Here is a 144,179-nt window from a genome sequence, read left to right on the forward strand (position 1 = left end):
TACAAGCCCTGTCCATAAAACAATCCCTTTCCTGATCCCACCTTCTCTTTATGCAATTGACTCAGGTTTTTTCATTCCTTCATAGCCAGACTTCTTAAAACAGCCATCTTCTTGATGTCACATAATTTGAAAAACAACGACTAGCATAATGGAATGAAGACAAAGTTATAGTAGTGTGTCCAGCATCTCCCAGGTCAGTTACAAATCGAGTGTCAATCAAAAAAAGAAGATGCTGCCTCTATCTAAGTCAGCCTTCTGGTATCTCCATTTTGACTATAAGGAAGAATTCTCATATACAGTGGGGAATGCCCAGAGAGGTAAGGCATGCTTTCTATCTCCTAGCTGCCTATGAACTCATTGTGGAGAGGATCACATAAACAGAAATCACAGAATGAAAGAGAGGATATTGGTTGGGTGTGAGTGTGTGTGTGTGTGTAGGGGTATTGGTAGCAATGTTGGAGCAGGGTCAAAAGTCTTGGTGGAATGTAGCAAGGTTGAGGAAAGATAGTTTCAGGTTATGGAATGCTAAGTAATATGGTTAGTGATGGAAAAAGGAAGGTAAGATGTGTTTTGTAGACAGCAAGGAACAATATGCCTAGGAAAGAACATTTTTATGGGAGAATAGTGCAAGTCAACGCAAAAATATTATTCAATGTTCACTTTATTCGACAAATATGTTCCTGGAAAGTAAGAGGACATAAGGATACTGTATCTGGCTCTTCTAGAAATAATGACAACTGGCCCTCTCATCAATGAATGAATGCTAAAGAATCAGATTCTCAGTTTTCAGTCTTGCCCTAGTGTGACTGAGGCAATTGCATTAACTCCTTCAGGCCTATAGGTGATCTATTATTTGCTATATGTACCTGCCATTTAATGTGTTAATAATGAGTGCTGAGTGTTGTGGGCCTCTTGGATGTTATTTTAATAAAGATTTAAATGCTATTCATGTCAACCTAATTTTTACTATTAACCACCTTAATAAATCTCTGTGTTATGTGGTACACTGTGGTACAAATTTGGGGATAAGTTATACAAAATTTATGAAATGTTAGCAATCTCACAGGCCCTGGGTCATTTTCACATTCCACAAAGTTCATTGATATGGATAGGACCCCCTTTCATAAAGGAGTTCAATTAACCTTACTTCCTCAGGATGTAACTTACTCCTCAAAGCTATATAAGATCTTACATGGCTGAAAAAAAAAAAGATTTTTCATGGCTGGAGTTCCATTTAATAAATGACTTCTTCTGTGCACTAGATAGGACCCAGGAGACCTGAAATTGTTCCTGTGGCTTCCGGTCATCTGCAGACTTCTTGTACTTATTTATTGCTCTGTGACAATATTATACTGATACATTGTATGCCAGTTTGTCAGACTGGGTCATTCTGTGTAATGTTGCAAAATATTTCTGATTTTTTTCCTTTCTGAAAGATGTGTCCCTCTAAAGAGCTTCTGTGCAATACACATGCATTAGTAATTTTAAGAAGTGATGGGGTGAGCTAGAGCTCTGGGGCTAGAAGGTGCAGACAGGTTTTCTACTTTGTATGCAAACTGGTAGATGTCTGACGATGATAGAGTGTTATTACAGAAAACATGAAATCAGGCCTTAATTCAGTGACTTGATACTAGCTTTTCATCTAAAACATCATTGTCAAAGGAACTCTATGACACATTTATTCAACCCTGATCTTTGGAAAGCAATCAAAGTAGAGTTTTCCTTTAACATCTGAATCTGACTTTGAGCTCTTGAGCCAATTTGGAAAACAATGTGTTAAGATGAGAATCACAAGACTCAACAACAAATACTCATCTTCTTCCTGATTTTCCTATTGGACATTCAAAATCATAAAGTTATTGGCAGGAAAACTGCCAGTATTATAAGTAACATATTTTAAAGGTCTATGTAATGTAATATAACAGAATCAGCCAACAATTGATCAGAAAAATCCAAGCTAGACAAAACTGTGTTCTATGCATGGAATAGCATCAGCCATATTTCTTTGAACAGAATCTTATTTTTCCTGGTTGTGTTATTCCATGGACTAATTTATCTGGGGATCAAAATTGTCTAGCCATGATTCAGAATCCTGCTAATGAGGTTATAAAAGAAATATCTAATATCACCCAAAAGATGAATTTAGCTCCATATTTAAAGACTAAAACTGAAACTTCATATGAGGTTGCTCTGAAATCTTCCTCTGACAAGGCTTATGTGATTATATGAGCTAGAAGGGAATTTAAAAATTACTCAGTTCACTGGGTCATTTGCAAGATGAGGAGCCTGAAACCCAGAGGATGAGTTTACTTATTACATTCCTACATTACTCCACTTCCTTCAAGTAGGTCACAGCTCTTCCTGGTACCCCTCTGTCACTTGCTTGAGGGCATGGGGCTCTGAAAACTCTCTTTAAGAGTCTACAGATCCATCATTTTGTTGTGCTTTGTACCATTGGACTTTTTGAGTGTTGTTCTTATGAGTGAAGCATGTATCTCCATGAGGATGCCAACGACTTTAAACAATAATTGCATTTAGTCTTTTGAGGTTTGGATACATGGTGGGCATTCAGAACGTAAGCTTTGTGTTTGACAGACATGGATTCAAGTCCTGTCTCTGCCACCTACTTGGTGACTTTTGACAAGTTACTTAAACAAAGCTTCAGTTTTGTCATAAAGAAAATAGCTTTTGTTTATTATTGTGAACATATATGTAGTCAATAAATATTACTCTCATTATTATTCAGTAAATGCTTATTCATCACTTGAATCTAGGAAACATTTTTCAGGCTTCATTACTATATCCAAAAATATTTTTACTCTATATTATTTAAAAAGTGTTAAAGATAGTATTTAGAGAAAAAAATTGCTGATGTGTTCAACTGTCCCATGCTGGTATTTCTAGATTTATAGACTCTACAATCTCATCTGCATGATGCAGAAAAAACAACCCAAAAGGTAACTTAATGACCAGCTGGTGAGGTAAAGGTAGGTGAGCATTCAAGCAAGGTTTGGTTCAGAAATTAATGAAGGATTAAATATAGAGGTTCCTCAAAAAATTAAAAATAGAACTACTGTATGATCCAGGAGTTCCCCTTTGCATATTTATCCACGGAAAATGGGAACACTAACTCAAAGAATATATACACTCCCGTATTCATCACAGCATTATTTACAATAAGCAAGATAAGGAACAACCTAAATGTCCAACTGTGAATGAACAGATAAAGAAAATGTGGAACATATATACAATGGAATATTATTCAACCATAAAGAAGGAAACCTTGGGCACCTGGGTGGCTCAGTGGGTTAAGCCGCTGCCTTCATCTCAGGTCGTGATCTCAGGGTCCTGGGATCGAGTCCCACATTGGGCTCTCTGCTCAGCAGGGAGCCTGCTTCCCTTCCTCTCTCTCTGCCTGCCTCTCTGCCTACTTGTGATCTCTCTCTGTCAAATAAATAAATAAAATCTTTAAAAAAAAAAAAAAGGAAACCTTGCCATTTGCAAAAATATGGCTGGACTTTTAGAGCACTATGTTAAATGAAACAAGTCAGACAGAGAAAGGTAAAGTAAATTAGCCACAAAGATGTAATGTGTAGCATGGTGACTACAGGTAATAATACTGCATGATATATTTGATAGTAGATCTTAAAAGTTGTCATCACAAGAAAAACAACTTTGCAACTATTTATGGTGATGAATGTTAATTAGATTTATTATAGTGATAATTTTGCAATATACACAAAAATGGAATCATTATGTTGCACACCTAAAGCTAATATAATGTTATATGTCAATTATACCTCAATAAAAAATTTTTAAAAAGAAATTAAATGTCGTCAAAGATCCTATTTGCTTTCTGACTGTCCTCTCTACCTGCAAAGTCTATGCTTCATCCAAGAAAGGCTCAGCTTTGGGGAACTAAATGCTTCTTAACTCACATTAAGCAGTAGAAGAGAGATCTCCCCTGGTAGCTCTCAGAGAAGAGGATATAAACTTATTTTTTCCAGAAACTCTCAGCAAAGATCTGTGTTGCACTGACCCTCAGTGGGCTATGGTCATTATGTCAGAGAGTAAATTTGCTGACTCATTTCAGCCGGTCTGGATCCATCTTTGTGTTGGGGACAAGTCATCTTTCCATTACTAAACATGTTGTTTTGGGAGGAAATTATACTCAAAAGAAAATTAGCTTAGGATTACTAAGAGAGAAAGACAACGGATAACGAGTAAACTAAAATGCTCTATCTCCCCAAAGCCAGTGGTGTATCCCAAGTGTGAGGTCAAGTGTTAGATATAACCACGGTTCTTTATTTTATAGATCATCAAATTCTTTGCTTTTTCACAGATTAGAAATCATTATAGACATAAGTATATCATCATGAAGATATTTAAAGAATTACTTACTTCTATTCAAATTTTCTCAACCTCCTCCCAAAGCAGTGCCATATGGGAAGTTTTGTTTCATTGGACAGGAGGTCTAGATCAATTAAATTAAATACAGCCCATTGCAGTATCTCTGGAGGGTGGTACTTAAAGCGTCATATTTTGTGTTAGGTAACCAAATTTTCGTCTTTAGAAAAAAGCATTATTAAGTAAGATAGAAATGAGATTTCAATGAATTCCTTTGAATCATTTTCACCACAATCATAATTTCCACTTTTAGCAATCCACAGTGTTATCAACATGTTATCTTTCTTATTTTCACACATATTATTTAACAAAATACTAATCAAGTTGGAAATTCTTTTCTATTTCTAGCAAAAAAAAAATTATGCTCTCTATTCTGACATTCTCAGAACACCATGGATCACACTGCATGAATATCAGAGGATACGACATGTATCTAAGCTAAGCTGCAGTAGCCAAAAATAATTATGGCTCAAAATTACTTTGTATCCCCATGGAGAATATACACCTCACTTACAGGAAGAATCATCACAGAACCAGAGGATGCCAAGTACAACAAAATGATCCAACTATAGAATCCCAGAGGATTTTCAGAACAAAGAATATGGCTTATTTTGGACTTCATGGTTTTTGAGAGCACCAGGGTCTCATGATAGTGACTGAGCAGCTTAGCAGAAGGCAGTACATCAGGCAATCTGGTAGTGCTTGGAGTCATGGATTCTGTAAGAATCAGGTGACAGCTACAAATGCTCACACCAGGACAATATACATCCACTCAGAATTTCACATACAATTTGGAGGGTTCATGAACATCCTGAAACTGATTTTTAGACCCAAGCACACATAGACCATTTTTATCAGAATACAAAAGCAAAACTCCCTTTCCTTGAATTTTAAAATATAATAATTGATTTTTTACAGGCATAGCTTTAAGGATATGGAAGAGCTTGAGTTCACTCTTTCTCAAAATGTATTTCTAGTTGTTCAACCTTGTAGGATTAAGAACATGTGAATGGAGTAAGAAACGTGGAACACTGATGGATTCTTCCAAAGCCTTGCACATAGTAAGTACAATGAATCTTATATAAAGTGACAAAAAAATCAGTCTTAGAATTATGCTGATGTAGCAGCTCAATTCTAATGTCACAAAAGTAACATTACATAAATACTTATTACAATAATTCTCTTTTTTTTCTAAATAGGATTTTCTTCATTTGTGAATGCATTAAAATATACAAAATAGTTAAATTGTCTATCTACTCTACTTCTATTTCTTGCCTTTACAACATCAGTGCAATGTTTTCCAAAATAACCAATATATTATGTTCATGGGTATATTCAAATAGTTCTGTGAATATATGTTCCTTACAGTTTATGTTTTAGGGGCTATCTTAATTTTGTCTTTTGATTTTTAAAAATTCTAAGAAACTCTTTTCCTAAATCAGTATTCTCATTGGAGACGATCCAACACCTCGGCTCAAATGTCTGAAAAAACACGATTGGTCCTAACACTGAGAGAAACTATGTGGAAAATTTGTAATGATTTGTAAACATTTTCACACTTACTATGATTCAGATATGGACTGTGGCCCAGAAAAGATTTGGATTTATTTTGATAGCCCCTGTAATTAGCTCAGCAATGTTTTCCTAAGTTATGATTTCATGCTGACTATTAGAAATTGCACATTGTTGAGATGCCACATGCAAAGAAGGTATGGTATTATATGGCAACAATTAAAAACACTATAAAGTAAAATAAACAGGATTTCAAACCAAGAAAACATAAAGTCAATGTGGCATAAATAGAATTTAGAAGGAAAATATCTAGACTTCAGCATTAGATACCATTCTCAGCACACGGCCCAATTTAGTTTTAAACAAGCAGAGTGAAACTTCAGTACGGATGAGGCAACAGGACATGTGGACTTCACTCTTGCATCCCTGGCAACAGTCTGAAGATCAAGGACACGTGTCTTGACCTAAATGCTTGACCACCAGTGTCTTTTCTTCTAAGAGGTGTGAGAAGCAGGATTGGCTATATTATTTGGGGGAGGGGAGTGCAAAATGAAAATGCAGGATTTCTTGCTCAACATTCATCTGAACAAAAATTCAAGATGGTAACAGCTGTGTGTTCAATCAAGCACAGGTCCTATGCCACTGCCGGTCCTGGTGACAGAGGAAGGGAGTAGGAGAGACATGTCAGTATCCTGTCTGTCCCAGTGCTGGCTCCTGGGCTCTGAGGAGATGCTCAGACCAAGCCCTGGGGAATGGCCAGTGCTCTGTTTGGTGTAAGTTTCAAGGCGATTGAGATGACAGGGGCTACTCTTACCCGAAATCTATCCTCTGGATAGGTTGTGAGGATTAATGAGTTAATATCAGAAATTGCTAGAGGGCAAATCTTCACTTGCCTAAAAGAGCATAAAATTTTTATTTTGTCTTTTATGCTTTCTGACAATCCCTTCAGTCTGCCACTAGGCTTTTAGTGGAGCGTGTGGAGAATTTAGGACAAGATGATGAATCTCACTCAAGGGCATCTCGATAGCTTTGCAAACTTAATGCAATAATGTAGGTCTTGGGCCTTGTGTCATGGAGTAAACGAAGACAGCAGAAATTCAGATAAAAGAGGCTATAGCTCATCCTGTTGTTATTATTTAGGAGACAAATTATGGCAATGAATTTTTTAAAATCTTAAAATCCTCTTTATCATTGCACAGCTACCTAATTTTATTTTGAGTAACTACAACACTATAAAGATACTTGATGGAGTATTGAAGGCTGTATTTTCTTTGAAATGGTGTATAAAGGATACTCTTTGGCCCTTCAAAGGAAAAGAAGCGGCGGCCAGGTTGCACATCCGGAAACTGGGTAAAGCCCTAAGTGAAAGCTGGTGCAACAGCTGAGATGGAAACAAGGTTGCAACATCTTTTGCTTTGGTGCCCAAGTGAGAGTGCAGGAGACAGGCTCCTGCCCCATTGCCAGGGCCCTGGGCTGGGTCTCTAGTTTTAGGAACCACTCTAGGGCATCTCTTCCCCCGAGTCCCTAGCAAAAAGGTGCCAATGGGGCATTTAACATGTGTACTCCAACACTTGAGCCAAAAAAGATAGGCGAGCTGTGAGCAAAGAAAACAGGCAGCAGCACCACAGGGAGAAGGGACAGAGGGACAAGAGCCCAGAGGGAGCATACCCTCAAAGAAGCTGGTAAACACCTGCGACATCTGTACTGGGGAGCTGCTTTCTTTCCACATGTTCCCCTGTGCTCTGTGTCTTCCAGGGTTTGAGTAGAAGTTACACGAAGTCTTCCTTCCAAGAAACCTTAGGGGATGGAGGGATTCGGTTCCTGCCACTCATCTAGGAGCTTTCAGACTGGCAGTGGAGAGAAGGGGATCGAAGATGCAGAAAACGACTCAGAACATTGTAAGGGATTTGATGAGGAGACAGAAAGAGGGAGGTTAGCAACGGTTTCCTGAGGGAGGCGTTCGGGGGCCAGGCCTGGAGGGCTGTGATGGGGCAAGTGGGCAGAAGGGAGAAGGGAACACTCTTTACAACCGCGTGCCCACCTGGTGCCAGAAGGGAGCTGAGAACTTTTCATAATTCATCTCCTACAAACTTCATGAATCCCTTGCTGTTAGCTTTATTTAAAGATTAAAAAAAATAAAGATTGTATTTTTTTATTCGACAGAGAAAAAGGAAGAGCGAGAGCACAAACAGGGGGAGTGACAGGCAGAGAGAGAAGGAGAAGCAGGCTCTCCCCTGAGCAGGGAGCCCGATATGGGTGGGGCTCAATCCTAGGATGCCAGGATCATGACCTGAGTGGAAGGCAGTGGCTTAACCAACTGAACCACCCAAGTGCCCCTAAAGATAATTTTTTTTGTCTCATTCATGATCAAAACTTCAAAATGAATGAATTAATTAATAACTTCCCTCATACACACATAAAAATGAGATATGATTAAGATCCTTAGAATAGTTCAACACCAAAAAGATTATGATACCCTTCCCTATATATAATTCAGAATAAGATAAGATATCATACATTATATTCATATATATGCTAGAGTCAAAATAGCTTACTTTAAGATTTTCTTACAGCTAAATCCTGGGTAAGTCAATTAAAGGTTGACTTGTATCAGGTTTGAGGGAACCTCATTTGTCTGTGCCTTTATTATGAGCTCTCAGCTAGCTTCTTAAATAAAGCAGAAATTGCACCCAAGGGTGACACCGGCAATAAGTGGCAGAGCAAGTATTCAAACTTTGATCTGTCTGATGCCAAAGCCCAGACTCCCAATCACATGGCTTTCCCAGTGAGCCATGCCTGAGATACATCCAGTGCCTTCATGTTACTTAACTCAGAGTCATGTGGGTAGAGACAGAACCTCTATGAAGAGACAAAGTCTTCCTAGGACACTCCTTGAGACTTTGCCACAGGTTTTTAAGTCACATAAACCTCCCTTGTATCTATGGTATATTGTTAGATGACAAAAGCAGGTTGCAGATAAATGTACACAGCACGATCCCATTTTTTCCTAACAAAATGCTCCTAGATCTACATTTATTGATGTTGTTACCTGTTTGTAGAGTTACTTTGGGTACTGGAAGGAGATTTAGAAAAAGAGGGCAGAACAGTAAGTAGGTTCCTAGTATAAAGTTAAGGGAACATATAGAATAACACCATTCAATCTACAATTATCTCAAATAGGTAATCACTGAATATACCCATGAAAAAGTTCTCCAGGTAACACATTCAAAGACAGCACTGATGAGGCTGTAGGTAGTTTTCATCTTTGATTCCTTCCTTTTGCTATTTTAATTTAGTTTTTGCTCTGGGTAAAATAACAAAGCAAGCATAAAAGATTTCCCAAATCTGTGTGACCTTAGTGATACCTATGGGTGAACAGCCAATAATGACCAAACTGCTGGCCATGGAGTCCCCTCCTCCAGGCCGCTCAGCTCCCCTCTGTGCTTCTGGATGCGGAACTCCTCCCCACTGTGCTCCCACAGGGCCAGGGCGGAGACTAACAGTGGCCAGAAGTCCCTAACCACACACCCTACCCCATGTAAACAATAAAAAAGGTGCTAGACCCCTCTGGGAGCTTGGGAAACTACAATGTGTTTACCTTGCTTGAGGGGAAGGGGGTAGCAGCCCCTCCACTCCTTGAGATTGTTGTGCTGCAGGATGGTAAACCCAGTATCTTTAGATCCCCCAGTTGTTTTGGAGAAGTACAAAATTCAGATTTGTATGTTAACACTGTTCATTTTTCATGACTGGCACTAAATCACATCTGAAAAGATGCTATGTGAGCCATGACAGACACACGTGCAGTCACATGTCATTGTGCCTGGAAGGGGAAAGGGTCCAAGTCAATATTTTGACAAGAGCTCAGGAAAGTTCTGGCATATGGCTTTTGGGTAATGGTAGGGTAGAGTGGTTAGGATGGGAAAACTGAACATAAAGGGAATCACAAAGTCACACAATGGGGGAGAAAGGTAACTGTGGTCCCATAAAAAGACATTGGCGACAACTTTTACCGATTCCCCAGCTTTGCTGAGCATCTATCTTTCCTCAGCTACGTATTCTCTCTTAGATAGACTGTTAAACTTGAACTATGCGGCTCAAACACCAAGAGGGGCACTTCACTAAGGAGTAAAGACATTCTCTTTCCAAACCTAACCCCATATACGCATGCAACCCACACATCCTCAGCATGTAGAAACATGGAGGGTTGTTTTGCTCTTGTTATTACTTAAGAGCCAGGAATAGGAATGAATTGATATAAAGTACTATAGTGTGTCTTTGCATGTTCTGAATTCCAGCATAATTCAAACACCTCCCGCTAAGATACGTCATTCTGCCTCTAGGCAGGACTATTCCTAAAATCTTCTTGACATCTGGGCACCTGTGGTATTCATTAAGCCCTCCTGGGAATAAGATCTCTTTACAAATATTCAGAAAGTATCTTTCTATTAGAGAATGAAGTTCTATATCACCATCAAAAAGATGAAGGTATAACCTTCACTCTGCTATATCTTAAAAGGCAAGAAAAGTAGATTGGCAATGGAGGGAGTAGAATTAGGTCTGTGCCAGCAAGTACTCAAGAGGTATGCCATATGTAGCTCATGACTTGATAGCAGCAAAGCCCTCCTGCCCCACTCTGTGTCTTCAGAAAAGGGGCAGGAGAATTCTGGAACATTATACTCTACTAATTTTCAACACTGCTGGAAACTATGGCTTTTAAACATTGAAATATTAAGAATTGTTCTGTACCCCAAACAGATATTCTTATTTTAGAAAGTGCTTCTTCACCAACTATCACAACATTCTTTTTCAAGGAGCTAGCTAAGAGGGAGTACAGTTTTTTTCTGCACTACAAGGCTGTCTTCTCTGTTCTGGTTCAAGCCAATAACTCATTATAAGTAGCCAAAGACCAAGAATTTTGAAATTTCTGAGTCATCATTCGAACAGCATATCTCCATGATTCTGAAGACACAGTTCTCGATAACATATTGATTACTATATCCCTAAATGGATATTTCTGGTACATTGCTTGTCTAGCAGCCATATATTCCCACCTATTTGTCTGGGTAATTTCTGGCTTCAGAAGAACATATGGGCCATATTCAAAACTTCTACCATTTTCAGTGTTTATCTTTATTCCGTCAAATTTCTTTAGAGTTCTCTCCATTTCCCTTCTGTCTCTTTATTCTCTACATTTTCTTTGATTAGTAATTCATTTACGTAAAGCTCCAGTTTTAAAGTTTGTGGAATAGGAGTGCTCGGGGATAAGAAAATGGAAATCCACAGGCTGACGTTTTAATCCTTGCTCTGTCATTATTTAACACTAACAATTCAAAGAGGCATTTAAGACACTCTTGCCTAAGATGTCCCACTTATCAAATACCATGAGGGCAGTTTTCTTCTGCCAGTTTAACAAAAATATAGTGACAATAAATAATGCACAGGAATTACTTTGAGAGTCTTTGGGAAAGTCTGTGTTCTTGACCTTACCCTGCCAACAGCACTCTTTGCAGCCTATGCCCATCACTCTGACTGTGGCTTCTCCATCAGAACAGCCAGAGTAACAATTCCTTTATCTACCCATTTCACAGAGATGCCTGAGTCTCCAAAGGCAAATGTCATACTTTGAAAAGACAAACGCTGCTAAAAGGCGGTGTAGCCTAGCTTCTGGAATAGAAATAGTAATGAGTAGTGTGGTTACCCATACCCTGTTCAGTACAGGTACATGCTCTGTGTTATAATTACAAGATCTCTCACAGTCTTTGTACAGTCTCTGCAATTTGGGTATAATTATGTGCATTTTTTATATGGGGATCAGGAAACTAAAACCTGTTATGTGAAAAAGTAATTCAAGGTCACAAACCTAATAAGAGGCAAAACCAGAATTTGAACCAAGTTTTTGAGTATTTTTTTTAATAAATGATGGCTATTTAGTTATCTTATTTATGGACACATACCTATATTTATGCTTGCACAATAGACTTTTATTATAAAAATTTTGGAATATATAGCAATCTGATCTAAATTCCTGAATGTCACCTGTTCATGCATCAAAGAAGATGATAATGCCAGAAATGGCTTTAGGGCCAAACAAAGTAGTTGAGCATAGTTTCTAAACTGGGTTTAAATATAGATGTCACAAGGGAGTATACGTTGTATCTAATCTATAGCGATAGAAAGTAAATCGCCAGGTGCCAGGGGCCAGGGTTAGTTAGGGGCAGCTTAGAAAAGACATAAGGGAACCCCCTTGGAGTGATGGCAATATTCTATATCTTAATCGTAGTGCTGCTTGCACAGATGCATACATTTATCAAAACTCATTAATCTCTATACCTAAAATGAGAATAATTTACTCTCGATAAATTATGTCACAATAGACTTGATTTTTGAAAGACCGATTCTGTCATTCACTTGCCGTTTCATTAGGCAAGTTATTAATCTCTACTTCTCATACACCTCTGTGAAAATGGGGAAACTAATTGTGCCCAACTTCAAAATGTTGGGGAGTATTAAATAAAATACACCATATTAAATAAATTACACCAAGTATTTATTAAAATTACACAAATAAAATACACCTTACTATGATAGCTTACTATCATACTTGTTCATAGGAAACATTCAACACATGCTTATTCCACAACAGTCAACATCAGACAGTGTCCTAGGAATTGAAGAATCAGTGATAAATAAGAGAAAGCATCTGCCCTCACAGAACTTATCCTCTAGACTGGGTGAAACAGACACCAAGCAAATCAACAAAGAAATGACCAAGACACAGTCAAATAGCAGTAAGAACTATGAAGCCAGGATGTGAGTGTGTGGTCGCAAGGATGGTGGCCTTTTCCCTGTGTGGTCTGCGAAGAACTCTGTGGAGATGTGTCACTTCAAACCAGGCATGGATAATATCAAGGAGATAGCTACGGGAAATGTTGGACGCCGATGCTCCTGGCAGAAGGAACAGAATGTGCAAAGGAGCCAAAGGAGGGGCAAGGTTCTAATGAAGGGACCAAAGGCTGGAAAGACAAGTGAGGTGTGAATCTGGAAAGCTTGGCAGTAAGACCACTCCTCTGTCCTGTGGGAAGACACCGGAGGCAGGTGAGCAGGGAACAGTGTGCTCTGATTGACATTTAGAACAATTTCTTTGACTTCTGTGTAAAGTGTGGATTCCCAAGGGGTGAGAGAAGCAACAGGTGAGAAGTGACAGTGCTTGGACAAGGGCTGGGAATGAGAGATGGTGAAATATGGCCAGATTTGGGATCTATTTAGAGCCAAGAAAACAGGGTGGCCAATAGTTTGGATGTGGCAAGAGAGAGAGAGATCGTTTTTGGCTTAAACAACTAGGTGCCATTTTCTGCCTCGACATTTAGACATTTACTGATATTTTGTTATAATAATTTTTCCTGAGAAGCCATTTGGTGAGCTCTTAGGTATTACATCAGAAAGCATTTCTGAGCTAACTACTGATATTAAAGTGACTGTGTGCTAAGTGCTTGTTTGGGGTCCAGCTCTTAACCTGAAGTCTTAAATTGTTTATTAGGTCATTAAATGCTTATGCGGGAAGCATTTCTGAAGTCAGAAGGGCACTTGTGCTTGTGTGTGTGTGTGTGTGTGTGTGTGCACATGCAAGTGTGAATGTATGTGCACGCAGAGTGAGCTCTTGAGGCCATGGAGATCTGCTTACAGGACAGACATTCAAGGGCAGAGCCTAGAATTTTCAAAAGGGACCTTGAAGTTTCCCCTTACCTCACCTGTACCACCCTGCACTCTGCATAATCTTCACAGAGCTAAGACTTTGTCCATCTCTGGTTCCTCATTACTGCTTTATGTTTTGAAACCAGCTAGACTCCTACCAGTCTTCCTCAGTATCTCTGGAGCGGCAAGTGAGAAGACGCCCAAGACACTCCTATAGTTTGAGCTCACAGTTTAGAGTTCAAAGTCTGACGCTTCATTTTTTTCCCTTCAGTGGGGAGGTTCACAGTCAATGGCACATTAGTTGATGAGCAGAACTTCTTCTCCCACCTCCACTTCCCTCTTCCTTCACTGTTCTCCCTGTTTCCCTCTGCTTCCCTCCTCTGGGAACCACTGGAAGTTTCACTCAGTATGAAGAACTCTACTCTGGGATGAATCAATGAGCCAACACCCCTGGAGCCAACTGACAACTGATAGAACCTTTAATTCAATAATAATAAAATAAAGTCTTTCCCCTCCATTGAGTACATACTACCTGCCAGGGCTTTATAGGAATTCTCTCTCTTAATCCTTCCAGCAAATTTAGAAGCTCTCTTGTACAAACTTGTAAAGCTTTTCCATTTTCCACTTCTAATGGCTGAGTACACAGGCTCAGAGAGTCAAGTAATTTGCCCAAGGCCGCACAGCCAGTAAATGACAGAATTGGGACTTCAACTCAGGTCCGTCTGGCTCCATGTACCAAATTTATAACTGCTAAGCTACAGCGTCTCACTCCACCTAAAACTTTGAGTACGGGGCTGTTACAGCAGAACTCCCCAGAATCTTGGCTGATTACTAAATCACCACTGTGATGCTGACCATGAAGCTCGAAGAACATTACCACAAACATGGTGGCTGCTGTCTTAATTAAAGGCCAGGTTTTCCTTGTTACTTACATAGAAGGAGCCGTGTGTTATATTTTTGGCCTTTTATCAGGGCATGAGAGCGAGTATCACCTTCATGTTCAGACTCAAATTTTCTCCATTTTCTCTGGATATGCTTTTTTTTTTTTTTTTTTTTTTGGTAAAATGCACCGTTAATCCATTGGTATTTGTTCACTAAAAAACAATGCATAGATGATTAACTCTTAAGTTTTACATGGCCCCACATCTCAGTCATACTGAATACTTATAATACTTCCTGTCCTTATATGACAGAATTCAGACACGTGATATTCAGCAAGTAAGTTCAAACAGAGGTATTGTTGATGGACAAAAGCACAAAAAAACTATTTTTCAGTTTCATATTGCCTTAAGATCTGGCCAGAACTTGTGAAGAAAAGCCACACACACACACACACACAGACACACACACATACACACATACACACCAGAGAGAGAGAAGACAAAGAGGGAGCTGAGACAGAGAGGGGGCAGGGAGGAGGAACACATTTGAAAGCAGAAAGTACTAGAAATACTGTTTAAAGACAAGATCTCTGGAGATTTCTACTCCACTTTAGCAGGATAAAATATTGGGTTTATGCAGATAATCAAACATTAAGCTGACACGAGAACCAGTCCAAACACAACCTGCAATTCCTTACAAACTTTATTTGCTGGAATGAAGGAACAAAAATGATTTCCCCTCCTATGACAATTTGCTATTCAGAGACTATGTCTTTATGTGACTCAGACGTGCTTCATTTGAGTGATGGAGAAATGAAAGTCTGAACTACAGATTGCTAACAAAGCAATGCAGATGAATCTATTAAAGTGTATCTCCTCACTATTTTGTTTTTGACTTCCAATTGGCACTTTTTCTTGCCTCTCAGCTTTGAAACTCGAGAATAAAACGCCTCTGGAAACAAAGCAAAGAGAGCTGATGTGTGTGTGTTACACAGAATACTGAGAGCGATGTTTGTGCCGCACACAGCTACAGCTGTCACCGATTTTTCATCTACAGAGAGGTCAGCCAGACAAAAAGACCCAAGACAACACATTCAGTAGCATCTTTGTTCTTCTCTCCGTCTAAAAGACGGAACTTGTAGAGACTCCCAATTATGGTCAACATGATTTTTCAGCACATCATTGGTTTGGATATTAATTATTGGTCAAATGGGGGAGTCCTTTTAAGCTCCTCAAATAAAATAAATGTAGCTGTCATTAAAGATGTTAACCCAGAAGGTCCAGAGACTTAACTCTCCATGCTGGAGACTGATTGGTTTACCTCCAGATTGTTTTGTGGGGATTAGCTATGAATTCAAAATGATTCTCAATTAGAAGGAGCTGCTCTGTTATTCAGAGTTTGATCACATAGGTTATTACTGAGATCCTTTGCTCTACCTCACTTGTCTTCCTTATAGTTTTCCTCCATCCTTTTCCAGATCACATGGCCGGATGGGGTCAATCTCCTACTTATTGGACACCTAAGAAATAGTTAATACTTTGAGATTTAGGGATTGTTCAACCATCAGTGCTATCCATCTCCTTCTAATTACTTGTGGCTATTCAAATGTAAAACTTTTGCACATTTTTTTCTACTAATATTAATCATTATACAAGCTAAATAAAAAATTAGGAAGCTTTTAATCTTGGTCCTCAAATTTTGTGCTTTCAACAACATGATTTGGAAAGCATTTCATTCTTTCTTGAAGCACTGTACATGATAAGAATGTTTATTTTGGGTGATTAAACAAAATGGAGAGTGCCAACCTCATTTTTTCCAGTAGACGATTATGTTTTTTTAACGTTGAACTTCAGCTTGAATGAAACTCAGTGTCTCCTCCCCTTTCTTCCTGAAAGATTGTTTTATGTGCTGTCTACTCCCAGAGTATTCAATTTTATGAAAAGTACTAAGGGAAGAAATTGCACACCGTTGTACCAGGACCAATGCAAAACAGTATTTTCCTTGGGTTACTATTTACCTTTCTCTCTATATTACTCTTGTGGTTATATCCTGAATGGAAGGAGGTAATGCAAGCCTTCACAGATCTCAAAATCTATAATTAAGAACTGCATCTGACAAGAGTTTTTTTTTTCCTACTGACAAAAAAAATGTCATTTTAAAAAGGAGTATTATTGGAAGAGTGATAAAAATAGGCAAAAGGGCAAAAACTGTTCCCTCTCTTCTTCATGGCCAAATACAAAGTGGGTTTTTTGGGGGTGGGTTTTTTTTTTGTTGTTGTTGTTTTGGGTTTTGTTGGGTTTTTTTTTTTTTTTTTTTTTTTTTTGGATAAGTACTTACAATGACTACACTGTTGACTTGGCATGCAGATCAAAAGACTGACAGATTTAATTCATGTTTCTGTGCTATCCAAACAATGACATGTACGAGCCAATCTGTGCTGCTTTCAGCAAGTAATTGAAGGTAGTACAAACACAGACTTTAAAAGATCAGTGGTACCCAACTGAACTGTTCGACAAAAAGAGGTCCGACAGTGCATATTCTCTTTTTCTGTTTTGTTGGGATTCCGCTTTGCCTGCCCTCTGCCCTGCCCTTACTCTCCTGGAATTAATAGCAACTGATAGCCTGTACATTGTGTCAACAGAAATGGACACACACGCACGGTGTATTAACTCACTTGTCTGCTGCTGGGTGAAGAGATAAGCTCCAAGAATGCCCAAGAATAATCTGAAGACGTTTGGAAGTTAACCACAAGAAATCAATGTTTGCATAAGCTTCCATTACACAGGCAGCTTTTGCTCTATAATGCTGGGATGGTCTGGGTAGTAAGGTAATAAATTCATCCTCAAATGTATACAGGATGACCCTGCAGGATTTTGACATGACATTTTCTGTGGATCTAACTTGGTTGGAAACTACAGGCAGCATTTTTCTCCAGTAATTTGTGTACTTGGTGTATTTTTTTTTTTTTTTTTTTTTTTTTTTTACAAATTGCGTAGTGCCAGCAATTTGGTTTTTAAATACAATAGTCCTTTGAAAAGTACTGAAGAAAATGAATAGGAAATCACCAGCATCATAGCAAATTATCCCAGGTCAACACATAATGCCTCCATTTTCCAGATGTCTCAATTCAGGCAGCTACTTTGGGCATTTTTGTCTAAGGATGCTTATAAGTACTCCAAGTTTAAAAATACATTTTCTGTTGTGTGTTACCCTGGGCTAACATTATTGTATGTGTATCTTCCACATTAAGGTTCCAAAAGAAATGGATTTAAAACAATGTACCCAGAAGCAATGTTTTTGCTTGAATGTTTCCAATGAATTCTTTGTTCAGAATCCTCGCCTTTACTTTAGGGTCATGGATAATTTCTCATGATTTTGTCTCAATTATAAAACTATAATTGCTTTATACTGAAAGATGTTAAAATATAATTTCCACATTTTTTTTAATGCCCAGAGTTTAAACATTTGGAAGTCATCTGTGCTATAATAATTAATTGACAAATTGTTTTAGAATATTGAGTCTAAAAAGAGTTATGGAAACAATGTCGGCTGTCTTAAAAAGAGTTACGGAAACAATGCTGGCCCCTTATAGAAAAAAAATAGAAGCGTCAAATAAGCAAAAGCAACACAAGGTATCTGTAGTACTTTCACTCCAGAAGAATTAGTATTATTATCATTTGGATTCTATCCTTTCAAACTTTAAAAAAAATAATATTATGCCCATTCTATCAGGAAGTAAATGGAAAACTTGATCCGTTGGTCATTGTGGAGCTATATTATATACACAAGATTTAATTTTTTTTTTCTCTCCCATAAAGTTGTGCAGAGTGCTTGGTTAAATAAGTCTTTTTCTCTGCATTGGTTTCTTCTGTGAATTTCCTGGAATTTCGAGTTTTTGAGTAGGAAGGTGTGGCCTATGCATGTCTATTGTAGTATGAGTTAGGAAGTGGTTAAGTAGAATTATCAGGATCACATGGGCTGGTAAAGGAGAGAAACTGGCAAAGAGAGGTACTTGCTACTAACTTGAACAGAATGGTGAAATATTTGAAAACCAGGGAGGTGAGGGATGGCAAAAGAAATTGGATATGTTTAGTTGGTGAAGGGGCTTAAGACAAATTAGATAACTGCCTTTTTATCTGCATGGTAGCCATATGGAATATACTTCATGAGAGCTGGTTTGGTCCATTTAGACTGCTGTCATAAAAGTAGCATCAACTCAGTGGTTTAAACAAGAAGCAGTTCTTTGTCACATCTCTGGAAGCTGGAATTCAGAGACCACAGTGCCAACACAGTGGGTTCTTGGTGAAGTCCCTCTTCCTGGTTTATAGAAGTCCTTCTTGTACCCTCATTTGGTAGAAAGAGGAAAAGGAAGCAAGCTCTCTCCTGTGTCTTCTCATAAGGGCCAGCCCAAGGGTGCCATCAAAAGGGTTCCCTCCTCATGACCTAATTACCTCACAAAGGCCCAATCTCTAAATATCATCACACTGGGGATAAGAGTTTCAACATATGAGTCTGGGCGGACACAACCGGCCCATAGCAAGTGCTGTAGAAAAGAGAAAAACAAAATAAAACAAGGCTCCAAGATGATTACCCCAGAGGATGGGAACCAGCAACTAGAAATACATAGCAGTGCTACCAGCTGTGTTTAAAATCCTGAAGACCCCACCACTAAAGGTGACCAAAGGGTTGCTGAATGGTTATTGACCACAGATGCCAGATAAAGGTTAGCTGCATGGTGGGGCACCAGGGTGGCTCAGTTGTTAAGTGTCTACCTTTGGCTAAGGTTATCTGCACGGAGAGAAATGTTAGACTATGTGAGAAACTCCTTCCTCCCCAGAACCATCATTCCTTCACACCAGGCAATCCAAAGGGCCCAATTCCGTAAGAATAAGATGGATTGTATACATCATGTTGAATCTAAATGACACCTGAAAGAAAACTAAAAGCAAAAGCAAAATCAGCTCTGTTTATACATCTATTTGGATAAAACTTGCAATTATCAAAATTTAAGCAGCTCTTTTGCTATACCAATTCTAGAAACCTAAGATCTATAGTTTTCAAATACATTAATGGAAATTGTCAGGGTCTTGACTTTGGTGGTATGGCTTCTGTATCCCTCCTCAGAAAAGAAAACCATAAGGGAGCCTAAAGAAACAGGGAATTATTTGTAACACACTTGATTAAGTGAACTGTATTCCTTTCTTTCTGTGCAGAATCTAATCAGTTAGTCTGTATATGAAAGCATTACAATAATATAGCCTAGAAGCAAGCAAACATAAATCACCACGTTGGCAACAAACCAAACAGATAGGGAATGAAGCACAGAAATAATTCCTAGGTAGTAGAATAATAGCATAACCCAGGATGACTTTATGTTATTCCAGAGACAGGACAGGGTTGAGCATTATTCCTAAATACTGAAATATCTGCAAAGGTGAGATGATCATTATAAATCAGGATGTTACAAAGAGAAGAAAAGAGCTGTAGCTAGAGACAGATGCTCCAATTAGCAAGATATCCATTTTCAAATTATTATGTTTCCAAATAAATTCTGACATGCAATTTCAGAACACTGGAAAATAATACTAAACCAACCCAAGTAGAAACAGGAAGTAAATCTTGGCAGAGCTGTATACCCTCAGCATATTACTAATAATTCATCCCATTGCATGGGGAGGTGGGCAGGTAGTGGTTAACAGAATGATTTTAAAAACCAACCTTTAATTTGAGATGGTTTTCCCCAAACTTGGAGTTACCAATTGAAACTAGCAAAGTCAGAAAAAAATCATGTAATTACTAAAGCAGATAGTTCAACCAGATAGTTTAAATTGATCTATAAGGACCCTCATGTTCCAAAGTATCAAATATAGCTGAAAAGCCTTATAAGCTTAATTTTACCCTCTGATACATGGTATGCATCATTATGCATCTCAGAAAATCTATACTGTTCTTACATGCAGGCATAAAATTCCGTTTTTTTCAATAAGTCTATTCACACTATCCATTTGGGACCAATGAAGGCCCATAAAAATATTAGCCCCACTCCCCACTCCCACTTTTGCCAGTCCCCAATATATACAAGTCAGTCTTTCAGAGAGAAAGGGGACATGGTGATGCATGTATTGACTTCAAAAAGCTGATCTCTTGATAAAGTAGAAGAAAGAGGAGGAGGAGGTTATTGCTTTTCAAAGTTTGATCCAATGTAAGAATCAGCTGTATTGCCTCCTACTAAGGCAGTTTTCTAGAACCATTCCAGCCCTATAAAAAAAGATTTTGTGAGCACTGAACCTACATTTTAAATACTCTCTGGGGATTTTTGTACACTATCTTGTGAGTCTCATTGGCTTAAGTGGAAGTGTGGAGGTTCTCTCCTCATCCTCCATAAACTCTAGAATTTGTAGGTGTTGTAAAATCAATATTAAGGAATGAGTACTAGGCATAAAAAAAAAAAGCCAAGGGAGATGAGAAGAAGACAAAATACATGAAGAATGACAAGTTTGAAAATCAAATAATTTGAAGTCTGAAAGTCTGACTACAGACTAATGTATGACATATGTAGACATAAGCTATTGAAATCAAAAGCAATGGTTTGGGGATAGAGTGAGGGAAGGATATAAAATGGCTGTGTTCCTCAGCTGTCATTTATGTCAGCCTATTGCTTGTCACTGGAAATAAGCTGAGAATTCCCTTTGTATAACACAGCGATGAATCTTGGAAATTCTTACAAGCATGTTTAAGTGCCATTTACAACTCAGCTGAAGCTTTTCTGTTGGAGTTCAGTTTATACAGCTGTTGCCAATGTGATACTAATAAAGATGTTTTATGCCAGGCAATATTTGAAACCCTTTAGTTGTATTATCTCAATTAATCTTTTCCACACTTCTCTCAGGGAGATGCTATTAATCTTCCTGTTTTACAGATGAGGACACTGAGGCCCAGAAAGGTTGGATACTTTATTTAAGGCTTCAGTTACTCAACAGGAAAACCAGGCTTTGAACAGAATACTGACTTTGGAGTCTGTGCTTTAAACCAGGACGTTATTCTGCCTCAAACTTTGGGACCACATTATATAGTAGGGATCAGCAATTTTTTTCCATAAAAGGCCAGGTAGTAAATATTTTAGGTTGTGTGGGCCATACAGTATCTATCATTGTAACATGAAAGTCATAGATGAACCATACATCAATGGAATGACCATGTTCTAATAAAACTTTATTTATAAAAACAGATGGCAGGCTGAAGTTTGTTGTTCTATAGCACTTTTTAAATTATTCCCATTCATGGTGATGGAAAAGAACTACAAGTTTCTATTTTTAAGGGAAGCCTCGGTGAATTTTACATTCTCTTCTGATGTATTTGAAAATTTTTGCCTCTACCTACGGCCGAGAGGCAAAAGGGCATGTGTTTAGAGACGTGCTAAAGTGATGTGTTTGCTTTGAAGGGGTCACACTGTCTCACCCAGCTGCTCCTGTGATGAGAAATATGAATTTATGAAACAGCCAGTGGGGTTCAAGGGCTGGAACTTTCTAGAAGGGAGACATCTTGCACTTGGAGAATGTACATCACCTGGGAGAGAATCAAACCTGTGATCTAGGCTTCTTTATCTCCATACTTTAATCCAGTGGAGTGTCCAGACCAGACAAAACCAATAGTTCTGAGGACTACACTGGTGTATATGCTATAAGTTTTGGTGGGTTTTGTTTGTTTGCTTTGTGAGCACATATCCCAATTGACTATTGATTGAAGACATTTGCTTCCTATTTCAACAAAACAAGGAGATCTTTCCAGGCTAAACTCTTTCAGATAGCCTGTTAATGAGTGACTCATAAATAATAAATATTATTGACAGTGGCTTTTGGAAATCTCTAAACACTCTAGAATTCAGTTTCTCTCCATCTGTAAATTCAGACTATGGCAGCCTCTATTCTCCACAGAACTGGGAAAACTGAATAAGGAAGTAGAACGAAAAAGCCTAGGTAAGTTCAGAGAGCTCTTGTTGGTAAGGGTACTGTTTTGATTTTTTGGGATCATAGCACTGGACAATATTTTTGACTATTCATAAAAAAGTTAATTTGTAACAGTCAATGTAGAACACTCTGAAACTGTCTGAGGGTGAATCTATATGCACTGTAAAAGGGGAGTGAAGGCCTTCAGGCACACTGTGAAATATGGCAACAGTGGATGTTGGCTTTGAATCTGAATGCTTCACAGTGATAATTGCCACTTTTTAAAATGCAAATGCTTATCCATGTTTTTTTAAAAAAATGTAAAAGAAGGAGTACGTTAGTTGTCATTCTAACAAAACTGGAAGAAGCTGGAAAGGAGTTGGCAGAGAGAATGATCCCTTTCCCCTGCTTTTTACAGGCTTTGCTTTAGGAAACTTTAGCATTTCTGTGAACAAGGCATGGATTGTTCTAGTGACCAGCAACCACTTGGTGATATTGGGGAGACTCACATCCACATTAAAATAAACAAACAAAACAGATGAAATTTACATAGCTCCTTGAGGTGTCCGCAAATTAAGTTCATAGCTAAGGAAATTGAGGAATGTTTACTTATATGAGTTTTGAGGTTTTTCTTTCTTCTTCTTCTTTTTCTTTCTTTCTTTCTTTCTTTTTTTTTTTTTTTTTGGAAGAAGTTGGATTGATGAAGGTGAACTAAGTAAAATCAAGAATAATGTAGAGGGTGATGGGACCCTGGTTGTTCAATAACAAACCCACTAAAATGTTATGAATAATCTAAAATTTTGAGTTCTTACTATAGTCTCCATTTATTGAGCACTTAGCTTGTGTCAGGAACTGTGATAATGGCATTACATAAAGTATTTTATTTATCTCACTCCATCTCTCTGAAGGAGGCAATTTTACTTTCCACATTTTTACAGATGAAGAAGATGGCCAGAGGCACACAGCTCATAAGTGGGATTTTAACCCAGATTTGTCTGATGCCAAAAACCATAGCACTTAATCACTAGTTAGAAAAAAAATACAGGGATAACTGAGAACTTAACTTGCCTCACACAGAAATGTAACTGAGGGAATAGAGCTCATGAGTAACACTGATGATATAATTAAAGTAGAGAAGACAGTATTTTTCTTTTCTTTGGAGAAGAACCACAAAGACATCATGAGTGGAAAACATCTTTTCAGCTGAGGTCCCCAAACAAGTATAAATGTCTCCTCTTCAGAACTTTCTTCACCTCTCTATTGAAAGGAGCATCTGCTCATTATTTTTCTTCTCAGCATTCTGTTCCTATCATATGACCTGTCAGAATTTGAAAATTTTTATTTGTATATACAGGAATCCCTCCTCCTGAACCTTTTGTAAAGTTCATGTTACACCATTTCACTTTTACGAAAACATCTACATTAGTGCCTGTTTTCACTACCTAAAAGAAATCTGAAGAGGACTTTCACTTTATTTATTTATTTGTTTATTTATTTATTTGACAGCTGTGGGGCAGAGGGTAGGGGGGAGGTATGAAGGGCCAGAGGGAGAGTGAGAGAGAATCTCAAGCAGGCTCCAGGCCCAGCGCAGAGCCCCATGCAGGGCTCCATCTCATGACCCTGAGATCATGACCTGAGTCGAAATTAATAGTCGGGTATTTAACTGACTGAGTCACCTAGACACCCTGAGGATTTTCACTTTTATGAAAAAAGGCAAAAACTGAAAACAGCATTCAGTGTTTGTTTTGTAGCAAGCTGTTCTAGAGGCCACACACCCGAGAGGCAAGGGTGACCCCACCAGCCTGCTTGCCTGGGAACTATACTCAACATCTCAGCATCAAGCCACCATATCTTTGAACTATCTATAAGCATCTGTGCTTTACCTTGATTTATTTTGTGTATCTGTTAGCAAAATGTGTCCTACGGTATCTGAAAAACCCAAGAGAGGTTATTTTGGGGTTTGGAAATGCTCAACATTTTTTTCCCACATAAATTAATGGTAATTGTTCTTTGATTTACACCATTTCAGCTTAAAAAAGGTTCCAGAGGAAAGTTCTACTTTTGGAAAGCAGCGAAAACTTGTATATTTGTTCCATGCTTATTTTGCTCATTACAATATGAGCCCTGTGAGTCCTGGTTCGCAGCTGTATCCCTAACAACTCATAGTGCCGAGCACACAGTAAGCACACCAAAACCAATAGTAATTTAAAAAAGCTTTATTGAGTGCTTACTATGTGCTAGGTACTGTTCCAAACACTTTACACGTATTATCTCATTTAACTCTTCCAATGAGTCTTTGCTCGTATTAGACTCAGAGGGAGGTAGTGAACACGCTCTGTGTGATTTCTTTTGTCCATGGCAATTCTTCTTATTCCCTGTCTTATAGCTCCACTGCCTGCAATTTCAATGTGCTTTCTTTAGTTAGCCCATCACAAAGCTATTGTTTATTTATTTATTCTTGATTGTTTACTTGTTTATTATATAATATATTTTATGTAATATATATTGTATATATATAATATACACACCATACTGAGATTTATCCTTTCTCGAAGCTGGGCTACTCTAGTTAGGCAAATCTCAGATAAAACCAGTCATGAGACTGAACTGAAATCACTTTTTTTTTTTTAAGATTTTATTTATTTATTTGACAGATGGAGATCACAAGTAGGCAGAGAGGCAGGCAGAGGGAGAGAGGAGGAGGAGGCAGGTTCTCTGCTGAACAGAGAGCCCGATGTGGGGCTCAATCCCAGGACACTGGGACCATGACCTGAGCTGAAGGCAGAGGCTTTAACCCACTGAGCCACCCAGGCGCCCCTAAAATCACTTTTATATACCAGCTAAGAAAGGGAGAAAATGAAGTCAGTTTCTGAGAAAGAATAACATCCAGAAGAAGAATGAATAAAGTCTATTTAATACAGATCTATTGAGTTTCTAGTTTATTTATATCCTCGTGCTTCTGAAGAATAGAAGTGAAATTCAAATCACAGTCATACCATGAAGAAGTTTACGATTTTTGAAGTTGTAGAATTATGGTCATTCTTTTTTTTTGCCCCCCAGGATATTACTCTATTTTTAAGAGAGGTTTCTAAAGTCACATTTCTCACACTAAGAGCAATTAAAAGCAGGGCAACAAAGCTTAACATATAATGAGGGGGACTACTGTCAACAGAGCTAAAATGAAATGGAGAAATGACAGTGACCTAGAATCAACACTGATGAATCATTTAAACCAAACCATCTACTCCAAGTACTAGATGCTCTTACATTATTTTATTTTGTAGGTGGTATTAATTTATCTGTTTATTTTATTTTATTTTTAGATTTATTTTTTATTAACATAAAATGTATTATCTGTTTCAGAGGTACAGGATTGTGATTCATCAGCCTTACACAATTCATAGTGCTCACCATAACACATACCCTCCCCAATGTCATTCTTGAGAAAAATCTTTCAGGTAATGAATCACCTGTCCTTTGAGGCTTGTACAGAGACATATTTAATCAGCTTTCTGGTAAGAAGGGATATGCCAGGAACTATAGTGTGTAGCTTGGTAAACACATGCCAAAATACCCAATGTACATATGGGTGAGAAAAACGTTTGGATGACTAACAGCAAATGCTTAATATATCTTCATATTATCTTTAAATTAAATGGGAAAATAGGAGCTGAGCAAGATTCTAGGTTGCAAGACACAGGAGGGACAAGAAGAAAGGCAAAAGTTAGCTAAACGTTTTAAGACTGAACTAATTCAAGTTAGAAGGTGAAATTATTCATAGATTCTTGAACGTAGCAAATATTCGATAAACATTTGTTTTGACTGATTTGATTTCAAGAATGCTTACAGAAGGAATGGCCTCCTCCACCCACATGTCAGTACAAGTCTTTCACTCAAGCAGAAGGAAAGATTAGCCGTTTATTTTTAATCATCCTTGGGAACAAGGCTCATGCAAGAGATTGCTTTATTCTCTTATCTTCCTGCACCATCCCACACTTTGACCATCATAAATCATTTTTCTCCTTTCCTCTATTCTCTGCCCATGGGACTGTGACTTCCATTCTTAGATACGTTTATGCCATATGAGTAAAAGAACAAAGTAAGGAGTCATTTCCTTTATCTGTTTTTGTAAACAGCCCAGGAACACCAGACAGGATCTAGGGAAGTTTATATAGGAAAATGAATGACGTATTTGAGTGAGGGGCTAAAAAAGGGGGCATGACTGAAGGAGATTAAAGATATAATCTTAAGTGAGAGCTTAAAGACAAAGTCTGGTTACTAAGAAATAATAATTGGGAATTTTTTTTTCAAATTTAAATTAGTTTGCTTTGCTTTTCACTTATTTAAAAAGAACCAATTAAATCAATTAAGGGCATGCCCAAGAGTCTGTAAGAGCCATGAATCTAAGAGTCACACTGCCCCAGTGAAATTGTTTAGTGGTCATGGGTAGATGCTGTCCCAAAAAGATATTCCACATCATGTTTCTGCTATGCTGACAAGAGGGAAACCCTGACATGGGTTTGCCACTCAAGACCTGATCTCTCACTCTTCCTCAGATGGAAACCTAGAATGGCAGCTTTGGGAGGAGCTTGATGTTTTGGAATGTGCAATGTACAGTGGACTAGAGGCAGTGTCTTTGATCATTGGTTTTCAAGTGACCTAAGCAGGGCTGTAGAGGTTTAATTGCTCAAAGTGGCTATAGAACAAATAGAAAACTATGCAGATAGTCATAGTCATAGTCTTCATAGGACCACCAACCTGAATGTTTTCCCAAGGCAAATGTCACCGCTCTACACTATAGGATAGGTGGAGGAAGGGAGGTAGGGTAACTCCAAGCAGAAGATGCTTCAGAGTGTTATCATTTGCCTGCAGGTGGACTCTAGAGGCTAATAGACTTGGGTTTAACTCCTAGCCCTGCTACTTGCCAGGTCCCTGACTTTATGTAAGTTACTTTATACCTTTGAGCTTCAATTTAATTTCCTCAATTCGAATACAGAGATGATACCCATCCTGATACATCTTGGTAAGTGGGCTTATGGTGGGCTTATATTTTGGGTTCTCAATAAATGATAGGAGTGCTAGCCATCATTATTTTTATTATTACTATGCTTTCACATAACCTTGAAATTTTGCCTTGGTATATGCTTCACAAGATTCTGCTGTGGTGGAACTTTGAGTGATGTGTGGATAAAAATACCCCTAGGGAGATTTTCAATATTGCCAAATGAGAGCAAAGAAAATTTTAGCAAAAAATTTAAGCCCTACCAGCGTGAATGTTCCCAGCTAATTTGGGAACATTTAGTAGCCACAACCACCAAAAATGTTTTTACTGGAAAGGGTAGATAAAAATGTTCAACTGACTGAGAAATGCAGCTGTAAATCTAATTTAACATTTTTTTAAGGCAGAATTCTTGTCTGGGAAAGGCCTATCATGTAAACTTTCATAAAGGTATAGATTTGTATTATATTTAAGATACAACATTCTAAAATCAATTAGGCCAGCATTGATATAAAGGGTTACGCTGATCGAGTTTTGTCCATTTCCTTGACTTGAGTATCTTCATTTCCCCTATTTTGAATATACTCTGGTTTATAGTAACCACACTATTATGGGTCATTTCTGTCTTTTTTTTTTTCTTTAAATTGTTCCTTTTCCCAAGGTTCTGATGTTAGCCAGTGTAACATTAACATAATTTGGATTTCCCCTTTTGCACTTGGTTCCTAACAATAACATCCAGATGTTGTTTGCATTATAGTCTGATTCTGATTCAGTAAAGTTTGGGTATTTCACAATATTTTACTATCAAAAGCTTCCTTCACATTTCTTTCAGTTTACAGTGATTTAGATTTTCCCATAATCTATTTGGTTCCAACATAGGGTCATAGCACTGAGAGGAACTATGGAGGTCATAAATGTCCTGTCCCCTGTGTTAGAAATAAGGAAACTGAACCCTTGTGAGACCCTGTGACCAATATTACTAATGTAACTAATATGTGGCAAATCTAGGGAGAAACCAGAGATCTCATTTTCTCCATGCCCCTCCCAGCTTGAATACACGGTTGACCACTAAAATATTTTGAGCTTTAAAAAAAAAAAAAAAACAATTCTTTCACTTATGTACTATATTTTAAATTCAACCCAGAAAGATGTTTAGAAATTCCTGAGAATGACTGCAAATTAAAATGTTATATTGTGACCTCTCTTGAAAAATGTAACTTTAAAAACAAATCATTATGTTGGTGCCTCTGAATTAGAAACAAACTTGTACTTCTTCAATTTGTGTATTTTTTGAACATTTTAAACAAAGAGGTCAGTTTTTAAACAGTAAGTCTTCTCCACTTAAGTAGTTTCTTGAATGCAAAGTCTGCAAATGAAGAGAAATGAAGTCATCGTGAGATCATATGTCATTGAGGGTCATATGTGGAGCTTTACTTTACTCACTAGGAAAAGAAAGTTTTAAAATTTAATTCATGTGGAAAGGAAAAACCTTAAAGAACCAAACCTTTTCTTAAGACCAAAAAGAATATAATTCAGAAAATGTGTACAGTAAATTCTAGTGCATAAAAATGCCTTCCTTTTAATCACAATCCACCTTTGATTTAACTGGTATTGAAATGAGGAATGCAAAGCAAGTTTAAAGTGTTCTTTTTTGTTTTTTTTTGTTTTTTTGTTTTTGTTTTTGTTTTGTTTTCTTTTAGTGGGATAACTGCCAACTACTAGAATTGAGTAATTATTTTCCCCACAGGACACCTTGGGTTCATTGGAATGTGGCTTAAGATAATAATCAGATTCAAAGAAATTCTGATGCCAAGGTAGCATGAAATTTGGTCTTGACGCTCTTTTCAGTAACATATTAAACTTTATTTATTAGAGAAACATATTCCAGTCCTGTTTAGCAGGATACACTATGGATCTTCAGTGAGATGAAGTGAGGCTTCTTTCCACCAGCTCAAAAAGTCCACCAAATTTCATCTATAGGGTTAGAAGACCCTGATTTAATTGTTCATCATCCATCATCTTCAGTAATGAACTTTCAAGTACCCTCATATAAGGGTACTGTGCTTGATATGGAGAACAGAAGTTGATTCTATTTAAATCAATGTTTTCCCCAAGTGTATTTAGTAGAATACCATTTTTTAAAAGATTTTATTTATTTATTTGAGAGAGAGAGAAAGTGAGAGACAAAGCACAAGGGGAGTGGGAGGTGCAAAGAGAGAGAGAGAGAAACAGACTCCCCACTGAGCAGGGAACCTGACCTGGAGCTCCATCCCAGGACCCTGGGATCATGACCTGAGCCAAAGGCAGACGCTTAACCAACTGAGCCACCCAGGTGTCCCTAGAATACTAGTTTTTTTTTTTTTTTTTTGAGAAAAGTAAAATAAATGTAAGAATCTTTTAAAAAAATAATGATAGCTAACATTTATTTAGATATACCATGTGCAGATACTACATTAAATACTTTATATTTCCCATATCATTTCATTTAGTCCCCATGAAAGTCATAAAAGTAGGTATTATATTCTCTTTTTGTGAGAATCATTGAAGATTAAAAAACTATTCTAGATAGCTAAACTACAGTGAAGTTGAACTTCAAATGCCTTCTGATTTTAGACCTGATACTTTCAACTCTGTAACACAACAGTGTGTCTAGAGGGCCTCCACAATTATTTTCTATGATTAACCAGTTTAGTTGATGCTACGTTTTAATGTGAAAGGTGAATTGTTGATATCCATTCTTGGAATCACCTTGAAACAAATGTTAATGTACCTAAGATTTAGTGTCTGTTAAGATGTATTTTATTACATCTGTGCTAACTGCAGCATTAATTTGCAATTCAAATTCTGTGATTCTTCTTCAAAAAGGTTTGACTATTAAGAGGGTTACCAAAAGATGGAGGAAGCTGAAAGCAAAATTGTAGTTCATAGAATAGCCCTTAAAGATTCTCATCCCTTTACTGACAGGAAAGTTTCTGCCATGAGTTGATGATGAAATTTCTAGGGGATTATAAACCCTGAGTTTGTTCCATGATCAGTGCCATAGGATACAGTATACTCTGAAGGACTGGAATAACTTGGAACACTAGGGATGTGAGGCATGGATTGCTGATTTGGTCAACCCAAACCAGGTACTTCAACATCACAAAACATCAGCCCACTTGAACACACGTAACAAGACAAAACTTTAGGAATTCAGTGAGGGTAAAGCTTGGCAATGTCCAATATATGATCCTGACCTTGCACCACTGGTCTGGACTATGGCCAGTTCTAGGACATAGACACATTTCCAACAAATGGAAATCTGAGGTTTTTGAAAAAGCTGAATTAGTCTATTATGAGTCCCTTGCCTCTACATGGAAGGATTGGTACCAGGAAGAGATTGGGCTGCTTGCAGGAAGACATGACACTGTATAAAATATGATGGCCTGTGTTTTACAGAATGATCTTGCCTTGCTATTTTTATTATCTAATAAACAGCATGTACATGGAAAATAACTTTTGATATGACATAGTATATCTTCAATCTTGGAGACTCACCTTGTTTCTGCATGTGGTAAAGATGCTAAAAAGTCTTACAGTCTTATAAAACAGTGTTTCTCAAGCTTATTTGACCATGTGTTCCCATTTTAAGTAATCGTTATTAACGTTTAAGTAATCAAATTAACATTTAAGTAATCATTATTAACAGAACTAGTATTCTGTGGAAAATGACAGTCTTCACATGAGAATAACCATTCTGATATAAAATGTCTCCTTTTCCACATCTCATTGATTTCTTTTTGTTTTCTACTTTTTATCCTGCAATCTTTAAAACATACATAAGAAGATATGTATAATGAATTCTATATACCTATCACTTTCATATAACAACTATTTAGATTTGACCACATTGCTTCCCCCAATTTTTGAGGTTCTTTCTTTTTTTTAAAAAAAAATTTTATTTATTTGACAGACAGAGATCACAAGTAGGCAGAGAGGCAGGCAGAGAGAAAGGGAGAGGCAGGCTCCCTTCGGAGCAGAGAGCCCGATGTGTGGCTCAATCCCAGGACCCTGGGATCATGACCTGAGCCGAAGTCAGAGGCTCAGGTCTCTAAGTCACCCAGGCACCCCTTGAGTTTATTTTCAAAGCAAATTCCAGACATCATAATGTTACATCCTTAAATACTTTGGTATGCTATTACAAAAATAAATAAATAAATAAATTCTTCCATATCTTCCATGCCATTATCCCATCTAATAAAATTAATACTACTTCTTCAATGCTATCAAACACACAGTTGATATTAATTTTTTTCTAAATTGTTCCCCTTAGGTCTTCCTTATGAAGGGTACAATTCAATGGTTTTTATTAAATCCATAGAGTTGTGCATACACTACCACAATCAATTTAAGAATATTTTCATTAACTGCCCTCCCCCCAAAGCCTTCTACTTTCCTTAGCCTTCACATCCAAGTCCCCACATCTTCTCCAGTCTCAGGCAATTACTAATCTAATTTTTGTTTCAGAGATTTTAGCCTATTCTGGACATTTCACACATAGGGAATCATACGATATGTGGTTCTTTGTGCCTGGATTCTTTCATGTAGCATGATGCTTTCAAGGTTCATCCGTGTTATAGCATGTGTTAGAACGTCATTTTTTTAATGGCTGAATAGTATTCCATTGTGTGGATAGACCACATATTATTCATCCATGCACCAGGTGAGGGAAATTTGGGTTGTTTCTACTTCTTTGTGATTTCCTTTTTATTAAAAAAAAAAAACAAACAAGCAAAACCTTTTTACTATGAACAATTTCAAACATGTAAAAAGAGAGAGAATAATGTGATAGTAACATTTCATAGTTTCCATATTTTAACTTCTGACCCATCTGGTTTCATCTATATCTATACTTCAGCACTCCCTTGCTTTCTAGGTTATTTAAAGCAAATCCCAGACATCACATCATTTCATCCATAAAGGTTTTAGTATGTGTTTGTCAATGTTAAGGACACCTTTTTAAAAAAATCACCATTACTTTTCCTAAAAAACACAGTAATTCCTTAACTATCAGATATATGGTTCACTAATACATTAATGTTCATCAAGATGCTTGTCTTCATACATTAGATTTGATTTATCTCGTGGATATTGAAATTATCAAAGCTAATTGGTTTATATTTAGAATCACTTACCATGCTAGAGGAAAATGCTGATTCTTTCTTTGGAATTGCAAGACATGAATACTTTCCATGGTTAGAGCTATCTCATGCAGAATCTGTCTCTGCTTGTCACTCCTAGGTCCTCCAAAGCCCTTTCAGGTTTAGAGGTACCCAAACCAAAATCTCAGAGTTGAGAAATGCTGAGGTCTGGCAGAGACAAACTGGGTCAAGTCTCCATGAATTGGAGTGAGGGGATATTGTTCTGCTGTAAGAACAAGTATCTGCCTGCCAGGACTCCTATTTGTATATCCAGGTAATGGAACATAGTCTAGGCCTGAGCCATAATCAAGGATGTGGAAGAGCAATACCACTAGATTAGATGGGGAGATTAATGAAATCAAGTGCTCCAGGTAGGATATAATCCACTTTTTCAGGCAAAAAATGGGGACTGATTGGTTTTCTCAATGTACACTTACATTGATGTTTCTTTCTTTCTTACCTTTATGGAGGAAAATTGAAGTATTCGTTACTGAAATCATAACTTAGTCTTCAAAATAGTTTGTAAAGGCCTCTACAATTCTTTCAACACACAAAAATTTGTGTTTATCTAATCTATATGAATAACGGAACTCCTCTTCTCTTACTTTTTGTACTGAATGGTTATAGTAATAGAGAATGTATATTTTGTCCTGTAATAGAGTGATAAGCTTAACTAGTGTCAAATTTATTGAATGTTGTATGTGTGTGTGTGTGTTCTCAAGTGATTACTGAAGACAGGGAAGGTATGATACTGACTGGGTACAGACTATTAGCAATTTATTAATTGGAAGGATTTTGACTTAGAGCCGTGATTTTTAGGCATGTATCTTTTGGTAAATTTCAGGGACACTTGTAAACCTTTGAAGTAAATGTTTGTGTGTTTGTCTGGACTTAGGTATTTTGTTTTGTGTTGTTTTTTGGAAGGTCCATAGTTTTTAACAATTTCTCTAAGGAATCTGTGAGACTTCTCTATAATGTTACAAACCAGTGATTTAAGGGTTTGACAAGAGAAGCCAGTGAAGCTCATAAAAAAAAATTTTTTTTTTCGTATGTTTTTATCTGGTCAGAAACTTTAAAAGGCCAGGCATAGATGACTATTTGTTGAATGAATGAATGAATGAAGTAAACAAATATCCACTTCCCTTAATTTACTCTCTCTCAATCAAATAATGATTATTTATTAATTGCTCTATTGAAGCCCCCAATAATACCTTCAGTGTTCAATGGAAAGCATAAGTATAGAGAGAAGGCTATATGACCCCCTACGGCACTCAGCACTTCCAGAGGTCCCATGTTCTCACAGACCATTACTAATGTGGAAGTGCTTAAGATTTAATTGATAGATTTTAGAGCTACTCTTAAGAATGCAGTTGTGTGGCTCTGTTATCTATAGCTGAGGAAAACACTAAAGATAACTTAAATTCACATAAAAAGCAGGTGTATTTGGCATGCTGGATACAACTTAGATCCACCTATCCACCTTCCACTAACCTTCTGAGAGAGATGAAGTATTGCAAATGCAGAGTATTTTGTGATCTAATGAGCTGGATTATTTGGAGAAACTCAGATAGAGTCAAATTCTGGAGTGAGCAGTTCCTCTGAGATTGTTGTTATTTGTGTAATTCTGTGCTTTATTAATTCTTCTCTTAACTCATTAGGAGATCAGGAATTTCTGTCCCCCCAAACAAGAGCGTGATGCCATGGAAGACAATAGAATATAGATAATATCAAGAGATTAACACTGGTCATCTCAGGCCATCAACTGGACTTTTCATATTGACACTAAGAATGTATCTCAACCTTAATCCCTTCACCTCTTATAAAAAATGATTGTGCTCAGGATGTCTGGCATGGGAATGAGGCAGTTCACCCAGTTGCAGAGGTGCTATGACCCACAACACAATCCTGAGAGAACATGTGACACAAATTCGGGCAGGAATAGAAGACTAATTCAAAGCCCACTGTAGTTTTCCTTCATTAGATGGTCAGCATTTGGTCACAATACTTGCTAGAGAAGCGACCAGTATTCTTAAAGGCCATTATGGGTGGCAAGATAGGTCTGCATCTTATTTGAAAAAAGCAGTTTAAAAACAAAAGAATAATCTTTCCTGAGTGCCCGCCTCAATTTGCATTTTGGAACCAAGAAAAGGAAAATTCATTTAAAATAGATTATCTGATGACAAGGAGTCAGACTCATGAAAAGAATATTTAAGCTTTATACCAATGGAAGGAGAATAAAATACATTTCTTACTAGAGCATAATCTTTGTGAAATTAAACATGTATAATGATCATACTCCAAACATGTCAAGAGGCCCTGTAGTAACAATGAAGTCATAAGTAGAAAAGACAGGAAACATGATCTCATCAAAGAGGATATATACATAATCATACATATATATGCATTCATAATACATTGGAAAATTTCTGAACCTACTAAATTAATGAATTAAGTTTTTATCATGTAGATAGTAAGATGGATATTGAGAAAATATTAGATCCAAATTATTCCTGAACAAAATCAACGTAAAATATTTAGTTCAACTATACTGTGAATTTCATAGATGTCCAGTAGATATTTTGATGAAAATGATAATAAAATATTGCCTTAATACATCTTAAGGAAGTTCAGATTTGGCACTTCCTTTTGCAACTAAATTCAGCTCCCTAAAATTCTGTTTTCTGCTTATATTTAGATATGTCTTCATAAATGTAACTGCCAGAGAAAGTATAATAGACACAGAAATCAAGTCAAGTATAGTGTGTTGGAAAAAAAACAGTTGATAAGGATTTGGGCATCTTAGATATTTATTTTTCTTCTATAGCTGACCTAGCGGTATGACCTTGGTCAAGCAGCTTAATCCTTTTGAACCTGAATTGTTGAGCTATATAATGATCTGATTGGACTAGGTTTAAATAAAATTATAAATTGCTCTGTGAGTTAAATCAACATCGCCAATCTGGTTAATTCTGAGTCTCCAGCCCCTTTAAAATGGAGAACAGTTTATGTGAATTATACAAAAAAATTGATTCATCTCTTCTCCTTTCCATTTTGCCTTTGAACACACAGTCTCAGATTTTTCGTCTGTATGGTGGCATTGTGGGCCTATTTATTTTTCCGAAGACCTTTTACTCTGATTGTTTGATAAGAAACAATATAGTTTTTTCAAAGGTATTGAGTTATTCCCTTGGTTTGTATTAGGGTAGATAAGTCCTTCGAGTTTTTAAATGAGTTTACATTTTCATTCCATCTCTTTGATTCAAGTTTGAAGGGATTCTATTTTGGCTATTTTATCTCTCTGCCCCTAGGAAAGCCAGACTTTAAGTTATCCCCAAGGTATCACTGGCAGCATTCCACACCATCTGTAATGTATAAATATATTCAGTTATTCAGTATATTCCAACTTCGCTCGCTCTAGTAATTTTATATTATTGGAGTCTTTGAGGAGAGAGGCATTCATTCTCTACTGATTTATTCCTGACTCTTAGTCCTGAACTTTTGATTCAGCTGACAAGTAATCTAATACAGAAACAAAACCCTAAAATTTTTCACAATGAGTTAAGTAACAGTTCTGGAGCCCATTCATTGTCTTTATTGCAGTTGACTGGCTGAATACATTTGAGCACCCTTGGCAGATTCCAGACTTGAATTTAGGAGACGTAAAGCAAGTCAAATCATTCTCAATAAAGGGTGCTTGTCTTTGGGTCTCCTCGCTTGATAAGAGTCTTTTGTTCACCTTCCTGACATGGTATCCCATTAGTTGCCTTGACTATTCCTTCTTTGTTTAAAATTTCTTCTTTTCTTTTCCTATCACAAAGAAAACACCCCCCCCAACTAGTGTATGGTTCTAAAAAAATGGCTTTTTAAATTTAAATATTCAGTGTGAATTTTTTGGACTTTCATACAAGCACAGCTCCACCTACATAAAAGCTTGTCACTATACAAATGCTTGGTTACTGTATGTGACCTTTTGTAAAGTGAACTCTTAGAGAAAAAGTACAATGGAGCACAGGGTTGTGAAAAATATCAGTGATGCTAAGACTGACAAGAGTTTTAGTACTAGCTCTCCCACTACAAGTTATATGACCTTTAAGGATGTCGTCTTTTTCCACACCAGATTTTGTCATCTGTAAAATGGGACACTTTCTATAAAGATTAAATTTTATTACTCTAAACTTTACTGGGCAATGTAGGCTTTCGATAATTATATGTTATTTTTAAAGCTCCTATGTATTTAACAATGTCCTTGCCTTTGAAAAAGACACAGAAAACTCATAAGGTATGACCGTCCTTGGGAATTTATGACTTAGTTGAAGTGCGAAGTTTGCTGAGATAGATTGCAGGAGGCTTCATTCACCATCCATTCATTCTTTCATTCACTTACTAATTCATTGATTCAACAGATGTTTCTTATATGTCAAATACTATCCTTAGGGTTGGGAGGTAAATCAATGAGCTACAGTCCATGAAAATATACAATTATAATGGACTTTCCCCCACTAGATATAGCACAGTTGGCATATTAGAATGGTTCTGACAGTGCTCTGGGTTCAGATTGCCTGGGTTAAAATCTCCACTCTATCAGGAACTATCCTGATAATTCTGGGAAGATCATTTGTGACTGCTTTGAGGCTCAAGATCCTCAACTGCAAAATGAGATAATAATCATATGTAACTTGGTGTGAAAATTAAGTGAGTCAGTATTACATAAAGTGCATAGAATAATTCCTAGTATATAGTAAGGCACACAGGACCAATAAAATATTAACTTTATTATTGTTATTGTTAACCACTCTTTTCTAGGTATCAGATTACTCATTTTCTCTTAGATAATAATCTCCTCACTGTTCTCAGTCTGTTTTGACCTTCATGTGCACCTGCAATTTACGCTTAAGTGAATTAACATAGTGCATTTCTCTCAGTCATGGTGATTGGTTGAGTTAAGACAAAAGCAAGTCAATAAAGTTCAATCCAAGTCTTTTCTAGGGCTTTTGGGGTGCATTCTCTCTTTTCTGGTAGATCTGAACCTGAATTGATGTAGCCCTAGAGTTTCTGGCAATCTTCATGTCACTATTTGAACCCAGATAATAAAACCTTATGGAAGAACAACTATTTGAAGAGAAACTGGACACTAATGATAACATATGAGCCTCTAGATCAAATGATGCCAAAGACATTACTCCTGAACTTTTCAGTTTTATGTGGTGACAAATTACAGTTTCTCTATCTTACTTTCTTTTTAGTGCTTGGCTAAGTTAGCCAGAATTGTTTTCGGTTGCTTGCAAGTTAAAGAAACCTAATGGATAAACAACTTAGTTACTTAGAGGTTGATGCAAGTTTCTGATTATGAAATATCATTCCTTTCTTTCTTTCTTTCTTTCTTTCTTTCTTTCTTTCTTTCTTTCTTTCTTTCTCTTTTTATTATAGTCATCTCATGCCACTTCATCAGCATTAATGGAAGTTTCCTTTTGGAGAGAAGACTGTGATTATCTTTTCTAGGACTAGAGCATTTTTGGAATCCACTTGAGGTGACTAGAGTATAGTCAGGAGACATGACAAAGTAAAGAAAACTGTAGATTGATCCAATGGTGGGTACATGAGTGTTTTTGTGCTCAGCAAACAGGAGAATTGAATAGTACAAATTTGTGGGGGGGGGTTATATTTTATTTATTCACTTGAGAGAGAGAGACATAGAGAGATGAAGAGAGAGAGAGAGAGAGCATAAGTGAAGAGAGGGGCAGAGGGAGAGGAAGAAGTAGACTTCCTATCAAGCATGGAGCCCAATTTAGGACTCAATCCCAGGACCCAGAGGTCATGACCTGAGCAGAAGGCAGATGCTTAACTGATTGAGCCACCCAGGTGCCCCTGAATAGTACACATTTGTTACTGTATATATTACAACATAAGGGATCTGGTATATTTTTTCTAAAAAAAAAAAAAAACAAATCCACAACTAGATTAAAGAAGGACAATCAACGAGCTATAAAAATTAATATATAGTTATGAATTCTTGTACGTGCTATAAGAGGAAAAGAGGGTGCAAATACTAGAGCGAATAACCAGAAAATTGTCTCTTTTTCCTTTTTTTTTTTTTTTTTGAGGTCAAGATGTGAAAAGGTCAGCAACTTGAAAAAAGTGGCATGTGACATACTTAGTCCATGACTTACTTCGTTGTTATTATCATTTTTGCAAACCACCCTGAATCAAAACAAAGAAAGGCATCACTAATAGTATTGTTGCTATTGAGGGCTTATGTATTCTAAGTACTTAAAATTCCAAGTACATAAAATTCACCTGACTTCTCATCCCACATGCAGGGGTGAAACCTAAGAATCCTTCTTAATTTCTCCAAAGATTCTGGGGGTTGGGGGATTAGATTTCTCTGACTTTGATTATTTTATATATCTATATCTATCTATATTCATATCTCTATCTATATCTATAGATCTGTCTTTGAACTTGTCACTGATTTTTCATCCTGATAATAAATTGCACTTTGGTCTCTTATCCATCAAAAGACTAATGAAAAATCTAGGGACCTTCCTCCTCTAAGCTATCTGCTAAAAATTTTATTTATTTCATACTTAAACCTCTCCATGAACTATCTCTATATTTTTAGTGTCAGGTGAATAAATTGCCCTACTCAAATAATTTGGGGTTAGGAATTACCAGGATTTCCCTGGTGTAATATGTCAACATTTGGCCAATGAAGCAAGAAGACCTGTCCTGTCATGACTTCCAAGTGAGCTGGTAGAAACTTCATGTGTCTATACAAGGAAAAGCTGTTGGTGGAAAGGGAGAAGTGGAGATTATAGAAAACATAAAAAAAATTTTTTAAAACCTTAGGAGTTTTTATAAAGTCTGATTTGTATGTTTATAAGTAGAAGGGACAAATCAGCTAGGAAAATAATTCAAAACCGAGGGACAAATACCAAGAAATAGAAAAAAAATCTTCCTTCTCCTTCATCTTTTTTTTTCATAGCAAAACCATAACTTGCAAATTCCTTTTTTAAGACTACCCATTCAAGGTTCATCACTTTCTTATAAAATAATGAGTTCTTTTACCTCTTTGGTTAGGTTTGTTCCTAGGTATCTTATGGTTTTTGGTGCAATTGTAAATGGCATTGATTTCTTGATTTCTCTTTCTGCTGCTTCATAAAATAATGAGTTCTTATTTGAGTGACTGTTTTATTATTTATAAGGAAAGAGCTGAAAGACTTCTACCAAATTTCTCATACCTAATTTTAAATAGCAATGTTTATGTTGAAGTGGAATGTTCTGTTTTTTTTTTTCAAACTTGTTCCCAAAATGGTAATCACGGCTGAAAGCTTATCAGTTATAATTATAGTAATATGGTAACAACGGGAAATATTGATGGAGTTTTACGGGATGGTAGGTACTTAGATTTACACGCACATTATCTCATTTAAGTCTCAGTGATTCTGTCGCTATCTCCATTTGATATGTGGAGAAAAGGAAGTGGATGCAGAACAGTGAAATGACACACCCAAGGTCACATCAAGCAAACATGGTGTCCAACTGCTCCTTGTGTTGTGAAGGCTAGCATCTTGATGATTGTTTTCCTTGTATGCCTCATGCTTACTTGGATAGTTAGAAGCATCATTCTGGATGCTTCCATGATTGATTCTGTTGCAATTTAGTATTTATAACAACTCGTGAGATGATCAATACCAAACCTTTCTCTTCTAATTTATAATTAACAATACCATTTTGAAGAAATGAGTCAAGAACAAGTGGCAAAAAAGGCTGTCACCACAAAGATATAATCATAGAAATTTTAGAAAAATTTAAGAAAAATTTCCCAATGGGTAAATAATAAAACATGAAGAAACCCGAGGCAGAGAAATGTCAACTGAGTTGCTCAAGGTCAAATAAATAGTTACATAAGCATATCATTTTCCTTTGTCAAAGAAGTTAAGTGTTTTAAGTAACTAATTTATTTTAATGTTGGAAGATCTCTATAAATCTTCCTGCATTACTCACATAAATAATTTGCCACTAAAATTGTTTTTTAGTAATTTTGTTTGGCTATTTTAGTGTGTGTTTTTCATAATCTTAAAGCTGAATTTCTCATCAGTTCAGCCCTCAAGATTTTATTAGGTTCTGCGTGCTCAGGAAATAACACCATCAAAGCAGAGTTATCTTCACATACGCAGGACAATTATATTGATATATCATGTGCTGTATTTTAATTTCAGAATTATTGCCTCATTGTTTTCTCCTGGAGCCCAGTTTTTATTTCTTTCATCTTATCATTAAAGGTACAGCGACAAGTAATTCACCCTTTAAAAAAGAGGAGAAAAGAAAAGGTTTGCTTAAAAAAAAAATGTAGCTAGAAAAATCTCCCACAGAGTGAATTCCCACAGTGTTATGGAGGATGTAAATTTAGCTCAGTGTGATTCAAACAATCAAGTTAGGAATTTTAATTTAATGGTTTGTTCCTTTGAATTGTTAGATGCTCACCTCATTGTGCAAGTTGTATTTGAATTGGAGAAAATGAAAGTAAAATGTGTTGAATTTGCCCCAATCAGTTTATTTTGGGAGGTCTGATTCATAGGCTGAGTGATGGACTGGCATGGAAGAGTCAATAAGCAAGAAAGGAGGCTCAATTAATACGAATTAATAATAATGGTCCTATTTTCTCTCAGTATGTTAGAACTTAAATATTTGCTTTGGCGGATGGCTATATAATTTTAGCAGTTTAAATAAGTTTGGGGAATCATCTTATTTTCCTCATTTCAATACAACCCAGAATCCAATGTTTTTAGTATGTTGGTCAGAAATCTCATTGCCTCCAAAACTGAAGGGTTTGTGAATCCATTTCTGTCCTGAAACTGGCTTGGTTGTGGCAAATAAAATATTGGAGAAGAAAAAAAAAAAAAAAGGTTGGATGACACAACAGAGGAAGAATAAGAACCAATATTTTTTATGATATCTCAGGGAACAGTCCAATATGCCAAAAGGGCCCAGACAACCACAGCTTCTATCTGGAATTATGATTGAAACATTTGGTAAAATATAGCACTTTTCTTGGAAGTAAGAAGATATTATATTTAAAAAAAAAAAAAAAGCCCATCAGGACATAAGTGACTTGGTTACAAACCTTTTTACATAAAGAAAGCAATGTTAATAAAGTGAGATTTTTGACAGTAAAATGAAGTTCTTACCACTTATAGGCTTGAAAAGTTTGAGCTGATAAGGAACTTAGAGCCAGATGTGTTGTTCAACCTCATTCCAAAGACATGGAGACTAATACCAGAGATATAGTGCATCATGCCAAGGGTCACACTCTTCCTGACAGAGTTAGAAAAGGCATTTTTTTTCCTTGTCATGCTATCTTGTCTCCTAGCTTTCCCTTGGGAGCCCTCTGTCTTGAATAGTTGTCATTGGCCAAGTCCCTTTCCCTGAATGTAATGTTGGTCTTAGGTGACAGTGTACGCTGCTGCCCTTATGAATGACCATGGCCGTGTCACACAGATGGTGGCATAATTAGTCCCACCAGTGTACTGATAATATCATGACTCTGGATCTTTTCACTGCCATGGTGGTTCTGAAAGCCTCAAGCCCTTCTGCTGACAGATCTATCTCCTGTGTGGTGGTCTGACCCCAAAAGTGTGAGCTGGGGGATGCCACTGACAAAGGCTAGCAAAGACAGATGGTTCTACCTGCTTCAGTTAAGCATTTATAAAAAGCATTTCTCAAGTCTTGATGAAACATGTTAATACGAAACAATCAGTCCATGCAAAACAAAAGGACACTTTGAGAAAGTGAACATTTGAATGGAGATGGAATATTCAGTCCACTGTGCTGATTTTCCCAAGAGCCCCAGAAGCCAGGAAACTTATTCTGCTAAAGAACTAAATGGCTTCAAGCCCCTTGACTTCTCCAAATCTCAGTTTCTTCATCTGTGAACAAAGGGTTTGAATTAGGTCATTACTAATTTCCCTTTGTGTTCCAGCAAGCTTCTTTAAAACATAGCCATCCCTGTTACTATCTTTGAAGTGGGGGAAGAATTAACAAAAAGGATAAAGACTGATAATTTTTTAGATCCTGATTGCAAAATTGCTCTCAGCTAAGCTTAACCTCATTTTTATGGTTTCCTATTGGGCTTTAGTCCCTGACAGAAATCTGGATGCTTTTCAGTTTAATGTGTGTTAACAACGTATTTGTTCAGTGTTTAGAACAGTGGTTTTGGGAAATTCTTTTCTCTCCAGAATCTTCAACAAGCAATTCTTAAGCACTGACTGAGTGCAGGGCTCTCAGCATTGAGAGTCAAAGAATCATAGAGTTTGGTTGGGGGTCCTCACGGAGCATGGAGTGCTGTTGAAGAGAACAGAATTATGATTGAGGGCACATTTAATTAAGTGACAAATGAGTGATCTAGAGAATAATTGCAGACTGTAGCCTGTTGTTATTTAGCCACTTAATTTTCCTATATTGAGGATTTCTGATCTTTAAAATCTTTTTAACAGAGTTTAAATAAATCTATTAAGAGGTGACTCATCTAGGAGTGACAAGCCATCTTTTGTTTTCTTTGAGATAATTCTTAGGCTAAAAAAAAATGTCCTGGCATTTGAGTTTAATGACTGAATGCTGTGGGAAAGAAGTAATTCCAATGATTATGTCTAAATAAATATGTTATATGTAGCTTTTCTTGCTATGCTAACACTGTCCTCAAACCATATACTAAGATAAACAGAGTGCGTAGAAATGGTTGGCCAGGAATCTTATGTAACAACTGGATAACGTTCCGGATGTAACATACTGCTAGTCAAACTGTGTCATCTATTCTTCCCCTTTTTATTAACTAAATGAGCTCAGATTTCACATGGTGTGGTATTGCACATGTTCTAAATATTACATTTTCCAACTCCTCTTGTAGTGAGGGTAGTCATGTGATATGGTTATATCTAGTGAGATATTAAGATAAGTCACAGGATTGGGTTCCCATAAAGCTAATTAAAGTTCAAGGAGAGACCCATCCACGTGGTAAAGGCTCTTTGCCTTCCATCCTTCTTTTCTGTGATGTGGATGCAAGGGGAGATGTAAAATATCCATGTTGAGTTCACAAGGTAGTTCTGTAAATAATACATCCTAAGTAAGGCAGTGAAACAGTTAGATAAAGCCTGGGTTCCAAATGACATTGTGAGATGTCATACCAGCCATGGAGTCCCTACCTCTTTTACCAGGTTTCTCAGTGAAGAAAATATAACTCTTAATTTGTTTAAGCCATTTTGAGGAGAATGTTTCTTTTATTTGTGGCTGAACATGTCTTAATGGATATGAGTAAATACTACGTGCAAAGTGCTAAACAACGCTGGGAATATAGAAAGCCTTCTAGAAATTTCTGAGTCTCATGGGAGTGATATTATCATACATCTACATATATGTTATATGTATATGTATCATATGCATTTGCATGTATGTGTATTATATACATATATTATCACTAGTAGTACAATAATATATACATTATTTTATTTGCATGAATATTATTTAATAAACATATTCATAATATGCATATATTTGTATATTATAAAAAAATTTTTTTTTTTTTTTAAAGATTTTATTTATTCATTAGTTAGAGAGAGAGAGAGCATGAGCACAGGCAGACAGAGTGGTAGGCAGAGGCAGAGGGAGAAGCAGGCTCCCCGCTGAGCAAGGAGCCCGATGTGGGACTCGATCCCAGGACGCTGGGATCATGACCTGAGCCGAAGGCAGCCGCTTAACCAACTGAGCCACCCAGGCGTCCCGCATATATTTGTATATTATAAACAAATATATAACATATACATATATTTTTATCACTAGCATTAAAATAATGTATATCTATATAGCATATAGTGTATATAGTGATGGATGTGATTCTTTTTTTAAAGATTTTTTTTTTATTCGAGAGAGAGAGAGAGAGCATGAGTGGAGGGTGGGGGAGAAGGAGAGAGAGAATCCCAAACAGACTCCCTTCTGAGCACAGAGCCTAACAAGGAGCTCGATCTCACCACCCCGAGATCATGACCTGAGCCAAAATCACCAGTCGGAGGCTTAACCAACTGAACTACCCAGGCACCGCATGATGGGTGTTATTCTGAAGAACTCCACAAATATGGAAGAAGGATTAATCTATCCAATGATATCAGAGAAGCCTTCTTGGCAGAAGATTTATTAGGACTTTTGTTTTTCTTCATAAGAGTGGGTACCACATTGCAGACAACTGGGGACCAGAAAGATGAGGCCTGGGGCCAAGGAGCAACATGAGTAGTGCTGCAGACCTGGTTTGATCTCACTAGCCAATCAGAGAGCTCTAAAGCAATATAGAACATTTCTAAACTGTTTTAGTTTGCTACAGTGCAGATCACAAAGTTGGCCTGAACTGGAAGTTGCAATTGAAGTTATAGTTATCCCAGGATTCCCGTATCAGCTGGTTTCTTGAGCTACCTCCTAACGGGCATAGGACCAACCATACTTTGTTCTTGTTTAGCTCATATACTACAATCTGCAGGCAGAGAGAGCCACAGTGGAGCGATATCAGGAGAAGGAAATCAGACATCGATTTCTGTTCTTGATCATTTAGCACCTTATCTTTTAATCCCATAGGAAGTCATATGTGAACTTGACAGTTAAATTTGAGAAAAAATTACAGTAAACTGTGTCCACTTTGGGGGGGGGGTTCCCAGACCTTCACTTCTTATGTGCCAAAATGGTTATGATCAGTAATTTCTAAGATATTGGAGGATGAAACTTGACATTAAGTTAATTGCATGGCTTGTGGATTTGCTTATTTATGGATGTTATTCAACTATGTATAGTCATTTAGATAACAGCCATGTTCATTTAGGTGTTATACACACAAACATATTCAGATGTTACCTTCCAGAACCTATGTAAATGAATGGTTAAATTCCATATATGATCTTCCATTGCCAGAATCTTACCTGAAGTCCTTTTTGGGGGAATTTCTGCTTTTCATGGCCAATTTTCTGGTTTCTTTCTTAGTATTTATCTGACTTTACAAGATTCATGCTTGTACATGCAAATTATTGCATGGGTCTGGAACAAGAATGCTAAAGGCACAGCAGGAATTAGACCCCTCACTCCCTTTCCATGTGTGTACTCCTGTTGTGCACAGTCCCTGAGGACTCAGCACTTTTCTTGTGAAGTTAGGCCTCATTGAGATCTTCAAGGCAGTGCTCCAAGAGGTAGCAACAAAAATATTTGAATTGAGACTCAAAATAAAAGTCATTTGCCAATTATTGAATAGATGAGAAGCCTGGTACATTGTTTCTTGGATATAAAGCTGGGCTAATGGAGATTCAGAAAGATTTAGTTAGGGATCCATGAATATAAAAAGAGAGAGTTGGGATTCAAACCCTGTGTGTCTGACCTTAAGTATGGTGCTTAAAGCAGTGTACTATAAAATCCTCAGCTTTCATTCACAGTAAGGCAATGATTTTAACCTTATGTTAAATGAAATCTTATACATATAATCGATATGTCCTGCTTCACCATGTAGGGGTTCGAAACAAGGTCATCTCCCTTTAAATATTCAAATTAAATGACTCCAAGTCGCATCTGGCTGTCATAGAAATGTCTTTCTTTCCTCCTTGGACCCTCCTTTCCATAGGAAGCCCAAAACCATTAGAAGTATGTGTTCAGTCCATGACGTAACATGGAAGAAAATCCAAAATAGTCGGCTTGCGTTTCCCAAGAGCCAGGATCGATGTGATTCTAAAGAACTCCATGAATACGGGAAAAGGGATTAATCTGACCAATGATATTAGAGAAGGCTTCTTGGCAGAGAATTTACTAGGTCTTTTGTTTTTCTTCATAAAGGTATGTACCACATTGCAGGCAAATGGGGACTGTTGTTGTTGTTGTTGTGCATGTGGCTTCTGGAGGTGGGAGCTGTGTGTGGATCTGTTGCACGAAACATGACAGAGACCTACTACACACTGACTTCTTTGGCTAGTGGTGGACTCCATGTGGGCAGCAAAAGGAAACTGTCTCCAGCAATGTCAGGCAGAGCTGCAGCTACCCACGCTCCTGTTCTTATGGGTCCACCAAGAAACTGTTCTTTCACAATAAAAATCTATGGCCATTTTCCTGAGGCAGACCCTCTCTCAGTGTCTGGGGAAATGGAGCATGAGGGATTTCCTGTCTTGGAAACAGTGCACATCCAGAACCAGGTTCCTTTATAATATCAGCATCCTAGCCCCTGATGTTGTAAATAGTCCTTTCCTAGTCTCAAGGTCTATCTCACAGATGCATTCAAATAGGTAATATTTCCTTAGAAGTGTTCAAATTAGGTTATGCTGCAAAGAACACAAAAATAAAAGCATGAAATAATAGTGGCATGAACAATATACAAGCTTATTTCTTTTCCATATTCTATTTTGTTCTTACTTTTCCAAAGTCAAATCATTGACCAGGTCATTCATTAAATCTGGAAGCTTCCATCATCACATCCATATGCCAGTCAAGAGGAAAAGGGGAGAGGGAAAAAAGGAGAATGATCCTCCCTTTAAGGATGCTTTCTTTACATTCTATTGTCTAGAACTTAGATACAAGATCATCATGCCTATTTGCTAGGGGGCATGGGAAATGTCCTTTGTATTCAGGGTAGCCACATGTCCTGCTAAAATTCAAGGATGCTATTCCCAAGGAAAAAAGCAGCAACAGGCAGTCCCCAGTCTAAACAAACACTCTAACTTATTACAAAGTTTCCCCATTTTATAAAATAGAGAGGAGCCAGTTGCTCTGGTAGAAGCTGAGGTGGTTGCCTAGTGCCCTGCTCACTCAGCTTTTGACACCTTTGCTGTGGTTCTTGAGGCAGTGCTAAGAAATACAGGGCTGCAAAGCTCAATTTGAAAACTGTTGCACAAAGATGACAGCTCACAACTCCAAGGGCTACCTGCTTCCTGCTTTTGACAAATGTATTTACTTATTTTTCCAGATAAACTTAAAAACTACAGAAAAATAAAAAGAACCATACAGCAATAATAATTCACCTCCCATCCAGATTTTTCCCCCATCACATTCGGTCCAGTATTACTTTAAAGAAAGAAAGCATTTCTGATTCAGCTAGAATTCTTTTAAAACTCCATACAGCCTCATCCCCCCACTTTCACTATTTCTGTGTTCAGCCCTGCCCTCCCCCAGGTGTATATATCTTAGTTCATTGAAAAAATTAATGACCTAACGTAGTGAACTAGTGTCCTCTTTCTGTTTCAGGACCCCATTGAGATACTACGTTACATTTAGTCGTGATGTCTCCCTAGGATCTGCTTGGCTATAGCATTCCACCTTCCTTGTTTTTGAAGAACTTGACAGTTCTCAGGAGCATTGCTAAGGTCTTTTGTAGGCCACCCTTATATTGGAATTTGTCTGATACTTTACTCAAGACTAGACGAGGATTATAGATTTGGGGAAGAGGACCACAGAGGTAAAGTTCTCTTTTCCTTGTATCTTATCAAGGATACTATCTACAGGATTTACTATGGATATTGACCTTATTCATCTGGCTGAAGTAGTATTTTTCATGTTTGTCTACTGGAAAGTTACTATTTTCTTCCTTTTCCTTTCATAACATACTCTTTAGAAGAAAGTCACTAATACAGAGCTCACACGTAAGTAATGGGCAGTTCTGGTTCCCCTTTTAAGGGTGTAGAATCTCTACATCAATTATTTGGAATTTTTCACAAGAGATTTGTCTCTTTTCCCCCATTTATTTATTTATTCAATCACTTATTTATGTCACTATGGAATCATGGATATTTCTTTTATACATTGGGTTATAATCCAATGCTATTTTATTAATTTTTTTCTCAAATCGTTCCAGCTTTGGACATTAGGAGCTCTAGTTCTATTGGCTGCTATGTCCCTTTGACATACTTCCAATCTCTTGTTATCTGTTTGTTTGTTTCCTTACTTATTTAAGTACTGCCTTATTTTCTGGTATGACAAAATGTTCCTGGCTCATCATGTCCTTGTCCTAGAATCAGCTATTACTCCAAAGAGCTCCAGTTCCTTTTATTGGAGAATGGTATGAAGAATCAATGCATGCATGGGGCGCCTGGGTGGCTCAGTGGGTTAAGCCTCTGCCTTTGGCTCAGGTCAAGATCGCAGGGCCTGGGATCAAGCCCCACATCAGGCTCTCTGCTCAGCCAGGAGCCTGCTTCCACCCCTCTCTCTGCCTGCCTCTCTGCCTATTTGTGATCTCTGTCAAATAAATAAATAAAATCTTAAAAAAAAAAGAATCAACGCATACTTGAGATCATATATATATACATATATATGTATATATACACACACACACACACACACGAGCACATATATGTATATGCACATGTATTATATATATGTGTGTGTATATATATATATGACTTTTATTCTAACAGGATTTAATAATAAAGCTAACAGGTGGCAGCATTTGTAGAGTGTGGTTCTTGGGGTTACCTGCCCTCCCCCACACATTGTGAAAGCAGTCACTTACTCATATTACAACTGAATCTTAACCTTTCTTTGAGTCTCAACATCTTTTGAAATGCTGCTGAAAAGTTAACAGACCTTTTGCCCAGGGAGGAAAAAAAAAAAGATAAACAAACACATACAGAATTCAGTCCAGGATTCCTAAGGTTCATGGGCTCCCTGTAATTCCGACCTCTGGTATCGATGACCTCTGATCAGGGAACCATGGTGCTAAAGGAAGGGCCAGGAAGTCCACACACCCTCTTGCTGGTTTTCTCAAGCCCCACTTCTGCTGTGACCTCTTCTCTGGCCTAGGAAATGGTATCATTTGCCAAATAAATCAGAAAAGTCTGATGTAATAATACAGTTTCTTTATCAGTTAATTGCAAACATTTTGTTTTAAGTGGCTCCCTTTTGTGTAAAATCATGATGGAATTGTTTGGGGTTCTTTTTTGATTTCTACAACTTAAAGAAAAAATCAGAGTTAATTTGCCTGGGTGCATTAATTCATGTCTTTCTCGATTGTGTTTGAGTCACTTCCCCTTTGTATTAATGGTTTCCTATTTAAAACTGGTAGAGTGGGATGAAGTTGTGTCTGTGAAAACTGACATAGGTGTAGGACTGAAAGAGTTAATAGAGTCAAATCCCAGTACATTTTTCTAAAGCTGTTTTTAACACTGATTATTTCAAGGTGGTTTTTATAATCACTTCCAAATGTTTTAATGAGGCTGTTTTTCATTTTTCTCAAGACTTCTTTAATTTTTTTTTTTTTTTTTTGCTTTTCATATTGATTTTCCAGCCTCTTTCCTTAATGCCACCATTGGCAGGCCCAGTTATGCACTTTTATGGTTTGTTCCGGAAGCTTCCCTCCGCCTCCCAGCCCAATCTCTCTTCCTGCCTCCTGGGAGCTCTTCATCTGAGGAGAGAGCTCTTCTGGTCTGATTCCTCATGGTTTCTCTTGCAGCCTGAGTCCCAGGCAATGCAGTTTTTATTTCAATCTGTCAGCCTTAGTTGTAGCTACCTCCTGTTGTCATCTTATTTCTTAAAAACCTTTCTGGAATAGAATCTACAAGATTCGTGATTTTACCAAATTTATTGATTAGAAGTGTTGGAAATCTGTTTAATCTGTGTTTGCATTCCTTTGGTTTCAGATTTAACCTTAGAAGTGCTTCCCCTTGCCCTTCTAGGATTCTCTAGCATTGTAAGGGCCCCTTCCCTACTATATCAGGTAGTGATAGGCAATTAGACTGCCCAAGGAAGGCAAGGCCATGACACTCATCACATGTCCCAGCTTTTGGACAGCTCTGTGTAAACACATGTTACCAGCCTTGGTAACATGTCAGAGATTAGAGTCAGAATACATCTGCCATTCCTTCAGACAGAGGTTTTGTTAGGTCATGATAAACAGCCACAAGATTTATGACTTCCCAAAGAGGAAAACCAATTCTTTAGACTATTGCTGGGAGTGCTGTCGGTATGCCGGACCCTCTCTGTGAACATCATGACACAGAAACAAGATCACCCATCAAATGTGTTCTTATGTCTTGGTGCAAAGCGTATTGGGTATTTTTTAAAAGGTAATGATAATAAATGGGCTGGTTTTCCCTATTTCCTTTGCCTTACTTGTTGATTTGAGTCCAAAAGCCTATTTTCAATTTAGTCCAAAGTTTTTATAAATGCAGTTTTCCCAGAACTATATTACTCACACAAGCTTATTGAGTGATTCTGCATTTTTATTTTGAAGTTCAAGTGGCCAGGGTACATTTATTTTTAATGGAAAGAGGGGTGTGTCTCACATTGATATCAAGATCTCTGTCAAGGTCAGCAGAGTTGAAAGCATTAAGAGAGTGTCCCTAATGTATATGCTTGGGAATTCAAGCTCTCTCATCGGTTTTTCCCTCAGAATGTGAAACTATTTCTGTATGAATGATATTAAAGTAGCTCCACCACTCAGGGGGAGAAAGCAAATAGGTGACTTATTTAAGAAAAGATTTTAAAATCTGGATTGTGGTACAATTTTAATATTAAGTTTCAAGGCTAAACCACCATTTTCCAGTGTAGTGGTAATACTGAAATAATAATAAATTATAGACAAGTGATAGGAATCTATATTTTCCTAGACTCATTCAAATGGAACAGTAAAGATTATCAAATCATTTGGATAAGCACTGTCCCCAAAGCCCAGATGTTTTCTTACACATATCTAAACACGTGAGTATTTGGAAATGTCCATTTGGGGCTGATATTTTCTCTTCCAGACCAGTGGCATCTGGCTGTGAAAGCAAAAATTCTGCATGAAGCAAATTTAACAGCAGCAGAGGATGAAGGACAAAGACCCATGTGAAAAAACAAAACAAAACAAAACAAAAACAAACCTTTGGAAAATCAAGATATCAGGGTCTCTTAACATGAACTGGGCTCCCAGGCGACACCCTTTCATGATTCCTTCATTAATGCCCATGGGAGTGATGGATTTGACTTTACTCTTAGCCTGCTTAAGCAATTTTGAACCCAAGAAAAAAATGTTACTTGAATCTGGGGTCTTTTATTAACAAGATTAATTGGCATAAAATTTAATAATTATGAAAGGATACCAAAAAGGAAGATAAAGTGGGGGTTCTAATGAGAAACAGATACCCATCCCCAAGGAAATAAATGTGAGCATGGTTGTAATGTTAATATAAAGAAAAGGGAAAAATGTGTAGCTGCAGCATATAGCGGCAAGCTCCCTCCTAGGGCTACGTACTGGCTTCCAGTTCTGTTCCCCCTATTATCTCTAACTCGGAAAAATTCTGCTTTTGGAGTTGAAATTCTCCATGCTTTGTTTTACCTAAGGGAATGCATTCAGTTTTTCTGGAAGTTTTTATTTTGTGAAAGCTAAATCTCTTTTTCTTTTATTTTGGCAATGGCGTATTTTAACAAACACATGGCTGGCAGTCCCAGCAATGATTAGCCCAGTCTCCACATTGCCCCATGGGGAGATGGGAAACACCAGTTTACTCCCACTGGCATTTGTATCCTTATTCATGTTTTATCTTCACTGGTATGCCTTTCCTTCTTTTTGTTTCTTTGACTGTGACCAATCACAGAGTCAGTCTGAATTTTATTTGTTCCATGAAGTTTTTCTGAAGGATTCTGGTCCCCTTGATCTCCCTTTCCTTTCTTCAGTGCTGATTGACACTTGCTCGTCATTTAGCCCTTGGCTATAATTTATTATACACACACACACACACACACACACACACACACACACATACGTGTGTGTGTGTATATGTATATAATATCTTTTATTTATTATCTTCTATTTATTTCTCTCTTTCTCATTAGCTAGACTGTAAACTGCTTGAGAGACCAGAGATCACATCTCTTATAAAGTTCTCTTCATAAGAGCAAGCATGATGGGGCACCTGGGTGCCTCAGTTATTAAGCTCCTGCCTTCGGCTAGGGTCATGAATCCCGGGGTCCTGGGATCAAGCCCTGCATTGGGCTTCTTGTTCAATGGGAAGCCTGCTTCTTCATCTCCCATTCTTCCTGCTGGTGTTCCCTCCCTCGCTGCCTCTCTCTCTGTCAAATAAATAAATAAAATCTTGTATATATAAAAAAAAGAACAAGCATGATGTTGGACATGTGATATTGTACCACATGCTACATCTCCACTTACGGGAATGGCTTAAGCAGAGTAAAACTAGAATCAAATCAATCACTCCTGTAGCATTAATGAAGGAATTATGAAAAGGTGTTGCCTGGGAACCCAATTTATATTAAGAGACCCTGATATCATGATTTCCCAAAGGTTTCTCTCACATAGGACTTTGTCCTTCAATCTCCTTCCCCTAAAGAATTTATTTGAAAATATTTTCTAATTATATTGTTAATGGACTGTAAGAGATGGCTGGGATTTCTCTTGTAATAAATTTGTAAGAAAGTTGTCACAAGCTAGTGATTGTCCAGTTACTGTGAAGAAATTTCAAAAAAGCATAAGACCTGTTATTTCAGACAAAACCTAACATCATTGTTTCAGCAAAGTATCTGACAAATGTCTTTCATAATCTCTTGGGACACTAATGTTGAGTCACATTAACATTTTACATTGTTTTTCCACGTGTTAAAATCAGTTATACCTGAATTTTAAAAATATGACTTAGAATTACTCATAATGCTATTTTCCCAATTGGAGCAGATCCCATATTGCACTAAACCAGTGTTTTTCTAAGAATGGTTCTCACATTTCTGGGATATATTGGATGTGATATTTTAGGGATGTGCACCAATAAACATTTTAGATTTTAATTACACATTTTAATATGTAGTAGAAAGTATATAGCAGGCATATAAAAGCTTGATTCACTGGTATTATTGCTTGGGATAAACTATGTAAATATTGTGAGCCAGGATAAAGAAAATTATCAGTATTTAAGTATTTACTAAGTCTTTGTATGTTGATGCATAAATAATGGTAAAAATTATAAATTTGGTAGAAGAGATCCACTCAGAGGAAACACAGCTTTAAACCCAGACTAGACCTTCTATGAAGAGAAAAAAGTAGTGTTTATTAGCACTCATTCAGTTACAGAGAAACATGTTCCTAACATAGTGCCTCCATTCCCCTCCATACATTTCTAATGAAGGTCTTCTGCATGAATGTTTACTATAAGTCAAACACAGCCTGAGTCCACTGTGGCCAAGCCTTCCACCCACAAGTGTGACTAGAAGACAGTAAATACATTTCCAAGTCCTAAACTTTAATGTTACCATTCTATGATGTGTCCTGTGGAGTATAACACAAACAATTTGCTAATGCTAAAAGCATTTATTGTATCAAAATGTACAGGATTTTCTATAAGTCATAAACTAAAGCAGATTCTGTGGCATCTGAATAAATATCATTTCCACTTCCATCCAGTACTTTTTCTAGAGGAGGACAGAAAAGATGGGGAGATACAGGAGAGGCTGGAATTGCTTCTCTCTATGACTGCAACCTTGGGTTTTTGTCATACTTAAAGCTACTATCCATCCTATATGGCCATCCTTCTAAAGCATCATATCATAAACCCTATGCTTTCCTCAGCTTTGTCTGGAAATATGACATATTTCTATACTTCAAGTCAAAATATATTTTTAAAAGTTGACTGCAGCTAAACCCCATCTTTGCGTTTTTTCCAATGGTCATAAAATTTGTGAAATTAAAGGGATTTCCCTTGTTTCTTCTAAGTATCACTTTGAAAGGCTAAGAATACAAGATGTTGATAGAAATTAAGTCACCTCTGGCAAGTGATTTGGCCAGCATTACACAAAGCAGTCATCCTTTCCAAATGTAGAATTCAGTGGTCATTTTACTGGAGATTAGAGAACCATTATAGTTTAGTTATTTACTAGTCCTGGGAAGTATGCTTTTAGAATAGCTGTATGAAGAATTAAGAGCTGCCATTCTTTTGTTCTAATGAGGCCACTAGTGGAAATAGAAATCAGTCCTTAGTGGAGATTCTAAACTCTCAGCTCCCCCAGGGAGCTACCGTTTCTTATTCATGGAGGATTCCTTGATACTTAATGTAGATCCTGGCCTACAGAAGTACATTGTTATTGTTACTCATCATTTTTATATGTGTTCATTCATACATTTGTGGACTAATTGTAGTGAATGTTACCAGAGACTAATTATATGTTGATAGATGGTCATGCCACTAGTTGAAAAAAGAGGAGAAGAGGAGGGAGGAGACATTTATGGGGGAGAGGGAATCATGACAATCTAATTACCTGATTATTTATTTATTACATTCAAACATACATTTTATTACTAAAAATAATCTAATAACTAAACAAAAGTTAAAAACATTGTTATATAATCGTTTAAAGTTGGTTTCTTTTCACTTACTTTAGTAGATCATAATTATATCATATAACTCCAGTACTAAAGGGAAACATTTACTTAATATTTTAGTAACTTTTTAAGCAAAGTAAAACATTGATTTAGGCTGAAAGAAGAATTCTTATCATTCCCACTCACTGTAAACTTTCCATTAAGCACAATTGGATAATAATGTAGTGTGACCACTGCTGATCTCTATCTCCCTTTGCCTCCACATCAAGATAGTAGTTCTCATGATTACAAATGTGTTCATTTGAAATCAGGAATGCTACAGAATTGCTAAAACTAACAGTTTTAAAGTTTACAGATTAATGTGACTTAAATTGATTTAGTGATTCAAATATTGCAATTATCCTCTACTAAACCCCTTGGTGAGGACTTGAAAATATTATAAACTAAAGTGCTGATTTAGAACTGGAACCAATGTGGGTAATCTCTTTATTTTCCCTGTCTTCATCCCTCTCAACCTTCTTTCCTCCCTTTTATAGTGTTTCTTTCTAACTTTCAGCTAAACTCATTTCAGCATTACTTCTCACCCATAGACTGCTCTGGCTTTACCATTTGAAGAAATGAAAACAATATTTCTGTCTGCTGTTCTTTCTTAATATAAGGGTCTAGTATATAATGACAAACATTTCTTCTAATGACAAACATTCTGCATTAAATGTTTATTCAATTACCTATAGGCTTTAAATCTTAATTTCTATGTACAAAGTTGAAACAATACAAAGGAAAACCAAAGGAATTTGATTATGAAGATACATTTCAGTTTATGAAAACTCCTAGAAACTGGCCAATGTTTTTCTTAAAAGTTATTTTATTTACCACTATGTTACCTGAGTGAATTTAATGCATCAGTAATTTAGATACTTGGATTCTTTTAAGACTGTGGATTTGGGGAGTTCTCATTACATATAAAAGCATCCTGCAGTGTTCTTTGCTTAGGGAGTCCAACCTGTATTTGTAAACCTTTGCAAGCTTTTCTTCACTCACTTCAGGGGGCCAAAATAAGTAAGCAGATAGGGATGTTTTAAAATGAAAAGGAAAAAAAGCCCATTCTGTCATATGACAATTCTATAATACTTCTGAGGATCAACACCAGTTGTAGAGGTGACGATAGAGGTATGTGTGTATATATGGTTTACATTTGCAAGGGCATTTAAAAGCTGTGCAGTAACACTGTTTTCTGAAAGAGAAATGAATCAATCCCATTTCCAATAGCATCAAAAATGATGAAATATTTAGAAATACATTTAACCAAAGAGGTAAAAGACAACTTTGAAAACTACTCTGAAAGCAAAAAGGCACCGATGAAAGAAATAGAAAAAAATAAAAAACAACAAAAAAATGAAAAGTTATCCTGTGTTCATGTTTGGAAGAATTAATGTTGTTAAAATGTCACCACTACCTAAAGTACTCATAAGATTCCAATGGCATTTATTACAGAAATTGAAAAAACACTCCTAAAATTTACATGGAACCATAAAAGACCCAGACTAACCAAAGAAGAAAGCAGGAGGTGTTACACTTCCTGATTTCAAGCTATACTATAAAAGCTATAGTAATTAAAACAGTATGGTACAGGTAGAAAAATAGACAAATAGAGCAATGGAACAGAGTTGAGAGATCGGAGATAAACTCAAGCATATATGGCCAACTAATATTTGACAAGGGAACTAGGACTACTCGGTGGAGAAGAGAGTGTCTTCAATAAATGATGCTGGGAAAATTGCATACTTCACATGGTGAAAGAATTAAATTTGATCCCTATCTTACACCACTCATAAAAATTAACTAGAAATGAACTAAAGACTTAAATAAATGAGCTGAAACCATAAGAATCAGAAGAAAACAGGAGAAAGGCTACTTGACCTGGGTCTTGGTAATGAGTTTCTGGAAATCACACACAAAGTATAAGCAACGAAAACAAAAATAAGCAATTGGGACTACATCAAACTAAAAAGCTCTTCACAACAAAAGAAAATACCAAGAAAGTGAAAAACAACCTATGGAATGAGAAAAAAATATTTGGAAACCATATATCTGATCAGGGGTTAATATCCAAAATATATAAAGAGCTCACAACTCAATAGCAAAACAAAACAAAACAAACAAAATCCCCAACTAAGCCAATATTAAAATGTCCAAAGGGCTAAAGAATCTAAATAGATGTATTTTCCAAAGAAAATTTATGAAAGGCCAACAGGTACATGAAAAGATGGCCGTCACTAGTCATTGAGGAAATGCAATTGAAAACCACAATGAGATTTCACCTTACACCTGTTACAACAGTTATCATCAAAAAGACAAGAGATAATAATTTTTGGCAAGGATATGGAGAAAAAAGAACCCTTATACACTGTTGGTGGAATTGTAAATTGGTGCAGCCACTATTCAAAACAGCATGGGAGTTCCTCCAAAAATTAAGAATAGAAGTACCATATGATCCCACAATTCCACTTTCAGTATTATACTCAAAGGAAATGAAAATACTAGCTTGTAAAGATATTTGTACCCCTCAGGTCCATAGCATTAGTTACAATAGCCAAGATGTAGAAACAACCTAAGTGTCCATCAATGTGTGAGTGGATAAAGAAGTTGTGAGAGAGAGATATATCTCACACATGCACACACACATACATACAATGGAATATTATTCAGACATTAAAAAAAACAAAAAAAAAAACAAAAAAGCCCTATCATTTGTGACATGAATTGATCTTGAAGGCATTACGCTAAGTAAAATAAATCTTACAGAGAAAGACAAATAGTGTACAATCTCACATATAGGTGGAATTAAAACAAACAAAACAGCAAACTTATAGAAAGAAAGAGCAGATCTGTTTTTACCAGGGGTGTGGGGGAGATGGTGGAAAGGGATGGGTAATTGGAGGAAGGTGGTCAAAATGTATAAACTTCAACTTATAAGATATGTAAGTATTAGGGATATAATATACAACATGATGACTATAACTAGCACTGCTGTATGATAGATGGAAAAGATGTTAAGAGACTAGATCCTAAGAGTTCTCATCATAGGGAGAAACAATTTTTGGTTTTCTTCTTATTATAATGCTATGAAATAAAGAATGATAACTAAACCTATTGTGATAATTACTTCACAGTAGATGTAAATCAAATCATGCTGTACACCCTAAACTTATACAATGTTATCAATTGTGTCTCAACAAAACTGGAAAAAAGTACACAATAATGACTTGCAAACAGAAATACTGTGACCAATGTGTAAAGTAATGCTTCTCCCCCTCTCACAGGTTCTGGAGCTGCCTGGGGATGCATACTGTACTCTGACATAAAATGAGGCTCTAGCAGCATTCACATTTACAATTATCCTTCAGGGATGATTAGGAAGCTCCTACCCACAGTGCTCTATTTCACTGATTTTTCTTTGTGTTTACTCTTTTTCTTTTTTTTTAACTTAAAATAGTAGTATGGGGGAGACAAGATGGCGGGGAAGTAGGAAGAGGTGCTGTTTCATCCTGTACCCTAAAGTGAGCTGATTACCTACCAAAGAACTCTGATCACCCATGAAATCAGCCTGAGATCAGAATTATACATGTCTGGATCTCTACGGGGGCAGAAGACAACAGTGGCCAGGTAAAGCAGAGTGGGAACATCGGACTGATATCGGAAGATAAACAAAAGGGGGAGGGAGCCACCAGAGGTGACCCATTGGAAAGTAATATCCCAATACAAGAGTGCCCTGCATCTCAGGACCAGCATTAACTTGGAGTCTGGTTGAAAGAACTCAAAAAGAGCAAAGGATCATGGGGGAAAATTGTTGGGACTCGGGGCAGTTAGGGACAGGGGCTTAAGTCCCTGGACCCAGGACAGCCACCCCTGGTGCTGAGCCAGAGAGAGTGCGGTGGAGAAACCAGGTCTTGGTCCCTGAGCTGCCAGCGTGCCTGAGAGCATGTGGGGTCTGGCTCCTGTGAGGGGCTGGGAGCCTCACCAGCGGCAGAAACACAGCCTTTTTGTACTCTCCACACGAGCGCCATGCCGTGCTATCAGAGCCTGAGACGCGGGCACCCACACCCTCCCTGAGAGAGGTGTATGCAAGCCTGGCGCTCTCGGACCCAGAAAGACCAGACACTCCCAGCCCGGGCCAGCAGGAAAATTTCAGTGTGTGATCGCTGCTTGGAACCTCTCTGGCAGTCTGGAGCTGCCCAGACAGCCGCCGCTGTCATGGTTTTGGGTACAAGCATGAGTTCCTGTGTCCCCAGCGACCACGACTGGGAACGTGCTCTGCCAGCGGCCGAGGGGGAACTTACGTGCTCTGAAGCACCCAGAGGGGAACCGACTGAGGCTTCTCTCTGAGAGGGAGGTCGGGGTGCAGTTTGCTTTCCTCTAAACCTCCAAAAACCATCAAAAGCTGTCAAGGCAAGAGGAAAAAACAAACAAACAAACAAACAAAACATAAAAATGAACAAACAAACAAAAACATCCAGAGAACAAAAGCTTGAAAAACCGGTTTCCTCAGAGCCCCCCCCCCAGGGGAGCGGGAGAACTTAACTCAGGGAACATTGCCTGAAAACCCACATGGCAGGCCCCTCCCCCAGAAAGCCAAACAGGAAAAAAAAAAAAAAAAAAAAGAAAGAAAAAAAAAAAAAAGATGACAAGAGAACAACCACCATTACTTCATAGATACAACTTTTATTTTTAATTCATTCCCACTATTCTGTTTCATTTTTTATATATAGATAATTTTTTAACCTACTTACCAACACAGTGAGATGTCCAGTACATCAAATTCCATAATAACCTTTTAACCTGAACTTTTTGATACATATACCCGTGTTTTTCTTTTGCTTTTCTATTTTTTAATTTTTTTAAAATTTAGTTTAGTTTATTATTTTTTATTTTTATTTTTTAATATTCATATTGAGTTAAACTTCAAGGTAATCCCGTTTCACCAATCAATGCTACCCCTATAGTTAAACCAATTCTTAATCCTCCTTTATCTTAGGAAAGTTGAGTCCTTTAACAAAGATATCAAGATACATCCAGGAAGAATCAAAATAAACTTCCTTGCCCACACTGAGAATTTATAACCACTCTCCCATCTTTTTCTTCTGCCAGTGTGTCAGTGTATTTGTGTTTGTCCTGATAGTATATAAATCTTATAGTTGGGGTTCTTTTTGATGAGGTTCTTTTTTTTTTTCTTTTATATATATATTTTTTTCTCATGTCATATACTTTTATCAGTCTTTTTGTTTGTTTTTGTTTGTATACTTCATAAATCTTACCTTGGGGCCCATTTGGGCTGAGCCTTCTCTTTCATCTTCCCTTTCTTTCCTGTCTCTCTCTCTCTTTTTTTTTTTTCTTTTTCTTTTCTTTTTTCTCTAATTTGGGTGGGGAATCCTGATTGCTCAGAAGTGTTCCAGGGTGCACCCAGACTGCACCATGGTCGATACAACCAGCTACATCTGTTCAGTCATCTCTCACCAAAATGACTAGGAGGAGGAATGCCCAACAGGAGAAAAATACAGAGGATGGACCTTCTGCAACAGAGCTATCAACATAGACAATATGTCAGAAAGAGAATTCAGGCTAACAATTATCCAGGCAATAGCTAGGTTGGAGAAAGCCATGTATGACCAAACGGAATTCAATAGGGCAGAACCAAAAGCCACCAGGGATGATGTTCACAATGTTAGGGCAGAACTGAAAGCCACCAGGGATGATGTTCACAATGCTCTCAATGAGTTCCAATCTAATCTAAATTCTCTAAAAGCTAGGGTAACTGAGACAGAAGATAGAATTAGTGTTCTGGAGGACAAACAGATAGAGAGAAAGGATCAGGAGGAAGCCTGGACCAAACAGCTTAGAAGCCACGAAAACAGAATCAGGGAATTAAATGACACCATGAAATGTTCCAACATCAGAATTATTGGAATCCCTGAAGGGGAGGAGAAAGAAAGAAGTCTAGAAGATATAGTGGAACAAGTTCTCCATGAAAATTTTCCCAACTAGCAAATGGAACCAGCATTCATGTACTAGAGGCAGAACAGTCTCCCCCAAGATTATAGATTCTCAAAAGTCTTCGAGACACCTAATAGCAAGAATGAAGAATTATAATTGTAGGCAGGCCTTCTTGAAAGCAGCTAGGACAAAGAAGCTCCTTACATACGGAGGAAAGCCCATCAGAGTAAGTCAGACCTGTCCACAGAAACCTGGCAAGCCAGAAAGGGCTGTCAAGATATATTGAGGGCACTAAATGAGAAGAACATGCAGCCAAGAATACTTTATCCAGCAAGACTGACATTCAAAATGGATGGAGAGATAAAGAGTTTCCAAGACTGGCAAGGTTTAAAAGAGTATGTGACCACCAAGCTGACACTGCAGGAAATATTAAGGGTGGTTCTATAAAAGAGGAAAAATCCTAAGAATATCATTGAACAGAAATATAGAGACAATCTACAGAAAGAAAGAGTTCAAAGGTAACACGATGTCAATCAAAATGTATCTATCAATAATCACTCTCAATGTGAATGGCCTAAATGGGCCCATAAAGTGACACAGGGTTGCAGGTTGGATAAAATGACAGGACCCATCCAATAGTTGTCTACAAGAGACCCATTTTGAACCTAGGGATACAGCCAGACTGAAATTGAAGGGATGGAGAAGCATCTTTCATGCCAATGGGCCTCAAAAGAAAGCTGAGGTAGCGATTCTCATATCAGATAAATTAGATTCTAAACTAAAGACTGTAGTTAGAGATACAGAAGGACATTACCTCATTCTTAAAGGGACTATCCAGCAAGATGATCTAACAATTGTAAATATCTATGCCCCCCAATATGGGAGCAGCCAATTACATAAGAAAACTATTAATCAAGATAAAGAGTCATATTGATATGAATACATTAATAGTAGGAGATCTTAACACGCCTCTCTCAGTAATAGACAGATCATCCAAGCAGAAAATCAATAAAGAAACAACAGAATTGAATGACACATTGGACCAAATGGGCCTCATAGATATACACAGAACATTCCACCCTAAAACAACAGAGTACTCATTCTTCTCAAGTGCACAAGGAACCTTTTCCAGAATAGACCACATACTGGGTCACAAATCAGGGCTCAACCAATACCAAAAGATTGAGATTATTCCCTGCATATTGTCAGATGACAATGCTTTGAAACTGGAGCTCAATCACAAGGAAAAGTTTGGAAGGAACTCAGACACCAGGAAGCTAAAGACCACCTTGCTTAAGAATGCCTGGATCAACCAGGAGATCAAAGAAGAACTTAAACAATTCGTGGAAACCAATGAGAATGAAGACACTTTGGTCCAACACCTATGGGATACAGTAAAGGTGGTCCTAAGGGGGAAATACATAGCCATCCAAGCCTCCCTCAAAAAAATAAAAAAATCCAGAATACACCAGCTGTCTCTACACCTTAAAGAACTGGAGAATCAACAGCAAATCAAACCAACTCCACACGTAAGAAGGGAAATAATCAAGATTAGAGCAGACAAATAAAAATAATTTAAAAAAAAAGATTAGAGCAAAGATCAATGAGGTAGAAACTAGAGATACAGTAGAATGTATCAGTGAAACTAGAAGCTGTTTTTTTGAAAGAATCAATAAGATCAATAAACCATTGGCCACACTAATCCAAAAGAAAAGAGAAATCTCAAATTAATAAAATTATGAATGAAAAGGGAGAGATCACAACTAACACCAAGGAAGTAGAAACAATCTTCAGAAGTTATTATCAACAGTTATATGTGAATAAGTTAAGCAACCTAGATGAAATGGATGCATTCCTGGAAACCTATAAACTCCCAAAATTGAACCAGGAAGAAATTGACAACCTGAATAGACCGATATCTAGTAATAAGATTAAAGCAGCGATCAAAAACCTCCCAAAAAACAAGAGCCCAGGACCTGATGGATTCCCTGGGGAATTCTACCAAACTTTCAAAGAAGAAATAACACCTATTCTCCTGAAGCTGTTTCAAAAAATTGAAGCAGAAGGAAAACTTCCAGATTCTTTTTATGAAGCCAGCATTACCCTGATCCCCAAACCAGTCAAAAACCACACCAATAAGGAGAATTTCAGACCAATATCCCTGATGAATATGGATGCTAAGAATCTCAACAAGATCCTAGCAAACAGGATCCAACAGCTCATTAAAAAGATTATCCACCATGACCAGGTGGGATTCATCCCTGGGTTACAAGGATGGTTCAACATTCGCAAATCAATCAATGTGATAGAACAGATCAATAGGAGAAGAGAGAAGAACCACATGGTCCTCTCAATTGATGCAGAAAAAGCATTTGACAAAATCCAGAATCCTTTCCTGATTAAAACGCTTCAAAGTATAGGGATAGAGGGAACATTCCTGAACTTCATAAAATCTATCTATGAAAGACCCACAGCAAATATCATCCTCAATGGGAAAAAGCTCACAGCCTTCCCGCTGAGATCAGGAACACGACAAGGATGCCCACTCTCACCACTCTTGTTCAACATAGTATTAGAAGTCCTAGCAACAGCAATCAGACAACAAAGAGAAATAAAAGGTATCCAAACTGGCAATGAAGAAGTCAAACTCTCTCTCTTCATAGATGACATGATTCTTTATATGGAAAACCCAAAAGTCTCCACCCCCAAACTACTAGAACTCATTCAGCAATTCAGTAATGTGGCAGGATACAAAGTCAACGTACAGAAATCAGTGGCTTTCTTATACACCAACAATGAAAATACAGAAAGGGAAATTAGAGAATCAATTCCATTTACTATAGCACCAAGAACCATAAGATACCTGGGAATAAACCAAACCAAAGAGGTAAAGGATCTGTACTTGACACTCATGTCAGAAATCGAAGAAGACACAAAAAGATGGAAGACCATTCCATGCTCTTGGACCGGAAGAATAAACATTGTTAAAATGTCTATACTGCCTAGAGCAATCTATACTTTTAATGCCATTCCGATCAAAATTCCACCGGTATCTTTCAAAGATCTGGAGCAAATAATCCTAAAATTTGTATGGAATCAAAAGAGACCCCAAATTGCTAAGGAAATGTTGAAAAACAAAAACAAAACTGGTGGCATCACGTTACCTGATTTCAAGCTTTACTACAAAGCTGTGATCACCGATATAGCATGGTACTGGCATAAAAACAGACACATAGACCAGTGAAACAGAGTAGAGAGTCCAGATATGGACCCTCAACTCTATGGTCAAATAATCTTCGACAAAGCAGGAAAAAATATACAGTGGAAAAAAGACAGTCTCTTCAATAAATAGTGCTGGGAAAATTGGACAGCTGTATGTAGAAGAATGAAACTCGACCATTCTCTTACACCGTACACAAAGATAAACTCGAAATGGATAAAAGACCTCAACGTGAGACAGGAATCCATCAGAATCCTAGAGAAGAACATAGGCAGTAACCTCTTTGATATCAGCCACAGCAACTTCTTTCAAGATATGTCTCCAAAGGCAAAGGAAACAAAAGTGAAAATGAACTTTTGGGACTTCATCAAGATCCAAAGCTTCTGCACAGCAAAGGAAACAGTCAAGAAAACAAAGAGGCAACCCACGGAATGGGAGAAGATATTTGCAAATGACAGTACAGACAAAAGGTTGATATCCAGGATCTACAAAGAACTCCTCAAACTCAACACACACAAAACAGACAATCAAATCAAAAAATGGGCAGAAGATATGAACAGACAGTTCTCCAATGAAGACATACAAATGGCTATCAGACACGTGAAAAACTGTTCATCATCACTAGCCATCAGGGAGATTCAAATTAAAACCACATTGAGATACCACCTTACACCAGTTAGAATGGCCAAAATTAGCAAAACAGGAAACAACGTGTATTGGAGAGGATGTGGAGAAAGGGGAACCCTCTTACACTGTTGGTGGGAATGCAAGTTGGTGCAGCCACTTTGGAAAACAGAGATTCCTCAAGAAATTAAAAAAAGAGCTTCCCTATGACCCTGCAATTGCACTACTGGGTATTTACCACAAAGATACAGATGTAGTGAAAAGAAGGGCCATCTGTACCCCAATGTTTATAGCAGCAATGTCCAGGGTCGCCAAACTGTGGAAAGAACCAAGGTGCCCTTCAACAGATAAATGGATAAGGAAGATGTGGTCCATATACACTATGGAGTATTATGCCTCCATCAGAAAGGATGAATATCCAACTTTTGTAGCAACATGAATGGGAATGGAAGAGATTATGCTGAGTGAAATAAGTCAAGCAGAGAGAGTCAATTATCATATGGTTTCACTTATTTGTGGAGCATAACAAATAACACGGAGGACATGGGGAGATGGAGAGGAGAAGGGAGTTGAGGGAAATTGGAAGGGGAGGTGAACCATGAGAAACTATGGACTCTGAAAAACAACCTGAGGGTTTTGAAGGGGCAGGGGGTAGGAGGTTGGGTGAGCGAGGTTGTGGGTATTAAGGAGGGCACATATTGCATGGAACACTGGGTGTAGTGCAAAAACAATGAATACTGTTATGCTGAAAAGAGATTTAAAAAAATTTAAAAAAATAGGTGATGGGTATTAAGAGTATAATTTATCATGATGAGCTCTGAGTAATGTATAGAATTATTGAATCAATATATTATACACCTGAAACTAATATAACACTGTATGTTAACTGTGCTGGAGTTAAAATTATAAGCAATTAAAAAAATAAAAATAAAATAAAATAGTAGTATGCTCTTCATTCTGTTAAATCTTATTCAGAACCCCAACATGAAAAAAAAAAAAAAAACACGAAAGCAGGAAAAAGCATGTCAACTGCTTTTGAAATGAGGGAAAGGTCACTGTAACCTGGTCACTGAAGCTCTCTTCTATCCAAGACTCCCTCTCAAATCAGTTCATCTATGAACTCTTCTGGAGTATGGGGAAAGGCTTTCATATTCTGCCATTACTTACCAGTAATTCCCACCTTCATTCTTTTTTTGTTATCTAGTAACTAAAATAACCCAAGTGGCTGGGACCCGGGAGAAGTGAGTTTTAATTTGGGGAGAGCTTGAGAAGAAAAGTGAACTATTTGTCAGAAATGAAATGGCTAACACAAAAAGCAGAACCGAGCACTGGGGAAACAGCCATAGAATGCTGGTTGTCTGGTGGGAGGAAAAAAGTAGACCAAAAGGAGGGAATATTATGGAAAGAAAGAAAGTAGATTATGGAAATAACACTAGTACTTGCCTTTATGTTTAGGTCTTTGCTTTTAAGCTTGCCAATCTGGTTCAGTGTTTGTTCCATTTGATGAGCGGCCTCATAAAATTCAAGACTCTTTAAGTGCTTATTTTGCCCAAGCATTTGCCTGGGAGACCAGTAGAGTACTTTAGAAAGGAAGAAAAAGTGGCCCAAACTTCCCAATGGAGATCCCACACCTACAGAGCCAGAGGTACATCTTGACTTTCGGGAATCCTTTGGTTTTAGAGGTCTACTTGGCTATATTCTGGAGCTCAATTCGATGATAACTGGTAACTGAATTCCTTCTTGGATTAGCCATTTATCCCTGAGGATGCCTCAGAAACCAGGAGGAGCAGGACTACCTTTTGTTATTAATTTGCCCCGGTCTCTGGTAGATCCTCAGAGTCTTTCTTTAGCTCATCATTTGAATTGGATGAATGCTTTAAAAGGTATTCCCATTCGTCAAAGGTCATAGTGGAGAAGAGTAATGTATGTGTGAAAGATTTCAGGTAAGCAACTCTGTAATGAGTCAGCAGTTGATTTTGCTTAGAATTTATGTATGAATAAGAAAGAACAGCAAATAGAGGCACCTGGGTGGCTCAGTGGGTTGAGCCTCTGCCTTCGACTCAGGTCATGATCCCAGGGTCCTGGGATTGGGCTATTTGCTCAGCAGGGAGCCTGCTTCCCCCTCTTTCTCTGCTTGCCTCTCTCCCTACTTGTGATCTCTGTCTGTCAAATAAATAAATCAACCCTTAAAAAAAAAAAAAAGAAAGAACAGCAAATAGATTGAGAATCATAGTGAGCCAGTTTCCCCCGCATCATTTATTAAATAATCTGTATTTTCCATTTTCTTGTCCTACTTATTCAACACATTTGTAAGGAGTGACCCAGTGATCTTTAGGTGCATCCATTTCCCCGAATATATTCACCTTGAGTGTTTCTTTATGTGATGCCCTCAATATAATGTTTGTATACCATTTTCATGTATCGTTTGTGTTTTGGGGATTTAGTTCAGGACACAAAGATGTTTTTCAACATTATATATCAACTTTTTCTTTAAATGATTCTTCTGTTCCATTCTCTTTCTCTTCTCCTTCTAGAATTCCAAATCACATATAAAAGAATATTTGATATTGTCCTACGGGTCATTAAAAGCCGTTTCTTTCCCTGATTTTTTTTAATAACCTTCAGATTGAATAATTTCTATTTACCAATCTCATCCTTCTCTGTCATTTCTGTTCTGATGTTAGGCAGCCAGTGAAGTTTTTATTTGATGATCTATTTTCCAGTTTTAGAATTACAGGTAATTTTTTTCTATAGTTCCTATATCTGTGCTGAAAATTTCTATCTTTTCATTCAATGTAAATAATTTTTCTTAACATCCTTAAGCCTAATTATAATAGATATTTTTAAATCCTTCTCTAATAATTCCAACATGTGAGTCATCTCAGATTTGGTTGTTTAGTCTCCATTGATTATCATTTTTTTTTTTAAGAATGGATAGAATTCTTCTGTTTCTTTCTTTTTTTTAAAGATTTTATTTATTTATTTGACAGACAGAGATCACAAGTAGGCAGAGAGACAGGCAGAGAGAGAAGGGGAAGCAGGCTCCCCGCTGAGCAGAGAGCCCAATGTGGGGCTCGATCCCAGGACCCTGGGATCATGACCTGAGCTGAAGGCAGAGGCTTTAACCCACTGAGCCACCCAGGTGCCCTCTTCTGTTTCCTTTAAAAGTAATTTTGAACCCTGTCCTGGACAGTGGGAATGATATGTTGTGGAGACTCTGGGTTCTGTTACATTTCTTCAAAAAATGTTGATTCTTTTTTCTTCTAGTAGGCAATTAAATCAGTTTAACTCAACTGAGATTCTCTGTCTTCACTCTAGTCCAGTTTTCAGTTTGGTTCTTTTATAATGAGTTAGACTACTAAATCTATTTTGTGAATATGTTCAGATACCAGCCAGAGGCTTGGACAAAGTTCATAAAGAGAATTTGAGGCTTTCTCTGTCTGGATTTCTACTTTCTGGAATTTCCCCCTCACTTTTCCATTATGAAATTTGCTCTGAACCCTGTCCTCTGGTTCTTCGAGAGTTGTCTGCATGTTCTTCATTAAAGTTTTAGCCAGCTCATACAATGTTGGCTGTGGTTTGCTCTCAGGTTACAACATCAACATCAACAAAGGTGGGGACACTCACTTCACACTATTTTCTTCTAACAAGTGTTAACTCCCCCCTGTCATTTTCCTGCTTATTCACTCTCTAGTGCCTTCATGGAGTTTTCTCCTCCTAAGGTTTATAATTGTTTTAGCTTTGTAGTTTTAACTTTCACATTTATGTTATTCAATCAATATTGAACTTTGTTTCAGTGTTGAATGGAAAACCATTTTTTTCTCATCTAATGAGCCAATTTCCCACCACAGCATTTACTACTTTGTCTCTTCTCCCATTATGGTACAACTTTAATCATATAAAAACGGTCTGTTTCTGAGCTCTTTAATCTGTTATAATTTTTCTGCTTTTGTGAGGTAGAAATTTTTTGTTAGAATGCATTTGTACTATGTCAATATCTGGTGGTGTATGTCTTCTCCTTTGATTTTTGTTGTTGCTGTTGTTGTTGTTGTTGTTGTTGTTGTTGTTGTTAAGACTTTCTTTAGAGAAGTATCAGGTTCATAGTAAAACTGAAAGGAAGTACAGAGGTTACCCATATATTACCTGAACTCACACATGCGTTATCATCATCTCCCACCAGAATGGTACATTTTGGAATTTGATGAACCTACCCTGACATATCATATTCAATCAAAGTCTATAGTTTATAGTATGATTCACCACTAATGTTGAACATTCTATGGGTTTCAACAAATGTAGAATGATATGCATCCATCATTATGGCATTAAGCAGAGTATTTTAACTCCCTTAAGAATTCTCTGTGTTCTACCTATTTATTCTACTCTTCTGTCTCCCTGCCCCCCCACCCCCGCCACTGGCAACCACTGAAGTTTTTACTACCTCCACAGTTTTGCCTTTTCCAGAATATCAGAGTTGGAATCATATAGGGTATAGCCTTTTCACATTGACTTCTTTCTTTCAATAGGCATTCAAGACTCTTCTGTGTCTTCTCATAACTCATTTGTTTGAGCTAAATAATTTTCCATTGTCTAGCTGTCTCACAGTTTATTTATGCATTAACCTATTGAAGAACATCTTGGTTACTTCTAAATTTTGATAATCATGAACAAGCTGCTACAAACATTCATGTGCGACCTTTTCTGTGAACACAAGTTTTCACTTTTTTAGGTAAATAACAAGGAGCATGGCTGCTGGATCACATCATAAAAGTATGTTAAGTTTTGTAAGAAACAGCCAAATTTCAAAAGTGGCTATGCCATTTTGTATTCCCATCAGCAATAAATGAGAGGTGCTATTACTCCATGTCCTGCTAACATTTGGTAATTTCAGTGTTCTGGATTTTGGCCATTTTAATAAATGTGCAGTGATATCTCCTTGTTTTAGTTTTCATGTCCCTAATGACATATGATGTAGAACATTTTTTATATGCTTATTTGCCATCTGTACATCTTCTCTGGTGAAGTGTCTGTTAAGGTTTATGGCTTATTTAAAAAATTGGGTTGTTTTTCTTATTATTGAGTCTTAAAAGTTCTTTGCATATTTTGGATAACAGTACATTATCAAATCTGCCTTTTGCAAATATTTTATGTCAGTCTGTGGTTTTCCTACTCATTTTCTTAACAGTATTTTTCACAAGGCAAAAGTTTTTAATTTTAGTGAAGTCCAGCTTATCAATGCTTTCTTTCATGGATGTGCTTATGGTGTTGTATCTAGAAAGTCATTACTATACATAAGGTCACCTTGGTTTTCTCCTGTTATATTCTAGGAGTTTTTGGTTTTGCGTTTTATATTTAGGCCTGTGATCCACTTTGAATTAATTTTTATGAAAAGTGTAAGGTTGTGTCTAGATACATTTATATAGCTATATAGGTATATATCTATATATAGATATAGATTTTTTCTTGTGGATGTCCAGTTGCTTGAACACCATTTTATTGGGAAGATGATATTTCCTCCATTGTGTTAACTTTGTTCTTTGCCAAAGATCAGTTGACTATATTTATGTGGGTCTTTTTCTAGGCCATTTTCTCCTATTGATCTATATTTGTCTCTTCTTTCACCAATACCACATTGTCTTGATTACTATAGCTTTATAGTAAGTCTTGAAGTCAGATCGTGTCAGTCATGCAATTTGTTCTTCTTCAACTGGTTGTGGTGGTTATGCTGGTTGTCCTGGTTCTTTTGCTCCTCCATATAGGCTTTAGAATGCATTTTTCAATATCCAATAGCTTTCTGGGGGTTTTATTGTTGTTGCATTAACGTTTTCATCAAGTTGTAAAGACCTGACATCTTGACAATATTGACTCTTTCAATCCCTGACACAGAACATTTCTCCATTTATTTAGTTCTTCTTCGATTTTGTCAGGGCTTTTTGTTGTTTTTTTTTTTTTTTTTTTCCTCATATAGAGCTTGTGCGAATTTTGTTAAATTTATTCCTAAATATTTCATGTTTGGGGTACTAACATAAATGATATTGCATTTTTAATTTCAAATTCCATGTGTTCATTGCTGATATATAAGAAAGTAATGGACTTTGCATCATTTTATGTAGAATTTTTATCCTGAAACCTTGCTATAATCACTTTTAAGTTCTTTTGTTTTTGTTTTTGTTTTTGTTTTCTGTCAGTTCTTTCAGAATTTCCACATAGACATCCACAATCATGTCATCTGCAAACAAAGATGATTTTATTTCTTCCTTCCCAATTTGTACATCCTTTATTTTCTTATTGAATTAACTAGAATTTCCATTACAATGTTGAAAAGTGGTAAATGCTACTCCTTTCCTTAAGTTGATCATAGTGGGGAAACTTCGTTTCTCACCATTAATGATGAACTAATGATGTTAGCAGTAGGTTTTTTTATAGATGTTCTTTATCAAGTTGAAGAAATTCCCCTCTAGTCCTAGTTTACTGAAAGTTGTTTTTTTTTTTTTTTTTAATGAACAGGTGTTGAATTTTGTCAACTTTTTTTGCATCTATTGATATGGACATCTGATTTTTTCCTTCTTTAGCCTGTCGATGTGATGGATTACTTTAATTGATTTTTGAATGTTGAATAAGGCTTGCATACCCAGGATAAATCCTACTTGGATATAGTGTCTAATTCTTTTTATATATTGTCAAATTCCATTCGCTATTTCCTTAGGGATTTTCACATCCACATTCATGAGGAATATAGTGTGTAGTTTTCTTTTCTTGTAATTTCTAATTTTTCTTGTCTAATTTTGGTTTGAGGGTAATGCTAGATTCATAGAATGAATAAGAAAGTATTCCCTCTGCTTTTATCCTCTGAAAGAGATTGCAGTGAACTAATAATTTATTTCTTAAATGTTTGATAGAATTTACCAGTGAACCCTTCTAGGCCTGGTGCTTTCTGTTTCAGATGGTTATTAATTATTGATTCAACTTTAAAAATAGATCTATATCTATTCAGATTGTCTAGTTCTTGCATAAGTTTGCTCCATTTATTTGTGTTATATTAGCATTTTTCCTGCTTTATTAAATAATTTTGATTTGTTTTACTTTTAGTTTTCTTCTTCCCTATTTTCCACTGGACAGATTAGGTTTTCTTTTATCAGGCTTAAAATTAAAGCTATGCATAGTTTGGTTTTTAATGTGTTTATTTGTTTCTGTGTGCTTACCTTAACCCAAGAATCATATTTACATTTATTTACCCCGAAGACTTTTGTAAAACACTTTATTATGTAAAATTTACACCAAGTAAAAAAATCCAGAAAATAGTATAATAAAACCAATAGACAAGCATCCTACTTCAACTTTTAGAAACATATTGCCAATATTGCTTCATCTCTAACTTCTTCATGCCAACCACCACACAACTACCAAAATTATTTTGAAGCAAATCTGAGATTTTATGTCATTTTACCCAAAATATTTCAGAATGTATCTCTAAAATATAAAACTCAAAAAACATAACCATAATACAATTATAAAAAACTACATTCTATGCAAAACACCTATAAAAGTGGTGGAAAGCAAGGAAAGAGCTCCTTTCCTAGAATCTCCAGAAGGAACCATCTCTGCTGACAATTTGAAGTTAGGTCAGTCAAACAGATTTTGAATTTCTGACCTCCAGAATTGTAACAGAATATTTGTTATTCTATATCTACCTATATCTTTATCTATTCTATATTTACCACCACCACTAAGTGGGGATTTGTTATAGCAGCAATAAGAGTCTAATACAGTGTTGATACTGTTCATTGTGTCTACGTCTTTTCATGGCTAGAGCAAGAAAAGGTATATATTTTTAAGAAGATAAAATACATTATGTGTTTGCACTATTACTTCCAAGTCAAATTCAGAACTGAGTATTTACTTATCCTCATTAAATTTACATCATATCTATTTTCTCCCATGCCCTAAATCTCAGTTCTCAGTGACAAAAAATAATAATTATTATTAATTTATTCTATCACAGATTATAAAACAACACCAGTTTTAGAATAATACCATTGCTACCACCAAAAACATGATTACCAAAAATGGTTTATTCTTAGGTTATTTCCCACTGAGGGTATAAAATAAAATTACTGCATCTTAAAGTCATTTGGAATAGATCTTCTCTGCATGATTATCCCACCAACTGGAGACTGAGTTAGCTTCATTTGTTTCATTTTTAGATTTTTAATGATTTCTTTTTGATTGAATTTTATTTTATAATCACATAAAGTATTTTTATGGCTCCAACATTAAATCCACAAATCAAAGTCTGGCTTTTATCCCTGTTCTTTTTTTTCCCCACTCTTCTTCTTCTTTTTTATGAGTATATTTTTCTAAAAAATCACTGGACAAATGTTATGTTTTTAAAAATAGCTCAGATAACACTTATTCTAACTATGCATTAGTAATATAAATAAAAATGCATAATTATGGAAACTTTAAAACATACTAAAAGCACACAGAAAGAATTATTAAGTGGCCTGAACTCACACAAACCTTGGAATTAGCAGCTCCTGTTTCCCTCTGACACTGACTTACCCTCTTCTTGCATTATTTTGAGCCAAAATCCCAAATAACAAATCATTTTATCAATAAATACCTTAGAGTTAATCTCTAAAAGATAAAGAATCTAAAAAAAACCCATAACTATTAAATCAGCAAATATAAAGAGTTTACTTACAAGTCATTGTTTATTTTATGTTATTTTATTTTCAGTATAACTGACATACAATAGCTTATTAGTTTCAGGTGTACAACAGTAAGATATCACCTCACCTGTCAGACTGGTTACTATAAAAAAGTAAAAAAATAACAAGTGTTGGTGAGGATGTAGAGAAAAGGGAACCAATCATACACCAGGTGGGAATGTAAATTAGTGCAGCCACTGTGGAAAACAGTATGGAAGTTTCCCAAAAACTAAAAATAAAACTACCATATGATCCAACAATGCGATTTCTGGGTATTTGTTCAAAGAAAACAAAAACACCAATCTGAAGAGATGTATGCTCCTCTCTGCTCATTATTTTTATAATTTTCTTTTTTGAATGTGAATCCAAATAAGGGCCATTCATTACAATTTTTTCTTTAAACATATTTTTAATCTCTAGCTTCTCTGGTCATGTGTTTTGGTTTTTGTTTTATTTTTCCTTGCAATCTTTTTTTTCCCCTACTGTTGATAAAGATATATTGATTGTCCTATAGATTTTCTTACAGTTGGCATTTTACAGATTGCTTCCTGTGATCCCATTTAACATGTTTCTATGGTCAATGTATTCCCTATAAATTAATATTTGGATCTAGCATCTTGATAAGAGTTCTTCAAAGGTGGTATTTTGTTCTTGAATCAGGGGGCACATACTATATAGTTGTCTGTCTCTGGTGATCAATTCTTAGATCCATTAAGGCATTAAAGGTTACAAAATGATGATATATAATTGTCATTACTTTCTTAATTTTTAGCTGAAATTCTTCCATAAAGTTAAACAAACTTCTCATCTATTTGGTAAACAGTGATACCTGATACCCTTCATATACAAAGGCAGGATACCAGTTTGATACTTTTTATTTACATGTTTTCAAAAATAGTGAGGTGGTTCCCTGGTATTAGGGATCTCCAAAGAAACATGTCCAATGAAATGTGTATGTATAAGAAATTTATTTTAAGTAACTGACTCACATATATAGAGGCTAAGTCCCAAGATCTGCAAACACTAAGCTGGAGACCCAGGAAAGCAAGTGGTATAGTTCCAGTCTGAGTTTAAAGAACCAAGAAAGCTGATGGTGTAAGTTCCAGTCCAGGGGCAAGAGAAGACTGATGTCCCAAGTCAGCCGTCCAGCAGGTGAAGTTCATTCCTTAGGGAGAATCAGACTTTTTGTTCTAATCAGGCCTTCTACTGATTGGATAAGGACCACCCCATTAGAAAGGACAGTCCACATTGTTCAGTTTAACAATTCAAAGATTAATCTCATACAAAAACATCCTCACAGATATGCCCAGAATAATATTTGAGCAAATACAAGTTACTCCATGGCCCATTAAAGTTATTGCATAAAATTAACCATTCTCAAATAAGAATTATTTGCTTTTTCTTTTCTACTCCTTTTTTTTTTTAACATATAATGTATTATTTGTTTCAGGGTTACAGGTCTGTGACTCATCAATCTTACACAATTCATCATGCTCACCATACCATGTACCCTCCCCAATGTCCATTACCTAGCCACCCCATCCCTCCTACCCTCCTCCACTCCAGCAACCCTCAGTTTGTTTCCTAAGATTAAGAGTATCTTATGGTTTGTCCCCCTCTCTGGTTTTGTCTTGTTTCATTTTTCCTTCTCTTTCCCTATGATCTTCTGTCTTTTTTCTCAAATTCCTCATATCAATGAGATCATATGATAACTGTCTTTCTCTATTTCGCTTAGCCTAATACCCTCTAGTTCCAACCATGTTGTTGCAAATGGTAAGGTTTCATTCTTTGATGGCTGCATAATATTCCATAGTATATATATACACCACATCTTCTTTATCCATTCATCTGTTGATGGATGTCTAGGCTCTTTCCATAGTTTGGCCATTGTAGATATTGCTGCTATGAACAATGAGGTGCATGTGCCCCTTCAGATCACTACCTTTGTATCTTTGGCTTAAATACCCAATGGTGCAATTGCTAAAATTTTTTAGGAACCTCCATACTATTTTCCAAAGTGGCTGCACTAGCTTGCATTCCCACCAACAGTGTTGGAGGGTTCCCATTTCTCCACATCCTGGCCAACACCTGTCATTTCCTGACTTGTTAATTTTAGTCATTCTGACTGGTGTGAGGTAGTATCTCATTGTGGTTCTGATCTCTGATGCTGAGTGATGTTGAGCACTTTTTCACGTCTGTTGGCCTTTTGGATGTCTTCTTTGCAGAAATGTCTGTTCATATCTTCTGCCTATTTCTTGATTGGATTATTTCTGTGGAGGTTGAATTTGATAAGTTCTTTATAGATTTTGGATGTAGTCCTTTATCTGATACATGTCATTTGCAAATATCTTCTCCCATTCTGTCAGTTGTCTTTTGGATTTGTTGACTGTTTCCTTTGCTGTGAAAAAGCTTTTATCTTGATATCCCAATAGTTCATTTTTGTCCTTCCTTTCCTTGCCTTTGGCAATGTTTCTAGGAAGAAATCGCTGTTACTGAGCTTGAAGAGGTTGCTGCCTCTCTTTAAGGATTTTGGTGGATTCCTGGCTCACACTGAGGTCTTTCCCCCATTCTGAGTCTATTTTTGTGTGTGGTGTGAGAAAATGGTCCAGTGTCAATCTTCCGCATGTGGCTGTCAATTTTTCTGACATTGTTTATTGAAAAGACTGTCTTTTTTCTATTGGACATTCTTTCCTGCTTTGTCAAAGATTAGTTGACCATAGAGTTGAGGGTCTATTTCTGGGTTCTCTGTTCAGTTCTGTTGATCAGTGTGTCAGTTTTGGTGCCAGTACCATACTGTCTTGATGATGACAGATTTGTAGCAGAGCTTAAAGTCTGGAGTTATGTTGCCACCATCTTTGGTTTTCTTCTTCAATATTCCTCTGGCTGTTCAGGGTCTTTTCTGGTTTCATAAAGATTTTAGGATTATTTGTTCCATTTCTTTGAAAATAAATTGATGGTATTTTGACAGGGATTCCATTAAATGTGTAGATTGCTGTAGGTACCATAGACATTTTCCCAATATTTGATCTTCCAATCCATGAGCATGAAATATTTTTCCATTTCTTTGTGTCTTCCTCAGTTTCTTTTATGAGTATTCTATAGTTTTCTGAGTACAACTTTGCCTCTTTGGTTAGGTTTATTCCTAGGTATCTTAGGATTTTGGGTGCAATTGTAAGTGACATTGACTCCTTAATTTCTCTTTTCTTCTGTCTTGTTGGGGTATAGAAATGCAACCGATTTCTGTGCATTGATTTTATATCCTGACATTTTACTGAATTCCTGTATGAGTTCTAGCAGTTTTGGAGTGGAGTCTTTCGATTTTCCACTTAAAGTATTATATATCTGCCAAGAGTGAGAGTTTGACTCCTTCTTTGCTGATTTGGATGCCTTTTATTCCTTTTCGTTATCTGATTGCTGAGCCTAGGATTTCTAGTACAATGTTCAACAACAGTGGTGATAGTGGACATGCCTGCTGTTCCTGACCTTAGGGAAAAAGCTCTCAGTTTTTCCCCATTGAGAATAATATTCGCTGTGGGTTTTTCATAGATAGCTTTTATAATATTGAGATATGTACCCTCTAACCCTACACAGTGAAGAGTTTTGATCAAGAAAGGATTCTGTATTAGTGAAATAAGTCAATCAGAGACAGACAATTATCATATGATCCCCTGATATGAGGAAGTTGAGAGGCAATGTGGGGGGCTTGGGGGTTAGGAAGGGAATAAATGAAACAAGATGGGATCGGGAGGGAGACAGACCATAAGTGACTCTTAATCTCACAAAACAAACTGAGGGTTGCTGAGGGGAGGGGACTAGGGAGAGGGTAGTTGGATTATGGACATTGGGGAAGGTATGTGCTATGGTGAGTGCTGTGAAGTGTGTAAACCTGGCTATTCACAGACCTGTACCCCTGGGGCTAATAATGCATTATATATTAATTAAAAAAAAAAAGAAAGGATGCTGTATTTTGTCAAATACTTTTCCAGCATCTACTGAGAGTATCATATGGTTCATGTTCTTTCTTTTATTAATGTATTGTATCACATTGATTGATCTGCAGATGTTGACCAACCTTGTAGTCCAGGAATAAATCCCACTTGGTCGTGGTGAATAATCCTTTTAATGTACTGTTGGATTCTATTGGCTAGTATTTTGGTGAGACTTTTTATATCCATGTTCATCAGGCATATTGGTCTGTAATTCTCCTTTTTGATGGGATCTTTGTCTGGTTTGGGGGTCAAGGTAATGCTGACCTCATAAAATGTGTCTGGAAGTTTTCCTTCCATTTCTTTGTCTTTTGTTTTTGATAAGTTTGGCTAGGGGTTTATCAATCTTATTAATTCTTTCAAAGAACCAGCTCCTCGTTTTGTTAATCTGTACTACTGTTCTTTTGGTTTCTATTTCATTGATTTCTGTTCTGATCTTTATTATTTCCCTTCTCCTGCTGGGTTTAGGCTTTATTTGCTGTTCTTTCTCCAACTCCTTTAGGTGTAGGGTTAGGTTTTTGTATTTGAGACCTTCTTTGTGTCTTGAGAAAGGCTTATATTGCTATACACTTTCCTCTTAGGACTGCCTTTGCTGCATCCCAAAAATTTTGAACAATTGTGTTTTCATTTTCATTTGTTTCCATGAATTTTTTAAATTCTTAATTTCCTGGCTGACCCATTCATTCTTTAATAAGATGCTCTTTAGCCTCCATATATTTGAGTTCTTTCCAACTTTCCTCTTGTACTTGAGTTCTAGTTTCAAAGCATCATGGGAATGGCCCCAGTCTTTTGGTACCAGTTAAGACCTGATTTGTGACCCAGGATGTGATCTACTCTGGAGAATGCTCCATGTGAATTAGAGAAGAATATGTTTTCTGTTGCTTTGAGATGGAATGTTCTGAATATATCTGTGATGTCCATCTGGTCCAGTGCATCATTTAAAGCCTTTATTTCCTTGTTGATTTTTTGTTTAGATGACCTGTCCATTTCAGTGAGGAGGGTGTTGAAGTCCCCAACTACGTATTATTGTCAATGTGTTTCTTTGATTTTGTTACTAATTGGCTTATATAACTAGCTGCTCCCATGTTAGGGGCATAGATATTTAAAATTGTTAGATCTTCTTTTTGAATAAACCCTTTAAGTATGATATCATGTCCTTCCTCATCTCTTATAGTCCTTAAAATCTGATTTTTCTGATAGAAGGATTGCCATCCCAGCTTTCTTTTGATGTCCATTACCATGGTAAATTGTTTTTCACATCCTAACTTTATCTTTTTTTAAGATTTTATTTATTTTTATTTGAAAGACAGAGATCACAAGCAGGCAGAGAAGCAGGCAGAGAGAGAGGAAGGGAAGCAGGCTCCCTGCTGAGCAGAAAGCCAGATGCGGGGCTCAATCCCAGGACCCTGGGATCATGACCTGAGCTGAAGGCAGAAGCTTTAACCCACTTAGCCATCCAGGCACCCCCACATCCTAACTTTAAATCTGGAGGTGTCTTTGGGTCTAAAATGAGTCTCTTACAGACAGAATAATGATGGGTCTTGCTTTTTTTTGTCCATTCTGATATCCTGTGTCTTTTGGTTGGGGCATTTAGCCCATTTACATTCAGGGTAGCTGTTGAAAGATATGAATTTAGTGCCATTGTATTGCCTGTAAGGTGACTCTTACTGTATATTGTCTCACTCCTTTCTGGCCTGTAACTTTTAGGCTTTCTCTTTGTTTAGAGGACCCCTTTCAATATTTCCTGTAGGGTTGGCTTGGTGTTTGGAAATTCTTCCAGTTTTTGTTTGTTCTGGAAGCTTTTCATCTCTCCTTCTATTTTCAATGAGAGCCTACCTGGATATAGCATTCTTAGTTGTGTATTTTTCTCAATTAGTTCTCCGAGTATATCATTCCATCCTCTCTGGCCTGCCAGGTCTCTGTGGGTAGGTCCTAATATTTCTACTGTTGTAGGTTACAGACATCTTGTCCCGAGCTGCTTTCAGGATTTTCTCTTTGTCTCTGAGATTTGTATGTTTTACTATTAGATGATGAGCTGTTGACCCATTTTTATTGATTTTGAGGAGGATTCTCTGTGCCTCCTGAATTTGGTGTCTGTTTCCTTCTCCCAATTGGGGAAGTTCTCCACTATAATTTGTTCCAATATACTTCTGCCCCACTCTCTTTCTTCTTCTTCTGGGATCCCAATTATTCTTATACTGTTTCATCTTAGGGTATAACTTATCTCTCAAATTCCCCCTCATGACCCAGTAGTTGTTTATCTCACTTTTTCTCAGCTTCTTTATTCACCATCGTTTCGTCTTCTATATCACTAATTCTCTCTTATATAGAGTGATAATTCTATATCACTCATTTATCCTAGCAGTTAGAGTATCCAGTTTTTTTATTGTACCTCATTAATAGTCTTTATGATTTCAACTTGGTTAGATTTTAGTTCTTTTATTTCTCCAGAAAAGGATTCTCTAGTATTGTCTATGCTTTTTTCAAGCCCAGTTAGCATCCTTATAATCATCATTCTGAACTCTAGTTCCAACATCTTACTAATGTCCATATTGATTAGGTCTCTAGCATTAGGTACTGCCTCTTGGGATTTTTGTTTTGTTTTGTTTTGTTTTTTGAGGTGAGTTTTTCCGTTTTGTCATTTTGTTCAGAGAAGAATAGATGAATAAGAGAACAAAATGATAAAAGGGTAACAGAAAAAGATACACTAAAAAAATCAGAAGAGGCCTGAAATTAGGTGGGAAAGAAAGGGAAAAAAAGAATATAATTAGACTGGTGAATAGAACAGAGCCACACACTAGATTTTGGGTGTATTTGGTCTGTTAGAAGAAACTGCCTCCCAAACTTAAAGAAAGACAAACTTATATATATACAAAATAAGGGTAAATATGATAGAAAGATAGAATATGACTGTAAAGATGAAAGTTTAAAAAGATTTTTAAAAAGGAAATGATAAGTTGTCTGAAAAAAGAAAGAAAATAAAAGAGAATGTGATCAGGTGGGAGACTAGGACAAATCCATACACTAGATTTAGGGTATGTTTTGGTCTGTTAGAAGAAACTGTATCTTGGGGCACCTGGGTGGTTCAGTGGGTTAAAGCCTCTGCCTCTGGCTCAGGTCATGATCCCAGGGTCCTGGGATTGAGCCCTGCATTGGGTCAGCAGCGAGTCTGCTTCCACCTCTCTCTCTCTGCCTGCCTCTCTGCCTACTTGTGATCTCCACCTCTCAAATAAATAAATAAAATCTTTAAAAAAGAAGAAGAAGAAGAAACTGTATCCCAAAATTTTAAAGAAAGAAAAACTTATATATATTCAAAAAATAAGGTTAAATACAATGAAGGGGCAGAATATGACTGTAAAAATGAAAATTAAAAAAGATTTTAGAAATAGAATTGCTAAGACAAGATGTTGGTTAAAACAGGAAAGGAGAAATTTTCAAAAAAAGTAGAAAGAGAAAAAAATAAAGAAAATTTTAAAAATTAACTTTGAAAGAATGAAGAATCATGGAAAAAAAAAAACATGAGTTCTATGTACTGTACTCCCCTAGCTCTGGAATTTTGCAGTTCTCATTGATCAGTAAACTTGGTCTTGCCTGTATATTCTTACCGATCTTCATTGCCTGTTGCAATGATTCTTAAATGTCTTTGCCCAAGACTGGCATGCACTGCCCTTGCCAGGGGCCAGGCTAAGCAATCTGCTTGGGTTTGCTCTTGGTAGGTTTTGTTACCTGAAATCTTTCCATATAGCTTTGGAGGATAAGAATGAAAATGGTGGCCTCCCAATCTCTGGCCCCAGAGATGCCGTTCTCCTCAGTGAACCCTTGGAGAAAAGCAGTCAATCACTCCTTTCTCCCTGGTCTCAGGCCAAACTCTACACTCACAAGGCCTGTGATCAAGAGTTTCTGTCTCTGGCACACAGCCCGATTTGGAGTTTCCAAACCCAGCAGATTCCTGCAGTGCACTCCTGAGCTGCTCCTTCCCTGGGACGGGGGGGGGGTTCCCCAGATCTGCCACTTGTTGGGTCCTTGCTCAACAAGTAGTGGCCCAACTGTGCCTCAGAGCACAGTTTATGGCAACTCCAAGCTGAGCCCCCACTCTCCACTCTGTCTTTGCAGCCGAATTCATCCCTGTGAAACTTGGGAGTTCTGCCACACTCAGGTACCCCCAGTCTTTCTGACCCTGGTGGTCCTGAGACCGCACTGTCCCAGTGACAGTTCCACCTTCCACTTAGCCATTGAAGCAACATCCCTCAGTTAAGCAGACTTCTAAAAGTTCTAATTTTGTGCTCTTCTGCTCTATCACTTGCCAGTGCTGACTGTCAGAGGCTCCCCCTTCTCCCCATGATCTATCTTCCTGTGTATCACCTCAGATTCACTTCTCCATACGTTCTACCTTCCAGAAAGTGGTCACTTTTCTGTTCATAGAATTGCTGCTATTCTTTTCTTTGATCTCCTGTTGAGTTTGTAGGTGTTCAGAATGGTTTGATAACTATCTAGCTGAATACCTGGGACCAAATGAAATTTAGGTCTCCTACTCCTCCACCATCTTGCTCCTCCCTGTATTTTTCATTTCTTTTTTAAAAAAGTCATCATAAACTCATGGATTTAAATATATTTGATATGTTTCTACCCATTGAAATTATTTTCATTATTGATGCTTTAATTTTCCATCCTGGACCCTTCAATTTGGCTCCTAAATTATTTTGACACAGGTACAGGAGGTTTTGATAACTTTCTTCTTATCATTATATACACACTTATCATGTACATTTCTGGCTATAAACTTGAATTAGTAATTTCCTGAGGAGTCCTGCTTCTTTTTTTAGAATAAAATGCCATAATCTGAATGTTAGGGGTGCATATTATTTACAACCCTAGGTTGACCATTATTTTTAAATTTTTCCATAGATAAAGTTAAGAATATGTAATTGATTATTATTATTCTAATTCAGAATCACAGAATTTTGTGTTTGTTCTTTACTAAGTCTTTAAAAATATTATATCTGTATGTTCTCTCTCTCATAATGAGAATCCTAGTCACCAATAACACTACACCTGATGGAACTGGTCTATCAAAGGGGCACCTGGATTGCTCAGCATTTATGTGGCTGATTCTTTATTTCAGCTTAGGTCATGATCTCAGAGTCTGGGGATCAAGTCCCATGTTGGACTTCATGCTGAGTGGGGAGTCTGCTTGAGATTTTCTCTCTCTACTGTACCCCTATGTTCATTGCAGCACTGTTTACAATAAGCAAGACATGGAAACAACTTAAGGGTCCATCAGTGGATGAATGCATGAAGAATATTATTAATTCATAAAAAAGGAATCCTTCCATTTGTGATACATGGATGTACTTTGAGGTATTATATTAAATGATGTAAGTCTGACACAAAGACTAATATTATATGATCTCACTTATATGTGGGATCTAAAAAAAAACAAAAAAACAAAAAACAAATTCTTAGAAACAGAGAGTAGATTGGTGGTTGCCAGAGACAGGAGGTAGGGGATTATTGGTGGGGTGGTCAAAAGGTACAAACTTCTAGTTATAACATAAATAAGTTCTGGGAATTTAATGTACAGCACTATACTTGTTAACTATAGTTAATAATACTGTACTATATATTTGAAGGATGCTAAGAAAGCATCTCTTAAAAGTTCTCATCACAAGAAAACAATTTTTAAGTGTATGAGGTGATGTATGAGGCGATGGGTTTAAACTAAACTTTTGTGGTATTCAATTCAGATAGATAGATAGATAGATAGCAAACCATTTTATATTATATACCTTAATCTTACACGATATTATATACCAATTACATCGCAATAGAACTAGTAAAAATTGCCATCTATTTTTGTAGCACATTCTCAGACTTACAGGATAACTTAGCAGATAGCAGAGTTCCATATACCTAACCCATATACCCTCTCCTAGTTTCCCCTATTGTTAAGCTCTTGCATTAGTATGGTACATGAGTATGGTACATTATAATTAATGAACAAATATTGATACATTATTAATAACAAATTAATAACCATTACTTACATTATGATTTACTCTTTGTATTGTACTGTTCTATGGGTTTTGACAATGTATAATAATATGCATTTGTCATTGAAGCTTCTTACAGAATGGTTTTACACACTAAAAATCCCCTGTGCTCTGCCTTTCATCCTCTCTCTCTCCTCCTAAACTTGGTAACCATTGATCTTTTACTGTCTATGGTTTTGCTTTTTCCAAAATATCATATCATTAGAATTGTACAGTATTCAGCCTTTTCAGACTGCCTGCTTTGAGTTAACAATACACATTTTAGGTTCTTATTTTCCATTCATGACTTGATAACTAATTTCTTTTTATCACTGAATAATAATCCCCTGTGTGTATTACCAGAGTTTATCTATTCACCTATTGAAAGACATTTCATTCAGTTTTTGGCAGTTATGACTAAAGCCACTACAAATATTTGTGTGCCAATTTTTGTATGGACTTAAATTATTTGGGTAAGTGCGTAGAAGTGCAATTGTTGGATTGTATAGTAAAATTATATTTAATTCATTTATGTGGAAGGACTGTGTCCTGATGCATCATTTTGCATATGGATGTTCAATTATTCTGGCACCATTTTTTTGAAAAAAAGTACCCTTCCTCCATTGAATTGTATTTGCTCATTTATCAATGATCAGTTGGCTCTTCTCATGTAGGTCTAGCCTTTATCTCTATCTCTTTGTCCTGTTCCTTCCATTCCCTTGCAGTTAGTGGCAAGTAAACCTAGTTTTAAAATTACGTATCCATTCACTTTCTTTGTTTAATAAAAAAAAAGATTTTCAAATTTATTTGTCAGAGGAGAGAGAGAGCAGAATCAGGGAGAGCTACAGGCAGAGGGAAAGCAGGCTTCCTGCCAAGCAAGAAGCCCAATATGGGACTTGATCCCAGGACCCTGGGATCATAACCTGAGCTGAAGGCAGAAGCTTAACCAACTGAGCCACCCAGGCATTCCATCCACCTACTTTCTTAAATAAGACTACATACTGTCTTAGTCTGGTCAGGCTGTTGAAAGAAGATAAAATAGTCTGGATGGCTTAAACAAGAGAAATCTATTTCTCACAGTTCTGGAGGCTGAGTAGTCCAAGATCAAGGTGTAAGATAAATTGGGTCCTGGTGACAGCCCTCTTCCTAGTTATATCCCCACATTCTGGAGAAAGAAGGGGGAAGCAAGCTCTCAACCGTCTCTTCTTAAAAGGGTAGTGATCCCATCATGAGAGCTTCACCCTCATGATTTAATTACCTCTCACATGTACCATCTTCAAATACTATCACATTGAGGATTAGAGTTTCAAAATAAGAATTCTAAGAGGACACAAATATTCATCTGTAGTATACAATTTTGTCCAATTAGATTGGTAAGTAATATTTAATAGCAGGGGAACTAGTGGCTAGTCTTGTCTTTTCCTGATCTTTGTAAGACAGCCTTTGGTGCTTCCTTTTTAAGAAAGATACCAGCATTTGAATGATAAATATGTAGGTAGGTAAGTAGGTAAAATGTTAAGAACATCTCCATTCATTCCTTATTTTAGTGAATGTTTTTAAAATGAATAAAATTGAATATTGAATTTGTCAAGTGCCTTTCCCGTGTCTATGGAGATGAGAACATTTTCCTTTACTTGATTATAATGATGAATTATATTAAGGGTTTTCTAATGTTGAAACACACATGTATGCCTTTAGTTAATCCTATTTAATTATGATAATCATGCTTTAACATGTTGGATTCTGTTTGCTAATATATAAGTCATATAAAAATTCTGCAGCACTATTTTTAAGTGAGATCAATTTAGCATTTTTTATGAAGAAATCTTTGTCAGGCTTTGGGATTATGTTCTAATTGTTTCATAAAAGTAGAGTTGGAGAATTTTCCTATGAAATCCTCTGGGCCTAGTCCTTTTGTGTATGTGTGTTGGCGGGATGTTTTCTTTAACTACTATTTTTATTTCTTCTATGGAAAATTATTTGTTTAGATTTTCTATCTCCACTGGGGTTATTTTTGGTAAGTTGTAGTTTTCTAAAAAAATTTCACTTTATATTTATTTCTTGAGTATCTGTGTCTTCCTTCTAAAAGATAAATATTCTCTCATGCATTGTTTCTTTCCTTGATTTTTCTAGAATTTTAGTTCCAGTTTGTTTCAGATGTATTTTTATTTGTGTTTTCCTTATTTTTCAGATGGCAATATGTTTTAAAAAGTGACTTGAGTACATTAATTTCTGAATATCTTAAATTATCCTCCAGGGATTAGCTCTATTTTGAGTACTTTCTTTAGAGAGAGCATCAGAGGTTGGACTTTGTCTAGAAATCTTGTGAGGATATTTTTTCCATCAGATTTAAATGACATATTGGTAAATATAAAATGTTATGTTCAGAATTTTTCCTTCTACACCTTAGAAATAATACGATATTATCTTGTTTCTTTCATTTCAGTGTAATTCTTGTTTGTATGTAATATATCTGCTTTTTCATTCTGGAAGCTTTGGGGATTTTTTTATGTTATTTTACTATACTAGTGTCAATGTAGGGTTTTATCTATAAAGTCTTCTTTTCAACCTTTTCTTAAATTGGGAAAATGTATTTTCCTTATCAAATATATTTTTCATTTGTACATCCAGTACTTCTATTATGACTTGTTTTTCTTACATTTGTAATCTTCACAACTCTTGTTTCCTTTGTATGTCCCACTATTTATTTTTTTTTCCTCTTGTCTTTTGGGAAAGGTCCTTAGTCTGCTATTTCAGCACACTAATTTGTTTTACAAATTTCTAACTGGTGTTTTTTATTCACCTATTATACTTTCACACCTCATATTTCAACTTGTACTTTTTTCTTTCTTCTTGGAACTATGTAACGCTCCTAATATTGCCATTCTCTGGTTAAGCATATTCTTTATGCTTATTTGGAGTATCCATTCCAAAAGTTCTTCATCATATAGTTATTTTTATTCAGTTTATTATCTTTATGTTATAATTTGCCTCTCAGCTGTGTGTGAAGTCATGTTTCCCTGGGGAAAACAGCCCTGCAGTGGCTTTTAAACTTTCTTGATCTTATTCTTCTGTAAGAAATATATTTTACCTCTCAGGACCCATTTGATATAAATTTATAAAATGATACTGAAAATTTATTTTATATATATTACAAAATGATATTTATTTTATGATGTGCAATACACTCTGATATTTCGTGGTCCATTTGATTTAATTGAAAAATACTAGTAACTATGATATATAAGGGAAAGACTGAAGATCAGGCAATGGTTAAGAAGGAGGGATTAGAGGAATAAACTATAGAGCTCCAGGCACCACAGAATCCCTCAGACTAATCTAGTTTGCTTCATTCCATTAGGCAATAGCTCTGTTTGGGCATTCACTTCTAAACTCTTAGACAGAAGCAGCACTAATAGGTGACAATCGTTTCAGGTTATAAACTTCCAGCCCTGTGGGTTTGGTGGAGAGGAGGTTGGATTAATGATTAGGCAAGGGTGACTGGACAGTTTATACCTACACCAGCTCCTCACCCTCAAAAGGCTGCTCTAAGAACATCCACACCCACAGGCCTTTATAGTTACATGTGATTTCTGATGTAAAGGAACAAGCAATGATTATCCTAAGGCAATGAGGGGTGAGACAAGAGCAGAACTTACAAAATCTGCCCCAGTCTAAACTTCATTGCTGTTGTCAAGCTGCCTTGGTCCTAAGGGGATTCCCAACTCCTCCCAGACCAATTCACAACAGCCTGTAGTCTCCTTGGGATTTCTCACAGTCTTTATGTTATTTCCTCAGATCAATAATTCTTTTGCTTCCACAGTGTCTCCAGAGCAGATTATGTTTGCGGAAACTCAGCAGCCCTGTGTTAGGTCTTTTCAGGAAGCTTCAAAATATACAGTCTCAAAAATCGTACTTTTTCATGGCAAAGGCCTTAGTGATCAATCTGACATGAGTCTACCTCAGAATAAGAATCAGGTGGGTAAAGGAGGACACAATATCTCACTTTTCTTTTTTTTTTTTTTTCAAGACTGTCTTTGCATTTGTTTTCTTCTGCGTTGCCTGGGTAGCCCTCAGTCTTACTGGTTGCAGATTAGGCTTCAGTGATGCATTTTGGCAGTGTCTGTACAACTAAAGCCAAATAGGGGACTTTAGTCACTAAAGCACGGGGAATGCAGTCAATCAGAATAGCTCTGGGAAAACAGTCTGCATTTTCCTGGATCATGTGGCTCATTAAAGATAATTCAGGTCACTGCTTTTTCTAGGGGTACATTATGGCCCATATGTGAGGATAAGTATACACTGGGGTTATCCAACAAGCATATGAGATGGTCTTCTAACTCTAGAGTATGATAGGAAGAGCTCCAAAAATCATGTCTCTCTTCAAAAGCACCTTCATACCCGCTCTGACCTTTTCTTCAGGTTAGTATTAAAGTTCTCTGTCTTTGTTTGAAATGTCTATTATTTATAATTCTTTTGAATTAGAAAACAAAGACCACAGAATTGTTTCTAAACATCACCCATAACCATTCTCTTGGACATTAGCACCCATGGTAGTATCAATGTTGATTAGAGATCACCCTTCCATTTGAATTAAACAAATTAAACAAACAGATAACCTCTTCTACACCTGATTTTCTCCACAAAGATGCTTCCCCTTCCCATTATTCCCCAGATCTATATCTGCTACTACCCTCCACACAGTTTGGTCATTGTGATTCTTAGTTCTTTCCTTGCACTACCAAACCACAACTTATGCTTGTTAGTTTTAACTTCTAGGTTTTTCTAGAATACAAACATTTCTCTTCATTCCTGTGGCCAGCATCTTAGGCATCTCTCCCTCTATGTATCTCCCAATGCTTTCTGACTCATCTCCATATTTTTAATCTTGTTTTCCTCTAATCTGTTCTCAAAATAGTGGTCATAATATTTTGACCATGTTAGTACATTGCTGAAATTGTTCAAAGTCACCCATTGCCCTTGGAGTGTTCTGAAAATGTTTCTCTCCACTAAAACATACCCACAAAATATACAGCACTTCTATGAGTATCAGCAGTGAATGCCATTGATCTCATGATTTTGTTGTATTCCAAAGTGGATGAGGGAAGATACAGAGGGACATATCTGAATCTCCTGAATGATAAACATTCTCATAACACTTTAGGTATTCAATAAATGTTTGAATGAGTGGATGATGAATGAAACCTGATGTGGGAAATAAAGGCAGAAGAATTATTTAGTTTCCTTACTACCTAGAGCCCACTGACAAGTCCTTGAAACAGGCAAAGTGACATTCCTCTAGGGACTCAATTGCTTCAATGTTGATACTTTGCTAAGGGCAAAAAGCAATCCTAACCCAACAACCCCCCACTCTGATCCTGTAAGTCTATTTTAACATATAAAAATTCTTATCAAAACTTCCTTTATTGGAGCACCTGGGTGGCTCAATGGGTTAAGCCTCTGCCTTCGGCTCAGGTCATGATCTCGGGGTCCTGGGATCGAGCCCTGCATCAGGCTCCCTGTTCCGCAGGGAGCCTGCTTCCCCCTCACTCTCGGCCTGCCTCTCCTCCTACTTGTGATCTCTCTCTCTGTCAAATAAATAAATAAAATCTTTTAAAAAATAAATAATATCTGAATAATTATTTTAAAAACCAAAAACCAAAAAACAAACAAAAAAACCCATCCTTTATTGCTATTCCCCAAAGATACATATTGGCAATCATGCTCCAACCATATGACTCACCAATATACATCTGAAGGGTCTCCTGACTCAGGTTTTTAGACTGTAATAAATGACCTTTTCCCCAAAATAGCTAGCCCCCTCAAGGTCCTGGAAACCTTGTTTCCAAAATTCCTTGGATACTTACTCTATCCTTAACCTCCTCCCAACTTGAAAATATATAATGGACCATTCCTCATGATGGTGGTGCATCTCTTTTTGCCCATGAATCTTGTCCCTGTGCTTTAATAAAACCACCTTTTTGCACCAATGACGTATCAAGACTTCTTTCTTGGACATTGGCTTTAAACCTTAATGTCTTTCCTACATCAAAAAACAGTAAAGGTAAATTTTATAGTAAGAAGAAGCTGAAGATAAGTTTACAGCATAAAATTCTGTGAGTGGATGCATAAGCTGATACTGGAAACCTATGAAAACTTAGTTTTATGACCAGGTATGTGTTCACACAGTTGTGTGCATAGATGAGATAATTTAAATGTGCTCTTCATATAGTAGGACCTCTATTAATAGTTCTTGAATAGAAAGAAGGATTTAAGGATAAAATGATAACAAAATTTTTGCCTAGTTTCTTGCCTAGGTTTGGGGAATGCCTATGAATACCTGAATAACTTATCTCAATCTGAATCAAATCATAATTTAATACAATGTGTCCCAATGTATTATTTGTGGGATGCTTATTTAAAAACGAGTTCCATGGTGTATTAGTTTTCTATGGCTGATGTAACAGATTGCCACAAACTTATGGCTTAAAACAATACAAATTATTACATAACAGTTCTGGAGGTCAGAAATCTGATGTGATCTCACTGGACCACAATCAAGTTGTGAGGAGGGCTGTGTTCTTTCTGGAGGCCTGAAAATAGAATCCCTTTACTTTCCTTTTCCAGTTTTTAGAGACTGCCTACAGTCTTTGGAACACAGTCCCCTTCCATCTTCAAAGCCAGCAATGGCCAGCTGAATCATTAGCACACTATATCACATTGATACAAATTCTCCTGCATTCCACTTTCATGTACAAGGACCCCTGTGATTATATGGGACTACCTGGATAATCTAGTATAATCTCCCTATCTTAAAGTCAGCTAATTAATAACTTTAATTATATCTGCAACCTTAATTTCCCTCTTCCACTTAACATAACATATTCACAGGTTTCGGATTAAGACATGGACATCTTGCGGGGAGGAGTTATTCTGCCTACCATCCATGGTCATACTTCTTAGAGGAGTATTAGAAATTATAATGCAGAGCAGCATAATGAACCATAAAACATCACTGCCAGCTGTGATTGTTCTAACTGGGCTTTACAAAAGGGTACTGGGCTGAGGAAGTTCAAGGAAATGACTCATCTCCTTTTGATGACCTCAACCAGATATTAAAATATGTGTAAAATCGGAATAATTAAAACAGTGTGGTACCAGCAATAGAGTAGCTAGCATAACAGTATAACAGTATAACATAACAGTATAACATAATAGAAAGTCTGAAAATAAATCCATGCATTTTTAAGAATTTAACATAGTGTTCAGTTTTCATGTGACACATTTTTCCATACTTTGTGCACAAATACCCTAAGGTACTCTACATCCACCAAATGTGGGCTTTTATGTATGTGTAAGTCACAAACTCCTTTGTCCTAGAGCATACCTCTAGTTAATAATATGGTTTTGGGAGCACTGTCATCATGTTTGCTTAAAGAAATTTTTGGTGTTTGGCATGTTTAAAAAATTGTCTTTAGGCTATTATAATGAAGTAAAAATAGAAAAAAATGGAAATGCTGATATTAGTGATAATATATTAAAGATGTTATTGGAAATTTTCAGATAGGCCAAAAGTGTTGCATCTTTCTTTTCTATGGTGTGTTTATTGGGTTTAAGCCCACCAATTGTCTGGTTAGTTGTTGTTAGTATAATAAAATTAAAGATAATATACTGAATCAGAGAATTATACTATAGAACATTTTTCTTCTCTCTACAAGACTGGGCACAGTAGAGAAATGGAGAAAATAAATAGTTCATTAAAATTATAAATTGGGTATCAATAAATGATTTTACACTCATCTTTTTTCATATTACTTATTATCCCAATAATTTTCCTGTATACCACACTAATTTCCAAATGGATCAGAGATACAAATGGATAAAAGTAGGGTGATTTAAAAAAAAAACTACACAACATTACAAGTACTAGAAGAAAACATGAGTGAATCTTCCATAACCTGGAATTTGGGGAAATATTTCTAACTATGACTCAAAAATCTAGAAGCAATAAAAGAAAAGAGCAATAAATTTAATTCTAGAAAACTGAAAAAGTGTGTATTGCTAATTAAACAGAGTAAAAAGACAAATTAAAACCTTTGGGAAAATATTTGCAATTAATCATGGACATGAACTAATAATCTCTAAAATATAAAGGCTTCTGAAAATAGAGCAAAATGTTCCATGAAAATATTCTAGTGAAATGAACAGAGAGTTCACAGAAATAGAAAATCAAGTGGTTCTTAACCATATGGAAAAATGCTTAATCTCATTTATAACAAAAGAAATGCAAATTAAAAGTACCATTAGACCTTTTTTCACCCACCAGATGGGCAAAAATCCAAAGTCTGACAGCATACTTAATTGAAAAGGCTATGGATAAAAGACATTTCTATATATTGCTTGCGAGAATTGTAGATGATCTATGGAGGAGGATTTTCCAATATCTAGCAAAATTATCTCTGTATTTATCCTTTTGATCCAGCAATTATACTTGTAAAAATCAATTATGACCAAAACATGGGCAAATATTTAGAAAGATGCACAAGACTATTGCAGCACTAGCTTTAACAGAAAAGATAAGAAACAATCCCAATATCTATTAGTAGGGGGCTAGTTGTTCAAACTTTTGCATATCTCTACATGGAGCACTTTAAATAGAATGAGAAATATCTTTCTATACCATTACAATGGTTTCCAGGATATACTGATGAGAACAAAAACCTGGTGGTAAAAGTATGCTAATGTTTAAAAAAGAGAAGATATGTATGTTTGTTTGTTTGTTTACAAAACAATGAAAAGATAACCATAAAACCAAAGTAAAAAAAATTTAAAAAGTTTACAGATAGTCTGAGGGAAGAAATAGGGTGGAAGAGACAGACTTCTTTAAACATACCTTGTTTGGAAGATTTGACTTCCAAAAATTTAAAAATTTTACATTACTATAAAAGAAAATTTAATGAAAAAGCAGTCTCTTAAAATTTAAACAAGATGGTACAGAGAAACCCAATTCTGTCTTCGGTTGACCTAATCTTATAGAGCACTATTCCAAATGACTTCAAAACTCAGTAATTTGACTGTGCATTACAAGTAAGATGTACTCTAAGAAGAGAAAGAATTGCAAAAATGTTTTAAAGCTATTTTCAAAACTTTTTTTTTTTTTTTTTTTTTGGTGGCAATGGTGCTATAGTTATTCTGAGACTGTTTTATGCCTTGTGTGAGATAGAGCAAATAAGTAATTAGATCGACATCATTAAAAAACCAAGCTTCATCATGAAGGAAAATAGATACTGGTGTAAACATATAGTCCTGAATTTAATATGGATGCATCCATATGTCCTACAATATATCATTTAATAAAATAAATACTTTATAGATTGGTCTTCTGAAAAAGCCAAGAAACAATTATCAACACATTTGAGCCTCCTCAGCACCCACATTGGGTCTTTGAAATACCATTTTTCCAACTAAAGAAATTAGGCTTTTGCAGGAAACAACTGAATTCATGAATTCAGGAACTGTACAAGGGAAATGTGGCAACTGTTGAACCTGACAGAATTGAAGTGATCAAACGGGCTCCCAATACTAGAAGGAACCAGTAGTTAACCCGAATTAGTTCCCACTGAGCAAAGATGGGATATTCAGTTGGAATGGAAACATTTGGTGTATCAAATATGCAGAAATAATAATTCATTGTGATTTATGGATGCTAGAGAAGAACTCACTATTTTGAAAATTAGTAAATGGAGAGATCCAAATACTTACCCAGACTTTCCACTATTATCTGCACCTTACAGTATTCAAATAATTGATGAAACCAAGCTTCTTCTTATGTATTCCAGCTCATAAATGAAGAAGAAAGTGGTAGAATTAGAATATTACCAGTGATAGATTGGTAATGATCACCAACGGTTACTGATATTAAAAAATAGACAATAAATATGCATTTCCTGATGGAAACACATAAAACCACATATAAAATACTCATGGGATACACACGAAAAACTGATTCTGAATCTTAACATTCTTTTATATCTCACTATGGAGAGACAATCAACAAAATTCAGATTGTAGGGAAATTCTATATGACAGAAGAGCCTGTTTCTTGAACAACAATAAAATATACAAAGGTAAAAACCCAGAATATTGAAGGTGAATCTATAAAGAGACAAAACATAAATCAATAAACTGCAATGTGGCAATTTTTGAGTCAGAAATCAAGTACACAAATTTTTTTCTTAAAGAAAAAAAGCAGTTGGGGACTTGTGAAGGATGATTATTGAAAATTAAGAAAATGTTTTACATTATTTTAAGGAGAGGGTGATTTTAGATTTAATATAAACACAAGAGCCCTAAATAGGAGTTTAAAAATTACTGAAGCTTGGTGGTGGGTATATCAGGTTTATCATATTATTCTCCCTGAGTCTGCTTGTGTTTTTAAATTTCCATAATAAAAAGTTGAAAATGTTTCCATTAATTCAAATTTGTGTCATTACTAAGAGCAACAAGAACTCCTTTATCAAGAAAAGAATTTTGATGTTCGACTTTTCTTTATTAATATTTCAAGGAAGTTAATAAAATATCATTAAAGTCAGAAACTCAATTACCTGTTCAAGCTTAACACTGACAAATTTTCTTCCCAATCAATTTCCTCTGCTTCATAAAAGTTGTTTCAAGTAAACTGAGAGAACTAGAAATTATAACTGAGAGATAAGAAATAATTTTGGAAATTTATTTTGTACTTTAGTTTCACCATTAATCGAGGCTTTTGGAAATTGCATACACATTAACACTCAAAATTTTTAGAAAAACTAGACACATGTTTCATATTTAGAGATCTTACCACTATTTTTAGTTTTCAAAGTATTCTCTCCTTGTACTCAATCCTATATTACTTCATTGAGTAGAACACTTTTATATGATAAAGTTGGAAAATCAAGTCAGTGAGCAAGGAATTGATTATACTCTGGTATATTGTTTTAATAGGCTAATTACTTGGAAAAATAAATTGTATCCATACTTTATATAAAATTAAGTATATGTAGATTAAATATTTAAATATCAGACATGAGACCATAAAAGTACTATAACAGAAGATATTAATGAATGTTTCTATAACCTATAATGAAGAATGACTTGCTCATGTGATATCAAGTCAGAAACTACATAAAAAGATTGACAGATTGAAGACATAATTTTTAAATGAAAATATCACCTAAGACTCCTCCTTCCTTAGTTAATGGGCAACAGGTAAATATTCAAAACATATGTTATTGGACACCTGGGTGGCTCAGGTATTAAGCATCTGTCTTCAACTCAGGTCCAGGGATCGAGCCCCACATCAGGCTCTCTGCTAGGCAGGAAGCCTGCTTCTCCCTCTCCCACTCCCTCACTGTGTTCCCTCTCTTGCTGTGTCTCTCTTGTCAAATAAATAAATAAAATATTAAAAAAATAAAACATATGTTACTGAGATTAATATTCTTAATATATTAAGAGCACTTATGAATGAATGAAAAAAATATAATTTTTCTGAGAGAAAAATGGACCAAGGACACTTGTAAATGATGCACAAATAAAGAAACACAAATCAGCATTATACACATGAAAAAAAATTCAGAGACTTGGTGGTAATAAAATAAATGCAAATTAATACAAACTTGAGATGACATTTCCTCATCTATCAAATTGGCAAACACAAAGCGTTTGATTGGACAGGTGTGTGGCACTTCAGTACTACATACTGCTTGGGAAAGAGAACCTAGCTATCCTCTCTGGAAGCAGTTTGACTATATTAAGACCCTTAACATTTGTATAACCTTTTACATGGAAATGTTTTACTCTAAAAATTTATTCTTAAAAAATAACAAATATGGAAACACTAACATAACTGTTTATGCAACATTGTCTATAATTACAAAAAAGGAGTAATTGAAATCCAGGGATGAGGGATTTATTCTACCCCTTGGTAGATATAGATGCTAAAGAGTGCTCTAATCACATAGAAAGATGGTGAAAGCTATGGTTAAGGGAAAAAGAAGGGTTCAGGGCATTTTATATTGTGTCATCCCATTATATACACACACACATATATATGCACATATACAGACACACACATATATACACACATATTTTATATATATAAAATATATATATAATATGAAAAAATATATAAAATACGTATTATGTATATGTAAAAATATACACATATATCACTCTGTCTGCATTTAACATGAAATATATAACTTCTGCAATAAACAAATGTTAAGATGTTTCTTGTATTTGAAGAGTTTCTGGTAAGAAGAACATATATGTAAAATGTGACGGTAGGAAATATCCTTCAAGACATTGTAATGCTTTTTATAGTGGAGGCTGAGTAACTGATGGATGGACTGCAGCTCCAGAGGCAGAACACAGAGTAGTTAGGTAATCTGCACAATGCAAGCTCATATCTGATTTTAATATGTCACAAAACAAAGACACGTAATAACTTCTGTATTTGGTGGGTGGAACATGGGTAGATTTTTACACACACACACACACACACACACACACACACACTAAAAGAGCCAAAAACTGCCTGCCAAGGAAATTTGGGGCAGGTAATGAGGAAAGACTAATGTTTTCACACTGATGAATATCAGCACCCATTAACTAAGGGACTTATAACACTTTGATGCAAACATCAAGTGAAACATAATGATTACAGGTTGAAATGATTTATTGGGTTAACTAAAGCATAGTATTAAAAATTAATTATATCCATTTATTTTTACCTTGTTAAAGAGATGAGGATACTGGAAAATTTAATATTAGATACATGGCATGCATTATATTTCTGTTGGACAGTGCTGTTGTGTACTATATTAAGTTCTAATTATGTCATACACCTGCTCACAATCCTTCAGTGTCTTCCTGTTACTCTTAGGATAGAGACCAAAATCCTTAACATAGCCTGTAAGTCCCTAAGGCATCTTACCCTAGCCTACCTTACCATTACTACCACTTCCTGGGTCTTCTCTTGCTTTCTGAGTTCCAACCAGTTGCCTTCTTTCAGTCCTCCAACATAGGATTTTTCTAGCCACATACTGAGACTTAACAGTATGCCATGAAATAAATTTAGTGAATTGAGACCAATATCAAAAACCAGAATCAAATGGAAAATAGAGTATATCAAAAGCAAAAAGTATAAACATTATTTTATGTAAATCCTCATAATTTTGTATGTTCACTGGATTATGTTGTCAAATCTATTTCTCACTAAAGTAAAAAAAAAGTTTGAGAAATAATACTGTAACCCAGGATTTCTCAACTTTGGGACTGTTGACATTTTGGTTGGATAATTATTGTGGAGAGCTAGCCTATTCTTTTTATTTTTATTTTATTTTTTTTATTTATTTGACAGACAGAGATCACAAGTAGGCAGAGAGACAGGCAGAGAGAGAGAAAGAGAAGCAGGTTCCCAGCCAAGCAGAGAGCCCGATGCCGGGGCTCTATCCCAGGAGCCTGGGATCATGACCTGAGCCAAATGCAAAGGCTTTAACCCACTGAGCCACCCAGGCGCCCCAAGCTAGCCTATTCTTTACAGGACAGTTAGCAGCATCTCTGGCCTCTACGTATTATATGTCAATAGCATATCCCACCTCTATTATGACAACTTAAAATACTCCAGACCTTGACAAATATCCCCAGTTGAGAGCTATTACTCTAACTTATCATGTTTGATCTACAACAAAGCTTTTTCACAAACTGTTTTATCTTACTGAAAGGTGCTTCTCACCTCTCCTCTTCTCTCCTCTCCCATTATCTTTCATATCTCAGCTCAATTACATGCTCCTTGGGAAAGTCTTTCCTGAGTCCGTTAGGTAGGTCTCATCCTTCTAATACACATTCTCATAAAATCATATGCTCTATTTCAAGCACTTACCAATTTGTAATTTTGTATTTACTTCTGTGATTATTTGATTAGTATCTGCTTTACTTGTAAGGCTGTTAGTTCCAAGAAGCCAAGTATCATATCTGAGTTTGTCACAATACAACAGCAAACAAATATTTAATTAATGTCTACTCTGTATTGGTTCTGTACTAGATGCTAGGCATATATTAGGCAGCCAAAAAAGCAAAATCCCTGCCCTCAAGTGCTTGACAGTCTTACTGGGGAGAAAAATACACAAACACACCAACATTTAAGTATAAATTTAAAATGGAAATGTGCTAAAATGAAGATGTGTTTTGAGTTGTAAGCAAAAGGAAGTGCTGGGGATGTGAATGTGAATTTGAAGTGCCAGAAGGACACAGACACATGTGGGCAGGAAAAAGAACATTCCAAGAACAGGTATCATTTACTTAAAAGCCTTATAACATATTCTCAGAAGGTTTTTAAAAATCATTCTACTGTGAAGGGAATGCACCAGAGGAAATTAAAAGAAAAGAAGAGGACATCACTTAGGAAGTCATTTGGTCCACATAGGAGACTGCTGGTGTCTTGGACTAGGGGTTGTTGTAGTGGAAATGGAAGGGAGTGTATAAAATATAAGTACTTACTAAGTACTAGTATGCCAATTATCTGATTTGACATGCTAAGTGCTTGGTAACTATTTGCTGATTTAATATCTACTGAGTGAAGTCATTCAACATTTACTAGCAGATACATTAACGTTTTAAGAAATTAGCACAATTTTTATTCTTGTCATATCTGTCTATTAAAGTTCAGTTCAAATTCTGTATTGTTTATAAAGAATTTCCTCATATCCTCAAATTAATCTCTGTTTTCACGGCTATGTTCTTACAGAAAATTCATTCGAGCTCCTGCAGCAATTATCATTTTAAGTATCTTTAAAAAAGATACTTGTGTTCATCTGCCCAACTGTGAAGGGTGATAATTTTTTATCATTTTAATTCTGATATAATAGATTATGCATAGGAGATACTAAATAATGTTGGTTGAATGGAATGAACCCCATAAAAAATCACTTGGGAAAATTTAGTCTTTTAAACTTTGCTTTGATGACTCTTTCAGTCAGAAATAATCTCCCAATGGACAGGAAATTATTTACAATTTTATTTGAAGTTAAAGTTTATTTTGAAAAAGCGGTGTTTTAAAACATGTCTCAATCTCAGGAATACCAAAAGCAGGTTTCATTAATACAAACAGTTTTTGATGGTTTGCTTTGCCATGGAAACTAAAGGAACATACATATTTTCATTTTACTGTGATGATTAGCTAGGAATAGAATTGCTGGGTCATAGGGTAATGTATGTTTACCTCCACAAGACTAAAGTTAAACTACTAATCTTTTTTCAAAGATATTTACCAGCTTATGTTCTTACCAGTCTTGCACGAAAGTTTCTGTTTCTCTACTTCCTTGTCAAGTCTCACTATGCCAGTCATATTAATCTTAGCCATTTTACTGGGCTTGAGTGGTATCTCACTGAAGTTTTAATTTGAAGTTTCCTACTGACTAATGATGTTGAACACTTCGTTGCATCCTTATTACACATTCATTGATCTTCCTTTTTGAAGTGTCAGTTTGGGCCTTTTGCCAAATCAAAGAAATTATTTTCTAGCTTTCCTGAAATATAATTGGCATATAATATTGTGTACATTTAAAGTGTACAGTGTAGTGCTTTGATACATGTGTGCATTGCACAATGATTATTATAAGAATATAAGTTAATACATCCATCATATCACATAATTATACTTTTTTTGCTGAATATTTAAGATCTACAGTACAGTATTGTCAACTATAATCACCATAACTTACTCATCTTATAACTGAAATTTGTACCTTGGACCAACGTCTCTTCATTTTTTCCATTCCCCAGTCCCTAATAACCATGAATCTACTCTCAATTTCTATGACTTAGGCTTTTTTAGATTCCATATGTAAGTGAGATCATACACTATTTGTCTTTATTTTTCTGTTTCACTTAACAGAATGCCCTCCAAGTCCAACCATATTTTACAAATAACAGGATTTCCTACTTTTTATGGCTGAATAATGTTCCATTGTGTATTTATACTCTAACTTCCTTATCCATTCATCTATCAATGGACACTTACGTTGTTTCCATATCTTGGCTATTGAGAATGATGCTGTAGGAGTGCAGGTATCTCTTCAAGATCATGATTTCATTTCCTTTAGATATATACCCAAAAGTGGGACTGCTGGATCTTGGAGTAGTTCTAATTTTTGGAGGCATTTCCATATTGTTCTCCACAGTAGGGTACTAAATCCCATTCTTACCAATAGTGCATAAGGGTCCTTTTTCTCATATTCTTCACTAGCACTCATCTCTTATCTTTTACAGCAGTTGTTCTAATGAGTGAAGTAATATCAACACTGGGGTTTTGATTTGCATTTTCCTGGTGATTAGTGATATTGATCACCTTTTCATGAACTTTTTGACAATTTGTAGGGCTTTTTTTTTAATGTCTGTTCAAGATATTTGCCCAAGACTTTTGTACAATATAGTGATTCAACAGTTCTGTACATTACCCGGTACTCATCACAACAATGCACTCCTTCATCCCCATCCACCTCCTCACTGGTAATGATCAGTTTGCTCCTCTGTAATTAGGAGGCTGTTCCTTGGTTTGTCTCTCTCTTTTTTCCCTTTGATTGTTTGTATTTCTTAAATTAAATATGTGAGTGAAATTTTTCTCTGTCTTTGTCTTTCTCTGGCTTGACTTATTTGTCTTTCTCTGACTTGACTTATTTCACTTATGAATATAAACTCCAGCCCCATCCACATTACTTCAAATGGCAAGATCTCATTCTTTCTTTATGGTTGAATATTCCATTATTCTTTATCCATTTGTTAACCGATGGACCCTTGGGCTGCTTCCATATCTTGACTATTATTAATAATGCTGCTATAAAAATGGGGGTGCATGTATCTTTTTGAGTTAGTGTTTTTGTATTCTTTGGGTAAATACCCAGTAGTGCAATTAATTGCTGGATCATATAGCAGTTCTATTTTTAACTTTTTGAGGAAACAATTGGCTGTATCAATTGGTGACTGCACCAGTTTGCCTTCGAAACAGTGCAAGAGGGTTCCTTTTTCTCCACATCCTCATCAACACCTGCTATTTCTTGTGTTGTTGATGTTAGCCATTCTGACATGTGTGAGGTGATATCTCCTTATAGTTTTGATTTTCATTCCCCTGATGATAAGTGATGTTGAACTATTTTCATGTCTGTTGGTCTGTCGGTCTTCTTTGGAAAAGTATCTGTTCATTTTATCTGACCATTTTTTAATCAAATTATTTATTTCTTGGGTGTTGAGTTGTATAAGTTCTTTATATATTTTGGATACTAATCCTTTACCAGATATGTCACTTGCAAATATCTTCTTCCATTCAGTAGGTTGTCTTTTAGTTTTGTTGACTGTTTCCTTTGCTGTGCAGAAGGTTTTTTTCTTTTTTTTAATGTAATCCTAATAGTTTATTTTTGCTTTTATTCCCCTTGCCTCAGGAGACACATCTAGAAAAAAAGTTGTTATGGTTGATGTCAAAGAAGTTATTGGCTGTGTTCTTTCCTAGTATTTTTATAGTTTCAGGTCCTACATTTAGGTCTTTTATCCATTTCAAATCTATTTTTGTATATGGTGTAATTAATGTAGAGGTCCAATTTCTTTTGCATGTTGCTGCCCAGTTTTCCCAATACTGTTTGTTGAAGAGACTGTGTTTTTTCCCATTGGCTGTTCTTTTCTGCTTTGTCAAAAATTAATTGAGGGGCGCCTGGGTGGCTCAGTGGGTTAGAAGCCTCTGCCTTCAGCTCGGGTCATGATCCCAGGGTCCTGGGATTGAGCCCTACATCAGGCTCTCTGCTCAGTGTGGAGCCTGCTCCCCGCCCCCTCTGCCTGCCTCTCTGCCTATTTGTGATCTCTATCTGTCAAATAAATAAATAAGATCTTAGAAAAAAATTAATTGATTATATAATTGTGTGTTCATTTCCAGATTTTCTATTCTGCCCCATCGATCTATGTGTATATTTTTGTGCCAATTTCACACTGTTTTGGATTAACACAGTTTTGTAATATAACTCAAAGTCTTGAATTGTGATGCCTCCAGCTTTGCTTTTCTTATTTGAAATTGCTTTGGCTAGTTGGGGTCTTTCGCAGTTCCATAAAAATTTTTGAAATTGGGGCACCTGGTTGTCTCAGTGTTTTATAAACATTTACTCATTTATTCTTCATTATTCAGGAGGTTATTATTATCTCTACTTTATAGGTGATGAAGTTAAGGCACAGAGAGTTTATTAAGTTGTTTGCCTAATGTCACACAACTGTAATCATACCCAGACAATCTGTCTCCAGAATCTATACACAGCTTCTCAGAGTAGACCCTTAACAACTATTTTTTTTTAATTTTTATGGCAATATATTTATTAGCATATTTCAACAAATTCTGTTCTCTTTGTAAAAGGTACAATTGGAAATATTGATTATATTACCAAGGCTTTGACTGGACTGCCATATTTGCTCAGGTTCTTGTACCTGCCAAGAAATGACATTTTTTTCTTTTCTTTTTCTTTTCTCCCTCTCTCTCTCTCTTTAAGGAAGTGACCTTCCTTACTCACCTGGTAAGGATGCTTGGCCTGTTGTAAGCAAGATATCATGCTGATACATTTCCAGGGGACTTTATTGACTCCATAAAGTCAATTTTAGTATTTTAAGCTGTCTGGTCATATCTGAATCGATGGATGTCTCTCTCAAATATAACAACCTTTTTTTTAAAGAACGGTATGCCAGGCTTTGAGCTGGGTATTCCACAAGTTGCCTTTACTCCTCATGAAGCGTATGTGTCAGAAAGCAACCATTAGGTAGGAAGGCCACTGCTGGACTTGAAAAGTTTCTTTTTAATCTAGCAAAATGTTTCAATGCTGCATATATTAAAAGCATTCTATTCATTTCTTTTTTTTTTTTTTTTGGCCACATTTCTATATAAGACCTTCACATATAAGTAACTTCTGTTGCTCAGTGTTTCAATTTTTTCCAATAAGGTTTGAGTCAAAACCCCCCAAAATGTATCATTTTATTCCTTTGAGAAGAGGGAAATGTTAAAATTTGCATGGTTGCATGGGAAAAAAAAAAAGAAGGTACACAAATCAATTATATATTTTTAGTTGATACATATTATAGCCTATTTCTTTTTATCTTTTGTACCTTCATACTACTAATGAATGAGAATTAATTCATTAAAAAGATAAAATGGGAAATCATAAGTAATTTCTTATCCTCCAAAGATAATTTATTTTAACTTTCTCAATTCTGCTTTTTCAAGAACCAAATTCTACATCTGATGCCATCTGCTAACTAAATGATTTGATCATCTATGCTGGGAGTTGGCAAATACAGCTTGCAAGTTGATTCTGACCTGCTACCTATTTTTATAAATAAAGTTTTATTGGAGCACAGCCACACTACTACATTTATGTATCATCTATGCTGCTTTTGCGTTCCAATGGCAGAGTTGAGTTGCTGTGACAGAGACAGTCTGGCCTGCAAAGCCTAAATTATTTACAATGTGGCCCTTTCCAGGAAAAAACATTTCTTCCCCCAAACTCTGGTCTGTGAAGATGATACCAGTTGCTGAACTTCTGATAATAAGTAATGTGTTCTGAATGTTCTTTATGCTATTGTCAATATTTCATTTCATCTTAGAAATCATTACTCACAATACATGCTCAGAGAAGGGCCAAGTGAAAACCCAGTGAACAGAGCTCCTAGTCCCAGTAGATAACCAAAGCCTACATGCATAAGTTAATTGACCTTACTCTTAAAAGATGACCATCGATATAAAACTTACTATTAAGCATTTCTGTTTTATGGTGCTCTGTCAGGCACTAGTTCTATTTCTATTTATGCCTTCTTTATAGTAGTTCCCAATCTAAGATACACAATGCTGAAACAGAGTTCCATCTTATACTCTAAGTAAGATTAGTATTTGAACTGCTAATAAAAAAAGAAGAAATCAGAATTCCTTTGTAGCTAATTTTGTTATCTACTTGCATTAAACATTTTGATGGAAATTATAAATCACAAAACTTTAAGAAAGGGAATTGTAATGAAATTTGCTTACCAAAGAGTTTGCTTTAAAAGACATCCTGTTTAAATTTGGGCGAGGTAAAAGGGTGAATAATTTTAGACATTCTTTTCTTAATAGCCACAAGCCAAGCTTAATTAAGGAGACAAAATATTGGTTTGCAAAAATAAACAGAATTGAGCTTAATGTTATCTATTTTTTCCCCCTCTGAGTTCAACATACCAGCTGGATTGAACTGTGGGTGACATACATAATTAAAACTGAAAAAAAGACTAGAGAATCTTACTTATCTGGCTTTCTGTTCCTTTTTATGTTGCCCATATCACAACCCTGCCATCATCTCTGCATAATAAATCAAGCAGAAATTACTGCTGATATGATGAATATTTTATTTTTTCAGTTTTGACCATTGCTCTATCTTCTGCAAATGAGGATAAATTAATGAAACATGTCACTAAAAGTAGTAAGTCCTATTAACTAATTAGATGATCATGAAGAGAAAAAAATTTGATATTTGAAGTTGATATACTAACACTTTAGCTATTTTGAACTGAATTGATCAATATGCAATCAAGACAATACTGTCAAAGTACTAGATTTTTTTCTTGATTTTTTATTATGAAAAATTTCAAACATGCAAGAAAACTGAACAAAAATAAATGCCCATCACCAGGATTCAGCAATTGGTAATGGTCATATTTATAGTTGCTGGCTTTATCACTGGTATTCCTAAATCTAGAATAGTCTTGTAGCAATTAATTTATTTAGGTCAATTACAATGACTTTTAAAATTAATTAATTTATTTATTTATTTTTACTAACATATAAATCTTGCCATTTGCAACAATGTGGATGGAACTAGAGGGTATTATGCTACATTGACTTTTTTAAAAGACCAAATAAATTTTCTCTAGATTGTCCCACATTTTGAAAGTATCTGTTTCCTTTTGGCATTCTTACTGTTTTTCTCTATCCCTTATTTCTGGAAAACTAGAAGGTGTGTCTAAAGATGAGATTCACAATAAATATTTTGGAAGACAGTATTTCATAGGTGATGGTGTGTACTTTGCTTTGTATCATATCAATAGGCACACGATGTCAGGTTATTCCAGTACTAGTGGTACTAAATTTGATCACTCATTAGATTTGATGACCAGGGCCCTCTCCATTGTGAGACATATTTTCCTTTGGCAACATATGTATGTCTTATATTTCATCAACTTTGCCTAATGATTTTAACCTCTTTAGAAATAATCTTTGCCTGGATTACTGATTTAATGGAGGTGGCCAGGAAACATGATTTTATAATACTATTATATTTTATATCCTTATTAACTGATATTCTTTTGTGAAAAAATGCTTTTTCTCCTAAAAATTAATCACCTCCTTCCCTTTAATTACCAGCTGTCAGAGTAAGGAATTAATAGCAAGGTGACTATATATTTCCAGTTTATCCTCAACAATCCTGGGTATATCTCTTTCCCCAGCATAAATATTATTGTGCTCCCATCCAGTTTAAAAAAATTAGACTGAATAATAAATTATAAGATCATTCCATGTATTAGTCATCTTGAATTTCTCTGTCTCTCATTATCGCTCTCCTTCATTATGAGAATTCTATATTTATTTGATGTTTCACAAAAAATTAGTTATGTTTGATATTCAAATCTTTTATATTCAAAGAATTATTAAAATTATCCTATTTGATACTCAAATATTCTTTTCTCTCATTCCAAATTTTATGTATATTTCAGCACATTATACTTCCCCTGAGTAGCCAATTATACTGTGTGTATGCACACACATACACACACATATATATATATGAGTTTTTAATTTGAATTTTAGTTAACATACAGTGCAATATTGGTTTCTGGAATAGAATTCAGTGATTCAAAATTTATGTACAACACCCAGTGCTCACCACAACAGTGCCCTCTTTAATACCTATCACCCATCTAGCTCAGCCCCCACCCATATCATTCTATCAACCCTCAGTTTGTTCTCTAAGTGTCTTTTATATTTTGTTTCCTTTTCTTTTTCCTCTTTTCCCATATGTTTATCTGTTTTCTTTCTTAAGTTCCACATATGAGTGGGCTCATATGGTATTTGTCTTCTCTGACTCATTTCACTTAGCATAATACACTGTAGCTCCCCCCATGTCATTGCCATTGGCAAGATCTCATTTCCTTTGATGGCTGAGTAATATTCCATTCTATCTATCTATCTATCTATCTATCTACACATACATAAACACAACACATCTTCTTTACTGAATCATAAGTTGCTGGATACCAAGCTTTTTCCATTGTTTGACTATTATTGATAATGCTGCTATAAACACTGAGGTGCATGTACCCCTTCAAATCTGTATTTTTGTAGTCTTTGGGTAAATACTTAATAATGCAGCAGTGTAATTTCTGGATCACAGAGTAGCTCTATTTTTGAGGAACCTCCTTTTTGAGGAACCTGCATACTGTTCTCCAGAGTGGCTGCACTAGTTTGAATTCCCACCAACATTGTAGGAATGTTCCACTTTCTTCACATCCTTGAAAACACCTGTTGTTTCTTGTATTGTTAATTTTAACCATTCTGACAGGTGTTAGGTAGTATTTCATCATGGTTTTTATTTATATTTCCCTGATGATGAGTGATGTTGAACATCATTTCATGTGCCTATTAGCCATCTGGATGTCTTCTCTGGAAAAGTGTCCATTCATACCTTTTGCCTATTTTTTTAACCAGATTATTTGGTTTTTGGATGTTGAATTTGGTACATTCTTTATAGATTTTGGATACTGACTTTTATAAGATATATCATTTGCAAATATCTTCTCTCATTCTGCAACCTGTCTTTTAGTTTTGTTGATTTTTTTCCTTCACTGAGGAGAAGCTTATTATCTTGATGAGTTCCCAATAGTTCATTTTTGCTTTTGTTTCCTTTGCCTCCAGAGATGTGTCTAGTAAGAAGTTGTTATGACTGAGGTTAAAGAGGTTGCTGCCTATGTTCTTCTCTAAGATTTTCATGGTTTCCTGTCTCATATTTAGGTCTTCTATCCACTTTGAATTTATTTTTATGTATGATGTAGTTTCATTCTTCTTCACGTTGTTGTCCAGTTTTCCTAACACCATTGTTGAAGAGTCTTCTTTCCATTGGATATTATTTCCTGCTTTGTCAAAGCTTAGTTGACCATAGAGTTGAGGGTCCATTTCTTGGTTCTTTATTCTGTTGTATTTGATCCATGGGTCTATTTTTTGTGCCAGTACCAAACTGTCTTGATGACTACAGCTTTGTAATATAACTTGAAATCTGGAATCATGATGCTTCCAGTTTTGTTTTGTTTTGTTTCCTTTTTCAGGATTGCTTTGGCTATTCAGTGTCTCTTGTGGTTCCATACAAATTTTAGGATTGTTTATTCTAGCTCTGTAAAAAATGCTGGTGGTATTTTGATAAGGATTCCCTTAAATTGTAGACTGTTTGGGGTAGCATAGACATTTAAACATTGCTTGTTCTTCCAATAAGTGAGCATGAAAAGCAATGTTTTTCTATTTCTTTGTGTCTTCTTCAATTTTTTTCCTAAGTGTTTTATACATTCCAGAGCATAGATCTTTTACCTCTTTAGCTAGGTTTATTTCTAGGTATCTACTTTTTTTGGTGCAATTACAAATGGGATTGATTCCTTGATTTCCTTTTCTTTTGCTTCATTATTGGTGTATAAAAATGCAACAGATTTCTGCACATCGGTTTTATATCCTGAAACTTTGATGAATTTATGTATTACTTCTAGCAATTTTTTGGTGAAGCCTTCCAGATTTTCTACATAGAGTATCATGTCATCTGCAAATAGTGAAAATTTTATTTCTTTGCTTATTTGGATGCCTTTTATTTCTATTTGTTGTCTGATTGTTGAGGCTAAGACTCTTAGTACTATGTTAAATAGTAATGGTTAAGAGTGCACATTTTTGTCTTATTCGTGACTGTAGGGAAAAAGCCCTGAGTTTTTGCCCATTGAAGATAATATTAGCTCTGGATTTTTCATATATGGCCTTTATGATGGTGAGATATGTTCCATCTATCCCTAATCTGTTGAGGGTTTTTATCAAGAGTGGATACTGTATTTTGGCAAATGTTTTTTCTGCATCTATTGACAAGATCATATGGTTTTTATCATTTCTTTTAATGTAGTGCATCTCATTGATTGATTTGTAAATACTGAACCACTCTGCCACCTAAAAATAAATCCCACATGATCATTGTGAATAATTCTTCTAATGTACTGTTGCATTCAATTTGCTACAATTTTATTGAGAATTTTTGCATCCATGTTCATCAGGGTTATTGGCCTGTAATTCTTTTTTTTTTTTTTTTTTTTTTTAAGCAGGTCTTTGTCTGGTTTTAGAATCAAGGCAATGCTAGCTTCATAGAATGAGTTTGGAAGTTTTCCTTCTAGTTCTATTTTTTGGAAGAGTTTGAGAAAAATAGGTGTTAACATTTCTTTAAATGTTTGTTAGGAATCCTCTGGGAAGTCGCCTGGTCAGGACTTTTGTTTCTTGGGAGGTTTTTTTTTTTTTTTTTTTTTTTTTTATTGATTCAATTTCTTTGCTGGTTATGAATCTGTTCAAATTTTTTATTTCCTCCTATTTGTTTTGGTAGTTTGTAAGTTTCTAGGAATTTGTCCATTTCTTGCAAAATGTCCAGGTTTTTGCCATGCTGTTTTTCATAGTATTCTCTTGTAATTGGTTATATTTATGTGATGTTTGTTGAGAACTCTCTTCCTTCATTAGTGATTTTATCTACTTTCATCCTTTCTCTTTTCTTTTTGATAAGTCTGGCTAGGGGTTTATCAATTTTATTAATTCTTTTGAAAAACTAGCTTTTAGTTTTGTTGATCTGTTCTACTGGGTTTTTTGTTTGTTTCTATATTGTTTGTTTTTGCTCTCATCTTTATTATTTCCCTTCTTTTGCTGGCTTTAGGCTTTATTTACTGTTTCTTTCCTACCTCCTTTAGGAGGAAGGTTAGGTTGTGTATTTGAGACATTCATTGCTTCTTTAGGTAGACCTGTATGGCAATATACTTCCCTCTTAAGACTACCTTTGCTGCATCTCAAAGGCTTTGGACTGTTGTATTTTCATCATCATTTGCTTTTGTGTGCTTTTTTATTTCTTCTTTAATTTCCTGATTAACCCATTCATTCTTTATTAGGATGTTCTTTAGCCTTCATGTTATTGTGGTCTTTCCAAATTTTTTCTTGTGGTTGGCTTCAAGTTTCACAGCATTTGCTCTAAAGATATTCATGCCATGATCTCAAGCTTTTTGTAATTGTTGAGGTATGATTTGTGACCAAGTACAAGGTCTATTCTGGAGAACGTTCTGTGTGCACTTGAAAGAATGTGTATTCTGCTGCTTTAGCATGACATTTTCTGAATATATCTGGTAAATCCATCTGGCCCAGTGTTTCATTCAAAGCTATTGTTTCCTTGTTGATTTTCGGTTTAGGAGATCTGTCTATTGCTATAAGTGGGGTGTTAAATTCCCCTACCATTATTGTATTATCATCCATGAGTTTCTTTATGTTTATTATTAATTGATTAAAATATTTGGGTGTTCCCAAATGAGGGGGCATAAATAGTTACAATTGTTCTCTATTCTTGATTGGTAGATTCCTTAATTGTGATATAATGCCTTTCTTTATCTCTTGTTACAGTCTTTGGTTTAAAATCTACTGTGTCTGATGTAAGGATGGCTACTTTACCTTTCTTTTGATGTCCATTAGCATGATAAATGGTACTTAATCCCCTCACTTTTAATCTGCCAGTGTCTTTAGGTCTAAAATGAGTCTTTTGTAGGCAGCAAATAGATGAATCTTGTCTTTTGGGTTCCTTTTTTTTTTTGTCTGTTTTTTGTTTTTTTTTCTTTTAATGTAGTCTGATACCCTAAGTCTTTAGATTGGAACATTTAGTCCATTTACATTACATTTAGAATGATAATTGAAAGATTTGAATTTTATGTCACTGTAGGGTTGGTGTTTCGGTGATATTCTCTGGTCCTTTCTGGTCTTGTTGAAAAATAGCATAATTGTTTATGGAGAAAAATGGGCAATATCTAGCAAAATACTGTCACACAAATAACCCACAATCTCCTTTTCTCGAATCTTTCATTTGACCACCTCAGTAATCACCCTTCTGATGTGTAAGTTTCTGGGAGTTCATAGGCTCTGGAGATTCTGACATAGACATCTTGGGGGGCCACTTCCTGTCCAACACACAGGATCATAATACAAGTAGATAAACAATAGTAAATATGAAAGGATTGAAGTCATACAGAATATCTTAATTACAGCAGAATTAAGCAAAAAATAAATAAATAAAATCAATGAGTAAATGAAATGGGAAATCCTCATAATGATCAGCATACTTTTACATGTCCTTGGGTCAAAGAAGAAATTTCAAGAGAAATTAGAAAATTGGGAACTAAATATAAAGAAAACAACTTCATTTCAAAATTTTGGGACACAGTTAAAGCATTGTTTATATCTTTGAAAGCTTATATTAATAAAGTGTGCAGTGTGAAGTCAGTGATCTGAACTTCCCATATAAGAAGCTAAAAAAAAATAAAATAAAAAGTTAAAGCAAGCAAATTCATAAAGATGTGAACAAACAAAAGAAAAAATATAGATTGACACAATTCAAAACTGATTCTTTGAAAAGTTCAAAAAAGTGATAAACTAAGTAGGTGAATTTAAAAAAAAAGAAAGAAAGAAAGACCCGGGGAGGTGGGGAGAGAAGAGCCACAAATGACCATTATCAGGAATAAAATAAGAAACATCACAACTGATCTGACAATTTAAAAGGATAATAAGGAAATATGATGAACAACTTTATTTCATTCAACTTGGGAATGTAAATGAATTACACAAACTCCTTGATGGCGTAAATTATAAAACTGACTCACAGAAAAACAAACAAGTGAATAGTTCTATATTTACTAAAGAAATTGAATTCATTACTTAAAAGCTCTCCCAGAAGAAAACTCCAGGCCCAGGTGGCTTCCTAGGAGAATTCTATCAAATATTTAATAAAGGAATAATACCAAACACACATAAATTCTCTTGAAAAATACAGAAGGATCCAATAATTTCCAAGCCACTTTATGAGTCTGATATTAGCTTGTTATCATCTTCAGACAAAGACATTACAAGAAAACAAACTTAAAGACGAATATTCCTCAAAATACCAGATCCAAAATCCTTAACCAGATTAGAAAACTTAATCAAGTAATATAAGAAACAGATGATATGTAATGATCAAGTACAGTACTACTTCAGGATCATAAGGTTTGTTTAACATTCTAGACTCAATATAATTCTCCCATATAAAGAGAATACAGGAGAAAACATATGATCTTCTCAATAGATGTAGTAAAAACAAAATTTTGTAAAATTCATCATCCACTAATTCTAAAAGCTCTCAGCCAAATGTAAATATGAGGGTAAGAGAAGGAAACATTCAGCTAACACCGTACTTAGTAGTGAAAGGCTAAATAATCTCCTAAAACTGGGAATAAGGCAATAGTGTCTGTCACACTTATTTTATTCTGCATTATGTTAGAAGTCCTAGCCTGTGCAGTAAAGCAAGGAAAATAAATACACACACACACACACACACACACACACACACACACAGCACACACACAGAAAAGAAAGATATAATACTGCTTTTACTTTGTATTATCATGATATACATGGAAATTCTTAAGGATGCTACTGAAAAAAAAAAGCTACTCTAACTCTAACTTTTGAGTGAATATAATGGCATCAAATGATAACCCATACCAGTATACCAAAACCAATTAGGTTTCTAGATATTAGCAATGAAAATACCATAGCATTAAAAATCTATATAATGTTTAGAGATAATTTTAAGAACATGTACAATGGCTGTACAATGAAAATTGAAAGATTGCTAAATGAAGTTAAAAAGGACACAATATAATTGGGGAAACATACAACGTTCATGAATGGGAGACTAAATATTGTTAAGGTATTGATTCTCTCCAAATTTATTTATAAATTTAACACAACTACAAATAAAATCTCAATAGATACTTTAAAAGAAATTGTGAAACTTATTCTACAGTTTACATGGGAATATAACATATATAGAATATAAAATTTTGAAAAAGGAGAATGCTTTTGAAGGGTTTACACACCTTGAATTCCAACAGTAAACAATGTAGTACAATATCGGTATCAATATAGATATTTGGATCAATGTTATGGAATTGGGAGTTGAGAAATAGATGTATAATTGTATGGTAAATTAGTTTCCAGAAAATTATCAAAATGAATTGATGAGGGAAAATTTGTCTTTTCAATAAATAGTGTTGGGATATTGGATATCAATATGAGAAAAGGGGGCCTTTAGCATTTTCCTGACACTATACACAAAATTTGCTTCAAAATGGATTATGGACCTCAACATGAGACTTTAAAAGTGGAAAACTTCTAGAAAAAAAATATGAGAAAATATTTGCAACCTTGGGTAAAGCCAAAGTGGTATAGATAGGACACAAAATAAAGGAGTCACAAAAGAAAAATAAATTGTAATTCAATTTTCCCAAAATTAAAAACTCGTGCTTGTCAGAAAATTCCATTAGGAAAATTAAATGGCAAGTCACAGATGTTGAGAAAATATTTGCAAAATGTACACGTTACAAACTACTTGGATTCAGAATATACCAAAAAGTCTTACAACTCAATAAGAAGATGACAACTAAGTAAAAAATGTGCAGATACTTTGCAAATGAATGAGTCCAGGAAAAGATGTTCAACATCATTGGTCACTAAGGAGATGCAAATTAAAAACACAGTGAGATACTACTGCACATCCATTCTGACCTCTGGTTCTGACATATTACTAATGTCCATATTAATAGGTCCCTAGCCGTCAGTACTGCCTCTTGTTCTTTTTTTCTTGTGGTGAGTTTTTCCACCTTGTCATTTATCCAGATAAGAATAGATGAATGAGAGAACAAGTTGCTAAAAGGGTAGCAACAATCCCAGAAAAATATACACTAACCAAATCAGAAGAGACCCAAAACCAGGAGGAGAAGAGAGGGGGAAAACCAAAGAAAAAAAATTTTATATATGACTGGTGAATAGAAGAGAGCCACACACTTGATTTTGGGTATATTTTGGTCTGTTAGTAGAAACTACCTCTCAAAATTTTAAAGAAAGGAAAACTTATACATTTACAAAAATAAGGGTAAACACGATGGAGGGATGGAATATGACTGTAAAGATGAAAATTAAAAAAGATTCTAAAAAAGGAATTGATAAGGTAAGAAGTTGGTTTAAAAAAGAAAAAAAACAAAGAGGAAAAAATGTGATCAGGCTGGAGACCAGAACAAAGCCATGCACTAGATTTAGGGTATATTTTGATCCATTAGAAGAAATTGTATCCCAAAATTTTAAAGAAAAAAAACCTATAGGTATACAAAAAATAAGGTTAAATACAATGAAGGGATAAAATATGACTATAACAGTGAAAATTAAAAACGATTTTTAAGGGGTGCCTGAGTGGCTCAGTGGGTTAAGCCTCTGTTCAGCTCAGGTCGTGATCTCAGGGTCCTGGGATTGAGCCCTGCATCGGGCTCTCTGCTCAACAGGGAGCCTGCTTCCCCCCACCCCCACCTTCTGCCTGCTGCTCTGACTGCTTGTGATCTCTCTCTCTCTCTCTCTCTCTGTCAAATAAATAAATAAAATCTTTTTTTTTTAAAGATTTTTAAAAAGGTATTGATAAGATAAAATAGTTTAAAAATGTTAAAATAGGAAAGAGGGAAAATCTTAAAAAGTAGAATAAGAAAAAAATAAAGTTTAAAAAATTTAACTTTGAAAGACTAAAGGATCATGGGGGAAAAGCCATGAATTCTATGTGTTGCTTTCCCCTAGCTCTGTAGTTCCACAGTTCTCATTGATCAGTGAACTTGGTCTTGGCTGGATGTTCTTGCTGTTCTTCTGGGGGAGGGGCCTGTTGCAGTGATTCTCAAACATCTTCGCCTGAGGCAGAATTGCACCACCCTTGCCAGGGGCCGGGCAACCCCGCCATCTGCACCCACAGGAGGTCCGGGGTCTGGCCTGCGGGCAAGAGCCCCAGCGGTGGAGGAGGAGGAAGAGGCCTCACCACTGCAGGAATTACCGAGCCCAGCAGCACGCGCCACTCCCAGCCCAGATGCTGAGACCCAGCGGCTGCTCTCTGTCCAAGGAGCCTGCCTGTTGGGCCTGTTGGCCATCACCAATGCGCTAACCAATGGTGTGTTGCCTGTGGTGCAGAGCTTTTCCTGCTTGCCCTATGGCCATCTGGCCTACCACCTGGCCGTGGTGCTAGGCAGCGCTGCCAACCCCCTCACCTGCTTTCTGGCCATGGGTGTGCTCTGCAGGTCTCTGGCAGGGCTGGGTGGTCTCTCTGTGCTGGGCATGCTCTTTGGGGCCTACCTGATGGCACTGGCAGTTCTGAGCCCTTGCCCACCCCTGGTGGGTACCTCTGCAGGAGTGGTCCTTGTGGTGCTGTCATGGGTGCTGTGCTTGGGTGTGTTCTCCTACGTGAAGGTGGCTGCCAGCTCCCTGTTGCACAGTGGCGGCCGGCCAGCATTGCTGGCAGCTGGCGTGGCCATCCAGGTGGGCTCCCTGCTTGGGGCTGTTGCCATGTTCCCTCCCACCAGCATCTATCATGTGTTCCGAAGCGGGAAGGACTGTGTGGACCAGTGTAGCTCCTAAGCCTGGGCAGATGGAGGACGTGATGTCAGACTGAGATGCCACAGCACCCTAGTGCCCACATCCCCAGGGGGCCCTCCTGACACGTGGGCTCACTCATGGACACCTGTACACTCCACAGCAGATGCTGGTCAGAGTGGGGACCACAGAACAGTCCCAGAGCCAGGGCCCAGCTAGGGCTGTGGGCTTGGCCCCGGATCTGGAACCTGTGTGGGATTTGCACAATAAATCACTGTTACTCCAAAAAAAAAAAAGCTTTCTGTACAGCTTTGGAGGGGAATGAAAATGGAGGCCTCTCAATCTCCAACTGTGTAGAAGCTGAGAGCTCAGGGTCCCACTCCTCAGGGCACCCTCAGAGAAAAGCTGTCCCTTTTCTCCAGTCAATACCTGGTCTCCAGCTGCACTCTGAGCTCACCCAGCCTGTGACAGCCCCGTTTGGAGTTTCTGAACCCAGCAGATTCCTGCAGCACACTCCAACACCAGATCTGTCACTTGTGGGGTCCCTGCTCGAAGAGCAGTGACCCGACTGTGCTTTGGATCATGGTTCAAGGTAACCCTGAGCTAAGAGCACCACCCACCCCCCTCCAGCTCCCCTCCTTGGCTCCATCTCTGTAGCTGGCTTCCCTTCTCTGATACCTGGGAGCTCTGCCACTGTCAGGCACCCAGTCTTTCTGTGACCCCACAGGTCCTGAGACTACACTTTCTCAGGACATTGCTCCTGAGAGCTCCACCCCTCATTTATCTTCTGGAGTGACATCCCTCAGTGGAGCAGATTTTTAAAAGTTCCAATTTTGTGCTGCACTGCTCTCTCATTTGTCAGGAGCCAGCCCCTCTCCCCCATGGTCTATCTTCCTGTTACTTTGGATTCACTTCTCCACATGTCCTACCTTCCAGAAAGTGGTCGATTTTCTGTTCCTAGCATTGCTGCTCTTCTCTTCCATCTCCTGCTGAGTTTGTAGGTGTTTAGAATGGTTTGATAATGATCTAGCTGAACCCCTGGGACATGATATTTCTGTCTCCTACTCCTCCACCATCTTGCTCCTCCCAAAAGTATGATTTAATATGCTTTTTTTCCCCAACATTTTCTTGACTATTTGTTTCTGTATCTCAAGACTCAAATTTTATAGCTTCACAAAAACCAGTATTTTTATTGGGATCCCATATTTTTCCATGTCATTTTTTATATTAACTCAAACAATATTGACTCTTTAGGAATTGAATCACCTAGTCCAAGAACAGAGGGTGACTTTTTGTCTATTCAAGTTTATTTTTGTATCTTGCAATAGTGTTTTATAATTTTCTATGTATACATCATATATATTATTTTATTTCTGTTTTCTCAGACTTCTTTGTTGTGGCATATTTTCTTCTATTATTTTTTCTAACTAATAATTTTTAAATATATGATATATTAATTTTACATGCTAATTTTATATAACATGGTATATCATGGAATTATATCACTATTTATAACCATATTTTCATTGATCCTCTTCAAGCAAACTAGCACAATACAATTTTTACATATTTGCAATATATGTATTTTATTTTATACATACATTTTATATATATTTATATTACATATTTATATATCAAGATACATTTTTATCTTTTCTTTTATAATTATTATACTCCTAATTTTTTTGTAGTCACATTGAATAGTATTTCTAACACAAGAGTGTAGAATAATGCAAATGATAGGCATCATTCTCTTACTGCTGCCTCAGTGAGAATTTATCAAGTATTTCCCTATACATAAATGTTACATTTTGGTTTGAGGAATGGAAACAGAGACACACACAGACAGACACATGCACATATACACAACATAATCATCTTGGGATAATTCACTTTAGGATGAATTCATTAAATCTTCTTTCAGAATTTTTTAAGTTAGAAATTGATGTTGAATTCTGAAATAACTCTTAAGCATCTAGGCAGGAGCATGATAGTGTTTCCTTAAATATATTAATGTGCTGACTGACAATTATGGCTTTTTAAAATGTTGAAGCATTTTTGCATTGTCGTAGTATACCCCACTTGGTCAGGATACATTTTTTTTTAAGATTTTATTTATTTATTTGACAGAGATTACAAGTAGGCAGAGAGGAAGGCAGAGAGAGAGGAGGAAGCAGGCTCCCTGCTGAGCAGAGAGCCCGATGTAGGGCTCGATCCCAGGACTCTGAGATCATGACCTGAGCTGAAGGCAAAGGCTTTAACCCACTGAGCTACCCAGGAGCCCCTGGGATACATTATTTTTTTAATGTACCATTTTGTTTTGTTTACCAATATTTTATTTTAGATTTTTGCATTGATATACATAAATAAAATCATCTTTAATTTTCATTGTTGGAGTTTCCAGGTTTATAGTTTCAATTGTTCTCACCCCATAATAATACTCTGAGTATTTTCCTTTTCTTCAGTATTTTCTGTGATGATGTTATTGGCATGCCTACCTGATTGGTATGTTTTTTGGGGATAATATGTACAGAGAAATTATAATTTGTTAATGGCCATTATATAATGGAAACCTGGAATATTTATCTTAATATACAACATTGTGCATGCTTACTGAAGAAATCTTACAAAGTACAAATGAGAAAAAAGAAAAATACACTAAAGCAACAATGTTAATAAAAGCAACAATCTATTGCTACTTTGAATAATCTCTTCACTAGATAATTTTAAAAATGTAATAGTACCAAAATCAGAAGAAAAAAAGTATTTTATATACCTCTTCTTTCACTAGAATGTTGGCCTGAGAACTTAGCTTTTATTACTACATCTTTATTTCCTTTATATTAAAAATATTTTAAAGTATTGATATACATGGTTGTTCTATTAAGCTAATGATTCCATAATGTTGGAAGACTAAAATATAGCCCTTTTAAAAAATAGGAAATTCTCAATTTAATCTTACCAGATGGGATAATAACTTAATATTAGTTATATGAACAACCAAAACTCGACTAAACTGAAGGCTACCATTTTGAGGGCAGAATAAAAAAATTTTTGAGTACTTATTTTAGCCTGTCACTTTAAAAAGTTATTTGTAAAAATAATAATAATAATAAATATGGAGTTATTTGTACACTCACTGAACTTAATACCCTAGGTAATAATGTTTCAGTTTCCTCTTTATGATTAAATCTGACTGCCAAATTCAAGTAGTTTTATGTGGATACTTGATATATATATTTTTTAAAATAGCAAAAAATATAAAAGAAAAGATTTGTTTTTTGTTTGTTTCCTGTTTAGTTTTCCTCTATTTCTCCTTTTTTTTACCTTTTCTGGTTTATTAGAACACTTTTTAAGGATTTCCTCTTATTTTTACTTACACTATTTTTAGTTTTAATAGTGGTTGTCCTACATGTAACAATATGCATATGTGAGTTATTGCAGTCTGATGACATCAATATTTTACCCCTTTGAATATAATTTAAAAATTTTACTTCCATTTAGATCCTTTTAACATCTCCCCTTTTTTCCCCACATCTATCTATCTTTCTTTCTTTCTTTCTTTCTTTTTTTGAGTATAGGTGACACACAATGTTACATTAGTTTCAGGTGTACAGCTTATTGATTTGACCAATTTATACATTATGCTATATTCACCATAAGTGTAGCCACCATCTGTCTCCCTACATTGATATTACAATAACATTGACAGTACTCCTTATGCTTTGCTTTTTATCCCCATGACTTACTCATTCCATAACTGGAAGCCTGTATCTCCCACTCCCCTTCACCCATTTTGCCTATCCCTCCACACCCCTGCCCCCTCTGGCAACCATCAGTTTGTTCTCTGTTTTTGTAGTTCTGATTCTGTCTTTAGTTTCTTTATTCATTTTTTTAGATTCCATTTATGAGTGGAAGCATATGGTAATTGTCCTTCTCAGTCTGACTTATTTGACTTAGCATAATGCCCTCTAGGTCCATCATGTTGTCACAAATGACACTATTTCCCTCCTCACCTTTTAAACATAGTTGTCTTTAATATTTACTCCACATACTTTAAGTACCACATTACATGATGTTATGTTATGTTGCTTTATTCATCAAAATTCATCAAAAATGATAAAAGAATCCCATGAGAAATAAGATTGTCTGTTACATTTATCCATTTTTGTCCATTTTGATGTTATTGTCTTCTGAAGTTCAAAGCCTTCTGTTATCATTTCCTCTCTATTTAAGGAACTTCTTCTAGTCACCCTTTAACACTGTATTTGCTAACTATAAAATTGTCTAAGTTTTCCTTCTTCTGAGAATGTTTTTATTTCCCCTTCATCTTTGAAGGATATTTTCACCAGATTAGAATCTGCAGTTGAGTTCTTTTCTTCCAGTACTTGAAAAATGTGTCATTTTCTTCTGGCCTCTGGGGTTTTAGAAGAGAAATGGGTTTTCATTTGATTTGTTTTTTTCCTATAAGTAATGTGTCATTTCTCTCTGACTGCTTTGAGGATTTCTTCTTTGTCTTCAGTTTTCAGAGGTTCAATTACAATGTATCTTGGCATGGATTTCTTTGGGTTTATTCTATCTGATGTTTGCTTGGCTTTTTGAATCTCCACATTTCTGTGGGTTATATTGTCCCACAGCTCCCTGAGACTCTGTTTATTTTCAATCTATTTCCTCACTGTTCACATGGGTAAACCCTATTGGTTTGTTCCCAAGCTCACTGATCCTATTCTCTGTCATTCCCATTCTCCTACTAATCACATTAGTCTTTTGTCCAGTTTCATTTATCATATTTTTCAGTTCTATAATTTCCACTTGGTTCTTTTAAAAAATAATTTCTATTTCTTTGCTGAGATTTTCTATTCTTTTACTTGTCTCAATAGAATTTGTAACTGCTCACTGAAACATTTTTATGATGGTTGTTTTACAATCTTTGTCAAATTGTCCCAACATCTGACTCATCTTGGTGCTGGCATCTGTTGGTTGCTTTTCTAATTCATGTCATAATTATCCTGGTTCTGAATATAATGCATAATTTTTTATTGCAGCCTAGACATTTTGGACTTTATATTAACAGACTCTGGTTCCTATTTAATCATCTTTTCCACTCCAAGGCTGAAACTGCATCGATGCAAGGTGTGATGTTTTTTCTCCATAGTGTTTGACTAGAGTAGGACAGGTATTGCCAAGAAAGTTTTCTAACTTGACGTCACACATTTTCTGGTCCCTTGGCTTGGGATGAATGGGCTTTTGTTGAAGGTTTTCTTTTTCTTTCCTGTGTGTGCGTGTGTGTGTGTGTGTGTGTGTGTGTGTGTGTTGTTTTGCTTTGTCTTTTTTGTTGCTTTGTGTTTTGGTGTGTACCTGTTAGAGGCTTCTGCAGTGTTTTCTCAGATCTGTGAGAAAGTGTGAGGCAATCAGGAGACCTAGGGTACTCACTGGTGTGTTATTCCTTAGGTCTCAAGGCCTCTTGCAGACAAGTCTTCCTTCCACCTTTTGGAGAATCCCTATATTTGCTCATTGTGTTATGTTCAGAGTGGTTTAATTGTGAAGGGGAAGGTCTGGGAGTAATGGGGTTACTCCCTTTCCATGGTGGCAGAATCAGAACTCCCTATCATAGAAAGATTTGAAATTTGTAAACCCAGAATCAGTCTTTATTATTTTTTACTTCACATGTTGCACACAAATATGGTCAGGGATTCATTTGGCTGCCCAACCCTCCTTGTCAAATCAGACCCTAGAAGATCAAGGGTAGACCAGGTTTAAGTGATCATTAATCTGTTAAAGGAAAGTGAGGGGAGAAACCTTTTCCCTGAGTAACTGAGGCAGAATTTTTTAATATGTCTTTAGATGATAAATGGTAAGTGAGAATATTTGATCTAGGGACAAGGGTAATATTTCCTCTGGATTTATATCTACCATTTAGCACCACCAACTTCAGTTCATGAACACATCTAATGATAAATATCCCTTTTAGGTTAATTTTTCTATATCTAAAATAGTGGCCCAGTGGGAAGTGATGACCAATCCATTCCCCGATGGCTTCAGGTAGGGAAATAACTGAATTCATCATCAATCTTACACTTCAGTCCTCCAGGGAAGATTATCTTTGCAGAACATTGTAAAGCTAAATAAATTTAAAAGATTATCAAGGAGAGATTATAAATCTAAGCAGTTCTCAATTCTGGCCACTCACTGGGGAATTAGAAAAAAATAATACCAAAGGATTTGCACTGTCCCAGATCAATTAAATAAGAATATCTTGGGGCCTGGGCATCAGTATTTTTCGAAGCTGTCTAGGTGATTCAGATGTGCAGTCGAGACTGAAAATAACTCATCCAGGCAGGTGGTGTTTTCCTTGACAAGGAAATTTATCTGTTATAACAAATTGCATCTACCATACCAGATAAAAGCTCACACTGAATAGATGTTCTGGTGATACAAGATAGCCAGCTCAAAAGCATTTCCTTTAAGATTGCTCTTCCCAACTTTACTAGTGGTTTATTTTGCTATCAGAAAGTCCTTTCAAACCAGGACAAAGAATGGGCAATGCTCTAAAAATATGTTCTCCCAACAGGTAAAGAATCAAATGCTATGATTCTGGAGAAATGGATACTTTAAAGTTGAGCTCTCTCATACAGAAATGGTCCTCATAACCATCAAGTTCAGTCCATTGTATTCCTTGACTTTGGAACCCATGACATTCTGACTTATCAAACAGAAACTTTACCTTGCAGGAAGCACTTGCAATGAGCCCACTAGGTGTAAGGCATTGAAATTGTTAGATTTACTGTGTAGTGAGCATTCCCTGAACCCACTGCTCCTAGTGGAGAGTTCACTTTCAACCTGACAAATCAGTCTCAATTTGTCCATGGAGAACATTTATAAGCTAGAGTTTGCATTTTTGAAACTTCAGGGATGATTACCTATACTAGTGAGTTAGTTGTACCTGGAAAATTATGGGACTTTTGCCCAGGGCATTGGTGTTGACTGACGGGAATGACAGTAAGAATATCTAATTCCTCAGTCTGGGAGAGGATAAGGGAAGCTGGGTAGAGGCCCACAGGTTATATAATACTGTTTTAGGCTTTCATAGCAAAAAGCAAGCCTCTGTGTTGGTGAGATCTTGCAAGGAGACATGATAGGAGTTTCTGGATGAGACGAGTATTGTTATTAGGGTGAAGGCATCAAAGGCTGGTTATATCACCCATCGGGGAATGCAACTTCAGTGGGTCATTAAGTTATTCTCCCTTAGGGGCGTAGACAAAGGATTGGAAAACACCAACCATAGCTTTTTGCTAATAAAGGCATGATGAAATGGATCTTTCTTCTTCTAGTTTTGATAGTCTGTTTCCCTGAGTGGCCCATCATGGGCTCTGACACATTAAGAGGGTTTCACAAATGATCTCACTTACATAATTCTACTAGGATCTCTCTATGTTCTTCTTCATTCTATTAATACTGCTAATGCGCCTGCAGCAATTGTCCTGGTGTCCAGGTGTTTTTGAGTATACCGTGTTTCTCTTGATATAGGGTTTAAGATTTGGGATTTTCTATTCAAATAGGTCATTTTTCTAGGCTTAAAAAAATGGGAAGTCTTGATGGTGGCACAGCATTAGACAACTTAGCTTCTAGAAAACTTATAAGTAAATTTAGCAACCAGTTAGCATCCACATAAGTATTCCATATGCTTAACCCTAGTTGTGTATGAAGGTGCAAGCAGAAGACTCCTCGGAATCTGCTCCATCCTTAGATTTCAGAGAAGGGTTAATAGTTCACTTAATGTTGTAGGACAGAGTTGGTTCAGTTAAAAATTCATTAAATGCTGCCTGCATGCTAACATACAGAGAAATGTATAAAATGTGGTCTCTGCCCTTCAGAAAGTTTGAACCGATCACAATCTCACAATTTTTTATTTTCAGCCAAACTTGACCATAAAAAGTGCCTCCATTTTCAGAAAGTGTTAGACAAAAGTTTAACTTCTGCTTCAATAGTTCACCAATGATTACATATATAACACACTAAGGTCCTTCATTCTAACCTTAAATATAATTACTGCGGGTTGATTCACTCACCTCTCGTCGTACATACTTGTTATTGTAGCTTTGCTATATAAAGAACCCTATAAACATTCAAATTGTATGAAGGATGACTCGCTAGACCAAGTGCATAATCTTTGTTGGTGACTCCTAAAGTCTTAGCAGGCAGCCAACCACACTTTCGATATTTATCAGCTACTTCTTACATGTCTGTGTCCAAAAGGGGTAAGAGACTCATCACCTAAATCCATGAGGAGCTACATCACACAAGAAGCATATCAAGCTTGTTGCATGGTTATCCAAAAATATCAAGTGAGAGTTAAATGAAAATAAGAATTCACGAAGGGTACATATAACACTAGAAAGTATTTGATTCATTTTCACGTAATGATAGTTGAAAATTTCCCTAAAATGAAGATGATTGCTTCAACATATATTAGATGTTAAAGCAGAAACTGAAGAGAAAGAAATTCCATTTAAACTTCATAAGAAAATAACTAGTAAATGGATGTCAGTTGCATTACATTACTACTTCCCTTATTGGCTAACTAAATTATGTGCTCAGTAGTTTATTGAATTAATAAATGAGAGGCTTAAAATGTGCATGCTCTTACAAGTGAAATATTTTCACAGAGCTAAAGGAAGCCTGACTAATTTGAGTTAGATTTAAATCCTTTGTCTTCTATAATGATTAATACTATGAGACAATAAAAGAGTAATCAGCTTCTAATTCTGACTTGGCCAGTGACTCACCAAGAGAATGTGGGAAATTCTCTGAGCCAATGGGTCTGCATCTCCTCATCTATAAAAGAACAAAACAAAACTGATTCTCAGGGCCCTACCTAGTTCCGTGACTCTGGGCCATCAAACAAAGATTCTAAGGGATCTTATATTTATAACTTAATCTTACATATCATAAAATTGGTCTGGTGTTATTAAAGCATAGTCTTATAAAATCAAGGTCATTTAAAGACTGAAATATATCCTAGGCTCAGAAAAACTCTGGGCCAAGACTCATGATATAGCTGCAATAATTAAATTGCTGAGCTCTCAGAGGAGAATGGGGCTGATGATATATTATCACGAGATATGATAATGTACATGAAAATGCTTTGTAAACTATTTGGGGCTGTATAAATGTCAGGTTTTAGACATTACTATTTTCTCCAGTGAGGGACCAACTCACAGAGCTGGCTTCAACAAGGCCATGTAATAAGTCAGGGACATTTTGGAAGAAAATACATTTTTTTACTCTGCCATTTCTTCCATTCCTTCACCCTACCAATATTTATGGAGCTGCTTCTATTTCTAAACTGGCAGGAGGAAAATTAGAGGGGTGTCTAAGAATATTACTATCATCAACAAGTTTGCAATAAATATGTATTAAACAACATCATCTATTTTTTTGTAGTGATTTTAAGTGTATATTATTTTCCCTAACTAAGTTTTAAGTTCTTTGAGGACCCAAACTAGACTTTTATTTCTTTTGACCTCCTTCATGATGCTCAGTGAACTACTGGGCATAGTGATCCTAAAAATTTCTTTGATGGAAAGATAAAAAATAATCTCTGTTATAGGGTTTAGACCCTTTAAAGGGTTGAACAAATATAAGTTATTACCATTATTTGTGTTTGAAAATTTCTCTAGTATAAGATATCTAGACAGTTAGGATTCTGTAGTTTTAGAAATGATACTGGACCAATGACAAATTACCTAAAATAAAAACAAACTGGACCTAAAACAATAATACAAAAATAACAACTATCTTTTATGGAGGACTAATAATGTGCCAAACACTGTTATGTGCTTATACTCATTATCATATTTACTCCCCACAGTAATTCCATTAAGTTCAAAATTACTATTATTCCCATATTGTAGATGAATAGATGGATAAAAAAAAAGAAAGAAAGAAAGAAAGAAAAAAAGAAAGAAGAAAGAAAGAAAGAAAGAAAGAAAGAAAGACCCAGAGAGAGAGGGAGAGAGAGAGAGAAGTCATAAATGTTTAAGAGATAACCAAAGTCACATGGATAGTGAGTACCAAAACTAGAAAATGAATCCAGGCAGGATAGTTGCCAACACCTGATGGGTAACACCATTACTGGGAGACTAATCTACCTGGTTTACTGCATTAAAATGATCTAGAATTTTAGATCATTCTATACCAGTGGCTCTTTGTGGAGGACAATTTTAGCCCCCAGGAAATATTCGACAATGTCTAGAGACACCTGTGGATGTCACAACTACAGAGGTTCTCTAGAGACCTGGGATGCTGCTTAACATTCTCTATTAAAGCGAGCCCCCCACAGCAAAGAATGATCCGGTCCAAAATGTCAATAAAGAAACCCTGATCTAGATCTATCTCTTCATGCCAGGACAGTTCTGTTGAAACCAGTGACTTCGTTCTTTTTTTTTTTTTTTAATTGAGGTATTATTAGCATACAACATTGTATTAGGTTCAGGTGTACAACATAATGATTCGATATTTGTATATGCTGTGAAATGATCATCATAATAAGTGTAGTTTCCATAGTTACCGTCCACAGAGACTTCCTTCTAATGGCTCAGGCAGTCAGGAACAAACATGATCTGAAAGGCCAGCATAAGAGCTCAGGAAAATGTGTGGATACAGTTCATGATCCCAGAGTTTTTATGTATGACAATATAGTGTGGATATTTTTCCCCTGAATGTAAAAACGAAATCCTGCTTTGATATTTATTACTTTTTGGTTGAAATTGGAATTTGTAAAGATTGCATTTATAGTTCATCTCCCCTCCCTCATTGCATTTATAGTTCATCTCCCCCCTTAAACACCTTGTTAATTTAAAACAATGTCCTATAGGGGTTTTTTTTTTCCTAAATCTAGAATATAGCTAAAGTCTTTCCTATATTCGAGACTCTTTCCATCTAACAGTTATGTGGCTTTATCTATGAGTAGCTAAGATAAATAGCTATAGAAATTTCATGGTACTTAAAGTCACATTTCTTCATAATCTCTGGATTTTCAAGGACCATTAGAGATCCCTATGTGAATCTTGGAATAATGAAAAGTACATTCTAGCAAATACTTTAGGTACTCTGCCACTGCTGCATTGATTTAGAACATATTTCTAAATCAATTTTTTTTTTTGCAATTTTAACTTGTAATAAAATGAGTCTTAACAAAAATGCCCTTTGCAATCTAAATGCTTGGGCTGGAACAGCAGGCCAAATTGAGAATTAATTAACATTTTGAAGTCATAGTGCTATATTGCTTAATCCTAAATTGTACTTCAAATAAAGATTGATTCCTACATCATAGCAAAACAACTTTTCCCTCTTCTCATGCTTTTTTGGATGGGAAAATATGGATGGTGTACATTTAGAGAATAAGACTAAATAATGCAATCATTAAATGTTTTTGATGAAGCCATAATAATATCCTATTTCAGAATCCGTGTTCTCTAAGTCATCTTTAAAACTTTGAGAAAACAATTATTACCGAATAAAGAAGACAGAAAACCAACCAGTACTGAACACATTAGTATAATTTATGTATTCATAAAACTGATAATAGACATTTATTTCCAAAAATCCTTAAAGCCTAGGTAATAATGGAGCCAGTCAGCAATTTGCCACTTGCAATTAATCACTCTCTTCATATTCACAACATTCAATTTTTCTTGCTATTTGAGAGAGTAATGATTAATTGATAAAAGTTTAACAAGTGCACTAATAGCAGGTGCTCCTAATTGCAAAGTCTTCAGAATGATTCTACCCAAACCTACTTTATGCTAATTTGTACAGCATTAGTCATAACACTTTATAATTTTACTTTTAAAACAACTTTTCTTTTAGTCACCCTAATTTAATTAAGAATTTTAACTAGTTCCATGTATCAAGAACACCAGTGAATTTTAAATTTGTGAGTTTGATTACCATAAGAGATTAACAAGAAGACTCATAAAAATGCACGGCTGCCAATTAGAAGCATCAACACTGCGTAAATTAGAATTCGTTAATTGGTTTAGCAAATGTAAATCCCATTTTTTGAAATTTTATGAACTGAAAAATTGATTATATTTTTGTGAGCCTCCAGAAATATCTTATTAGTGATGATATTTGTATCAGTAGTTCCTAAGATTATACTTGTATTTTAGTCACAAATATTTCTATTCCATTTATTTCACAAATACCTGATTATAACATTCATTTTTCATCCACACGTTTGCCCCTCACCATCCACACTATTAAATGAATACTTAAGTACACATTTTTCTTTCATCTGTCTTTCCTCTCAGCAAGACAGATAAAATATGCATTCTAGGTAAGGTTTGTTATTTTGTACTTTCAATATTAAAGTGTATGTAATTAATTTAGTTTCCTTAAACACTATGTGTTTATGACAAAACCTACAGATGCTTTTACAAAGATGAATTTGAAACACCATCCCAGGTATGCAGATTTATACTGTTTGCCTTGAGGAAATAGACCCAGCAATCTTGCATTTTATAATTATAAGAGGAGCAAAAGCTGTATTTCATTATGCATTGTGGAATTGGGTGGTCTCTTAGCAATGTAAGATCAAAATCTGTTCTCAGCAAAAATCTTACTTGCAAGTTGCTCCCATGCTCTGTTATACTCAAGAAACTGAGGGCAGAATTTAGGACAGGCCTAACCTATTCTTCTGGTTGAGTCTACATACTCTAAGTAAGAAGTAGGGTAAATAGGGCATTGGATTAGATTGTTCTGTGAATCGGGTACTGTTTTCCAGATAATGTGACTCATTCTATAGTAGCTGCTGACAATCTCTCTTTGCCTCCTAACTTCTCTGGCCCCTCCCAGAACTATTTTTGAAAATCACAATGCTTGATAATCTCTCTTAAAGGCTCCAAATTGAGCAGATAATTATTTGGCCGTTCAAAACCTCTTGCATTAATGCATTATCCCAAATTAGTGTAATTAGGTTACTCTATCCATGATTAGCTCCCAAAGGGATATGGCACAGGATAAGACCACAGGGTAAAGGGACCATGAACTTAGTTCCTTCTCCTTTGATCAATGCGGGTAGGAAGAGACTTGACATTTACAGAGAACATGCTTCATGTTTATAGTTCCATATCTTGTCATCTTCAGGCAGAAACTGAGACCCAGACAACTAGACATGGGAACCAAGTAATAGCAAGCAAGCATCCAGCCTTGGAGGGCTGCTGCAAGATCTCTGAGTTAAAGGAGGTTGAGTCACTAGGAATTAGCCGGGTCATAAGGGATCAGAGCAGCCCCTGGCTACCAACAAATGGGGGGCTTTGTTTTACCCTGATACTTTCCTCCTTGTTACACTTACCCCTTCCCAAGATGATCTTCATGTTATACTAGTTTAAAAGAAAGAAATTGGAAACAAGCTCAATTTCCAAAACCAAAGATTGTTTAATAAATTCAGGTGTTAGTGGCATATTATATAGTCATTAAGATAATGATGAAGATATATAGAAGAACTGACGGGGAACTATGTTTACCATTTGTTGGCATGGCTTTTTTTTTTTTAAGTAATCTTTATACTCAATGTGAAGCTCAAACTCAAGTCTACATTTTATTCATTGGTTCACTGAATATGTTGCATACCTATCATCTGGTTCTGATCTAAGTCTTCAGTAGTAAATGAAACAGATCTGTCCTCATGAAGCTTGCATTCTAGTGAGCGATATATCATATAGTTTCAAGAGTGGTATTTGCTATGAAGAAATATAAAGAAAGGGAAGGAATGAGGTGGGTAAGGATGACATCTGACTAGATACAGGGATAATATATGGGGCTAAGAATCAGCAGAGGGGAAAATCAGTGCAAAATCTCTGAATTGAGAGTAAGAAGGCCGGACCTGGGGTTGAATGACCAGGGTTGAAATAGAAACAAATTAAGAGGTGAGAGCCCTGAACTGGAGGTGGCTTCGGGTGCAGGAAGGCATCTCAGAATCGTGTGCTCTCCACATGATAATACCCAGGGTGTCAGATGCATTGTTTCACACCCAATGGAGAGCTACAAGTGTAAACTCTAAATATGCTTAATTACAAATAAAACATTGTGTAAGCCCGTCACTCACTTCTGTGGGTTCTATGTTACCTTTGGGGCTTGAGGTTTGTTTGTTTTTTAAGATTTATTTATTCATTTGAGAGGGGGGAAGGGTCAGAGTGTGAGGGAGAGAGAATCTCCAACAGATTCCCCCTAGGCAAGGAGCCTGACCCCACAGCCCTGAGATCTTGACCTGAGCTAAAATTAAGTGTCAGACACTCAACCGACTGAGTGACCCAGGCACCCCTGAGATTTTTAACCTCCATTTTAAACCCAGTTAGTGAGCATTCCAGGACTGGTTATGCTGGAGAAATCAGGGAAGCATGCATTACTGTTAGAGGAAACTCCTGAGGAGGAGACTTTCTCTGGGGGGCACTTCAGTGTTCTAATTCATCATCCTTTTCCCTCTTTCCTAGGGGCACCCTAGTATGGTTTCTCCAGTAACAGAAGTCCTCTGTAAGTTTTACCATTTTGAACCTCCTCTTATAATATGGTGCCAGTAACCTTTACGGTGTGCCCCTGGTTAATAGAGGGATTCTAATTCTTAACTCTCCAGTTGGAATATTTTGGGGAAATCCCCAAGCAAAACCATTCCACTTGAAGCCACAATTTCTTAGGCTACAAATCAGGAGAATAATATTTATCTTTCCCAGAAGGTGGTGGGATGGTTGATTAATAAATGCTTAAAAGGTGTTTTGAAGATTACAAGTGTCAGCTATTATTGTGATTATTGTTAGCTGATCCTACAGCTGACTCTTTCATCTTCTGTACATACGTCCTATCCACCGGAGGAATTAAATTTAAACCTGGCATAATTAATTAATGTTTTTGAAGCATGTTGTGAGTCTCAGTTGTTCAAGTGCCAAGTGCATTTATGAGAAACACCAAAGCTTTGGTTTGAACCTTGTAGTGATAGTACATTCTGATTGGCTTCATTTGCATTACAGATCAAGAAGTCAGGGTCTCATTTCTATATTCTGCGCAGTGCCCGATAGCCTGCTGGCATATTGTAACTATCCAATAAAAGCAGTAATAAAGTTGTAATCTCCTTTTCTTTACTCTTGATTTGTCTCCATATTAAAAAAGAAAGTAGACTAGACAGGAAGAAAGATGCTCTCTTATTTTTGGCAAGAGAGAATTCAAAATCTTTGCTAATGAGAATATGGAATCTTCTTTCTCCTGCTTACCAATAAGAAAAGTAAAAACTGTTTACTCTGTGAAGTCTGGTTGTTATCACTCTTAAATCATTTCTAGTCCACTAAGTGCTTTGAATAATGGAGGAGTTAGAAGGGCCCCTGATTTAATTTTGTCTCCTGTGTTTCTTTAGTTATCTTTGAGCTCTCTTGCATTTAGGGGAATAGCACTGAGAGAGAGAGTTAAGGATGATTTTTTTTTTAAAGAAAGCTATTAAAAGCTTTTACAAGGGACTTGAGCTTTAATAAAACCTCTCTGTATGCAGGAAGGCCAAATCTGCAGGGATTTGGAAAGAGGCAACCTCAAAGTTAAACATTTGAAGAGCAAACTGAATTCATGACTTTAACATCATGTCCTTTCCTCCCTCTCCCGTATCCTCCTTATAATAGATCCAACGTTGGTTCAGCACATTCGTTCAACCCAAATCTCCAATAGATCACAGTATCAAATTCTAAGAGTATGTACTTGTCTGACATTTTAGTTTATAAAATGTTATATTATATATGTGTTAGTTTTCTGTTGCTGCCATAATAAATGACCATAAATGTAGTGACTTAAAACAACAGCTGTTTATTGATTCACATTTCTGTAGGTCAAAAGTACAAGTGCAGGTTGGACTAGCTGGTTCTCTGCCATGGGCTTCACAAGGCTGAACCCAAGGTACCTGTTGGGCTGTGGTCCTTTCTCAAGGCTCTGGAGATGTATTTTCTTCCAAGCTCATTCACACTCTTGGCAGAATTCAATTCCATGTGGTTGTAGGACTGTAGTCCCCATTTTTTTGTGGCTGTTGGCCAGGGGTTAGTCTCAATTTTTACAAGCTGCCCACATTCCTTCACTAATGGCTTTTTTTTTTTTTTCTCCACCTGCAAAGCCAGCAAGGGTGGATTAAGTCCTTGTCAAACTTTGAATGCTTCTGGCCTCCCCTTCTGCTTTCCCCTCTGCTACTCCGTTAAGAAAATCCTCCTCTCATAAGGGGTCATGTGGTTAGACTAGACTTATTGGCTGAATAAGCCAAACTCTCACAATATCAAGGTCTATAACTTTCAGTGTATCTGTAAAGTCTCTTTTGCTAGGTAATATAACATATTTGAAAGTTTTAGGGGTTAAGGCATAGGTGTAAGCATCTTTGAGGGGAAGGTCATTTTTCTGCCTGTTATTCCATGGAATTATCATATTAGACAAGGAGGGCACAATTGTCTCAGTTTTACAGATGAAGAATTCCAGGATCTCAGTAGCATATGTGATTTAACCCAGGTCACAAGGCAAATAAGTGGCAGAGTTCAAGGGTGATGACTAAATTTTTTTTGTTACTTGTTATTTTTATTCTTTGATCTTAACAAATATTTGAAGGGTGTTTAGTTAAGTGTCAATTTTCTATACTAAGCCTGGGAATGCAAGGATGAAAGATGAAATTTCTGCATTTAAGAGGTTCACAATTTTGGAGGCTAAACTGACAAATATGCAAGCAATTTTCATATAGTTTGTGAAGCTTGATAAAGAATCCAGAAGGAATATGATGTAAGGGAGGGAAAGAGTGGGCATTGGGAAAGACTTTCCAAATGAAGTGATCTTTGGAAAGGCTTTTTAAGAACAAATAGGAGATCATCAGTTAGATATCTAGGGTGTAGTGAGAACAGCATGTGCAAAGGGTTGGTGGCACAGAAGGCGAGGGCTCCTTCAAGAACCACAAAATGGGATAAAAAGTACTGGTGGAGAAGAAATGACAGAGAAGCTCTAAGAGTGGGTAGAGCTGTATTGTGAAAAGCTTTTTATAAAATATCCTCCTCCTTGTGCTGGTTAGGATCAGTTGCAGTGTTTGAGTCAGGTTTGACATAATCCAATGAACATTCTAGAAAGATATAAAATGAAGAGATTCAATTAAATGAGGGCTGGGATGATGAATAACAGTAACTATCATATTCAAGGCACTTGCTAGATATTTTGAGGGTTACAAAAATATAAAATATATCCTTTTGTCCTTACAGATTCTTTCATCTCATGTCAGAACTCATTTCGATGTGAGAAGTAGAAAGCCAATTCAAACTAACTTTGGCCAAGGAAGCAGAATCTATTGATTCACATTCCTGAAAATCATGAGGATCTATGGCTTCAGATCCAGGGGCTCAAATGATGTGATCGAGAGTTTCTCTTCATCCCTGACTTCTGACCTCTTCTTTTAGAATCATTTCAGAGAACGTTCCTTCATGTTGCACCAAAAATGGCCAGCACCAATTTTAGGTTTACATTGACTCTACAGCTAACAATCCTAAGGTAAAGAGCATTCTTTTCTCCCTGTGTCCAGATGTTTCTGAAAAAGGAATCTGATTGGTCTGGTTTACACATGCCCACCGAAGGACCAATCACTATGTTTACACAGACGGAGTACTCCAAATAGCTTACCGGAGTCGTATATCTACCTCTGTAGTAGGAAAAGTGGATTTAACCTCATGTGTTGGAATTAGGATTTTTTTAAAAAAAATAGACTAATGATAGATTTTCTGAAATGAAAAATAAGAGGTGAATATACCAGGTCTCCACTAGAGCAGTGCATACAAATCACCTGTGGTTTTTGTTAAAATGCAGATTGTGATTCAGGAATGTTAGGGTACAATCTGAAATTCTGCATTTTTAACAAGTTCCTGGGTGATGTTAATGCTGCTGGTCCATGGACCAGGTTTGGAGTAGCAAGGCAGGGGACTGTCCATTGAGGGAACCAAGCAGAGCATGTGGAAAGATAACCATAGTAAAAAAAAAAAAAAAATGCAAGTGTTAATTCAAGATGATGACAGAAGAGATGTGAAAAGAGGGAAGTCAAACAAATTTTAAGGGCAATAGGCACCATTGGGAATTCAAAGAAGAGAGGAATTTCCCTAAGCGAGGTCAGCAGGTCTCCAATTCTGGTCTGCAGTTCGACCTGGAACGTTTTTAAGGGGTCTGTGAGGTCAAAACCGTTTTAATAATAATAGTAAGATATCATTTGACTTTTTTCCCCCACTGTGTCCACATGTAGGGATTGTGCAAAAGCAATGATTGGACAAATAGCTGGTACCTAGCATGCATTATGGCGGGGGCGTCAGACTGTACAGTGGTCATCGTGGTCATATTCATCACGACCAGCCTTCACAGGAAAAAAAGAGGCAAAGAAGATGCCAGTTTTACTTAAGAATGCCCTTGATGAAGCAGAAGAAATGATTGATTTTAATAAATCCGAACCCTGGATTTTATAAAATCTTTTTTAATATTCTATGTGGTGAAACGGGAATCATGTATAAAACATTTCTGCTGCATCCCAAAGCATCATGGTTGTCAGGAAGGAAACCACTTGGGTGATTAGTTGAGTTACAAGCTGAACTGGCAAACTATAGTTATTCTAACTTGCGTATCTGAATATTTTCTTAAAAATAAACAAGTGAGCCTCCTTCTTCCAGGAATACAAATGACAACATTCATTCTTAATGACAAAATTTGAGCTCTCAAGGAAAAATTAGAACTTCAGAAAATGCTTATCTGTCACCATGAGCTTCATAGTATTTGAACTCTGAAAGGCTTTTCTGGTAAGATTGATGATATATTAATGAATGTGATTTTTGACACGGCTGTGTCATCACTTGAATTGTTTTACATAATGCAGTGAGTCAGATTTTCCAAATGACCCATACACAATGTTACAAAAATTATGCATGGGTAAAAAAGAAAATCCATTGAAAGTACAAGACAGACATATAGCTAAAACTCCAATCTGTTCAAAGGCTCACAGATACGGTTTCAGATTCCAGACTGCAACTATCCTTTAAGAAACTACTCCTTTTCAGGTTTGAGTATAGCATCAAAAAAGAATATACAAAATTGTCTAGAAAGGCTGCTAAAATACTCTTCCCTTCCAAAATATCTTCATACACGTCAGCCAAAACATATATTGCAGCAGGTAAATGCAGTAAGTGGTATGAGAACTCCACATTCTCTGAAATCAGACATTTGAAAAATTTGCAAAAAACTCCACTCTTGCCAGTAAGGGTTTTGCTTATTTATTTTTGACTTTGCCAAATACAAGATTTTTTTCATAAAAAGATGTCATTTATTTTTATTTGATTTGATTTTGATTCAATTTAAAGGTATTTTAATATTTTAAAACCATTTGTTTTAAAGGTATTTTAATAGCATTAAAATAGATATTTAATTTTTCCAAGTGTTATAATTTTGTAAATTTTTTTTATATAATCCACATAAACAAAAGCTCTTTGAGGTTCTTAATAGTTTTTCAGAATGTAAAGTTGTTCTGAGACCAAAACATTTGAGAAGTACCAGGCAAGGCTTATCAGAAAAACCAAAGGTTCCTAGGTTTTTACTACCACTGAATTAGGGAGGATATGATAATACAGCAAACACATGGGTTCTTACTCTTAGAATAAGCTACTAGTTGGGCGTAGATAAACTTTGAGTAGGATATCTGGAATAGAACCTATGCCTTTAGAATCTTTCAGACAAAAACTGAAACAACTCACCACTCCCCAACAAATCCTAAAAGTAAATACAGTTGGTCTTATTTCAGTACCCTTGAATAGACAAGGGCATTAAATATTTGCCTGTTTATTTAAAATGTGATTTTTCAAAGTAAAATTTAGAGATCAAGTCTCTCACACTTCTAAACTAAATACTATTTGTGCAGAGCTTCCTTTTGTTCTAGTTTTTTAATAATTTTTGGGATGTCAAAACACACTTAGGAGCACCTGGGTGGCTCAGTTGGTTAGGCAACTGCCTTTGGCTCAGGTCATGATCCTATAGTCCCAGGATCTAGTCCCACGTCAGGCTCCCTGTTCGGCTGGGGATCTGTTTCTCCCTCTGACCTCTTCCCTCTCATGCTCTCTCCTCTCATTAAAGAACAACAACAACAACACACACACACACACTTAACTAGTTTTTGGAGTTAGAAGTTCTATGTTTTTGACACTTGCTTTCTCTTCTAATGCTACTGAGGCTTGGATCACTGGAGAGTCGGCTGGTAGATACGTTCCACCCAAGGTTACCACCTCAAGCGAAGGTGATGAATAAAATGTTAGAAAAATAAAACTTCCCCCACAAGAAGCTTTGTACCACTGATTGTATTCCAAGTGTTTCTCTAGAAGCCTTGTAAAGGTTGACACATTTATATCTCATAACAATCTTATGAAGGACCAATGAAATTGAAGATCATAGAGGTTAACACGTTACTTGTTCAAAGTCACCTAGTTATTGAGTGGTCGGGAACCCAGGCCACCTGACTCAAGGATGTGTCCTTAAACAAGACATTCTATTGAAATAGTACTTCAAGTGGAGATAATTTTTAAAATAATATTTCAAATTAAGAGTTGCTTAATTTGGGGGACACCTGAGTGGTTCAGTCAGTTTAGCATCTGCCTTTGGCTCAGGCCATGATCCAAGGGTCCTGGGATTAAGTCCTGCATCCATATCAGGCTCCTTGAGCACGAGGGAGCCTGCTTCTCCCTCCTCTGCCACTCTCATATTTGCGCGCGCTCTCTCTCTCTCTGACAAATAAATAAATAAAATATTTTTTTGAAGTTGCTTAATTTTTGTAGGAATAATTTTAATTAGGATTCACTTATGCTTTGGACACATATCCTATGCTTATCAGAGTTCCAAGAAGAGATTCAGGAGACGCTGAGGCCACAGGAAATAGAAGTTAAAATGATTTGGAGTTGGCAGAAATCTGTCATGCTTCTCAAACTCTGCCAACAAAATTACCACCAAAGGCAGAAATATGCAAACCTGGTTCACTGTTACTAGTGACAAATGGCTTTATCTTTTGTGCTTTATCTTGCAAATGTTCTTGAATTCTGCATAATATAATACTTTGTTTTAGTATAATAATCATTTTTTAAAATGACTTATCATTGAATAAAATTGATTCTCCAAGAAAACCCGGTGCTACCATTCTTTGTATCTTGGGGAGGCTTCTATTACACTATCCCAGTCCCAGAGAAGTTTGGCCCCATAGAATCCTTGGAAGACCAGGTGGATTTTCTCTTTTTAGTATCTCCTCTTTGTGCACTATTGCTCAGGTACTCTATACTAGTACTAACCTTGGCTCAGCTGTATGACTCTAAATAAGTTGATAGCAAAAGAGAACAGTGGGTGGGGGTGGAGGGCAACTCTGCAAGCTAGCTTGGTTTGGCAAAGTGACTAAATGGTCCCCCCTTCACTGTTCCTTTAAACTTACACCCAGGGTTATAGAATCAAACATGTAAAGGGACAGAGGGCAGGAAGAAGGAGTGAAACTGGCCAGGTATGAGTGCTATAGGAAATAATGGGGGATGGTGGGGACTTGCACACACTAGAAAGCACAGGGACTATTGAATGTGGGGAGCACTACATACCTTCAGTCCAGTAAGAATGGGTGCCAGGTTTGCCCAATATTCTGATTTTTTTAAATTTGAGAAATAAGAGATTTATTATATAAAATACACATTTTAAAATTTTGGTAAATAATTCAATTTTATAAAATATGTGGCCAACCAAAAGAGTTTCAGACCCCTGACCTATGCTCTATGTTTCCCAGAGCATGAAGCAACATTGATGTTGCAGAGTTGCCTTTGGTTGATATCTAGATGGATGCTCTCAAGCTATGTGGGTCAGGAAAGCTGTGAGAAGAGCTTCTGGCCATCTTATACTTTTTGTTGTTGCCTACTTACAAGTCCCAAGAGGGAGAATTAAGATGACTACTTAAGTAGGATAATATTGGTTTTTTATGGTGTTAACCATCTGGGGAATACACATTTCTTTTGTTCTGTCTTTTGTGTTAAGGGGGGGCAACTATTTCCCAGCCTCTGAAAATTCTTTTTGTATTTTGAAATAGTTATGAAGGCCATCTTTGCACATTTTTCTCTTCTCAGACAAAATAGCCCCAAATCCTCAAATATTTCCTCAAGGATTTTCCTTTTTACATTTTAATTTTACATTTTAATTATCTTCATAGACCTTTGGACTCTCTCCAAGTTTCCCATATCTTGCTTATAATGTGGACACACTGGCACAACTTGTTCTCATAAAAGCTCAGCCAATGCTAAATACAGATAGAAGATTTTCACAGTTACTACATGTTAAGTCTTTGTGTTATTTTCAAACAGCATTGTATTTCTGACTGACGCCTTCACTTGTAATCAATCTGCTACAAGCCTCATATCATTTCCACTATTTTTGTGCACAGCTAGGTCTTTCACAATCTTATGCCGTAATTTGTGACATTTACCTCCTTATAGTTCATCCTGTATAATTTCCTTTATGTTTAAGTTTTCTCTATATCTAGAATGCCAGAAACTTAATGCCAATATCTAATGCCCAGTACACAAAAGGTGCTTCAGATATGTTTACTGAGTGAAATAACTCAAATACGATAGAGGCAATATGTCCAGAAAAAAAAAATTAGTGAATCTATTAGAAGCTTCTGGTACCTTTTTTTCCAAAATTGACTAAAGGTTTAAATTCTGTTTAGAGAAAGGTTGGTGTTTAAGTCTTGGCTTTGGCTTCTTTATGTTTTTATTTTATTTTATTTATTTATTTGCCAGAGAGAGAGATCACAAGTAGGCAGAAAGGCAGGAAGAGAGAGGGGGGGAAGCAGTCTCCCCACTGAGCAGAGAGCCCAATGCGGGGCTTGATCCCAGGACCCTGAGATCACAACCTGAGCGGAAGACAGAGGCTTAACCCATTGAGCTACCCAGGCACACCTTATCTTTGGCTTCTTAGCAACTACTTGATTTGGATAAGGTATTTAAATTATCTAAGACTTTGTTTCCAATCTATAAAATGTACATAATAATATGTGTATTTAAAGTTATTGTAACACTTATATGAGATATTGCATGTAAAATGCTAGGACACATTCTTGGTACATAATGAACTTCCTTCCCCACCCCCCCCCAAAAAAATGCTGGATTAAGAAGAAAATATAATGACCAAAACATGGAGCACAATATTGGAGCATGTTAAAGAAGGTGGATATTTTCTCATCTCATGTTTCCCTTCTGAAAATCCTTGTGCTGGAAATTCTTTCTGGACTCTTAAGAATTCTTGGTCATGGTATTCTCTCTTGATGCCACACTTTCTCATCTTTCTGCTCAAAATAAGTGCATGGCATAAATGTTTAGTTCCAGTAAAATGCTCACTACACAATGTTAGTATTTCAAAATCATCAGTGTCACCAGTTTCCTCATTTTCCTATTTCTTCATGAGATCAAAATCTAAATGGAAAATATAACCCAATCATGCAAAAAAGAAACGTACACCTGCTACTGAAATACTTAAAGGAAGAATATTCGCACGTGTAAAGAGGGATGGTCCCTTTGCAAGGAAAGAAGCAGGCCTGACCCAGACTGCTCCAGAAGAGGCGCGAGGCAGGTATTTCTTGCTTGATAATGGTAGTGGTGATGGAGGAATGCATACACTCCCATGTCACAGAAAAAAAGGGCTTGGCCACTACAGAAACGAGAGTATTAAGTATTCCTGTGAGAATCAGGCTATGGCAAAGCTTTAAGAATGACAGGAAAAGTAAAAGGAAATGACAGTTCGGAAGTGATTCACAGCAACATGAAAATAACAAACTGGCAGACTTCACGGATGCTAAAATTCACAATTCTAAAATGGTCACCAATTTAACTCCTGAAGTGTGTGTCTCAGCAGAAATTGCAGTGTAAAGTGAAGATTTACAGTTTCTTTAGCAGGAGGTGAGTTGCTCAGGAACAAAACTTTTATAAGGCTTATTAATTGTCATCAAATGATAGTATTTAGGGATGGCATCTGTTAACACAAGTTACTATAGGGTGATAATTCACATAAAGTTTATATTAAGCTGAGGACTCATTAGAATAATTTTTGAAAGCCAGATGACCTTGCAGCAATTTTCATTTTCAGCCACTAAAGTAGATCATTTCCTACTCAGAACTATTTCAAAATGATAATGTGTCCCAAGGACACACTGAACTTCATTTTTATACATTTCCAGTTTTACCTCTCTGGGAAAAGGTCGTTGACGATGAGACAAATAAAATCAGAAGATCCTATAGTCATCACTATCCTATTAGGCTTATTGATTAGAATAAATCAATTAAATAATTAAAAATTATTAAATTTTTCATATTGACAAATACCACGCACTTGAGTGTATAATATACTGGCCTAAATATTTGTGTCAATTTGTTTTGTATTGACTAGGGAGGGTGAATATGAAAGTTCCTAGACAAATGGTGAAAATAAAAGGTCTAGGAATCAAATGACAGAATTTTGTATTATTTCTAAAATTTGTTAGGCAAAAACCCTGGGCCTCATTTTTCCCTCTAGTTAAATGGGAATGATTGCATGATGACATTGCAGTGTTGTATATTAGGACTAAGGTGATGAAGAAGCTCACAAAAATCTACAGAGCTGAATGGACACATGGAAAGTTCTGCTACTACTCCTATAGCTCCAGATACTCTTTCTGCTACAATTACTGTTACTAGAACTGCTAGGACGACCACTAACAGCATTACTCTTCTCTGAGCCTTGCTTCAAGCAGCTGTCTCTCATCCTGGACTTGAATAATATTAATATACATATAAACTACATACACATGTTCTTCCAATATTCAACTCCTATATAATTAAAAATAATGAAAGATTATGTAAAAGATGGTAATCTGCTTTTATACATGTATTTTAATAAAATCAATGAATATCAATTATTTAAATTGTCAAAAAATGATAATATGGGGCATCTGGGTGGCTCAGTGAGTTAAGCCTCTGCCTTCGGCTCAGGTCATGATCTCAGGGTCCTCGGATCGAGTCCCGCATCGGGCTCTCTGCTCGTCAGGGAACCTGCTTCCTCCTCTCTCTGTCTGCCTGCCTCTCTGCCTGCTTGTGATCTCTCTCTGTCAAATAAATAAATAAAATCTTTAAAAAAATGATAATATGAAGGATTTGAATAAACTAAAGAATAAGTGTCTTCTGTTATCCCCTCCCAATCCCATTCCCTAGAGATGAATCAGTCTGCACTTTCTCAGCCTACTGCTCTCGGGGCTAACTGTTCTAGGAATAGAATAAACACTTTTGAATATAAACTGTTCAACACTATATAAGTTTCTATATAAGTATGTTAGCATATAAAGACCTTCAAATACTTTGCCTTCCAGTGGGAAGACAAAACGAACTTGGAACAATGCCATTAACCGATTTGGACTCTGTGTCGGGAACAGGGCAGAGTACAGATACACTGACAAATATGAATTCTCAGCTCTATTTTTGCTAACCTCATGCAGGCCATTGTTCTCTTCTATCTACACTGACCATTACAACATCCTTTCTTTTTTTCTTTTATAGCATCCCTCCTTTTATTTTTAATAGACTTAGTTTAACCTTTATAATTTATTGTTCCAGGAATGTGTTTGTTATTTCATATATAAAGTAAATTTTATTAAAGCAGTCAAATGTATCTGAATCCTGTTGTAGGTTTCCTGCAGACAGCAAATGCCATCCTCCTTAAATGGAGTGGCTGGAGATCTGAGAGACTAGATAAAGCAGACAGTGATGTAAATGGGCCTGCCAAAGATTGCCCAAGATTGAAATCGAATGGCTGCACTGTGGCAAAATCTGGTTGTTGCTATCGACAGAACTAAGGCTATGTATAGTTGTCTGCATAGGCAGGAGTGTCATAAAAGGGTAATGCATCAAGCAGACATAAGAGTATGCTTTCATTTAAATTATAGCTGTCCATGTAAATTTAAGTGATTATATGATAATCATAGATGTACCATTCATCATTTTTGTGCATTACATTGTTTCCAATGTTGTATCACAAATAATGGCTACAGAGAATACATAAAGATCTCATCATGTTTGTGTTATTTCATTAGAATATAGCCCTGAGGTAAGAGTTCGAGTCAAAGAATGTGAAGATTTTAACGACATGTATATAGTAGTGTCACCTTCCAGACTCACAACAATTTAACCTAAAACACCAATGCTTGAGATGGCCCTTCTCACTGTTTCCTCTATCTCCCCTCTGACTCCTCAAACCCAGTTTGATTAATATTCAAAATACTTAAAGAACTCATGCAATTCAACAGCGAAAAATCCAAACAATGGGATTTAAAAATGGGCAGAGGAACTGAATAGACATTTTCCAAAGAAGACATAAAAATGTCAGATAAATGAAATGATGCTCAACATCATTAATCATTAAGGAAATTAAAATCAAAACCACAGTGATATATCAGGTCACACCTGTTAGAATAGCTATTACCACAAAGACAAGAGATTACAAGTGTTCATTAGGATATAATGGAAATGTAACTTGGTACAGCCACTATGGAAAATAATACAGAGGTTCCTCAAAAAATTAAAAGGAGATCTACCATATGATCCAGTAATCCAACCTCTAAAGCATACGTCCAAAGGAAATGAAAAAGGATATCAAAAAGGTATCTGCACTCCTATGTTCATTACAGAATTATTAAAATAGCCAAGATATGGAAACAACACAAGTGTTCATCAATTGATGGATAAATAAAGAAGTTGTGATATATCTATACAACAGAATTGTTATTCAGACATGAGAAAGAACAACCTTCCCTTTGCCACAACATAGTTGGAGCTTATGGGGTTTATATTAAGTGAAATAAGTCAGATAAAGACAAATATGGTATGACATCACTTATATGTAGATTCTAAAAAAGCCTAACCTATAGAAAGAAACTAGAATGGTGGTTATTAAGGGCTGGGGATTGGGTTGGGCAGAAAGTACAAATTCTAGGGATCTAATGTAAAGCATGGTGTCTAAAGCTAATATGTAATATATGCTTGAAGAGAGTTACTAAAAGAGTAGATCTTAAATGTTCTCATCACAGAAAAAAGGAATGATAATTAGGGGCACCTGGGTAGCTCAGTTGGTCAAGCATCTGACTCTTAATCTCAGCTCAGATCTTGATCATAGGGCCCTGAGTTCAAGCCCTGCATTGGACTCCATGCTGGGCATGGAGCCTACTCAAAAAATAAAAATGGTAATTATGTAATACGACACAGATGTTAGCTAATCCTATAGTGGTAATCATTTTGCAATATGTCTATCAAATAAACCTTAAACTTACTTTAATATCTTAAATGTACATAATAGTATGTACGTACCTATTACATCTCAATAAATTAGAAAAAAATTCTATTCTTCCATGAATTATTGTTTTGTATGGAAAATACACAAACCTTGATAATTTGTCTGACCTTTTTATATAGAAATTATTTCAATCTACTATTATACTTGTAGTAATATTGCTTTCAGTTCTATTCTTTACCTTTTAATATGAATTATGTTATCTTTCATTTATAGAATAAAAATTATTTAATGAAATCAAATTAATGACCATTTTCTTTATTATTTTCTTTATTTCCATTAAACAAGGCAATTAATCACAGGTTATGTAAATAACTTGAAGATACTACTACCACCATCATGACGACCATCACTACCATCTTCATTTAGAATATACAGAATAGAAAGTGAAAATCTACTGCAATCTTTTGCCTTCATCCAACCCAAAGTAGAGATAACATCCAGCACTTTTCTGTACATCCTTCAAAGTTCTCTTTTACATGGATTTACAATCTCCATTGCCCTTGGCCTTCTCATCCTTTCAGTCATCAAGCTCAGTAAGTGCACTTTCAAAACACATTTTGAATTCTCTACTTCTTTTTGTTTCCCAGCCACTTTTCTGGTCCAGATCATCATCAGTTCTTGCAATAGTCTAATTAGTAGTCTAGCAGCATCCAATCTGTCTTCCCAACAACCCATTGTCTTTACAGTGGGCCACAATGATCATTTTAACTTGTACGTCTTGAAAATCATTGAGAGGCTTTCCATTACAATTATATCTACATATGTACCTTTACCCCTCTTACAATATCAGGAAGGGATTGTTTGCTGTCTGTTTCTGCCACCTCCTTGCTTTGATTCTTCTGTTTACCAAAACTATTTTTATTTTTCAGACCCTGGAAGCTCTTTCCCAACTCAGGACACATACTGTTCCCTCTCTTGGAGATGTTCTTCCTGCCCCACTTTCCTTCCCTGGCTAACTCCTCCTCATCCTTCATGTTAAATATCACTTCCTCTGCTTTGTCTTCCCTTACTTTCTCCAATCTAAATAGTATTTCCTTTTTGCACTTTAAATTTTCCTCTCTAATATTGACATAAATTGTTAATAACCACTAGTGTAATTATTTACTTAATATTTGTCACTCCCAGTAGACCATAAGTTCCATGAGAGAACATGGTCTGTCTTATTCACTTATTGAGAAGGGAATATCATCCAAGATAGAACACCAGAGAGACTTCTAAAGCATTCAAAGCATTTTTATTTTGATTCTGTTGGTGGTTATGTGATTGTACATATCCACTTTTACATGTGCATAAGTGAATAAATTTGTAAAAACTCTTAAGCTTTGTAAAGTTTATCACATACACATATGCTATTCCTAGTATTTATATTTTTCTCCAATTTAAAAGTTTAATAAATTAAGTCAAAGATATACGTTTTGGGGACACCTGGGTGGCTCAGTGGGTTAAGCCTCTGTCTTCAGCTCAGGTCATGATCTCAGGGTCCTGGGATCGAGCCCCACATCAGGATCTCTGCTCAGCAGGGAGCCTGCTTCCCCCCTCTCTCTGCCTGACTCTCTGCCTACTTGTGATCTCTCTCTCTGTCAAATAAATAAATAAAATCTTTTAAAAAGCTTAAGAAAGATATACATTTTGAAAGTTTTTCATAATAAATATCAGATTATCCTTCAAAAGCTACAGCAATTTATATTTCCACTAACAGTATATAAGGGTACTCTTTTATCCCCTTAGTCTCATCAATATGCTCTTTCCATCAATATGACAAGTCAAAGATAATACCCCATTGATGTTTAAATTTGCTTCCTGATTATTAATGAAACTGAACTAACAATTTTAATCCATCCATTTAAAATCCATCCATTTATTGAAATACATAATATAAGAATTAAATTTACTTTTCCTGTCCAGTTGTTCTGGTACCATTTAGTGAATAATCTTTCCTTTCCTCTTTAAATGTTATGCCATTAATCTTTATCATATTTTTGTGATGTCAATGACTTTGATAATATAATAAATTCTTGTATATAGTAGGATCTGTTTCTGAGCTATCTGTTCTCATCTATTCATTTGTCTCCATATTGTTGCACCAGTGCCATGCTGATTAAATTAACATAACTTTTAAAAAGTCACCCTCATTAATCTTCTTTTTCAAACATAAAAAGAATCCTAACACTTTAAATGATGTCTAAAATGGTTTTAACAGGTCAAAAAATATTGAGATTTTGATCTGCCGTTCATCTTGGCTGGGCTTGGCTCCTCAGGGAAATAGACATTGAGAGGGAAATTTTTGCACTCAGGTAGCTTATGAGGTTGTGCTTGTGGTAAGAATGCCTCTGAGAGACTGAGTGAGGGACGCAGAGGAGAAGGTGAACTGGAAAGGAGTAGCAGCACAGGCTTCAGCTGATCCCCCAGAGAGCTAAGGGCTGAGGTGATCCTTCCAACTGACCAGAATTGAAACAAAAGGGCTACATCAACCAGCCAATGGTTACAGGCTGCCTCCAAGGAAGAAGTGTAATG

The 144,179-nt window shown here is 36.2% G+C and overlaps 1 protein-coding gene across 1 annotated transcript; it reads left to right on the plus strand.

Annotated features, from left to right (window-relative positions):
- The first annotated feature begins 7,723 nt into the window (after positions 1-7,723).
- LOC116858384 (solute carrier family 52, riboflavin transporter, member 2-like) lies at positions 7,724-114,556 on the plus strand. The gene is made up of 2 exons (XM_032843146.1): positions 7,724-7,851; positions 113,618-114,556. The coding sequence occupies exons 1-2, from the start codon at positions 7,724-7,726 to the stop codon at positions 114,303-114,305; spliced, it is 816 nt and encodes a 271-aa protein (XP_032699037.1). The 3' UTR covers positions 114,306-114,556.
- The last annotated feature ends 29,623 nt before the right edge of the window (positions 114,557-144,179 follow it).

The sequence above is a fragment of the Lontra canadensis genome, unplaced genomic scaffold (genome assembly GCF_010015895.1).
Source record: "Lontra canadensis isolate GAN:19392208 unplaced genomic scaffold, GSC_riverotter_1.0 scaffold3, whole genome shotgun sequence".
In the NCBI taxonomy this organism is placed as follows: Eukaryota; Metazoa; Chordata; class Mammalia; order Carnivora; family Mustelidae; genus Lontra; species Lontra canadensis.

What these genes read in the sequence shown, in the direction of transcription:
- LOC116858384 (XM_032843146.1), top strand. Translation starts at nt 7,724, where the DNA reads ATGGAGGGATTCGGTTCCTGCCACTCATCTAGGAGCTTTCAGACTGGC. An exon ending in GAGGAGACAGAAAGAGGGAG is followed by an intron (nt 7,852 to 113,617) that starts GTTAGCAACGGT and finishes CACCCTTGCCAG; the next exon opens with GGGCCGGGCAACCCCGCCAT.